At 40.7% G+C, this 106,026-nt stretch overlaps 12 protein-coding genes across 24 annotated transcripts; 4 read left to right on the top strand and 8 right to left on the bottom strand.

The window, feature by feature from the left end:
• The first annotated feature begins 1,597 nt into the window (after window positions 1–1,597).
• PsGEF (Protostome-specific GEF) lies at window positions 1,598–23,939 on the top strand. 7 transcript variants are annotated; one of them, XM_068298325.1, is made up of 16 exons: window positions 1,598–2,471; window positions 2,574–2,814; window positions 5,701–6,673; window positions 6,752–7,003; window positions 7,541–8,423; window positions 8,482–8,659; window positions 8,738–8,912; window positions 14,258–14,797; window positions 14,909–16,780; window positions 16,855–16,970; window positions 17,785–17,866; window positions 19,383–20,018; window positions 20,082–20,638; window positions 20,695–21,432; window positions 21,507–21,642; window positions 21,725–23,939. In XM_068298325.1, exons 1-16 carry the CDS (start codon window positions 1,598–1,600, stop codon window positions 21,809–21,811), a joined length of 8,340 nt encoding a protein of 2,779 aa, XP_068154426.1. In that variant the 3' UTR covers window positions 21,812–23,939. The 7 variants fall into 7 exon arrangements, with proteins under 7 accessions (XP_068154426.1, XP_068154417.1, XP_068154460.1 ...); XM_068298316.1 differs by having other exon boundaries at window positions 5,701–7,003; window positions 14,255–14,797; XM_068298343.1 differs by lacking the exons at window positions 1,598–2,471; window positions 2,574–2,814 and adding an exon at window positions 3,608–3,999 and having other exon boundaries at window positions 5,701–7,003; window positions 14,255–14,797.
• A 1,344-nt stretch (window positions 23,940–25,283) lies between these two features.
• On the top strand, window positions 25,284–50,495 carry LOC137581984 (uncharacterized). 6 transcript variants are annotated; one of them, XM_068296408.1, is made up of 5 exons: window positions 25,284–25,382; window positions 25,720–25,988; window positions 45,971–46,287; window positions 46,374–46,688; window positions 46,766–50,495. In XM_068296408.1, the coding sequence occupies exons 3-5, from the start codon at window positions 46,230–46,232 to the stop codon at window positions 50,257–50,259; spliced, it is 3,867 nt and encodes a 1,288-aa protein (XP_068152509.1). In that variant the 5' UTR covers window positions 25,284–25,382; window positions 25,720–25,988; window positions 45,971–46,229; the 3' UTR covers window positions 50,260–50,495. The 6 variants fall into 6 exon arrangements, with proteins under 6 accessions (XP_068152509.1, XP_068152517.1, XP_068152524.1 ...); XM_068296416.1 differs by having other exon boundaries at window positions 25,286–25,386; XM_068296423.1 differs by having other exon boundaries at window positions 25,303–25,382; window positions 25,802–25,988.
• A 397-nt stretch (window positions 50,496–50,892) lies between these two features.
• nonC (serine/threonine-protein kinase Smg1) lies at window positions 50,893–65,859 on the top strand. The gene is made up of 8 exons (XM_068296395.1): window positions 50,893–51,835; window positions 51,920–52,280; window positions 52,357–54,673; window positions 54,739–58,287; window positions 62,057–62,349; window positions 62,427–63,786; window positions 63,839–65,171; window positions 65,242–65,859. The coding sequence occupies exons 1-8, from the start codon at window positions 51,451–51,453 to the stop codon at window positions 65,439–65,441; spliced, it is 9,798 nt and encodes a 3,265-aa protein (XP_068152496.1). The 5' UTR covers window positions 50,893–51,450; the 3' UTR covers window positions 65,442–65,859.
• On the bottom strand, window positions 58,651–60,508 carry mAChR-C (muscarinic Acetylcholine Receptor, C-type). Its single transcript, XM_068297100.1, has 2 exons — window positions 59,755–60,508; window positions 58,651–59,302 (listed from the first exon to the last, which is right to left on the bottom strand). The coding sequence occupies exons 1-2, from the start codon at window positions 60,207–60,209 to the stop codon at window positions 58,651–58,653; spliced, it is 1,107 nt and encodes a 368-aa protein (XP_068153201.1). The 5' UTR covers window positions 60,210–60,508.
• A 364-nt stretch (window positions 65,860–66,223) lies between the features above and the next one.
• LOC137582022 (E3 ubiquitin-protein ligase znrf2) lies at window positions 66,224–71,368 on the bottom strand. Of its 2 annotated transcripts, none has more exons than XM_068296464.1 (6): window positions 70,283–71,368; window positions 70,061–70,178; window positions 69,887–69,982; window positions 69,705–69,810; window positions 69,556–69,628; window positions 66,224–69,014 (listed from the first exon to the last, which is right to left on the bottom strand). In XM_068296464.1, exons 1-5 carry the CDS (start codon window positions 70,769–70,771, stop codon window positions 69,571–69,573), a joined length of 867 nt encoding a protein of 288 aa, XP_068152565.1. In that variant the 5' UTR covers window positions 70,772–71,368; the 3' UTR covers window positions 66,224–69,014; window positions 69,556–69,570. The 2 variants fall into 2 exon arrangements, with proteins under 2 accessions (XP_068152565.1, XP_068152557.1); XM_068296456.1 differs by having other exon boundaries at window positions 66,224–69,017; window positions 70,283–71,367.
• A 252-nt stretch (window positions 71,369–71,620) lies between these two features.
• Window positions 71,621–72,209, bottom strand: Atx-1 (Ataxin 1). The gene is made up of 2 exons (XM_068299805.1): window positions 71,970–72,209; window positions 71,621–71,905 (listed from the first exon to the last, which is right to left on the bottom strand). Exons 1-2 carry the CDS (start codon window positions 72,207–72,209, stop codon window positions 71,621–71,623), a joined length of 525 nt encoding a protein of 174 aa, XP_068155906.1.
• Window positions 72,210–73,026: 817 nt separating this feature from the next.
• Window positions 73,027–75,063, bottom strand: Flad1 (Flavin adenine dinucleotide synthetase 1). Its single transcript, XM_068303156.1, has 4 exons — window positions 75,025–75,063; window positions 74,844–74,943; window positions 73,654–74,467; window positions 73,027–73,593 (listed from the first exon to the last, which is right to left on the bottom strand). The coding sequence occupies exons 3-4, from the start codon at window positions 74,248–74,250 to the stop codon at window positions 73,183–73,185; spliced, it is 1,008 nt and encodes a 335-aa protein (XP_068159257.1). The 5' UTR covers window positions 74,251–74,467; window positions 74,844–74,943; window positions 75,025–75,063; the 3' UTR covers window positions 73,027–73,182.
• A 14-nt stretch (window positions 75,064–75,077) lies between these two features.
• On the bottom strand, window positions 75,078–77,117 carry LOC137586946 (uncharacterized). The gene is made up of 2 exons (XM_068303155.1): window positions 76,760–77,117; window positions 75,078–76,196 (listed from the first exon to the last, which is right to left on the bottom strand). Exons 1-2 carry the CDS (start codon window positions 76,911–76,913, stop codon window positions 75,223–75,225), a joined length of 1,128 nt encoding a protein of 375 aa, XP_068159256.1. The 5' UTR covers window positions 76,914–77,117; the 3' UTR covers window positions 75,078–75,222.
• A 1,534-nt stretch (window positions 77,118–78,651) lies between these two features.
• On the bottom strand, window positions 78,652–81,251 carry LOC137584412 (importin subunit beta-like). Its single transcript, XM_068299795.1, has 2 exons — window positions 81,045–81,251; window positions 78,652–80,988 (listed from the first exon to the last, which is right to left on the bottom strand). Exons 1-2 carry the CDS (start codon window positions 81,249–81,251, stop codon window positions 78,652–78,654), a joined length of 2,544 nt encoding a protein of 847 aa, XP_068155896.1.
• Window positions 81,252–81,309: 58 nt separating this feature from the next.
• On the bottom strand, window positions 81,310–82,161 carry LOC137583143 (transmembrane protein 203). Its single transcript, XM_068298041.1, has one exon. It carries the CDS (start codon window positions 82,159–82,161, stop codon window positions 81,727–81,729), a length of 435 nt encoding a protein of 144 aa, XP_068154142.1. The 3' UTR covers window positions 81,310–81,726.
• A 3-nt stretch (window positions 82,162–82,164) lies between these two features.
• Rpp20 (ribonuclease P protein subunit p20) lies at window positions 82,165–82,904 on the bottom strand. The gene is made up of 2 exons (XM_068298032.1): window positions 82,635–82,904; window positions 82,165–82,575 (listed from the first exon to the last, which is right to left on the bottom strand). The coding sequence occupies exons 1-2, from the start codon at window positions 82,797–82,799 to the stop codon at window positions 82,165–82,167; spliced, it is 576 nt and encodes a 191-aa protein (XP_068154133.1). The 5' UTR covers window positions 82,800–82,904.
• A 165-nt stretch (window positions 82,905–83,069) lies between these two features.
• On the top strand, window positions 83,070–88,289 carry LOC137583120 (zinc finger CCCH domain-containing protein 18). Its single transcript, XM_068298023.1, is given in 8 exon segments — window positions 83,070–83,388; window positions 84,486–85,144; window positions 85,146–85,250; window positions 85,312–86,253; window positions 86,599–87,118; window positions 87,181–87,336; window positions 87,412–87,552; window positions 87,633–88,289. Coding segments are annotated over 7 exon segments (2,724 nt in total). The 5' UTR covers window positions 83,070–83,388; window positions 84,486–84,541; the 3' UTR covers window positions 87,890–88,289.
• Window positions 88,290–106,026: the final 17,737 nt, after the last annotated feature.

The raw sequence follows: 106,026 nt of genomic DNA, 5'->3' as shown, positions 1-106,026 counted from the left end.
ACTAAACTCAAAAATTGTGTGAAATTCTTGAAGGCTTTTGAAGCTTTTAAATCAAAAATTTCTTTGGTTTTGGTATTTTTATTTATATTTTTTTTCGCTTAGTGTGTGTGTTTTGAAAATTACTGTGTTGAATTGTTGATAAAGTGCCAGAAAAAAAGGAGCAAACTATAAATCTAAGAGAACAGCGACATAGTCGCAGTTTATCCTGAACGAGATCAAGTTACATATAGCAGGTAAGTGAGAGATAAACCAAATAGAGATAAATATATCATTCAATCTGTGTAAATGGAGTATGATCGATCGATCGATGGGGTTCTGATAAGTTCTGTCCGCCGGTTTGCTAAGACCCAACACCTGGTCACACACACACACACACAAACACACACACGCACACATAATGTTCTAGAAAAGGAATTCTTAAAAATTCCCTGCTGACTGTGTCTACCTAGGCAAAAGGAGCTCAACTCACGTGTGTGTAATTGCGCTCGCACCCAATGCCCAATGTCTTCTACCTCGTCTCCTTGTCCTCTCATATTTGTCTTTTGCTCTAGCTCTAATTTTAATTTACGAAAACGAAAGAGGGAACTGGGAAAGGTAAGGGAAAGGTTACCCTAACTCCGATCAAGAAACGACCCACAGCAAAGGGGTGGTGTATGGGTCTAATACATTTAATTTGTTGCTGAGTTTTTCGTTTTTTTTTTTTTTGCTTCTACCCTAATTCAATACGCACACAGAGGATGAGGGAAAGAGGGAGAGATAGAACGACAAGGATCAGAAGGATCTGTGTGATCTCTAAGTAAAAGAAAAAAACACTTTTTTTCTTCTAGTGCAATTTCCACATGGCTGGGGGATTTACTTTACTTTATTTGTCTCATTCACTTCACTTCATTTCATTTTCTGGGGGTGACGTTTATGGATTACATGAAAAACCAATTTTCCAGAGAGACAGGGAGACAGAGAACGAGAGAGAGAAAGTAACAAATCTCGTGGCCTTTTTGTTTCTTCTTTGGTTGCCGTCATTATAATGGGGCGTAATTGTTGCACACACACACACCCGAAAGCATCTACAAGTTTGATCCTGTTGCAATCTTTTAAAGGACTCGGTAGCTCGTTTGCTCAATTTTATGGTTTGCAACCGCAGAGAAGGAAAAAGAACGTCTCCTCCTCACGGTGGAAGATGAATGCGATTTTTCTGTATTTTTAGCAGGAAATTAGCATAAGTTTGATTTCAATTTTAAAAGCAAACCAGAAATTATGCCTAGACAGAAGGCAGAAGGACCAGCAGAAGGACTTGATGGATGAGAGCGTGAAAAACTCGTTTATGGCAAACAAATTGCGCAATTCTTGTCTTTGTTCGGTTTTGCATTTAGCTCTCTGCCGATTCGCAAAAGAATAGTCGGCAGAAGAAGAATCCAAAAAAAAAAAACCCGTCTCCTTGATCCTACCTTCATCTGTCCTCTTGTTGCCAGACAGCTGGCCTTTATTTTTTGGACGGGCAGCTAACTCTACTAACCACAGGCAGGAAACAAGGACATTGTAGATCTTCTTAGTGATGATATCTAATGCTTACTACTTTTTGTAGGCCCACCTCAAGGACATGCCCACCATGACACGCATGCATCGCCACTCCAGCTCGAATGCCGCTGTTGAAGTGGAGACTCGTGGTCGTCGTGCTCGTGATGCCAGCGTTGGAGTCGTTGGAGTTGGCGATGCCAACAAGGAGAACTTTGGCGTGCATTTCGTGAGCAGCCCCTTTGGCAATAGTAGCCTGATTGCTCTGCAGGATCTTAGCAATGTCCATGGAAAGAGTCCTCAACGTCGTAGCTTTAGCGAGGGCAGCAGCGGACCACGACATGCCACCCCACAATTGGCGGCCCTTAGATGCCTGCCACGTGCAGTCGGAGCGGTTGCCACCAATGCAGGGGGACTGGAGGACTCTCAGTTGTCATCGTCCCGCATGGGCGACACAACATTGGATCGCATGTTGGATGCCATTATTGAATCGGCGCGTAAAGAAACCTACTGCAAGCATCGCAACGTCCAAAATAACAACAACTTGACGGAGGCTGTCGAGGAATGGAGCGAAACGAGTGTCCATGAGATGGAAGTACGCACTCCCACCCATCTGAAGAGGCAGCGAGTGGTGCGGCGAAAGAATCCCCATAAGATTAATAATAATAGCACTAGGCAGACGGCTTTGCCCACTTTAATGCCTTCGGAACACTTTATACCCAGCACCAAGCGTTGCCTTAACTTTTCGTCCAGCGATTTGGAAGACGACAAGCATCACGAAGAACCATTTGCCAAGCGTGGATCAATGGCCTCAACATCCTCATCCACATCCACCTCGACCTCAACACTTTCGGCCAACTCTAGCTCCAACACAACAGAGATTGAGGCCCAAACACAACGCGGCAACATTGACTTGAATATCAACTATAATCCACAACAACAGCAATTAAATGTACACGGTGAGTTCCACAGGATCAAGTAAGATGACATACCTTCTCTTTGTCTCTCTCTCTCTCTCGTAACATGTTATCAACTTTGTTATCTTTTCCTATTATTTGCAGTTATTCGCTGTCGTGACTTACAGCGTTCACATGGCTCTGGCAGCATCAATGCCTATGTTAAGGTGGCCCTGGCTCCAGCCAGCGCCAGCACGAATTCAAATATGGGAGGATTCCAGCGGACAGCTGTCCATCGCCATTCGAGTCGTCCGTATTTCGATCAACATTTCTCCTTCTCAATTCCAAAGATTAGCGAACATCAGCAACTGCAGTTGGCTGTCTGGCATCGGGATCGTCATTTAAAGTGAGTACGAGTAAGGTCAATGCAAAGATAAATCAACCATCTATCCCCACTTTCCCTCTCCCCCCACTCCAAAATACAAAGTGAACCCTAGTATAGCCTAACTCAGTAGCTCTTAGTAGTCGTCTTTGTGTCATTCACCTCCAATTGATGATGATGATGATGATGATGCTGCTGGTTATGCAGATGGATAAATGGATAGATGGGATGGGGCGTGGGTATGGGTGTGGGTGTGGGTGGTGCCTGCCAGGCAAAAGGCGTTTAACGTCTGCTTAATTGTACCGTTTTCCTGTAGCACACTTGGGCGCCTTTTGCATTTCCTGCAAATAAACAGACAGTGGTAGAAATTCCTAAAAATTCAAGTAAATTTAACTTAATTGTTATTCTATGAAATGAAGAAAGTTATAAATGTCCAAAGGATATAGAGTTTTGGAGTTTCTATGGAGTCCTGGATGAGAAGAAGTTTACAGTATCCGAAATGTTTGGCGGATCTAGGTTTCTGACTAGAAGGGTAACTTTTCGCCTTGAAGTATGCAATAGGCTGGACAAGTATTCATTCAGAACTCAAAGAACGAGTTCTTAGACTATTTATTTCATACTTCATATGTATGGGTATTTGGCCCACTGTAGCACTCTAAGCTGGGCGGGAATGATGGTGGGGTGAATTGTGTTTTTAAGGCCTTCCACTTCCAACATCCAACGCCGGCGCTCTGAGGTCGGTCTATTGTCAGCATTTCTGGCATTCCAGTTTCGAAAAATTTCTGGGCACAACACGGAACAAGCATTGGCAGTTTGCTTAGTTCAAGTGCTAAGCTCGTGCACAGCAAAACACACACTGTACAGACAGACAGACTCACAGACACACACAACACACACACACACACACACGTATTCAAACACAACAAGAGAGAGACTGAGAGGGCTAAACGAGAAAGTCCTAGAGCAAAGAAACGGCAAAACGAAACGAAAAGACCTGGCAACGCTGTTAACGCTGCCTGCTTCTAGCTGCTGCTGCTGTCGCTGTCGCCGCTACTTCTGCCGCTGCTGCAGCAGAGTCGACCGACCGTGTGTCGTGTGTTTTAGCTAAGCTCTGGCCAAAGTCAAATCAGCAGAGGAAGGCTCTTCTTCTCACCAATAAAAAACAAAAAAAAAAAAAGGAAAAGGAAAAGCAAACAAATAATGAAAAGTGTATGTTCATGTCTGTGCATTTGTGTGCATCTGCGTGTGAGAGATGCGAAGGTGTTTATGTGTGTGCGTGCGTGTAAATAATATCATGCAATTGAACAAAGTTTCAATTTCGTTAGAATACGTTTAATATTTTTATTTTGCAAGCGAGTGAGAGCCAAACGAAACGAAACGAAACGCTTTGCACGAAAAGTAGGGAATATCTTGCTGTCATTATATAATAGACGAAAGTGTAGCATAATTTCAGGCATGCGAGGCAATGCAAAACATTAAAAACAGGAAGTTCCAATGCTAGGCCTCGCGCGCGTGTGTGTGTGTGTGTGTGTGTGTGTGTGAGAGTCAAATTAATTAAAATTCAAGGACATACCTAGTTGGTCAACTAAATTGTTGTGTCTCTCTCTCTTTCTCTGGATCCTTTGGCCATTTTATTACATTTTGTTTATGCCAAATCGATGAAAGAAAACAACAAATACAAAAAACATTAACATTATGCAATAAAATGTGCTAAAAACAAACGCTTCCATTGGCTAATTAGACTAAAGGCAACTAAAACTATAAACTAAATGCCCACTTGGGAATCCTCACACATGGGCCACATTTAACCATTCATCCATCTAAATACATATATATAAATGTATCTGTGTGTGTGTGTGTGTTTGTGTGTGTGTTTGTGTATATATTATGCGTACTTTTTGACAAAATAGTGTGGCCAAAGGCCTCGTTGGGAGCCCTTTAAGTCAATTTGAAAACTGAATAATTCATTTGTTTGCCTCGATAGTTCTTGAATTTTTAATGCCACTAACCCCGTTTCATAGCCCCGTCTCTCTCTCTGTCTCCCTCACTCTCTGTTTGCTTAAGGTGCAGATCCGGGTGCGGGTACGGGTACGGGTACGGGTGCGAATCCGGTGGCGAATGTGACTACATTGGTGGTGGTGCTGATGGCTATTGTCAGTGGGTGGCTTGCGGTAGTTAAGACAGGACAATGGCTACTGCAATTGCGTTGAGGGCACACACAAAATAAAACCCCAAAAGCAACTTAAAAAGAAAGAAGAGAAACAGAGACAAAAAATCAATAAAACTGACCCAAATACGCGCGCCAACATTGCCTTTTTCATATCAGAAATTGGCCTGGCCAAAGCGCATTTCCGGGCCACGGGAATGGACGACATGAACGAGTGTTCCGTGTCTATAAAAGTCTGTGTCTGTGTGTCTGTGTGAAGGTGGAAAGAGAGAAGATTGGTTGGTGGAATGCCAAGACAGCTTAGACGCGCTAATTGATTTATGTCACGTACAAGGAATAGTTGTTAGCTGTTTGGTTCGTTCTTTCATTGGGGCTAGTCTGTCTGCCCAACCCCCACCACCACCCCCTCTTCCCCTCCCAATTACCACGACTAGTATATAAATGGTAAACAAAATGCCAGTGCAACGTGACGCAAAAATCCAAAAATGTTCAAAAGATAAAGCAATAGAGATAGCACAAGCGACTAAACCACAAGCAGACCATCTAACGTCAGAGCTTAAGAATTTTAAATTACAAAATTACCCACTTTAAGTCTCCATCCCCCTCCCCTCGCTAAGTAGTTAGGCGCAAGTTTTAGTTTGAGTTTAATCGGTTTAAAAGCCGATTACAGTTTAGTTCTATGGCTCCTGCTTTTAATATGACATTATATGCCTAACTAATTAAGTGCTAATTTCTATTTTTAGGCGCAGTGAGTTTCTCGGCTGCAGCATCTTTCCCCTGAGCACCCTTGTACACCACCAGCAGCAGCAGCAGCAGAATTTTAACGGCTACGGATCCTACAAGTTACAGTCACAGGCATGTTTACATAGCCTGCCAAATACAGGAACAATATCCAGTAGCACAAGCAACCAGCCGCAGCAGGATAAGGAGAAGGCCAAGGAGGAGAAACAGTCACCAGAATCATCCCAACCGATGGCAACCGAAATGGCAGCGACAGCGGCAACAGCTTCACAGAAAATCCCAAATGAAGTCAATACGAATGTCAACGATGAAATTATCGGCATAAGCATTGATAGCAGCATGGCTGCTGGAAAGGATGATGCTCTGATGATGCCCACAAAACCGGATCAACCGATGGTATTGAGTAAGAAGGCATTGCATCAACGTGATGCCGATGAGAATTTGTTTTTACGTTTCCTCGAATTGGATCCACCGGCCGATGGTAATGCGAATAATACCACCAGCTCCAGTGGCAATCCCACAACGGGCGGATCGGGTGCCACACCCGCATCCGCAACAAATGCGAATGTCAGTAATGCCAATCATATGAACGGTGGCAGCGGCAGTGGACGTCGTTACTCAACCATGACTGGAGGCGGAGGCGGAGGTGGAGGAGGCGGCGGTGTTATTGTATCGAAAGGACGTACACCCTTTACGATGACCAAACGTTTAACCAGGACAGAGGAGCGGGGCTTTGGCTTTTCCATTGTGTGGACACATCCACCGCGTGTGGAAAAAGTCGAGGATGGCTTATCGGCCGATCGTTGTGGCATTCTACCCGGCGACTATGTCATCTTTGTCGATAAACACAATGTGGTCACGATGCCCGAGGCTGATGTTCTGAATTTGATACGATCGCAGGGCTCGTCCTTGACGTTGGAGATATTCAGAAGGTCAGGATCGGGTGCCAATATGGCCACACACCATTTGGCTGCCGTCAATGCCAATGTACATCATCAATCGCCGAGCCAAACCCGCCAGAAGCAGCAGCAGCAACAACAACAACAACAACAGGAACCCACATCCCAGACTCAATTAAGCAGCGAGGAGCAGACAACGACAACAATGACGACGACGACGACGGCAACCACATTTCAACGATCGAGTGCCCAATCTTCACTGCAGCAGCAACAGCAACATCCTTCCACACGTCCTCAATTGATAAACAACCTATCGAGACCGGCCACAGCCTGTTCGGGAACCACATCTTCCATTGAGGCGGCCAAGCGACGACTGCATCTGCCCCAGGTCACATTTAGCAAGGAGGTAGGCCAGGGTGTATTTGTCTGAGATGAGGCATTTCATTCCCCCTCCTCGACACCTGTCATCCACCCATCCCTCCACTCGATGTTGTGTCCTTGTCTATTTACTCTCAACAATTCCCATTTTTTTTTTTATTACTTTTACTTTGACTTTGTGTATATAATTTTAATGCATTAATTGTTAAGTTTTAAGTTTTATATATATATATAACTATTTTTTTCTACCCATGCATACCCAAAACACCCCTCCCACAATCTCCCCCACCCCACCCATCCATCATATACGCTTGACAATAAATTTTTTTTCGGTTTTATCTGTTTGGATTTTATAATTTATTTGCATTTGTTTATGTTTTTACGCACTGGGGCGGGATGAAAGTGAAATTGTTGGAATTAAGCCCCTTAAAGTATGCAAGGGATTGCTTTTTCAAACATACTTTCCTATAGCATACTTTAGGGGGCAAAGTTAGCATTTAATTAGGAAGAAACCTCAAGATAATTATTAATTTTTTAATTTTCTTTCCTGATTATGTGGATAAAGTCGATCGTTCCTATTACGGACAATCGACGTCGCTTCCTGCTGCAATTGATCAGTCGTGAACAGAATTTCACAGCGGCCTTACATTTCGGAGTGGAACGTTTCGTTCAGCCTCTTGTCGATCGCAAGGATTTGATCTCGCCGAACGATCATCGCACTCTATTCCAGAACATTGACGAACTGTTGCGCATTGCCGAAGACATTCTGGAGCAATTGTGCAGCAATACAAGTGATCAGGATCAGGAGCCGCATATGAATTTCGCCTCGCGTGTCTATCTATCGAAAACGACTGCCATATGCGCGGCATATAAGAAGTACTGCAATGGCATTAAACGGGCCGATTGCGTTTTGGTCAACAAATCGAGGCAAACGGGATCCGAGTTCATTAATTTCATCACAGAGCCTTCAGTGCCGCGCAAGCGACCCGATCTCACCATGTTCATTCACAGGCCGTTGCAGCATTTTCGTGAAATATTGAAATTGATGCAATTGCTGGCCAGCAACTGTCATGTGGATACCGAGGAGCACAAGAATTTTACCACCGTGATAAGTGAATTGCAGTCGGCCTATCGCGAGATAACCGTTAGCAGTGGCCTAATGGAACCTCTGGGCGAGGGCAGACCTCTGTTGACACTACAGGATTTGGAATCGCGCATGGTGTTCACCAAATGCAAACCCTTCACGCTGGCCGTGCAGGGTCGTCAATGGATATTTGGCGGGGATCTGTCCCGTGTCGAGGGTCGTTCGATAAAACCGTATTGGACCTTACTCTTCAGTGATATTATTGTGTTTGCCAAAGTCAGTCGTGATCGTGTATTATTTATCACCGAGGAGCCTATACCCATAGCCAATGTGGTCGATTCCTGTTTTCATATGCGCAAGAAAAGTGAGTTCTCCCCCACTCTCTCCTGATTGTATTGTCATTATCATTTCATTCATTTTAGCCACCGAATTTCGTTTGACTGTCGATCCCAATGGACGTTTGGCGGAAAGCCCAACGGGCTATTGTGCACCGGATTTGACACGCACACCCAAACGTGGGGCACGCCGTAAGAGCCTGGTGTTACGTGCCCCATCCATGGAGCTGAAGGCCGTCTGGCAGAATCTCTTGCAGCGACAAATGTAAGACCAACGAATGTAGAATTTTAATGAAAGAAAGAAAACCGAAATGTGACCTATTCAATTTGTTTTTGTGTGCAGTTTTCTTGTGAATGCCGCCTTGGGTTCAACGCCATTGTCCAGTCCATTGGATTCACCTGATGTACTCAATACGTTGGTCCCTCTGAGTGATATTGGCATGACATCGGCATCGATGGGCTCAATCAAACTGCCATCGTTGGATAGCATTAATCTGAAGCAACAACAGAAACAGCAGGTGCGTCTCTTTCGCAGCAAGCGTCTGGATAGCTCCGATTCCTATGAGAATCTGCAGCGTTTGGCCAGTGCCCTAGTGCCAGCGGTGCGTTCAGTGAGTGCACAGACAACAGCATCATCTCAATACCATTACCAAGTCCCATCTCAGTCCCAATCTCAGTCTCAGTCGCAAACGCAGGCCGCCTCGTTGCCATCGCGAACGACATCCCCGGCTCGTTTGATCTCCTCCCGTTTCGGGTCATCCGGTAATGGCAGTTGTGGTGGATCGATGCCCAATGGCGTTGGGGGTTATATTGGCATTAGCCTGCATAGTAGTAGTCAGCAAACACAAACATCGGCCCAATCTTTGCCCAATGCCAGTTGCAAGTGTCTATTGACAGCCATCCCAGAGGCGACTAGTGAACCACCGCCACCACCACCGCCATTAACAGTGACAACAACTACCACAACAACAATACATGCTCAGAAATTACTTGAATTCAGCCTGAGTTCGGTGGGTCGTTCGTTCATCGATGAGGGACCCAATAATGTGGCAATGGGTCAACAGGTTTCGCTAACCACCCCAGAGACGCCGACACCGAATATTTCGCCCAGTTCGCAGGCATTCTCCAATGACTTTGTTCCACGTCCGCTAGCCACATGCGTTGCCTCCAATGCCTCTAATAATTCGCATAGCAATATACCATTGGCGGAATTCGGGGGCTCGTGGGATCTTCTGGAACTGGATTTGCAGTTGAATGAGGTTAATCTAGATCCCTGCTATGACACAGACGTTGAGGAGTGCATATTCATGGGGGACGACGATGGCAGACAGACGGCGGACGATAACGGGGACGAGGATAGTGATGATGATAGCGTTGTGGTCGATGATCCGTTCGGTATGCTGCCCACTAAGCCAACACCGCCGGATTCATTGGATCTGTGATTTGATTTTTGGCTACAAAAGACCTCAATCGATTCACATACAAAGACAGACAAATCCTAAAAAAAAAAAAAACACAAAAATGAGCTTAGATCCTTTTTCTCCTCTCTCTGTCATCCAAACTGTTCATCTGAAGTTTTCGCTCTCTCTCTCTCCCTCTCTCTCTCACTTTCTAACTCTTTCTGTCTCCCCTGGCCCATTCACTCTTCTCTATCCATTTCATTTATGGCCGAAAACATTGATGGATCAACTTGAATGTTGATGTCTCTACTTAGTCCTTTTGCCAACCTTGAAACCCAATTTCTCCCTTCAAAATATCAATGTATGTATGTACACTGTTCAAAATTGCAAGGCGAAACTTAATTGCCCTCTCATTAATGACATTTCAGTGTCAATCGAAGCTCAAGCAACTTTAACAGAGATTATGAGGGTGTCCTTTGAGGTCAAGTCAGGGTAATCACTTACCTTTTATTCTTTCCCTAGTTGACAGATATCCTTCGACTAATATCATTAAGGCGAAAACTCATTCACAAATATGAAATCTTCTTGGAGGACCTCTCAGTTGTATTCCATTATCAGATCTAATTGAATATAACCCATTTATAAAGATTGAAGGGCTTGGTAAGAGCTTTCAATGTATTAAAACTCAACTTGATTAATGTGAGTGTGAGTAAAGTGATGCTATTTTTATGTACACAACTGTACGCGCATACATTGACATTTTGTTGGGCTCTCAGGTGTCTCTGCAGCTTTCTCTCTCCTCTCTCTCTCTCTCTCTTTGGAGAAGAATATTGAAATGATCTATGCCTTATAAATGGGAAAATTCCTTGGGAATTGTGGGAATTGCCCTGTTTCGTGGCGGGTGGGGGGTTGGTGAATAAACGGGGGAATAAATGAAGGTACATACAACAAGTCAATTGATTCTAAAACAAAAATATTTCGTTTAATCGTCTCTAAATTGGCTGATGAGTACTTTTTGTGATTAACAAATGAATTGAATTGAATTGAATTAATCAATTGCCGCCATTTTATAAGTATTGAATATATTCAATTTTCATAGTATACTCATTCACTAGAATGAAATTTCATTCCATTTACAAACAGTTTTACTAATGTATATACTCGTAATTATGGCACTTGGATATCCTATATATATATGGGATGTGTATAACAGATTTTCATATACCAAACACCAAATTGAGTGTAAATATAGATTGCAACAAAGAAAATGGCTGAATAATTGAGATACAACAAATGATTCTTAATTATAGTTGATTACTTATTTACATATATATACATCATATATACATCATACATATATAGTTATGTATGTACATCCATATACTAGACTAGTGAAAATTTATTAACTTATTCCATATACATACATACATACACACACATATATATATATATATATATATATATATGTATATATACATATAGATAGTAAAATTTACATATATATACCTATATATATATATATGTATATATCGTACATTTATAGTGTATTTAGCTATTTGAATTATTGCCCATCTGATCTTTCCATACAAAAACCAAAAAGAGAAAGTAAGAAGAAGAAACCCCTTCTCCATCCCCTTTCGCCCCTTTTTAGCCATATTTAGTCTAAAACTACATGCTTCCATTTTTGTAGCCAATCGAGCCAAATTGTTTACTTGTTATTGCTGTTTGTTGTATTCCAAAAAACGAAAAGAAATCTTCAAAAAAAAAAAAAAAAAAACAAAAAAATATTATATATATGTATATATATACAATCTACTTATATTCCAATTACAATTTTTTGTATATGCTAAGTTAACTATTAGACAAAGTATAAGTAACTTAACACACACACACACACACACACAGATATGCATAAATTGGTTGTAGGTTTTTATGTATAAACCAAAATTTTTGTAAATACTCGTACATTAACCACGCCTCCTAGCCCTCCACTTCCACCCACTTACCCTCCTATATATATATATATCTATTTACATTACAACTTTTTAACTCTAAACTGTAACTAAATATTTGAAAACACGCCCCTCCCCTACCTCCCTCCCCACCCAAAGAAAAACTCTCACTGCTTTTGGCTGACTAAACAAAAAATATTATGAGATATAGATAGTTCTTCATGTCAATTATATTAATGTTGTTCCATTTAGAAATCGGATCATCATTACTCGCACAGTGGTTCATACTTGAGCGTATTCAGATTTTAGATTAACTTTCATCTTCAATCTAAAGAGATTTAGTTAACAGTTTAGATGGCTGGAGATTTAGCACGTCCAAAATTAGTTAATAAGCTAATTCAAATCGATTGAAGCAATATAAATGTTGTTTTTTTTCTTTTAATTGAAACAAATATGTATTTGGGTGCTTATATATAGATATAACAAGTGATTTTGATTCATTACGTATATATATTTATAGTATTTTTCCTTAATTTTCAACTAAAGTCAAGCAAGATAAACATTGCATATTTTTTGTAGCATACTTTTTGGAGATCATTAGGAAAAAAAGAGACAAAAACCACCGTGCGTCTTTCTCTTGTTGTTTTTGTTGGTTTTCTTATGTTTTTCTTAGTTTTTGTTACCAAAGAATATATATATATATAGAATCTAGTGAAAGATCTGGCTTCCCATTTGATTTAATCTACAAGAATAAGTATAAAAGCCAATAATGAAATCTTAGCCTAGAAATTGTGTTGTGTATGGTATCATCTGCTCTGACAGATCGATGTGATCATGTCTATAATCTTATCTTAACGAAAAACCAAAAAAAAAAAAAACAAAAACTGTTGTAGTTGTAGATAATATTCGTTGTTTAATGCTTTAAGCTCTTCTTAACTACTATAAAAAAGGACAAAAAAAAAAAAAAACATAATTGATTTATCTATATATAGAAACTCACATATACATACATACATATATATTTACTATACATATACTAACAAAAGTAAAACGTCCTGAATGTTGTGTGTCTAGGATTTGTCAAAATCAAATCAAATATGAAATGAAAATTTTACTTATTTACTTAATGTATGTACATATATGTATATGTATATGTGTATGTATGTGTTGCCCTTTAACGTCATAACACACACACACACACACAATCAAGTACGAGAGAGTTAATAAGAAGGAGGAGAAAAATAATAATAAAGATGATGATGAACGAGAAACGATCAATAAGAATAATAAAAACCAAAAATGATTCTTTGACTAAAAACGCTTGTGATGTTTTCTTTTTTATTTAATTTCCCCCTAAGCCCCGCCTCCCCTCTCCCCTCACCACACTCTCCGCTAATCCCACCAGAAAACAGAGAGAGAAAAAAAAAAAAAAAAAAAAAACTCCAAACCGAAACCAAATAACCAAAATCAAAAACCCAACGAGCACTCACTCAAAAAAAAAAAAAAAAAAAAAAAAATATATTAATAATAATATAAACAAAAAAAAAAAAAAAAAATACTTCTAAATAAATGTTGACCGCTTTGTTCTGGCTCGAAAATTCTTGCGTTGAATTGGTATGAAAAAGAAAAGAAAACAACAAAATATAAAATTAAAAATTGTGATGGACTCAATTTTAGTTTAAGTTCTATTTACTTACTGCCGCTTTTTCTAACTACTTCTTCCACTTAAAACATAATTCGTTTCAATTTTCTGTTTTTTGGACAACCTCTGAACCTTTTTGTCAATTCTTTTTATAATTATTTTTTGTATTTGATGTCTTGTAAATGTCATTGTTGTTGCTATTGTTTTTATTAACTATTGTCCCAACCTATACATGTATATATATACATATATATCCTCTTATTCAAAAATTCAACTCAAAATCCAAATATATCCAACAAAAACTTAAAAAAAAAGTAGATCAAGCGTTTTTAATCAAAGATGGTCCGGAATATCAACGCGTTTTTATTATTGTTTCAATTTCGTTTCTCTATCACAACCGAAAAATGGAAAATATATAAATATAAATATACATATATATAGAAAAAAAGTAAAGAAAACAACATTCATTACAAAATACAACAACATAATAGAAAATATCTTAATGAAATAATAAAACAGCAAAACAGCCAAAAGCATAAGCAAAAGTAAAGTAAAAAGATAAACCCTCGCCCCCGCCCCAGAGAAAAAAAAAAAAAAAAAAAAAAAAAAAAGTCAAAAAAAAAAGTTTTTTTTTATAAATTTTTTTTATTATTTTTATTTACTGTTTTTTTTTTTTTGACGAGCCCATCACAAATTTTAGTTCAAAAACAAATATTGTTGGATGGTTCGGTTGATTTTGGGTGGTTTACGTGGTTTGGGTGGTTCGTTGGTTGGGTTTCTGATTCGAAAGGGGAAAAGGAGCTAGAGGTAATCTCTGTAAACAAACTAAAATCTTATATTAATCGAATGCCGAATACCTTTTGCAGCAGCGGAATGCCGTCCAGCATCATCATCAACAACAACAACAACAGCAACAACATCCGTGCCATCAACATGGTCACGGACATGGTCGTGCTGTGGAACAGATTGAACTATTGATCGATGAGAAATGCCGCATTCTTAATAAGACCGGAACACCCAAATCGAGTGCCCTGCACTTGGCCAACTGGATGAAGGGGCAACTGGATAAGCAGCAGCAACAAGCCCGCCTGGCGGCCATTGCCCGCTCCCAGGAGGAGATCAGTGCCGAGGATGAACAATTGATATTCAATAGCGACAGCGAACAGGATGAACGCATAACATACTGGACACGGCAGCAGCTAGAGAAGCGCACCAAAGAACTGAATTTGGCCAAAGAGAATGGCGGTCTGTCGGCGAAACCGAATTTCGGTGGCAAACGTTTAAGCGGGGTGGAAGAGTTGAGCATGAGCGCTGCATCGGACATGTATTCGGAGGCAGATGTTGCAACCGGAAGTGCTGGTGTGGCCAGCCAGATAAGTCAGTCGCATAGCACCACTTCGGATAGTCAGGTAAGGTCCATAGAAGAACCTCAATCCCTGTCCTCAAAATAGCGGCTAGTTCTCGCTACATCTTTGTTCTTTTCGCATATTCCCTTCCCAAACACACACACACACACACAGATCACAGTACGCTCTAGTCCCATTGTGCTGGACAAGCTGGCCGTTTGCCGTCATTGCCACAAGAATTGCCAGCAAAGTGGTGGAGGCGGTGGAGGTGCTGCAGGAGCTCGCACGGAGACTGGCGATTCCACGCCCCTGCTTCTTTGCAATTCTCTAAAGGTCCAGCATAGTCAATCGTCGCCGAATCGTTGCTGTAAGCTGAATGGTATTGCCACTGGGCTTAATGAAACGGCGACAGCTGGACCAGGAGAAACGGAAAGGGGCAGGGGACTTAGGCAAGGCAAGGGGGCACACGATGAGGGAAGCAGCGTGACCAGCATGTCCAGCAGCACCATCACCGGCGAACTCTCATCCAAGATAGTGGCTAGCAGTAGTCGTCGCGAAACCGGCGACACCGAAAGCGATGTGGCCCAATTGATCACCGATGAATTGTCCTTATCGCAATCAGAGGCCACCGATGATAGTGTCGGCGCCATGCCCAACAGCAGCAGCAGCGACAACAAACTACATAATCTAGAAACAGTGGCTCCATCTCCTCCCATGTCACAACCTTCTTCACAGCATCCACACTCAGCTCCACTTGCCAATGGCCATCACTGTCCACCACCGCCACCAGTGAGAAGAGCACGACCCTGTCCGGGTGTCGCACAATTGAGTCAAGAGCCGGTTCGTTCGCGTCAACAGGTCAAGGCCATTGTAACCATTGCAGAGACGGCTAGGGTAATGCGCAGCTCCCCGGCCAATTCGCCCTCAAAATATGCAGCAGCGGCCTGCAATTGTCGCTGTAATCCGGAGGATTTCACTCACAAGCAATTGTCGCCCGATAAAATGGAACATCAAACTTGCAAGATGTTGGAGTCACCAAAGCAAAAGACCACAACGACCACGGCGGGCAGAGCTGCTGGAAATCCACCTCAGGATGATGATGATGATGAACAATTGTCCCTTATGTTAATTGGTCTGGCGCAATTTGCACCAACAGCCCAGCTGTGCAGAAGTCAGGGTCAGGGGCAACGGGCGAAACCGAGACTAGAAGATCAACTGCAAAAGCCGGAAAATCTTGATCAAGATGATAAACCACCTACAATTGCTGTGGTGCCAGCGACCCCAGATGCCATACTCACAAAGACCAGTACCCATGTGTGGGATAATAGTGGAGGGGGTGGCGGAGGTGGAGCTGGAGCTGGAACTGAAACCAGAAACGGTAATGGGGTCACATGTACCTCAACTAATCAACCCAGGCAGGCGATCATTGAGAATATACCCGAGGATTCGTGCGATGAATCACCACTGGAGGAAGAGCCACCCTATCGACCCATGACCAGTGCCCTAAGACGCTTTGGCACCATGTCAAGTCTCGAGAAATTACCCTCCGACGATCGTATGGATGAGACCGAAGAGCTTGACGATGACCTAGACGCTTCTTATGCGGTCAACGGGTCAATAGAGCAAACCGCCGAGCCTGCAGACACACTTGAGGGACTCGAGAAGGAGAGAGAAGGAGAGTTGGCCAATGGAGGTAATAAGGAAAACCATGCGCCAGATGGAGCCACAGACTTTGACCCAATTCAGGCCGGTTGTTCGAATTCAAATGGCGATGTTCTGGCCAGTGGTGCTTGGACAAATCGTGCCGGTGCCTTTGTCAGCGACAAAATGTCCTTCTTCGAGGAGTCGCGTGCCTTTATAGACAAGTACCTGGGTCGTTGGAATGCAAGCGAACAGCAAGCAGCAAACACCTCCGAAACGGATGAGCAAATGGACGAATGCACATCGGGAGCCACAAGCGGTGAAGAGGTCTGGGGTACACCCACCAGTGGCGGTGACAATGATAACGATGATATGCAGTTAATCAATTCCGAGAATACACATTCGGTAGGTGCCAAAAAACAAAAGCACTCTAACGAATGCTAAATACCCTTCCACCTCTTATTTTTATCATAATAAAGTCACCCACCAAATCGAGCACTTCACTGAATGATGACGATGACACCGAACTGATGATGGATGAATTGCTAATGGCACCACCAATGACAGCCAGCACCATTCGAGGATTGCTGCCACGGTATGTGTTTACCCCTTAGCCAATAGCTTTCCTCTTAGAGGCTCTGCCAAATCTCTTTAGATTTCGAGTAATAATACGAAAAGAAAAACATGAAGCAAAACGTTAATAGGGCAGAGAATTTCTCTTCTTTTTGTTTGTCATTCCAAAACGTACATCAATAGAGATTTATACCCATATCAATATATATATATATATATAGATACTTATAGTTGGTTATATTCATTATTTAATATAATATAGAGTAAAAAGTGCTAAATATCCACTAAAGTAAACGACTTTCTCTTCCATTTTGTTTTTTTGTTTTTTTCCCCCTCCTGTTTGGGACTTTTCCTTCTTTTCTCTTGATTTTGTTTGTAGTTTTTACAGGTGTTCTATTTTTCTTTATTGATTTTATCTATTTACCAACCAAGAAAAACAAACACCAATCAAATCCTAGTGGAATCCATCCCATACTCAATTCGATCTTTATAAATACTCAACATGGACAAAAATCATTCATTTTTCATATATATATATATATATATATCTATATCTATTTGTATAGGGCTTAGTCAAAGTCGATTCGACAATTTGAATCCTTTAAATTTAGTCACTAAAATTTGTATCAAGTAGTATCAAGTATATGTAGGTATATTTCATATATACTTATATGTATCTGTATAATCAAAATTGATATTATTTATCATTGATGCCATTAATACACACACACAAACACACACACTCACAAACACATACACAACACACATTATTGCTAATCAAATTCAAATTACGCCACATACCCGTATTATGTATATCGAATACTTGTAATGCTTAGACGTCGTCTTGAGCCCCTATTCGAGGAGGAGACCGAAAGTGATGAAGAGAAAACCCAACAGGATAGCGATGACGTCAAAAAGGTGGGTCACCATATTTACAGCCGTCAACATCTAACATCAAAACCAAAAATAAAATAAGAAAACAAGAGCTTATTAACAAATTTTTAGGTTAGGTTAATCATTTGTGAGGTTATGTCAGTGTACTTTGCAGGAAAAAGTATAGAATTTAAATTGATAATTGGTCCGACTATAGAATTTAAATTGATAATTGTTCCGATTGCATAGGAAGCCATCCAAGATGTGCATGAGTATACTTGAGTATACTTTGATTTTTCAAAAGACATTCAAACAAATTTTTAAGATCTTAAATTAAAAATTTAGAAAGTTTTTCTAGAGTAATGGGTTAAAAATTTTAAAAGCGCATCAAGAAATATAAAGGGAAAGAATTCGCCCCCTAAACTATGCAACAGAAAGTCGAAAAAGCCACATATTCGAAACTTATGTATAGATAATCTTTGGCTTAACACCAAAAATAATTATAAAACAAATTTTGTCAACAGAAACCATAACAAATTTCTCTATGTACCAAACATTTCGATTGTCAGGTTTATAGCATAACCTAGGGGGCAAGTTTTTTCTCTTTCGACTTACCTTGGGCTGTCTTTGGCAATTGTAAAGTAATTGAAGTATTTCCGCTCTTATGGCATCTCATTCATTGATTTCCAAAAAGGTATTTTGATATGATGTAATTCTTGTAGATCTGTGTAACATAAATGTTTCAAAAAAAAAAAACATGAAACTTCGGTTCGATCGAAGCCAAAAACAAAAACAAAATACTAAAAGTTTCAAAGCTCTTGGGACTGGGTTATTTGCTTAAAGAAAGATACATATTTCCCGCATGTATGTATGTACGTACTTTTAGTATGTATCTATGATGTAATGTAGTTATGTAAACAGACTCAACAATCTATCGATCATTCAATTATATTTGTTGTTGTTGTTTTTTTCTTCACATACGCCAATTGTTGATCTGCAACATCATCACGACATCGACATCATCATTCATCATCATCAACATCCATCTTGATTCATCATTCATCTTGATTCATCATAATCAACTCATGTTTTGTGTAAACTGTATTTGCTTTTGCCATTCATTTATGTATAACATGTATTTCGTAATGTATTTTAATGTTGTTGTTGTTTTCCTTATATATATATATATGTATATGTGTGCGTGTGTGTGTGTGTGTGTGTGTGTGTGTGTACGAATGTATAGAAAGTCGTAGTGAAATTAGTGAAGCTTTAGCCAATACTGCAATATTGTGAGATCATAAACATCACACGCCAGGACAAGGACGAGAACGATTGACAATAACGAATAATGTGAAAAACTCAAGCCAAAATCCGACAACCGAAACAGCCGAACAACCAAACAACCAAACGATCAAGAACTACTCATAAACAACCAAGAACAACCAAGCACAACAACAACAAGAACAAGAATAAGCCAAAATTTATAGCAAGAAACTTGCTAAATGGAAGCAATATCCCAACCAGAATTGATTAGTTGAATTCTATTCCCAACAATTGGTAGGGGGAAGCAACGACAAATGGCCACTACCTAGAGGATTTGGCTGGAAGTTTAAGCGACGTACACCAGGAGAGGGAGCCAGTAGATCAGAGGAGCAGACCGAGAGTCCAGAGGGATTTGGAGCCCCTGGGACTGGGTACAAGGCCATTGGTGAAATCTATGCTAACTACCAGACTGCTGCCCACCACAGCCATAACAGTGCAGAGTCCGTTGCCTCCGGTGGCAGTGGCCGCATCCTGCGAGTATCTGCTCGAACAACGGCCATCTACAGCGATGACGACGACGAAGACGGAGACGCCGATGCCAACAACAATGATAACAACGATGAAGACGACAACAACCACAACAGCGACGACGACGATGACGACGACGACGACGGCGACAACGATGATGATGAAGACAACGACGATGACTACAGCGATGCCTCCGTCTTTGCCACCGACAACGATGCCGAATTCGATCCAGCCGGCGGCGACACCGGTTCCCTCATCGACTACTACAACAATCAGCAGAGGGAGCGACACTACGAGCAACGTCGCCAAAGCCAGCGGCAGGCCAGCCAAATTTATACCACCGCCGCCGCCTCCACGTCGGCTGCTGCTAACGCAGACAAATCTCCATCCTGCAACAGGCAAACAGGTGAGTTCAGAGTTCCTTACTCCAACAATCATAAAGAACGATTGGTTTTTTGGTTTTTTTTAGGAACCTCTAAGAAAATCTGGAGATATTGCTGACAATTGCTCTTCGCTGGCTGTCGACGACGCGGACGCCAGCGTTTCCGTCCCAATCGCTACCGTGTCAAGGACAATAACAGCTGCGGCGGCGGCGGCGGCAGTGAGTACCAAAATCTCTGCAATGCAGCCGCAGCCGGAACATGTGCAATCCTTGCCGACGACCATGACAACGACATCGGTGGAAGCCAACGCCAACAACGTCACAAAACGCCCATCGTCAACGATAATCGAGACCTGCCTGTTGGGATCGGTGCCAAAGCCCGGCTCAGTCACTTCATTAGCAACAGTCTCGAGGATAGCAAAGCCGATACGAACGATCCCCAGCCAGGCTGCAGTCGGCAACAGAGCAGCAGCAGTACCGCCAACACAAACACAAGTAACAGCAACCACTGCCCCAGTGCAGCCACACGCTGGCTGCGGTCTAAGTCCAAGACTGGAAATGCGTCTGGCACTCAATCACGACATTCTCGGGGACGAGGATTTGATCTGTTACGAGCCTGGTCCAGATCTAACCACTATTCTGGGGTGAGTATTGCATTTTGTTGTTAGTTTCTTATAAAGGATAATGGTTTGGTTTGAAGGCACGACCTCTCCACATTTCATCGTCTGACGGGTCGCGATTTATTGAGTCGGTCAGCCACGAATACGAATCGGGTGCAGCCAAAAGAGGCTGTCATATCGTACTCTCAACAACGCAACTCAAAGATGGACACCCCGACGGTGAATCGGCGGCCACGTCCGCTCTCGGCATCGCTAGGTCAGGTGGGGCAGAGTCACAGTCACAGTCACGGTCACAGTCAGAGCAGCAGCAGTCACGGCAGCAGTCCTCGAGGCGCTGGTTGTTCGGCACGTGTCGCCGGCGCTCCACAACACCCGCTTCCAAATCCAAATACATGGAGCAATTCTGCATTTGCGGATCGCGACGGCGAAGGGAGCGGAAACGTCGACGACAACAGCATCGTCAGCAATTACAGCTACGGCGGGAGCAAATTAGGCGATCTGGAAATCTTAGCGAGACGCGAGAAGATATACTCCATGTCTCAATCGAGGAGTGGTTGTCCAGTCAGGGGGAAATCCATCTCAATGACCACAACATCGATGACGACGACGACGACGATGGCAATGGCAGGCACAGGAACGGGCATGATGATGCCCAGCGACTCTTCCTTGCCGAGCCGAGCAGTAGCAGCAGTCTCTCTGACGAGGACGATGAGTACTACTTCGATGGACGCAACAACAACAGCAACAGCAACAACATCAACAACAACAACAATGACTGAAGCCCATCTCGAAATGGAAGTTGGCAAGTCAAAACGCTTGTAAGTCAAAACGAATATATGTACATAGGATCTACAGGATCTTAACATTTCCATATTCGTTTTCCCTCCTCCAGAATTAACTTTATCAAGCGACGCAATTCTGAAATAACGGCAAGTAGCAGCAGCAGCATCCAAAACTACTCCGATGGCAATGCATCGGGTGAGCAGCAATCGATGGCCGCCACTCAAATGTCACCGCGCAAGGACAATGTAAGTTAAACTCAACTCTGAGCCACTCCACTCCTGGGCCTTAATTTTCAAATTTCCATAATCAGTCGAATCTTGTGTTTAGGATAAGCCTTCGCTGAATCGACGCCTGTGGAAGCAAATAACCAAGCGACGACGAACCAATTCGGTGTCCCAGATAGTTGCCGGCTAAGGATCAAAGCGATATCTCCTACTACTATCTATCTCCATTGAAATTATTAGATTATAGATTGATTTCGGTTTTTTCTTTGTTTTGAGTTTTTCTTTTTGTTACCACTTTCGTTTCCTATGAACGACTCACTTGGTGGCCAAATCGTTCATCATTGATCATGTTTTGGGCCAAAACTATGCAAAACTATGTAAAACGTATATTAAGTTTTTTGATACAACTTTGTAGCTAGTGAAGAATCCCATAATCGAATGGTACAACTAATTCGTGTACTCGTTAGATCATGGGGTACTCTGTTGCGTCCAACGATACTCCTGCCAAAAGAAAAAAGAAGAAGAAAACAAAACACAAAAGAAAATCACAAAAAAAACTAAAAAACCGAAAATCCCCTCCCCAAAAGAAGACACAAAAGGAGGAGTTATGACAACGAAAAACAGAACAAATGGTAGGAGAAGAGGTGAAAGTTTAGGGTCGGTAATATACACACACACACACACACAACCAGACAGACAGACAGTATCGGTGCAACAATGTTGACTATTTCAAAAGTAGAAACCATTTTCCAAATTAAAAACCTTAAACCTTAAGAAGGTTCTAATTCAGTTCCCGGCCATCGAAAACTATTTGAGAGAATCGAAAGAAACAAGTGGAAATGAAACGGAAATCCCCACAATTCTGAAACAATTGGCAATGAAACAGAGATCGCACTAAATCGATAATTCAATGAAACGAGTGGAACGAAATGAAACAAACTTTTAAATTGCTTTTTCATTTTCAAAAATGTTTGAAATAAGTTTAAATGTTTTTAAAATTCCTGAAGTGAAGTTTTTGGTTATCATGGAGAAGAAAACTAATGAAAAATGGAAACAGCTCATAATCATTTAAACTAATTCTAAGCAAAAAGAAAAGATTTAGAATCTTTTACAAGTAATTCTTCTCATTTCTTTAAATTTTAAACGATTTAATGGAAAATTTTGAATATCAACATTGTTGGACGACGATACAGGATAAGTATTTTTTTTTGGAAGGACCTCAATCCTAGATGCAAGAAGACTTAGTTTTATGTGAATTTGCATAAACAAATTCGGCCAAATTGTAGAAAATTCATTGAAAAAGGTTTTTTGTTTTTTTTTTTTGTGTGTGTGTTTTTTAGTGTTCAAGAAAAGACAACAAAAAGAAAAAATACTCTTTAGTTAAATGAAATTGCCTTAAATTAAATTGTATGAGAATTTCACGCATTAATAGAAAATCACACAACAAAAAAAAAAAAAAGAAAAAGAAAGAAAATCGTAGATGGAAAAACAAAGTCAAGTTTACACTCTCACACATACAAACAACACATATTTTAAAAAGCATTTTGCTAAAATTGTCCAGAAAATAGAAAAAAGAAAAGAAAGAAAATATTTCAAGTAATCGGTTAATCGGTACTTATTTACTTCGTAGTACTTATTTAGTCTATATAAAAATAAAATAATTAACTAAATATGTAGTAGTTGGTAGGCAGCCGCAAGTAAAGCAAAGAAACAAACAGAAAAAGACAACTATTAAAAAAATTGAATTTTCTCTACTATTTACGGCATACATATACATATACACATACATACATATACATATATATATACATATATGTATAGGGAAAACTTATACTACTATGTGCATTTTTGTAGTTTATTTCACATTGAAATTGAAATTGTTGATGCTAACAAATAAATTATACGAATTAATAATATTGTGAAACAACAACAACAAGAACAACAACAAAAACGATTCTATCAGCTTTAATAGAAATTCTAATTAAACAAATATATACATACATATATTAATTATAATATATATATTATGAGTATGAGATCGAATTATTAGGCATTTATCACACTCAGAAAGCGAAACCAAAGTCCAATCACACACACACATACACACACATCTAGGAAGAATATTTCAATATTTAACAAAATATATGAATCTAAATTCCTTTTTTTTTTTCTCGTCATAGTTAAAAGAAAATGCAAAATACTAACTAAAACGAAATTCAACAATTAAAATCAAAGTGAATTTTTCTCTTGAAATTCAAATTGTTTAAAAACTAAAAACTAATATTAAATTCAATATACAATAAATCAAAATTCAAAAAAAAAAAACTAAAAACTAATTCTTTTACAAATTTTTAAATATAAGTACATAGAGTAGTTAATATTTAGTATTGATTGATCCTTTACAGAAACTACATAACTTTGACTAAAATCGAGGCTTAACTACAATTTCAGTCATTATATAAGGGCTCAGTACTTCGACTAACGTTTAATTTGGCCCACTTACAATTGGTAAGCCGATGCCCCAATGTATTTTGTTTAATTTAACTACTTTTTGTTTTTGTTATTGTGATTCGGAATGTTTACATTCTCCGAATTCGGTGTCCTATGTAAACAATGATAATCATAATTATGGTCGCAGACACAGAACCAAAGCAAAGTTAATTAATTACAATTCCATTGAGGCCTGAGGCCCAAGCTCCAAGCCCCCAAAAGCCCAACCCGAACCCAGGCAAGGGCAAGGGGATAGCAGCGACCGGGGCGGGGCCGGGTTGGCATGCGTGCAATGGACTGGCAACATGCGAGCGAGCATGTTGCACATACAAATGTTGGTGCATTAGTCTGGTTTCTTTTCGAACTGCCCGATCTATAGATCTTAAGAACCTTAAAAAAAAGGCAAACCAGGATGAATCTATAAAACTATTTCAAATAAGAAAGAATAGAATGGAGGGATAAGTCTTGAAAGATTACCCGATTCTTGATAAAGATTTGAAGCCGTATTCCGTACTTGTTAGAGAAAGGAAAGATTCTTTAGTCATAACAGAGCATTACATCCAGATCATCTCAGATTTTTTCTTTGGAAGAAAAGAAATTTGCGGAATTAGATGTCTTAAAAGAATAAAAACACAAAATGAGCTTAAAGTTCTCAACTGGTTGACGCAGCAAAGCCATTCTGATCGCCATCAGTCGAGAATTATAAGCACAAATCAACATCAGGCTCGAACGCTTTAACCAGTTGAGAATTATAAGCAAATGTTGTGTAAATTAAGAGTCATTTCAAAGCAGTGTGACGAAGACAGATAGAGGAATTAAAACAGTTTACTGCTTTATTTACAGTTACTTTTGTACCGACAAGTATAATAATCATACATATGTAATAGCAGGCTTAGACTAACAATAGGATCCTTCATTAAATGATTTTCAGGATCGATAAATTTATCAAGTGTTAAACAAAAAGGGTATTTTATAATCCTTTAATAGCAAGAAACCAGTCTAATTCGTCTAAGCACACACGCACATACACACACACACACACACACAGAGTAACACCCGACCACAATTGCCACCGCTCGAGCTTTAACACCGCTGCTCAGCAGCAGCAGCCGCTGTCGTGTTGTTTTGTCGCCGTTGCCGACGTTGCTGCTGCCCGCTCAGTTTTAAAACGAGTTCCATGCCGAACGGTCGATCCGCGCTGAAGAATTTCGCCAAAAACGAAACGAGAAAAAACTGTTTTTTTCTTTTGTTTTGATTGTTGTTGTGGTATCGTACGTACGTTTCGTTGCTTGGCCGTCATCGTCGTTGTCGTTGTCGTTGATTGCCTACGTTGCCGTTTAGTGCATTTATTTTTGTTTTTGTTAATTTACATGTATCTAACCCACCATTGCCACCCTCCTCCACTCCCTCCCAATTGGCATTTTAATTGGGCTGCCACCGGCAGAGTGTCGTGTGCTATGTAAAAAGAATTTCAAAAAAAAAAAAAAATAACAACAAAAATTGTTGCAATATTTTTTTCACCCCATCATCTTTTTATCGCTTTAGTTTACTTACCATCATTTGTTTTTGTTTTTTTTTTTTGTTATTGTGATCGGGAATGAAAAAAAGTGCACTACATTTGTATATACATATACTGTATACATATATGGATTGCAATTGTTCTATAGTGTATATGTATGTATGCATGTAGATGCATGTGAACTAACAGGAACTAACAGTGAAAGCAATTAAACAACGGCAACATCAGCAGTAGCAGCAGCGAGCGAGTGAGAGGGAGAGAGAGAGAGAGCGGGAGATATAAAGAGAAGAAGCAGCGGCAACAAAAGCAGTTAGAAACATGGAAGAGTCCAAGAGTCGCTAATTGAGGTCGTTGCTAGGTAAGTTGTCAGAAGTCGCTAGAATTATTGTTGTGCCTTTATTGTTGTAGTTGTTGGTGTTGCTTCCGTTTGTTGGCAACATTGAAATTCACTTACAACACACACCACACACACACACACACACACACACAAACACACACGCACACTCATGTGTGCAAGACAAAGCAAGGAGAGCTCATCAGATACAGATATGTGCTTGCAAAACTAAAACGGTAAATAATGCCGGTCTTGGGCTCTTAACAGAAATCATCCGACTGCCTCCTTCTATCCCTCACTCACTATTCCTCTCCCTCTTCCTCTCTGTCTATACAGTCGTTTTTTTTTTTTTCGCACGCTGCTTTAATAGAAAGAAAGTTCATTCTTCAAATAAAAGGGAACTACACACAATCTACAAAGAATCTTGAGAATTGCAACAAAACCAGATGACTTATTTGATTAGATTCAACACTCTAGGGAAAACAGAAAAACTATAACAACAACAACAACAATTTTCTGAGACATGCAAAATATGCAACATTATTAATTATTATTATTTTTAACCAAACAATTTACATATGTGCATTTTTTTGCTTAGAGATTGTTTTTCCTTTTTTTTTTTTGTAGTTTAGAATCTGTTATTAGCATAACTAAGGATAGTTATTTATATTATATATTGATTGCAACTAAGGAAATGTGTTAAATTTATCTTTAAACTGTTCAAATTTGATTGGTTTTTCCCTGCAAAGTGTCGAACTTCCTTTACCAAAGTTATGAACCAATCATCGAATAAATTCTTAACTTAAATTTCTAATGACTTTCTTCCAAAAATCATCAACTAATTACATATTGAATTTTATTATGAATTATAAGTAACTTAATGAAATAATTTTTTACTTTAATTTGTTGGTTATTGTATTCAGATGACAAACCGGAAGTATGGACAATTTAGCTTTCAAAATCTTTGATATTATAGATAGAACTATGAACTCTTTAAAAAAGTTATACATAGATCTAGCAAAACTAATTAAAGTTAGTAGGGTAGATGCTACTAAACTCTTCAACAGTTTATCTAAACTGCATACCACAAGCCTTTACATTCGGTTTTATACTTAAGTACTTGTAACCTTTAACTAGAAAAGAAAGTAAAGTGAATTCCTCATGGAATAAATGATTTCTAATCGTATTCTAAGCTAATTCTAATCTTGTTATCTTAGATTTCTTTGTTCCTTAAACTTTTCATAGAAGATAAAAAATACTTTTAACTATTTAAGTTATAGATCCAATTGTTACTTCATCTATGATTATAAATCTTAGAAAAAACATTGCACATATTTACATTTATATTTCAATTTTTAGAAATATTTTGGTTTATTTGATTGGCTTAATATAAGAATAGCTTTTGAATCTGTTGTTAATTCTTATAATTACAAAAGTTGATTTAATTAACTTTTATATAAATTCTATTTATTAACAAAATTATCATATTAAAAGATTATTATTTCATTAAATGGCGACTTAAGAGCCTGTCTAAGTTTAAACGCTAGCTAACTAATTGTTGGCATCTTAATAACTTGTCATTAGAATTTGAATATTCAATTATACTATTATATGTATATTGAGTCATTATTGAAATTTTACTGTCTGTTCCGTTGAAGTTTCCTTGGTTTCTTTTAAATACTAGTTAGTCATTGTTTAAACTTTAAAGTGTTCAAATGTTTGGACCAAATCCGGTGTCCGGCCACTATTACAAGTATTTCGTATAAAAATGTAGTCGTAATGTGAATCTCTTTTTGTCAGTGAAAGCTGCACTAAATTGTTTATTGCTCGATCTATTCGAAATTGAAAAAATTTCATCTATCCCTCAATTGGGAAGTGTGTGCGTGGGGGGAAAGGGGAGGAAAAGCACCCCATTGTATCAATTTTTCTTTTCTTTCATTTGCCTCAATTTCGATTTCCATCTGAGTTTTGGTTTTTGCCTAGCTAAAAAGCTTGAGAACCAGAATCAGCTGCTGCTGCTGCTGCTGTTGTTGTTGCTGTTGCTGTTGCTGTTGATGCTAGATAATAATTATCTAACTACCAACTTTGTTTGGTGGCAAACTAACAATCAGCGATTTGTGATGAGGTGCCTAGAAAAACCGCAGCGGAAATGCTAGTTTTTTTGTTATTTCGTTTTGTCGGTATACATATCTATCCAACTATCTATCTATCAATCCAACTATCTAACCATCTATCTACATGCATATGTATGTATGTATGTGTGAGAGTGTATCTGTATCTGTATCTAAGTATCCGTCTAAGGTCGAAATACGGCAGCTAAATGCATATTAAGTAATTTCAAGCAGGTGAGAAAAATAGTAGAAAAAAAAGACATCAACCAAAGAAAAATGTATTTTTCTCTCTTTATCTCTCTCTCTCTCTCTCTGTTTCTTTCTTAATGTGTTTCCATTTTTGGGGGAAAACATACGCTGCATGTTTATTTGATTTTTAGAGGGGGAGGAGGGAGGGGATTTGGAGGAAGTAGTAAATGGCAAGTGCAAAAATTTGTTGCGAAAATTGATTAACATCAAACTGGTTGAAGCTAGCAAAAAAACCAAAGATATATACATGGGTATATATATTTATGAAATTACTAGCCACATACATAGACATTTCTGTACATTGAGAGTGTATATGTATATACGTACATACATATATATTTTTTTTGTTTAATTGAAATTCACACAAAATCGTTGGAGAAAAATATCATCAAACGCAAAAATCACATCGCAAACAAAAGTTATAAGAAGAAAACAAAAAGAGACAAAAGCAATGTAAAGACGACAATGGAGAGAATTAGAGACAACGACAACATTTCATACCCTAACAATTCACTGAGTCAAGGGGTATATTGAAAATAGATATACAAATAGATTCATTTATCCATTCAAGTCCTAAATTGTGCCATTTCTATAAGTCGTAATCATTTTCTATAAGTATTCAAGTATCCTCTTCCAAGGTTTAGACTTTGGAGGATCACATTTGGGCTTCAATCTCTTGCTTTAGTCCATTTTTTTTAGATGGATACTGGGGGGTACTTATCAAGTCGGCATCGTTTTATAAGGAATATGGAATTTCATTTCTTTTTTTGGCAAAAACAAGAGAGGAACAAAAAAAGAGAGACACATTTAATTTCACTGAGAAACCGAGCAGCAACTGAACTGTCGAGCAACTGATAAACTGGTTTGTTGGTTTTATTATTGAATTTTAATACATTTGCATTGGTTAAGCTTGATTTTTGTTCCCTTTTTGGCCCCTGCTCCTCCTCCTTCTCATTCTCCTCCTATTTATACATATATTGTTCAACAACAATAAACAATTTCAATAAGCACACACACACACAATAAAAATAACAACAACAACATTAAAAAAGATGTCTCAAGATATTTGACCCAATCATTCTGAAATATTTTGCACAAACGACGCAAAAAGCTTACACACCAAGAGAAGGCGAGAGAAAGAGACAGTTGGATAAATAGGGGAGTTTTGCAAGAAGCCACCCCTTAAAAATTTTGTTTTTTTATTTAGTTCCCAAGAAATGCAGCTGCAAAGAATTTCAAGATCACACTTATTCAATGGAAACCCTTTTCCCAAAAGAGTTGCCAAATGCGCAAAAAACAAAATGAAGTTCAAGAAGAACGAAGACGAAGGTAAAGGCTTCTTTTTTTTGGGCTTTTGAATTCTTCTTATCAAAATTATTGCCCATTCATGGCTGGCTGTGAAGTGAAGTGAAGTGAAGGCAAAGAGCTTAGAGAAAGGGAAATGAAAAGCCCTTCACTTTCATTGATTTATTAAAAGAGTACAAACTAAAAATAAATCAAAAAATAAACAATTTCTAGGCCCTTTCTAAATGCAGCAATCAATTTATAAATTAACCATATATGTACATATAATTAAGATATTAAGTGAAACAGTGAGAAATTGAAGGGTTATCGATTTATGGCTTAAACATTGATCGAAATGTTGCCATCACTCTCCCACGTTGGGGGTACATGAACTTCTGAAATGAATATGTTTTATGTGTTATGGCATAAAGTGGCCAAGCATTGTCGTTCCATCGTTTTGTTCATACGCCTTGACGAACAATGGAAGTCCACAGTGGTGTTGGATCTGCTCCACCTTCATTCTGTTCCCCTTCCCCTCCTCCTACTCCTCTTTTGGCGTACTTTGGCGTTTGCCACTGTATGTACATTGTCTAGAGGCCTTCTCCGTCATCATCTTTCACTCCACCTCCTTCACCAACTCCATCTCTAGCATGGGCCCATACATAGTAATTAGAATCATGCACGAGTGTACATACGTCTCTCCCCCCTCTGTCTCTCTCCCTCTCGCTCTCACTCTATCTGTGTGAGTAGAGTTCGCTGACTGACTGACTGACTGACTGTGACTGCGTCTAGGTATAGATACAAAGATTCTTTTGTAGAACCGTTTGCTACCGAGTTAGAGCTAAAAACTGGCAGCCGCTCATCATAATCACATGCCATAGAGAAGAGCCGCATGACTTTGGCTTACGGGGACGGAACGGGTAGAGCTTGGAGACTCTCTGTCATTAAACATGGCTGCGTTTTGTACACTCTTCTTCTTTGTATTCTCTATGTTCTATGCTCTATGTCTTTGACTTTAAGCAATTACGTAAAGCAAACCAACAACAACAAAAAAAAACGTTAAAGAAATAAATAATAACTTTCAAGAGATTTCGATTTGGAAGAATTCTTCAATTCTTCAGCTCCTAATGCCATTCTCTTGGCTATTAATCACTGGAAATTGGTCAGTTGAAATTGAATTTTTATGTTTGTGGTTGTTTTTGTTGTTTTTAGCTTTGTCGACAAATTAACGTTTTTTTTTTTTTTTTTGTTGTTGTTATTTCTTTTGTTTTGTTTAATGTCTCGAAGAAAGTCATTGAACTTAAAAGTTTTAAGTTAAACTCGAAATTCGAATGGCAGTTTCGAATAGCTTTTTACGAAATTACAAAATTGTGCGAGATTTGAGTTGATTTTTTTGTATATATTGTTTATAAATCAATGTGTATGTGTGTGTGAGTGTGAGGTGTAAATGTTGCATATGAATATGACATTATTTAATGGTGGCATTTTCAATCTCTTGTGACCTTGACAAGGGCAAAGAGGTACAACAAATACAAAAAATGAAAAACATGTTTAGATAAACCGGTATAAATATGGGCATGGTTTCGGTGTGTGTGTGTGTGTGTGTGTGTTTGTGAGGAGAAGTAGGAGGAGAAGTGATGTGTATCGAGGGAATGGAGGAACCTCTCCTCCTAGTGATGATATTTTAGACTTTGGTGACGCTTCAAAGATTTTGAAACCAACCCAAAAGCCACCCCACTTCAACCATAAACAGTCACGTGTCTCAGTATGTAGATCCTGGGGAGGAGGGTTCATTCCAAATGGCGACTGTAAATCTGTTAATGATTGGGTGTGTGGGTGGAGTGGGGGGGGCTTGGTTAGGGTTAAGGGCATTGTGTACTTGCATTCGTATGCCATGCATTTTCTTTTCGCTGTTTTATACACAATGAGTATGAAAGCGTGAAATAAACACACACAATGAATTGCAACTGACCGGGACAGTGACCAGATACATATACACAATTTGATTATCTAAAAACCTTTTCATTTAAAACGGCAATTTATATTATAGAAATCATATGTATTTACTGGTAATTCAAAGGGTTCATAGCCAGGGCTGGATTTAGCTAAAGTGCCAATATGGGGGCTCTGCACTTATGGGAAGATAAATCGATATATGAATGAGAATCTCTTAAAACGTAATGATTTCTTTGGAATTTCACTTGTAATTCGCAACAAGTTTTAGCAGTCGCTCGTGATTGACATTAGACTTATTAAATCTATCATCTAATTCTTTACAAACGATAAAGTAGTTAATATGTCTATAACAAAAATATGTGAATAATTATGTATTTCAAGGACTCGCAGTGCCCTCGATCTAGACTCTAGAGACCTAACACCAACTGCCTCCAAGCAATGTTATGTATTTGAACAACACTCGACCTTTTAATAGCTTCAAAGTTGTTGTTGGTTCACTTATTTATAAGTGAACATTTACACACGCATTTAGCCATCTTTTTGCCACTTAGTCAAGAGCTTAAGAGTGTTATTATTAAATAAAAGTTTTAGTTTATAAATTGCAACTATTTATTTATTTATGTGTATACGCAAATACATATATGAACTTTTGCCGATCAAGCCAACCATATCCAACCATCAGGTTAAGTGGGGCGGAGTGTGGAGAAGGACGGTGATGGGGGAGGGGATTTGGTGAGGGAGTTTTGGAGGTGCTGCCAACCATAACCATGGTAAAGCAAAGGCGCGATGTTTAGTGATGATTTTTTGCTTTCATAGGGCCGATCTCTTGCATAACTTTTTTTGTTGATTTTTGTTGCTTTTGTTTAAACTCGATTCGTTTGTTTGTTGTTGGTTTTTGTTGGCATTTGATTTGTGTTATTACTTAATTGCTTTGAACCTGAAATACTAATACATATGCAAATTGTCTGAATATTTACATATAAAAAGTGTGTGTAAATTCTGATGATCGTCAAGTTCGTAGAAAAAATAAAGCTAAACACGCGCTTCATTGTCACCCAAAAAAGAGGTGGGGGGGGTGAAACAGCTTTGACATTGAAAATGACCAAAAAAGAAATGAAAGAAAGAGGCTACTAAAGAATGATCGAGGGGAGGGTGAGTAATGGGGACGGGCCGGGGCAAAATAAAAGAGAAATGAATGCTGAAATGTGAGTGGCAGTGGCCACTCGTATTGGGGGCAATAACACAACCAAATGGGTCAGCATGAGGTCCAAAAATGTTAGGCAAGGGCTAACAAGAGACAGAGAGAGACGTGAATGAAATACGCCCCAAAAAAAAAAAAAAAAAAAAACCTGATATACTTATAGCCATATCTGTATATACAACAATGATGTTGTATAATCTACAGTCACACCAAACGTGACATGCCTAAAATATATGGGAATATACCATTTCGTTGGCATATTTTCCCAAATTAACATCTTAAATAGTCAGATAGACATACAACACGATCTTAATTCAAACGATAAAACCGTGACATATCTCTATATTTTCCAAAAATAACAAAAAACAAGAAGAATTTTGTGCATTTTGTCTAAACAGAGGGAAAAAAGATGCATACATATATCATTTTAGGATCTTATGTTTTTATCTTCTTATACATGAATTTACTTAAATCTGGCAATATATTGAGCAAGGTCCATTTTTTTGTGAAGAGACGTGCCTAAAATGATATAGAAGCTCAGTTTACCTATTATTAGCCATTTATTCGGGGCGCAGTCCCCAGACAAAGCCAATATCGATGTTGATCTACGTGACATGATTGAAACTATGAGCTAGTCAAATTTCATTTAGTTTTTTTTGCTCTTTTTATATAAGTTGCAATTGGTTATCGGCTTGAATTCCTTTTGGCCAAACTGGCAATTGGCCATAAATAGAGTTTTTTTTTTTTGCGTGTTGTTGCAACTGCTTCCTGCTTCAATGGCATGCAACACGCATTCAACTTTAAGAGACAAAGAGAGAGAGAGAGAGAGAGAGAGGGGACAGACAGCTTAAAGTGGAGGTGCAACATGTTTGGCCAGTATGCAATGTTGTTCGGTTTGGGTTGCTTTTTTTTTTTTTGTTTCTGTTTTTGGGTAGGCAGAAAGTAAAAACTTTGCCACTTTTTTTCCCGCAGCTCGCAGCTGTTTTTTTGGCTGGGATCTGGTCTGAGTGGACTTCTTTTTCTTGCTGCAGGTGACACACTTTTCCCCATTTGGCTTGTCCTAAAAATAATTTTACTTTTTCTTCGCCTGGCCAAGACTGGTTGGTCATCAGAAAGCAGAAAAAAAAACTTTCTCTGCCCTGTGAGTGGTCTTCAGGTTTTTCTAGTTAGCATTTAGCACTTTCTGGCTTTCCATTTTCAAGGTCAGATTCGTTGGCAAAATTTGTTTATCAATATTTGCATATAATTTTCCCACCAAGACACAGCACTTTATCATGATGGGGATTCGAGTGACTTGCATTGCAATGAATCTTGATTTGAGACAAATGTATGTATGTATGTATGTACATATATACGACTGGCCATTAACAACTCGAACCTCAGTCCGTCTCTGACTCCATCTTCAATTCAGTCAATGACATTCAGAGTTCGTTCGACTTTGCATACACATATGTACATATATATTCACACTCGCCACTCACACACACACACACACACACTCATATTCACATTCACCTTTTTTTTTTTTTGGACGGTATCGGGCCATTTACCCCAGAAGCTCATCTTAATCCATGTTTCGTCAGCCGCATCCAAATGCGTAATCTGAGATCTCAGTGTTTTCTCCCTCCCTAATCCATCCCATCCCATTTCATTTCAGGGCATTTCTATCGTATATCATGCCATCTCTATGACTTAGAATGTCAAATTGTAATCGATATGCAAATGTCCATAAAGAAAGGTTAGCTAAGCATGGAAATGAAAACGTCAGAAACAAAAATGACAGAAAACTTATGGAGATTCTTTTTGATTGCCTTAGGTCAGTCATGAAAAGCCGAAAGGTCCGACACATTGATCTACATTATTTAACTTAGAATGGGTAAGGAGTGTAAGTTTAGTTATAGTTTTTGCTAAGGTTAAGGGTTAGCTGCTTGGAATATTCTTAATTAGGCAAAATCCTGAATTAGGTACATATTAATTGTCAGGTCAGGTTTTTGGCCCACCTAGTTGCCCATTGAGCTGTCCGTATTCATTGATAAATTTTGTTTTGTTTTAAATATGAGCCCCACCCACCCACACACACACACACACACACACACATTTATATATATGCAACTGCATCGATAACCATAACTGGGTGGCTTAGCTTAAGCCAAGGTGAGCCACATTTTGCTTTGCCACTCGGCACACCAGCAGCAGCAACAGCACCACCACAGCTTGCCACTTGGTGGGATATTTGTGGTTCAGTGCACTTCACCCAAGTCAATTGGCAGCTGTCCAGGAATGGAGCCAAAGACACAAAACCAAAACACTGACCAAATGAAGTTAGCCGCATTTTTTTGTAAATGGACAAGGAGGTGGGGCTCTGGAGATGCAGAGATGCTGAGATGCAGATACAGATACAGATTCCGACATCGACTTCAATATATAGACATGGCATGGGCGGCAATTGTTTAACTGGCAACCGGTTAGTCCGATGCGATACAATGCGATGCGATGCAATTGCGATTGCTATTCGTAATTAAAAAGCGCAATCGAAATCTAAGGCTAGGCTAGATGGAGCGAGGCGAGTCGAATGGTATCGTGGCTACGAGAGGTGAGGCAAGGCTGGAGACTGGAGGCCGTGATGGTGGCGGGTGCTCATCATCATCTGTAATCGTGTGGGATTCGACGGCACTTGTCGACGATTTCCTGTCATTAGTTTTGCTGCCAGAGAGCGAGCGAGATGTCAAGGTTGTTTGGCAAGCCCAGCAGCCATCTATGAGATACAATTGTATCTTTCTCTCACACATCATCTCTCCTACTTCCTCCCCTCTATCTTTCTATCGATGTGGCTAACAACGATGCAATTAAGGCTATGCGTTAAACGCGTCTTTCAAATGCAATGCAAAAGCCAGTTATTATCCAAGTCAAGCCGTGGCAAGAGAAGAAAAAGTTGCAGCTGCAATTGCATTTCATTTCGCTTCACTTTCTTCGGAGCAGCCCCAACAGCAATTCGGAAGGAGAAATAGGAGGTGCAGTAGAAGGGGGTGGACCACAGTTAGGCATGGGGTAGAGGGCAGACAGGTGGTGGGCAGAGCGAAAACCGGCACCAAAAAAGAAAAAAACCAAACCAAACAAAACATTGCAATGTGGAAAATGTGCACACGCTCTAACAAATTTATGAGCAGCAGCACTTGGATGTGGAGTTGTTGGCTGGTTGGTTGGTTGGCTGGCTGGCTGGCTTGTTGCAACACCCGGACAACCCCACAACCCAAAACCCGATCTTGCCAGCCTGTGACAGGTTGTGAGCTGTGCCGTTTGGGCCTCGCAACTGCTGGTCAGCCGCAGACCGAGACAGAGAGATGAAAATATTGGAGAGGTGGAGCAGATGGAGATGGGGATACACATATACACATGTGTGTGTGTGTGTGTGTGTGTGTAGAGACGGGAGCAGCGTGAGAGACACTTGACTTAGTTGCGTGACTGAATTGATAGCAAACGATAAAACAGACAGAGAGAGCAAGATAGACATAAATATATGTAGTTGGAAAAACCTCACAGAGCAACATACACAGATGAAAGACGGACTCCATTCAAAGACAGAGAGCTAATTGAACATTTTATTAAAAGCTGCCCCAAGGCACTACACCAAAAGCTAAACAACAACACTTCAAATCAAACAAATTATGAATGATCATATGTGGGCGAAAAAAAGGCCTAAAAGGAAACCCCGTGGTTTCCATCTATAATTGGATTCAATATATAATATATATATGCTCACACATTCGTAGTTTATTGGAATGAAAATTTATTCACTATATGAAATTTGTCAACAATATTTCACTTTCTAATTAAAGTTGATCAAAAGGAGTTAATCATAAGATTTTGAAATGCTATTTTCATACGAAACTAAGGCCCAAGGTCCTAATATTGAAGCAAAAGTTTCTTTTCTTATATACCTAAATATTTGCTCGCAAAAGTATGCAATAAGCTGTGCAAGAATTCGTTTTTTGAATCATATAAAGAAGTTTTGAAATATTTTGTAAATCATACGAAAAGCTATGACTTTGGTACAAATAAGGAATACTTGTGTAGCCCGCTGAATCAGGACTAAGTCAATCGGAAAACCAAATTGAAAGACATCAACTTCTAACTTTCCCAAAAGATCGTCCCTTCTTTTGGCACTTCTTGGCTGGGTTCCACGTGCCGTTCGACTAATAAAGACACAAAGAAAACGAACCGTTTTTCAAGCCAAATATGCCAGGATTGACATGAATGTGTTGTTGTTTTTTTTTGTTTATTTCTTTTCCACTTTATTGTGGATTGTGTCTTTTGTATGTAGTACAAGTTGGCAGGGTCCACTCCATCATTCACTCACTTACCGAGCAATTGATTTGATTGAGCTGCAAATTGAGATTGAGATTCGAGTCCATTGAAAGACCATTGAGCAACTGAGCCATAATTGAATCAGTGTGGACTTTTGTCGAGCAGCTCATGCAACTGTCAATTCAACTTAAGACCTCTAATGTAATGTGAACTGCATTACATGCAGGGCGAGGTTCATTTGTTGCAGTTGCAATTGCAGCTGCAATTGACCCAATTCTCTGCTCTTTGTTTTTTTCCTTCTTCTTTTTGCGTCGTTTTTTCTTCATTTTGTTGTTGTTGTTGTGACTTAGTCTCTTCTCCTAGTTTTGCCCCCGTTGGCATTGATTGAAGTCTAATTAAAGTAAAAGACATGCAAAAAAAAAAAAAAAAAAAAAAAAAAAAAGGGCCAAGCTAACGGTTCTAGTAGTAAGTACATTGAAGTTATGTGGAGCAGCAGCCTCTAGGCCTTGTGCTGCATTTTCCAATGTTGCTGAGATTGGGGATCGGGGCTAAAGGCGTGCCAAGAGATTTGTCGAGGCGATGGAGAAGGAGGAGTTTAAAGACACGAAAAAAAAAAAAAAAAAAAAACCCAACCAGAACAACAAAAGAAAGAAAGATGAAAAGAAAAAGTAAAGCGAGTGGTATGTACATAGGTAGATAGACTGGAGGCTGGAGCTGAAGCTGGAGCTGGAGCATCGTGAAATAATAGAAATCTTTTTTGTTTCTTTCTAACTTCTTTCATCTTTCTCTTCCTTTCGTTTCGCTTCTTTTATACTGTGAGAGCTTGACGCAGAAGGAGAGTGTGGAGAGCCAATGATCATAACTATCATTACGCTGATCATATGGTTTTATTGTCGAATTTTTGCCATCACGAAAACTTGTTTCTTGTTGTTATTATTATTTACTCTCTCTCTCTCTCTCTCTGTCTCCCTCTTTCTTCCTCACTATCTCTCTGTGCTTTTTCGTTAATTTCGGAATGAGTTTGTGCCACTTTTTTTGAAAATGGCAAAAACAGAATACCCACAAAACGGGGTCACAAAAAAAAAAAAAAAAACAGAAATCAAGTCTTAACCGACACGTGAAATGTTATTTCAATTTGCAATAAGCACTTCACTCAAATCGCTAAACGCCCCCGCATTCGGCTCCAACCCAACCCAACCTAAACCAACCCATCAACTAACCACCCACCCAACCCGCGCCCCTTCACAAATTTCTATGTTAAGGTTGAGGTTATCAAACTTCACTCAAACGTGCCATAAGTAGACAAAACGACACAAATATCAGACCAGACCAAAAAAAATTGACAACAGAACATGGCCAAGTGCCCAAGTGAATGGGTGGCAATTGGTGGTTCGGTTATGCCCTCGAACTTGGCTATCATCCCCGTCAACCAACTAACCAACCAGCCATAACACCCACAAATGGCACGGTCATATCAGTACAAGTCAAAATAGAATTTATGGTATTTTATGTACATTATCGAGTGATTCTTTATTTGGTTTTGTTTTTCTTTTGTGTTGTCTGTTGTTGTCGTTTTTGATAAGCGGAAACGCTACTAAGTGGCCAAAATGGTTGGTGCTTGTGATAGTTTAGAACAGGCCTTAAGTGATTTAGATATTGGATCAGTGATGGGTATCACATGTGAAGTGAGGGAATCATACATACATACATATGTATACATACATAGATTGAAACGACAACAAAAACAGTTTGACTGGCTTAATTAGTAATAAATTGGGGAATTTTGTTAGTAGTGATTAATAAATAACACAGGTGGCAGTAAGTTTCCACTATCATAATATAGAATAGAAGGGAACTTTGAAGAGGGGGCGGGGGGTAAAGTGAAATAGAAGAGCTTCTTGTAATTAAAAGAAACCACTCCCTAGAAAAAGCAAATAAAAGAATGTCTTACGTTAATAGAGGGGTTGGTGGCGGTGAGAGGGAGGACGGGGCACACCCATTGAGTTGTCTCTAGAATGGGAAATGAGTGTGGTATGGTTGCGGGGGCCCAATGACCATTTTCGATGCGTGGCAAAGAGATGGGTAGACAACGACGATGATGATGATGATGATGTCATGATGTCATGGGAGCAGTGGCAAGGTTAGTTTGAGGTGTTGGTGTCTCTTATGCCTAATGGCTAGGTGAGGCTTCCTTGTTACCGCCATTAACCAAATCAATAGAAGACCAAAAATGGTCACGCATGAGCCCAAGACGACACTCCTGGAACTGGAAGTGAACATTTTGCGTTGGTTTCGTATTCAATTTGATTGCAAGGAGCGTTCGTTTGGCATGCGTGTGGAAGTCACAAATGCACGAAGGTCGCTCAGAATCAGAAAACAATTTTTGCGCAATTTTTAGTTAAGCGAAGCGTTGCAGCTAGCAGCTAGCAGCAGCAGCAGCAGCCACGCAGCTAAGAGACATCAGAGTTTAGGTAGGCTTATGCAACGCACTTGGCTTTAAGTTTTAGTTCAGTTTGCCCAACTGGCGCGACAAGTGAAGATACCAAGTACAAAATCGTACCGTAAAACGTCAAAAAGATACAGATACATATGTGTATGTGTGTATGTAGTTGGAAGACGACGACCTGGTACGTACACACACACACACACACACACACACGCATCGATGCCTGCCTGCATATGCTGCAGTTTTTCCTTTCACCATCCAGCACATGGCGCCAGCTGCTCCAAAGTTAATGTTGTTTTTGTTTTTGTTTTTGCATTCCCTGATAAGATAAAAGAGCAATAATAAGAGAATAACGCTTTTAGCGAGAGCAACAATCAGAGAGTGACTATCATTAGACAAAACGACCAGAGAGAGAGAGGGAGAGAGAGAGAGAGCGAGAAAGAGTTTACCGTTTACCTTTATCAGTGTGAGTGTGCGTGTGTGTTGTGTTCTGTATTGTGCATATTTTGCGGGTTTTTTTTTTGTAGTTTATATTTTTTTTTGTTTTCAGTTTTGTTAACGTCGTCGTTGCCAGCGCCTCGTAAGCTCGCTTCAGCGGGCTCCATAACTACCTCTCCCCGAACGTCGCCATCAATTGCCCCCTCCCACCCCGATCACCTTACCGACCCTCTTAAAATTAAAATTAAAAAAAAAAAAAAAACACAAAATAGTGAACCGTGAAGGAGAGACAGAGATAGAGAGCGACAAATAAACAGCCCAGTTAGTACGCAGTTCTAAGCCCTTTCAAGTGTATGTGTGTGTGTGTGTGCTAGTGTGCTACACATTTTTTTCTTGTGTTTTGTTTTTTATTTAATAACAACAACGTGCAAGTTGTTAAACAATTAATGGCAAAACCAGTGAAATATTGCAATAAATTAACAGCAAAAACAAAAACATGCCAAAAGAAAGCAACCAAAAGATGGTGTGACCCTCAAAACTAACGTCACGTAGTCGTTAAATATCTTGACAGACAGACAGACAATTGACACCATGACAATTTTCCAATTCGTTGCGATCTACACATGTGCAAATACTCTTGATACCCTTTACTACTGATAGAGTATACGAGTGTTTTCAATGCCTTTAAAAGGGCTCACTTGCCCTTGCCCTTGCCCTTGACCATGCCCATGACCTTTTAACACTATAAACTAAATGTTTATTAAAGTCAAAATTGTCTAACAATAAAACTTTAACAAAATTTCCTCAAATTGTTCTATTCTTAGGTTGAATAATTCCATTAATGGACTCCCCCCTTAACCCTTACGTTATATAGATTGTTTATTTCTATGAATTGTGACACTAAAATATTGCTTAGGAGTCTTTAAACATAATAATCATGTTAATGAAAGGTGAAAACCAGAGAAAACAATCACTTTTCGGATTTCTTTAAAGTTCCTACCTTCTGAGGTGAGATTTCTTAAGTTTTTCTTTGACCTATATAGGTTTGTTTCAGAGACAACTTCATCCCGAATAATAGAGGTGTCCGATTAGCCCACATAACTATATTTATATGGAAATAGACTGTTAGTCGAGTAATGTTATATACTTAAAAGCAGAAAGTATTGCCAAAAGATCACCAGTATTTACGATCAGTTAAATTAACCTAAAAGAGCCCTACCGGGAAATCAATCAAGTCTACTATATTAAAGATAGTATATGTATGTTTTCTGTTGTATTTGAAGTGTGAAGATTATTTCAATGAAATGGAAATAAGGGAAATACATGTGAGTAGTTGGTCTATTAGACTCTTGGTCAAGTGACTCAAAGTCACTACATATGTAGATTGAGTTAGTATGCTTATATTTGTATATACTAGTATAAGTATTTGTGGCATAGATAAGGATACATTGACTAAAGAGTATTTTAGATTAGTCATCACTCTTCACATACGCATTGTATGTGTGTTTGTTGGAGACTGTCGCCAATACAAGTTCCAGTTGATAAGTAAGCGTTACGAGTGCGCTTAGCCATAACTATCTATACCTATTAACTAGCAAATATACTGTAGGTAATTATCATCCTTGCCCCCACCCCTGACACTTTATAAAGATTTCCACAAGTGTTTTGGTATTGTATCTGTCGTGTCGTTTATCAATCCATGCATATGTATGTATCTATATTGGTTATAACATTCTGAAGACAAAATTTGCATAGTTGGCTAACTAGTTAGGGAGATGTCTCTACGCTGGCAATAAAAAAAAAAAAAAAAACAAGAAAAAAACAAAGACAATAACAACAAACAATGAACAGAGCGTCAATAAAAATTCCCTCACGTCGCATCCAAGTGATATCATCGCCGTCTCAATCGGTGGAAATACATATGTATGTATATACATATATCTAACCTCAGACGAAGGCAATTGCCAATGCCAATGTCAGAGCGTCACCTGCCATTTGATTGCAATATCATCACCCTCTGATTACATATATACAATGTGTATATAATATATACATATGTACATATTCAATTTATATAAATATATCCATGATTAAATTCATTGAATATGACAAATAACCAACAAGAAATCCCTAAATACCCAATAAATAACGATTAATCATCACTTTGCCTCACTGTGATTTCTTTTTTCCTCTTCTCTCCCCCCTTTTGTTTCTTGATTTTCTGCGGTCTTTGGGTTGTTTGTACTTCTGATTTGCATTACTCAAAGGCGCCTCCGAAATTGGGTTTGTTGTCATAACATAATAATTATATAGACATACAATTCAAACAAATATACACACATATATAACGGTCTAGAAAGTTGCCAAAATTGTGTGTTAACGGTTAAGTTACCGAACATTGGAACAATAACCTCTAACTGTATATATGTATGCATATTTTGGATATACATATGTAATTAATAAGATTTTCAGTCGCTAATTATTGTTCCAAGATATTCTTTAAAAGGTCAACGCATGTGTCCAATTGGTCATAGGGCCAAATATACATATATACCTATAAGTATATACTATAAGTTTGGAGTTCCTTGACTTTTGATGATCTTTGTATGTATAATAACAAATGTGACTTTCCAAAAATCAAGTCTTATAGGCAAGTTTATATAGCTTTTTTCATGGCAAGATAATAAGACATGGGAGAATTTTATAAAACAAGTTAATATTTAGACATTTTCTGGGTTCCAAGTTGATATTTTGATTTAAGATTTAAATTTAACTTTAACTGATGCTATTCCTTACATTTGATTTGCCACTTCTACTTACTATTTAGTAGGCCGATTAGATATTTTTATGCACAGGCTTTTAACAAACTAATTAAGTGAACAAGTTGTTACCATTTTGGCCAGTAATTGTTAACGCAGCTGTGTATTGTATTACCAAGATTTGAAAATATGTATCCATAATTGTCATGGTCTTTCTTGACAGCTGTATCCGATATTGTGTAAAGCAATATTTATATGCAATTAAATGCCCAACAATCGGTAACAATTTCCCAGTAAATTGTAATTAAAAAACCGAATCAATTTCATTCCAAAGCCCCCATATAGTAACTATTGATCATTGGATCAACATTTCAATTACTCGACAATTTCATTTTCTATATCACATTCTAAGCTATTTACAATGCCACTTTCAAATTCCAATTTCAAATTTAGCTGATAATACAGCTAAGGTTAATGAATGAGCAATTTTTTGTGTATTTTGCTTGTTGTGTTTCTCTTTTTGTGAGGTTATAAAGTGTATACTACAAATGGTTGTATACTTATTTACTATGTATGTATGTATACTTAGTACTATGAACATCGTTTTTCCATTTTTGATAACCAAACAAAACCAAAATACAAAACAATAAAACATTTCAAGTTCATAAGCAGAAAAGGCGTAAGGGGAAAAGGAGGCGGAGAGGGGTTAAAAAGGTTTGCCTGTGTGGACAGGGGCCAACTCTCACATTTAATGTTGGCCAGCAATTATAATGGCAGTAAAAATATATAATAATAGGAATAATAACATGTTTATGGAACGTGATGATTCTCATCGTCGCTGTCGACCTACGATAGCTAAGGAATGTTTCTTGCCCAAGTTTTTTTTTTTTCGTTTTATTTCTAGTTTCGAGTTGGCGCTAAATCAGCCAAGTTAAATAAAATAAAAAACACACACACAGAAAATAGACAAAAAAAAGCCAATTTGATAAGCAGAAACAAGTTATTGTTAAAATGGCATGCTAACGAAGAAGTTAATACCCTATCGGCCATCATTTGATATCAAGGAATCTCTAAGTAATCTCATATTTTAATGAGGGTTTAGAACTTTGAACTAGTTAACGTAAATTCGTTGTGAAATGTTGAAAAACTTAAGTAATATTGATAAAAATAAAACCAAATGCCAAATTTTTATGTAATTTGACACATTCTAAGGATATTTTCGATTCCGAGTTAAAAAATTGTTCGGAATCCAGTGGTTTTTAGGAGTAAAGTTTCTATATATTGACATTGAGGGATCTAAATGTAAATTTTGGAAAAGGAAATCTTTGTTTTTAAGATAACGAATCGATCTTAAATGAAAAATTTTAAGAGTTTTAGAGGAAGAATATAAATCTCCTTTATTTCCTTCCACAAAAATGTAGACAGATCTGTGATCTTTAAGCAATTCTCTTAACAATTCGTGAACTTTATAAAAATAAATTTTGTAGTTTAGTGAAAAGGTGCGAGTCAGTGACTAAAATTTAATTATACCAACTTAATTGTCAAGCTAATTAGTGCAAACCCAAGCTTTGAAAAATGCCAATCGATTAGGTTCAAGTAGCTAATCTGTGTCACTCCCTGTCCCTGATGTATTTGCAACCCCCCTTCAGGTGAGCACGTGTCTAATTGTTGTTGTTTGTTAGTTAGTTAATTAGTTATTGCAATTGTGCCTAATTTGCATGGCCAATGAGAAGACAAATCACACATCAAGGCATACATCCAAACTTCAGTGCCGGATTACCCTTGTAGCAGGAGTAGCCAATGCCACGTGTCCCTCACTTTAAGACAGAAGTTGAACTTTACAAGAATATGAAAAATTCCGAACAATACAATTCGCTGAATTCAAAAACTTTGAACGATTTTGAAAAGTTATCTCCTTACTTTCTTATTTGATCTTTCGATTTGCCTTTGAAAATCATAATGTTTTTCAAAAATCGAATCGGAATTTGTTTTTTTTCTTAAATTTTTCTAAGTTTTGGCATCGAAGTATATAACTGTTTTTGAAATCAATTGGAAATTGGCTAAAGTTGAAAGTAAATTATTAAATTATTAGTAAAGGAAGAATTGGCCGAAATAGGCCCCGTTTTGGCTTAATCCGGCACTGATCACCTTGCTTCTCCCCCTTTACCCCAGACCCCCATTCTGTCGATCAAATAGAAGTTTGCCCTCGTCTTGCTGTAATATATTTTTTTTATTGTTGTATTTGTGTGCATTGTGTGCAAATTAGAAGCACGCGACAAAAAACGCGCGCCCCAAAAATCGCTTCAGTCGTCGTGCTCACGTCATTTCTTAGCGATTCCAATTTCGATTTACGTTGGCTTTAGCCAGCTTTATCACCTCGAGAAGCTTATCGCCGCCGTCAGCAGCAGCTGCGGGTGTCTGTTTCAATGTGTGTGTGTGTGTGTGTGTGTGTGTGTGCCTTTTGCATCTGTGTGAGCCGACAATTGGCAGTAAGCCCAAAAGCAAATAGCTACAAAATTTAACAGCCTAATTGATAAGGCGAAAACCAACAAAAGAAATGAATAGAAAACTGATTAAGATATTATTCACCCATAACGAACCAGAAATGCTCTCAATGAAATGAACTACCTATAAGTAAATGGTTTATTGTCCGTTCAGGATTTTCATTTTCGAATAGTATTCAAATAGGTTAAACTCATTTCTGTCTTAGCTTCCTATTATAATCATTTCTAATTTCTAACTTAATACGGATTTCGATCACTTTTGGACCAAAATGAAATTAGAATTTACTTTTATTACTTTTTTTTAAATTATTACAATAACAACAATGGAATTCTACCTAAGATTTGGAAGTCAAAGTTTATAGATATTAAATCAATTTGTAATTTATTCCACAATATATCACATTGTCAATTTATTTATTTCGGTGACCTTATGTAAAATCGATTATACCCAGTAGTAAAATTTGAATTGTGCTACATTTAGCCATGAGCCGATGATAAGACTTGCCGCCACATAAGGAATGCGTCTATGTATATGAACATATAAATATATGCTCCATAACCATCATCATCATCGTCGTCGTTAGCCTTCTTGCCAAACGTAACTACCATACATATACATATATATCAAATACATAGAAACATACATATATCAGTCAGTTATCTCTTATCATATTTCTTGATAAGATGGCTTTCGGGCAAATTCTGAAGCGTCTTGGTTTTGTAATCAGCATTCGGAATGTTTTTCATTTGCAGATTTCGCACCGAGCAGCACGCCATTTTTTATTTTTTTTTTGGAATATGCTCCGTAAAGTGGGAAATATTACGAAATCCAGCGCCAAGTGATTGAACGAAGAAACCAATTCAAAACTGTTTTCGAGGCCAAGAATAACAGAATCAATTTGAAGATATTAAACGGGCAGTAAGGCAGCGAAGGAGGAAGGAGAATCGAGTGAACAACGAGAAAGAGAGGAGAAAGAAAGAGTTTTTCCAATAGCCACGCCCCAAAAGCAGCATGAGCAGCATGAAGGGCGGCTTTTCCACAATCAATCGTTGGTTTGGCCGCAAGAAGGGTAAGTCATTCCCCCCCCACACACACACTTCTCCTATCTTCCTCCTTTCCTATTTTTAATTGGAATTTTTCGCAAATTTTCTATAGATAAATCTTCGGCGGCCCAGACTGCATCTATGGGAAAACTATCCAAGTCAACCACACAATTGCATCATCTGTCCACGTCGACGGACATTAACTCTATAAACGAGGCTAGTCAATTGGAATATAATCGAATTACACCAATACCCGCTGCCACCAGCAATGCACCATTCGAGCAAACCTTTAGGATCACAGTTCTTTTGCCCAATAACCAGTTGTTTGTCACACGATTGGGAGCACGTGTCCAGTTGAGCAAACTGTTGTCCCTGGTCTGTGATCACAAGCAATTGGATTCGGAGAAATATGAGTTCCGTAGTCCCGGTGAGAAGAGAAACTCTCAACATGGAGATCTCCATGTACTAATCCCTTTCATTTTTGCTTTCGTTTCTTCCGCACAGTGGATGCTAGTCAGGTGTACAGCTGCGAGTCGACTATTGGAGCAGTGGGTCTATCCGAGATACGTCTGTGTCTCAAGTCCGAGTCATATGATAGCTTCAACGCCGACTCTTTACCCAAATTTCATCGCACGGGAGCGGCACGGGATCGCGATTCATTAAGCAGCAGTTCAGACTTTAGCAGCAGCCGCAACTCGAAAATCACAGCAAAAACTCCAAGTCCATATAGCTCGAGCAACTCACTGAACTCGATGGACTCGACGGGCATGAATTATACCCGGACACCCGTGGTAGTGCCGAATAAGGTGATGGCACCACCGCCGCGCAAGAAGCGGGCGGCACCACGTCCACCTAGTCAGGTGGTTATCCCAGAGCAATCTGTACCGGATCTGACCAGGGAAAAGAACCCAGAGCCGGCCTATGCGGTAATTGTGAAACGTCCGCAACTGTGCATGTCCACACCGAATCTATCCGCGGAGCTAGACTGCAATGGCAATAGCCCGGATGCATCGGATGGGCATTATGCCACGCTGGAACTGAAACCAGAGGTGGTGGGTGTTGGTATTGGTGGGCCAGAGCCGTCGCCTCGGAAGCGATTGCTACAAATTAAAAAGAAAACCACAGCACCGGCTCCACCACCAGATGCTGGGGCCATGTCAGCGGATAGCATTTCATTGGCCTCCACCACGGCATCGATAACGGAGACGGCACCAATGCCGCAACCGGCGCCTAGGATCAGCACACCGCAGACACCACAGACGCCACAAACTCCGCTGACTCCGCCTCCACTGCCTGCGAGCACTGCCCCCGCCATACCAGCCAGCAATGTGTCCAAGGTGATACTGAACCGCACACCTACCCCCGAGCCACGATCGTTGGGTAGTGCAGCTGATGATGATGACAATGATGCGGCATCCAAGCAAGCCGATTCCGGCATTGGTGAACCGGCTCCCTCGCCTGAACCCGAAACGGAAACCAAATCCCAACTGGAATCTAGTTCAGAGGACGAAGAGGCCATTAAGGTGTATAATTTCAAGCTTTGTCAAACTTCAGTCAAGGGTGATCCAATGCCCACCACTTTGGCCGAGCTGGCGGTGCTCACAGCAGCCGCAGCTGAAGAGGAGGAGGAGGAGGAAGAAGTGGAGAATGGACAACTGGATGAACAAGAAAATGCTGTAACCACCAATGGCATTAGCGAACAAACTTCCCTGTCGTCATGGAACTACTCTGTGCCCATTTCACCACCACCCGATTTCTCTGATCAGCGTCCCAAGGGACTTTCTTCTGCCGCCTCCAGTCCCTCGACGCCCCACAATGTCATTCTCGATGAGTTGTCCACAATTATTCAACAGCAGCGTCTGGACACGCTAATCCGCAAGCAACCCGAAGTACAGGAGGAGATTGAGTCAGCCAAACCCAATCGTTTGGCCAATTTTACAATTGCCTCCATATCATCCAGCTCCAGTTCCAGCTCCAACACTACGACCACTACCCACATTTCAACAACAGCAACAACAACTACGAAAATTACTCGTGCCGACTCTTTTCAAGCCACAGGAACAGGCAATGATTCAGTGGGTTCGCTCAGTCTGCGTAGCTCTTCTCATTTGTCGCTCAATAAGGTCGACGTCATGCCGAATGGTGGCTTGAACCAAAGACGCTCCTCTAGCGAACTGAGCATTGGCGAGGCGCCGTCGCTGCAAAGTCTTGAGGTCATCAAGACCATCTTGAATTCCCGTAAGAATAGTCTGGCCGACAGTAGCAGCATCAAGAGTGGAAGCAGTGCATCAAGTTCCCCCCAACTGGAAAAGCCAAAGAATTGCATACCCAATGGTGAACAAGTCGAGCAGGTCGATGCTTTCATTCCGCCCATCAAGGAGCAGTCTAGTCCACCCAAGCAGGATTCGCCGCCAATTACACCCGTGAAGGAACAGTCAACAAAGTCCGCAACGGCAGTCAATATCGTTTCACCAGGCAAACCTCCAATCAAACCACTAAAGGATCAAATGTCTCCCACAAATGAACAATCATCGCCAACTTCGGTTGCGGTTGAAACCGTAAAGGAGCCAGTTAATGAGGTCATTCAAGTCAAGGAACAAATCAAGCCGGATAGTCCAGTCATCAGGCAAACGAATGTCGTGGCTCCACCCAAGGAACAGTCAAGCCCAGCTCCTGCAGCATCGCCTAAACCTGTCAAGGTGGAAACCAATCACATTGTCACGACCAGGGAAAAGTCGCCAGTTTCAACTGAAGCAAGATCGAGACAGGCGCAAGTGTCCACCCTTAAGTTAACTACTTCAATTGAGTCAAATGACTCCGCTCCTGCTCCAGCTACAGCGCCCATTACAGTTAAAACTCAGGTGGCTGCTCAGCCATCAGAGAAATCCAAACCAGAAGCCACAACAAAGACGGAAGCGAAGCCACTGCCACCTACTTACCGATATTCCGGGCCGCCAAGCATCAACTTTGCCACTTGGAGCGAGCGCCCCAAGTCTCAGGTGGCCATTAAGAACGAGGGTGACTACATCTTCGGTGGTTCCTCCTCTTCCACATCCACTTCCAACTCCAACAAACTGACTATCGAGGTGGCCTCACCCATACTCCGAATGGGTATATCACAGCGCAAGGACTACCATGTGCCCATTACGGTCAAGCCGCTAACTGATAGCTCAGATGCTAAAGAGGGTCAAGAGAATGAGGTACCTGTACAAAGTCAATCATCAACATTGCCTCGACCATCAAAGAGCAATCGCTTCACCTTACCCAATCTTAACCAAGCGCCAACGAGTATAACAAAGATGTCGATCCCCTCGAGCAATACCAATTCCCTGCCGCGACCGAAATCAGTGTTAGTTGAATCAGCACCTGCTCAAGCAACGGCATCTACTCCTGCGCCCTTTGGCCAAAATACTCTGCGACGAACGGGCTTCAAGGAGCGCATGCTTGCCAAAGAGCAACAGGAAAAGGAACAGGCTTTGAGCGTTAGAGTCTCGGTCAATGGAGGGGCGACTAGCGAATCATCCGTTGCCCTGCACACAACCACAGCAACTGCAACTGCATCTGCTTCTGCGCCCGCATCCGCTCCTTCTCCTGTTTTCGCTCCCGCACGTACTCCTGCTACCGCTCCTACTCCTGCACCTAAACCGGTGCCCGCAGCCAAAAGCATAACCCTGCTAAAGAGCACCAAGTCAGTGGAGCTTAAAGTGAAAGAACCCGAGCCCGAACCAGTCATATTACAGGTGAAACTGCGACCCACAACACAGCCAGCAGCAGCGATTAAAGTGACTTCGAGTCCTAATCCGCCAGCAGCAGCGATTAAAGTGACCACGAGTCCAAATCCGCCATCGCCACCACTGCCCCCGGCTCCGCCTAAGCAATTGAAATTGAACGGAGGTGTACGGACAACCAAGGTTGTCACGCCCACATCACCAGATCCGCGCTCCCAGCTACTGGAGGCCATACGCAATTTTAAACGTGATGAACTGAATCGGGCCTAATGCTTGAGGTGGCTCATCCAAAGCAGCGGGAGAAGGACTTGAAGAGGAATCTAACTGGCAACAAGGAGACAATATGCACAAAGCAAAAGGCCCGAAAACACACAAAAAACAACAATTCGTTATTATTTAAATTTTAATTTGTTTTTTTAATTAATTTTCTTTTTGCTTCTTTACCCGAAAAAATATTGTAAATATTTAACCAAAAACAAACAAAAAATTGTAAATGAAATTTGAAATTCTGTTTATCCTCTTCTTTTTGCCCTCTTCCAACTTTGGCTAAATTGTGTAAAACTTTTTGTTATTTTGTAATTTTATGCCTTTTTTTAAATGAAACCATTTTTTTGTTTTTAGTCACTAGGTCACAAAACAAGAAACAAGAAAAAAAAGAAAAGAAAATGTGTGAGATAAGCGAAAGCTTTGCGAAAATTATTCTATATAAATTTATATACAAATATATATATATATACAGTACAGTTATTATAATGCATATTTTATCTATGTATGTATGACTTAGTGAATTATAGTAACCAATTTTCTAACCAATGGGACTGGTCTACTTAGTCGTGTCAAAACATCAACAATACAAAACAAAAACAAAACAAAAAACGAAAACACTAATAGCACAAACTAGCAAAGCAACAATTGTTAACTATGCTAATAAATTATTATACATGTAATACAATAATTGTTAAACAGAAAAAAAAAAAAAAAATTAAAAAAAAAAAAAACAACAGCAAGAAAAGTGAATTAATAAAGAAAACATTTCACAAAAGACAAACAAATTGGGGTTTTTAGTTTCATTTCTTTTTGGCACAAAATTTTAAGTATGTACATACATTTAATGGATTTTTAAGGGGGATCAACAAATTGAGAAATAACCGCTGCATAGAGAAGTAGAATTTGAATGCCAAGAATTTGTATCGATTGGCCGCCAAACTTTTTTTTGCGTCTGGCAACGCTGCAATCATTAATCGATTGTCATCGATTGATTATCGTCTTGCACGGCTGCGACACCAGCTCGATGAAGAATAGCAACAACAAAACAAAAAACCTAAAAAAAAATAGTTGATTTCGCTTTATCGCGAAGAAATCAAACTCTTTGGTCAGCGAGAGCGAGAGAGGGAAACCGAAGAACTGCAAACACCCAAGCCAATTTCATATTAATGGTTCACGCGGGACGATAAATTTTGGATGTCCGCTTTAGCGTCAGAGCTGCCGTCGATGAAAGGCGCGATTTCTGTGAATGTGGATGTACATGTGGATCCAGATGAGGAATCGAGCCCATTGGCATCGAGAGCGAGGAGGATAGTTGCTGCATCTTCATCCGCATCGACGTCGTCTCTGCATGAGCCAACGTCTTGCGAGCTGAAGTTCATTTGGTGCAATAACAACAACAATAGCAGCAACAGCAGCAACAATGGAAATCATCTGGACTTCAGTTCATCTTCCTCATCGACATCGCTGTCATCAGTGCTGCGCAATGTGCACAATGAATGGATAAACAAGGGAAGCACACAACCCCCAATTGGTCATGCTCGAAAAATTTATCAGGCCAAAGGTGCAACTGGCGGTGGCGGTGAGTTGGATTTAGTTTTCTTTCTTTGTCACTTTGACCTTGGCTGATCTTGATCTTCTTCAACTTGCACTCCATTTACATTAGGTGAAGCGAATCGTGCTGCCAACGATGATGATCTGCGCCTCACCAAGATCATTCGTAGACTGCATCAGGAGACAAATTCCATTGCAGCTCTCGAATTGTGCCATAAATTGGATTTGGCTGTGCGCAGTCCGTTGAATATGGGCTACTTGACACGATCCTTTGATGGCGTCCTGGATAGCTTATTGCCATTGTATAAGCAATGCCCGCCCCCTGTGCTAGAAGAGTGCAGCAAGGCATTGGGCCTGATGGGCTATATAAATCGCCAGTCCTATCCGATTTACCATGAATTCATACTGAAACATTACAGAGCCACGAAAAGGATGCAGAGATATTTAATTATCGCCCTTTACACAACTCTCAGGTAAGTGTGTGTCTAAGTTGAGACCGTTCCAAACCCATTTGTATCAATTTATTTCCCTCCCCCTCTTCCCCCTCAGTTGTGATACGAAATGCGAATTACACATATATTCGGAAAAGATCATGCTGACGCTCAAAGATTTTCTGGAGAATGCCGAGAGTGCCGATAGTTTTATGGCAATCAGTAGCACCTTAGTGCAGTTTGCCCATTGCTATCGCCAATCCTTTGAGATGCACTTCACCGATGTGGTTGACATCATCATTGGCTGGCAATTGGAAACGGGCCAGCCGAAACAATTGAAAACCCATTGTGCCCAGGTGCTGGAGCAGCTGACACCGTATTTCAGCAAGCAAATGGACTTTAGCTATGGGCTGCTCGCCCAATTCGTGGAGGACATAACAGCGGGCATTGAGGAGAAAAACGATATTTATGAGAATGGATGTGTGGGCTCATCTTCCGGTTGCTCGGAACGCATTGGCCTCTTCGTGGGCGCATTTAATTCCCTGCTTAAGTGTCTGGCACGCATGCAAGTATTTGTTGGTATACCCACGTGCGAGTCGATTGTGGCCACAGCTGTGGATCACTTGACGAAATCATTGGCACAATCTCTAGTCGGAAATGGACCAGGGTCGCCGTCTCTGGCTGCTTTGGTTAACATAAATGAGCTGTTGTGCATTTGCCTAATGAACGGCTATCGGGGATTGGAGCCAAGCATTCTGGAAGAGGTTATAGTTGTGCAATTCGAGCAAGTGCATCGCTTGGAGGACCAGCAGAGGCAAAGTCTGCTCTATTTGCTTCTCTGTACAGTGCGTAAGCTACGTGCTCGCCTGCCACCCAATCTCGTGCAATTAATCTTTCAATTCCGTTCGGAACAATGCGGCCAAACTTACTTGGCTCAAATTAGACTACAAACCGAATCCATACCATATAAATTATTGCTGCGCACCTGCCAGGAGACACTAATGGTTAAGAATGTACCCCTCCTGCAGCAGGCCTACAAACATTTGGTGGACGACATAGATTTCTGCCTCCAGGAGCTGTCCAACCCAGAGCACTCTCTGGCTGATACCGAGGATGCGGCTCTGCTGCTCATCTTTCATCTGGCCGCTTTGGGTGCTCTGGCCAAACAAACATCTTCCATTATTGGCATGTACGCCTGCAAACCCTCAATCCTGGAGCTGCTCATACGGAATTGCCGGGCCGACGACTTAGCCTTGTGGTCTCGCTACCCCGGGACATATGAGGCCATCTTGAATCTGCTGGCCACCCATTGTCAGGCCAACCATAATTTTCGTACCACTTCCAGTCTACTACGCGATGCCAATATACAAAATCCCGAGCACACTTCGCCAACGGCCCAGAGCTTTGAGACTATAATCGGGTTTCTGGCCAGGAATCTGGAGCATTCGTTGCAATTGACACAGCAGAATTTAAAGTTACTGCTACGCTGGACCCACTCCCTGCTCGACGAGTGCCGAGAACGTGCCTCAACTTTATTGGAGCAGCCGGATTTTATGTCCATATGCCGGAGTGTGGCCCAAATAGCCTCGAAATGGGGTCACCTGGAAGCAGCCGCGTGTATTCAATCTGTTTTGAGCTATGGCCTCACGTCCCAGCAGGATCCCTTACTGCTGCTCTATCGGGATGCCGCACTCCAACAAATCAAATGGATTCTGGCGAGCAATCAATTGCCTGTCTATGCCCAAATCTATGCTCAATTGCCGCTCCATGTAACGCTCTTTGCTGGCGGTGTGCCCAGTCCGCGGATCTGCCTGTGGCAGCAGAAGATAAGTCAATGCAGTTCTGTCCGTGATACCGTGTTCCGGGAATTCTTCGAGCATCTGCAGCAATCGGACCATCAGCAATTGAATCAATCATTGCGAGAGCTATTCGTGCGGAGTTGTCAAATCTCGGCCATGGATGAGCGTCAGGAGATGCTGTCGCATTGCATTAGACGGTGCCAGAGATTGGCTGCCGCCTGGATGCAGTTCGAGGCGGCCCGTTATTGTGTGGACCAAAAGCTAAGGACGACATTGGGCAAACCGCAGGACACATTCCTCGGGTTCGAGGCCATCATTATGAGACATGCCCGTCTGCTGAGCGGCTGTGCCAAGGAGGCCGAGCGCATCAATCTCCATGGACTCAGTTTGATGCAGTTGTCCAACATGCAAATGAATCTAAACATGCTTCTGGGTTTCCTTGACGCCCTCGAAAAATTGATCTATAATGCAGCCGAGGGTACAGCCTTTGCCCTCCGGGCGCCCGAAAAGCCAGTTTCGGCATTCTTCAGACTCAATAATCCCACATGCCAGTCCTGGTTCAATCGCATACGCATCGGAGTGGTCATCATAGCCATGCATAGTCAGCAGCCCGAGCTGGTCATACGTTATGCACAGGTGAGCTCAACCTTTCGATCCTTTCACAATCAATTTATTGATTAATCTCTTTTTTATACTTACAGCAAATTCTGGTTACACAGAATCCTCAAGATTGCTCCTTTAGCCAGGCGATTGTCTATTTGGCTTGGGCTTGGATATGCTGCCAAGAGGCGGACTCATTGCGTGGCCTTTATTTTTGGGCTCGCTGCAAAGTCAGTGGCAAGACGTTTCAATGGCTGCACTGTGCCGCGGATCAGGCAGCTGGTCGCAAGGAAACAGCCTTGGCGGGTTACAGTCAGATTCTGGCAGAGGATGACGCCGAATTGGAGCCACATACGCGGCAATTCGTTATAGCCCAAAAGATGCAGTGCCTCCAAGATTTGGGCCGTTGGTCTCGGCTGGTTGAACTGAAGCAGAAACACCTTAATCGTCCGGAGGATAGCGAGCTAAATCCTTTCCTGCAACGTAGCAATGTGGAGGTGAGTGCTCTAGAGAAACTACTGGCCAAAAGTGAGGAACTGTCCTCCAATTCGGAGGAATTGAATGGAGCTATGCAGCAGCTGAGTCTGTGGCCCAAGAACTGGGATCGTGGTGCAGGATCGAAGCGTCATGCCAGTTGCTCCTCTCGTCATGTGCGCCAGGAATTGGAGAATTTGGTGTTAAAAAAAATGTTGCGATTCGAACAGAAAGAATACGAAATGCAGCCCCTTTTGGATATGCACTGGCGGGAAAGCTTGCTCAATCCCAGCTGTGATCCACAGCCCAGTCAGGAGATGATTCTACTCAAGCATATTGCTCAGCAAATGGAGAGCCAGCAACAGCAGCAGCAAATGGATTTGGGTATGCTCCCATCGCCGGATTGCAAACGCTCCTCGAGCATTAGCAGCAGCATATTGATACGTTGCATGGCCTGGACGCAGTTGCTCCGTCGGCATTGCAACTCTAGTGGCGGCTCTTGGGCCGCCCTGTGCTTGGCAGCGGCAACGGCAGCCCGCAAGGAGGGCAACCCTCAGACCTGTCAGCATCTATTGGAACAATATTTTGGCCAATCCTTGGAGGATATGGCCAAGCAGTTGCCTCTTTCGCTCGAACCCCTGGACACGGAAAATGAGCAGCTAATGCTCGGCTATAGCGAACTAGCCAAATGCCTGCAAATGCAGGGAAATGATCCCAATGCTTCCATCAATGTTTGCTCCTCCCTTTGCCTGCGCATACAAATGTCAAGCTCTGCCGCAACTGAGACCGCTTCCTGCATAGCATCCGGGCTATTGTTGACTCTATCTGATTGGATATCGGCCCGCAGTTGCAGTGGCTTGGCAACAAATCTCTCGCCAACATTGCAACAACTGGTCAAACAATTGCCCGAGTGTCCATTGACCAAAAACACGTCGACCCTGCAGCCGCCGCTGAGCATACCGCAGGGCGAGCGCCTAGTGGCTCGGCTCATTCATGCCAGCCTGGTGCAAAAGCCAAACAGTGAGGAGGCCCTCATAGCCTATGGCAACTGGTGCTATCGTTGGGGCAAAAAGATCGTCGACAGCGGCTGTGTGCTAACCCAAGCAGATATGACAGCCATTGGCCAGGCTTGTGGTGGATCTCTGCCACTGGATGGTGAAAGAATGGCCGAACTGGTGCAGATACTCAGCATGGAGGCTGGAGGCGGCCTGGGCGTTGGCTGTGAGATTGAAGTGTGCCCAGAGACGGGCCGCATTCGTGATGATGAGGCGGCCAAGGTGTGCCTGAGGCAGCTAAGCGTCCTGACGGATAAGCCCAACAGCGTACTGGATGAGATCCTAATGATTTGGCGGCGAGCCATTGCCAATACCTATGATTACTATAAGAATGCGGCCAAATCGTACTTTCATTATCTAAGTGTCAAGGCGGGAACTGCCACCACAACCAGCGCCAGCTGCAACGCCACTAGCAGCGATTGTCCGGGAAGTCAAACGAAACGGTTTCAGGTGGATGATAGCAATATGGTTACCACCACGCTTCGCCTGTTGCGGCTAATTGTCAAGCATGCCAGCGGATTGCAGGACGTTCTGGAACAGGGTTTAAGGACCACACCGATTGCCCCCTGGAAGGTAATCATTCCGCAGCTTTTTAGCCGTCTCAATCATCATGAGGTTTATGTGAGAAAGAGTGTATGCGATTTGCTATGTCGTTTGGCCGAGAGTCATCCCCAGTTGGTCATCTTTCCTGCCGTGGTGGGTGCCAATCGTGAAGTGCCAAAGGAGAAAAGTGCCAACAGCAGAGAGGCGACTGCGGTTACTACCTCCACTGCATTGCCAAATCTGAAAGAGGATTGTTGTTATGGTTATCTGATTGGAGCCCTCCATCAGCAGTTTCCCGAGGAGGTTCAACATGTCCAGCTGCTGGTCAAAGAGCTGAGACGCGTTTGTCTGCTTTGGGATGAGTATTGGATCCACTCGTTGGTCCGGATCTACAATAGTTATGTGTGTAAAGTGAATGCCTTGGCCACCGAATTCAAGCCCGACGATCATGAGGGAAAGAACAATTGCTTCAATAGCCTGCGGCCGCAAATCCTTGCCGATTTAGAGGCAGTGGTGGCCTTCACCTCGCGTCCTGCCGAGACTAGCTACGAGCGGAGTTTCAAGCGCAGTTTCGATGGTCCCATCAAGGCCACATTGGAGGCAGTTCGAGGGCAACGCTATCCGGACGCCTGGGAGAAGTTGAAGCATTTGTATCACATCATACAGGCCAATATGATACGGGGCACAAGTAACACCCTAAAAATGCAGAGTCTAAGTCCTGTTCTCTGTGAGTTGGGGGGCAGACGCATCTGCATGCCGGGCCTGGATGGTGGCGAGGCGGTCCATATCGAGAGTGTCGAGGGCACGGTGTGTGTACTGCCCACGAAAACGAAACCCAAGAAAGTTGCCTTCTATGGCAGCAATGGACAACGCTATACATACCTGTTTAAGGGCCTGGAGGATTTACATTTGGACGAGCGGATCATGCAATTTCTGTCCATTTCGAATGCCATTATGGCATGTCGAAGTGATGCGCCCACAAATTCCATTGGAGGCTCCTATCGTGCTCACCATTATTCGGTCATACCGCTGGGACCTCAGTCGGGTCTCATCAGTTGGGTGGATGGGGTGACCCCGCTCTTTGCCCTCTACAAGAAGTGGCAGCAACGGCGCATACAATCCCTTAAAAATAGTCCCAATGCCACATCGCGTCGCTTCACCGATCTTTTCTACAGCAAACTGGCTCCACTTATGGCCAAGCACAATATTGTGATAACGGATCCCAGGCGACAATGGCCCATCGCGGCGTTACGACAAGTTCTGGCCGAACTGTCCAAAGAAACACCAAATGATCTCCTATCCAGGGAACTGTGGTGTCAGTCTGGCAATGCGGCCGAATGGCGTCAATCGGTACGCAAATATACCATGTGCATGTCCGTGATGTCCATGATTGGCTACGTTATTGGACTGGGCGATCGGCATTTGGATAATGTGCTTATCAATATAAGTAGCGGCGACATTGTCCACATTGATTACAATGTCTGCTTCGAGAAGGGTCGCACCCTGCGCATACCCGAGAAAGTGCCCTTCCGTTTGACACAGAATCTGGTTAACGCATTGGGAGTGACTGGCATAGAGGTAAGTCCAATGAATTACTCATATATATAGTTTATTTTCTTAATTACATCAAAAGTATTTAAACAATAATAGACTGATCGTCCGATCGATCTATCGGTCGGCTGATTGTACCCATGGGGTCAAGTATATAGAAAGTAAATAGTATTGAAAGTATTCGATTCAACATTATCACGCGAATCATTTGATCTCACCACCCACACATCTCTGGGAGCTCGAGCTCAGATCGATAGAAATCAACCTTTGGCCCTCTGGGAGGTCTCTCTCTCCCTCTCGAGTTGGTACAATATCAGAACGAAATACTCGTATTTTTGTATCATTATTTTCACCTAGAACCAAACCAGTTGGGAATTATAAAATTCGCGTTCATTGTGTTGAACTTGTCTTGCTGCTACTAGCTTCCTCAACTCTCTGTTTACAATCAGCTGGCAATTGATCATCCACATCATCATGATCAACATCCTGATCATGGGCACGACACCAACGCGTGGATTTGCAGCACAATGTGCGAGCGAATGCCCGACGGAATCCGGCATTCTTCCACGAGTAAATGATCGGATTCAATGCCGAATTGGTAATGGCTAATGAAAACGCCGCCTTGTATATCATCGAACCGCTGTGGCACATGCGAAACAATTGGGCAATGGCCACAATGAAATACGGTAGCCAACATAACGTAAACGAACCCATAATGAAGACAACAATTTGCACACTCTTCCAATCCGGATGCAAGAGACTTCCACTCGCATTTGTATTGTAGACAACCGAATGACGCAGTCGATGTGCCTGCTTGGAGGCCTCGCGCATAATCCGCCAATAGAAGACAAACATGCATATCCAGATGATGGCAAAACCGGGAGTTATCACACCAGCCACATACCACGAGGAGAGCACCTCGTCGAACTCACAGCTCTGAGCCTCTGTCCAGTTGTTCCAAAAGACAGGCAGAAGGGCTATAAAAGCTCCGAAACACCAGTTTCCTGTAATTATGGCATATGCCATGCGACGTGTCATATAACTGTTGAGAGAGAGAGAGAGAGAGAGAGAGAGACAGATCAAGAAACATATATATATACATGGATATATCTATTAGCGGGGTTTTGGATGTATAATGAAGATATGGTCGAACTAATCTTATCGTTCTTGTTTTGTTTTCCATTTGATAATTTTGATCACAATCATAATATGTATATATATTTGCTTATCGTTCGAGAAAAATGAATTTAAACTTGTTAAATTAAGATTAGTAAAGTTAATTTTTAAGCTTAATTCGAAGCTGTTCCTCTAGAATCGATGGATAAGTTGATTTTTTATACATTTCTCATTCGTTCAGTAATCAGAATCTAGTCTTTGTTCAAATACCTGAATGTTTTGGTTTATTGGCATAATTAGAAGTTGAAATGAAGTTGAACTAACAAAAAGAGAATGGTAGGACTGAGCCGATCCTATCCCAATGTTATGACTACTCACCGTCTGTAGTGAAGGGCATAGACAACGGCTATATAGCGGTCGACGGCAATCGATATCAATGTCAGCATGGAGACACAGCAGGCACAAATGAATAGAAAGAAGCGCATCAAACAAAATCCGCGTATCCGGCCCAAATCCGAACCCAAATAGAAGGCTAGATGATAGGGCAGGGCTAGGCCAACCATAAAATCCGATACGGCCAGTGACAAGATGAAGAGATTCGAGATAACCGATCGAAGATTACGGCAAGTGCGGACTGCAACAATTGTTAGGATATTGCCACCAAGTACAATGACAAAGAGAATGGCATTTATGATTAGCCAAAGCAAGAGGCCAGGTGATAGGCTGCTCTGTACGGTAATGGTGTCCTCCTCTGTGGCATCGGTTTCATTCCAACTAGCCAATGCTTCAAGTCGAACCATTGTTCCTGTTGTTGCGGTCGCAGTCGCTGGCATTTTGGTTATAGACAAAGCGCACACTGAACCGTAATATGCACTCGATGCCAATGGTTAACAATCTGGCAGTGGACTCGGAGCTCGAGCTTAACTATGGAGAAGGATTTACGGACTTTCGGCATTCGCCCCGACCCGATTCGACTCGACTCGACCATTGTCGTATGGTCGTGGGCGTAGTTTGTTTACGTTTCGGTTTGCCATCCACCACATCATCATCATGAAGTACATCATGGCTGATAAGGAAAGCCAACGATCCACCGTGAGAACCGCAATCCGTTGATAAGCCAGGCCAAACGCATTTTAGCCATGTGGCCAGACCCGGCCAGGCCCGACCCGGGACCGAACAGAGTGCACACACAGAGTTGAAATGTTTGGATCTCTTGGGGGTGATTTACCCAACATCATCACACAAACACCCTATTAACGCATCTACACCATCTACATACATATGTATGTATGTGGCTCGAAAATATCTATAAATAAATTGATAAAAACAGACATCAAAATCGACAAATAGTATATATAGTATAGACATATGTACATACATATGTATCTATATAACACAGATTGGAATGGAAAATAATATCATAGAAAGTTGTTTACCCTTCAAGTTTAAGCCTTTTGAAATCATTGCGGTTTTCAGATCTTTGATCTCTCTCTCTCTCTCTCATTCCATATTGCGCCCCTTAGATCTTTTATCTCTTTCTTAAGCATACACACATATGGGTTTAACCAAGTTGTTTTGTCATTGGCTTTTGATTACCTTTCTTTCGGCTTTTCAATAACTAAACTGAACAAGTTTGGCGGATTGCTATATATTATAGATGATCCCATCAACTTCTTCCCGCTCAACATCGAAGAAACTTTGACCAGAGGGAATTTCATGATACCCTTTGCTAGAGTATAAGGCAAAGACAAACAGAATATAGCCAAGCTTTTTGCAACATTTGTTTCTCCCCTCTGCCCCCTACCGAAAACGGGCCATTTACTACCAATGTGTTAGTCTATAGTCTATATAACTAGTCAGTTTTTATGGCTACTAAATCTAACGATATATGTATATAGTATACTTATGAAGTTGTCGCAATTCCTTTTGTCGAAAAAAACATATGAAATTTGCTTTTTGTTGCACCGATTCGCGTGGGTGAGGAATAGAAAAGAATCCCCCTATCAACTTCTTATTAGTGGAAGAAAGAGACAGAAAGAAAGCTTCGCTTTAATCAATCGTTTGCATTGGAATCATTGTTTATTGTCATCTGAATTTCCCATTGTAAATGAACAAGGTCGACGGCAGATATGGGTAGATATATCCTGTTTGGAGTGTGTTTCAAAAGTTTTCAAGTGTTTTCTGCACAAAGTGAGATACATCCTGTATGTATCCTGGTTCGTTTTACTAAAGGAGAGGAACTTTAAGAGATTTAAACTGCTTCAGTTCAGACCTGGAAGAAGGGGAAGGAGAGGAAGATTCATGAGGATCTTAACTTTTAGAGCTTACCTCGGTTACACTCATCAGTTTTGTGAAGAGTGCGCAAAAATCAGACAGACAGATAGACAAAAAGACCCACAGACAGTTAGACAGACAATCGGTCGGACGAATAGATCGAATGTAGAACATGATTATGGCGTTATTTGTCATATCATAAAATCAGCAATGCTAAATAGGCAACTTGTAATATTGTAGTCAGTCGAGTCAATGACAGTTTCTATTGTATAGATAATGGAATTGTTAGATGTTGGATGGGAGAATGGGTGACTGGGTGATGGGTGGATGAAGGGGAGGTGCAATTTTATTGGTTTGTAGTTTGCCATTGTTTTTATTGCACTAATTTTACGATTATTTGTTGTAGGGCGCCTTTCGTTTGGGCTGTGAATACGTGCTGAAGGTGATGCGAAAAGAGCGGGAAACATTGCTAACCCTTTTGGAGGCGTTTGTATACGATCCGCTGGTGGACTGGACTGTCAGTGATCGCGGCGGTGTAATGCTCAATGCCAAGCAGGGTCAACAGCACGACATGATCATGATCAAGGGCCACAAGAAGGACAAGACATCGAAAGCAACGAAACCGCATGACTGGGAGGCAAAGAGGCAGCATTTTGTGGGTAAATTGAATCAACTGCAAAAGTTCTGGTCCCAATACAAGTGAGTGTCTATTGAAGCAACAAGAAGAACTTGGCCTTGAACTTAATTAAAATTTTCTGTTTTTCTTTTGTCCACAGAGTTGACATGTTGGCCCAGGTGACGGAAATGACGAATGAGATTGCCAATTTACAGGTGGCTCAGAGTAAACATCTAGCCTCGGAGCATGAGCTGCAAGAGCTGAATCAACGCAGCGCCCTGATAAACGAAATTCAATCCCTTGGCTCGGCCATCGAGAGTCATAGCTTTAATTCGGCCTCAATGCGTTACAAGGTGACACGACGAAACACCGAAATGCTGGCAAAGCATTCGAATCAACGGCAGTCTGACTATGCTATGGTGAAGTGTCTATTAGATAGCTACAATCGATGTGTGAAGCAGCAGCATCTGTCCGATTTGAGTGTCCAGTTGATACAGTTCAAGCTCGAGGGCAGCAATTGGCATAGTGAATATGTGGCCCTGGCGGAGGTTCTGCAAATGCATTTGCCTGCCCAGATTTTGGCCAGCTACGAGGCGACAAGAAACGAAATCGATGGACTGATGCACTGCATCAATGATCTGTCTCTGCAGAGTGTGGAGCATTTAACCCAATATGCAGCAGTCATGGAATACTTCCCAGAGCAGCAGTTCAAGGAGAATAACATATTTGTTAGATTCCATGATTGCTTTACGGAGTATATAAGAGGCGAAGGGGGAAGTTCATCCTCCTCCGTGGCCTCCACGACTACTGCCACACACTATAGGGATCCGTCGAATGCTTTGGCCACAGCCGAAATACTTGAGAATGTCTGGAACTATCTGCGCTATCAATTGGAAAAAGCGACACAACGTTACATCGATAAACAAGGTGATTCTGTCTTAATGTCCTCCAAATCGTCAATGATCCTGAGATTAATTGATCAGAGTGGCCTGAGTCAGGAGTTGCTAAAGGCCACGGTGTGTCGCACCTTGGACTGTACCAGCATGGGCTTCAATTCGTACGCCTCTTCGGCTATGATCAGCCAAACTGAAGACTTGTTACTGCATCAGCTGCGATATATCCATGTTGTTCGCTCCATGTGCCAAGGTGTCCTTATAGAAAGTGAACAATCCCAAATCGCTTTGGCCCAGCTAGTTGAGCTGGAGAATCTACTTGCTGTCCTTACCCAGCTGAAACAGAGCTTTGAGCGGGATTTGCCTGCCTGTATATACAAGTACCTCTTGATAAATACAAATTGGCAGCTACTCACACGCCTGACCCACCTGGGGTCCAACGATGTGGCTTTTCTATATAACAATGCTGTCAAAATGCCCAGTTCTGGTGCTCTGACCATCGAACAGAAATTCCTACGGACCCTACAGCCGGCGTATGAGCAATTTCAAATGCTGGCCAAATCGCTGGGGAAGATTGTGCGAAGCATTAAGCTAATGTTGGACGACATGCAAGTGGAACAGCATTTGGTAAGTGCCTTGACTAAGTCGCGAAGTTTTTCATCACCTTTTGCATTTGCAGGAGTTGGACATATTCAAGAATCAGAGTTCTGGGACACTCAGCGATAGTTGCTTCTTTGACTGTGTATTGCAGACGCTGGAGATTAGTCGCAGTTTTGATTTACGGCAAATGGCTTTGCCCATAGGCAGTCTCGTACAACGCCTGCAGGATGAGTATCTGGCCAGCACTTTGCCACTTTTGGCGTATAGTTATTACAGCAGCTGTGGGCCGCGCTGCCAAACAATGCTGGCCGAGGAGGAGGCCTCACCGGATGCTCTGTCCAAAGCGGAGCAGTTGTGCGATGGCCTCTTCTTGGCCCTGCAAATGGAGACCTCAATGCAGCAGCTGCAGGCCGATATTAATCAATATAATCAGCAGATTGAATTGCAGACTCTGATCGCATCGGCCCATCACTGGGCCTATGACCTGCAAATCGGGCAAATACGTTTTGCTCATGTCATTAGCCGGGAGAAGCTTTGCAGCGCAATCTTTAAGAATTGGCAGGAACTGGAGCGTCACTTGGCCAACGTGCAGCGTCTGCAGATGAATTTGGAATCGCAGCTGATGCAGCTGCAGAATCAGCGATCCAATTGGAATCGCAATCACATCGACAGCCTGTTGCGCAATGAGCAAATGCAACGACAGTCGGCCGCTGCCCATTTGGGTGTGGTCAGTCAGGTGATGCTTGACTCTAGTACAGTGTGCCGGCTAGAGCATGTGGCCGAGAAAGACGACGATCAGCTGTTATTGGGTCATCTGGAGCAATGGCTGCAGTGCTTCAACCAATGGCAGTCAAGCAGCAGTCGCCTTAGTCCTGTCGAACAGGCTCTGGTACAGCTTCTCGATCCGGAGGGGTCAATCGATCAGTGTTGGCTTCAGAATGTTCAAGGGTTGCTCGAGGAGCACACCTGCAAGCTGCAACGAGAGATTGCCGCCCTGGAATGTGAGCAGCAAACCAAACATCAGTTCATCTGCACTCTGCTGAAGGAGACGCAGCGCCTGCAGGACCCCATGCCTAGGATACATGTACGCAGCCTCTGCTCCGAGGCGCAGACCCAGGGCCAGGGCAAGCTAATACCTCAGGATGTGCAGCTTCTGTGTGGCCATGTGCGAGACTGTCAACGCAAATTGCAGAATTTCTTCCAGCGCCTGATGGATCTGCGCAAGGATCTGTGCGGGGAAAGACGCATGCCGCTGCAGCCAGCGGTTCTGGAGGGTTGGCAACAGCAGCTACTGCAAATCAAAAACGCTGCCAATCAGGAAATTGACGAATATTTCAAAAGTGTTGAAGAGTTCCTGCAAAATGCCAGCGAGGTTCATTCTCTGCCCTATGAGAACTTTGCTCACAACAAAGGTTAATTGCAATTGAAATCCGTTTAGTTAATTGGCCTTACTAAATAACTCAATCTTAATTTATTCAACAGGTGCGGCCAATCTGCACGAGCAGAAACGAAATGCTTATGGCGTATCCGTTTGGAAGAAGATACGCATGAAACTGGAGGGTCGCGATCCGGATGGCAATCAACGCAGCACGGTGGCCGAACAGGTGGACTATGCCATACGTGAGGCCACCAATCCAGATAATCTGGCTGTACTCTATGAGGGCTGGACACCATGGGTCTAGGACATAAATCAGACTGGGGTCACATTCGGGCCCTCGTTAAACGTTTTCACACAAGGAACTGCTACATTTTTCGGGACTTAACTTCAATTAAAAAGGGGTCCATGCATCCAAGCAACATAAATGCCAAATGTCGGCCAGCTGCCCCAAGATGCGTCGCCTGCTGCTCGCCGCCTGCCTGTCCTATAGTATCGGGCCAGCGGCCAGCGCGTCCAAAATCCCCTTTTAAAAAAAGTAAACGGAAAAAGTAGTTAGCAATGCGCTCCATCCCCGGACGCGGACTCTTTGGAGCCAGGCCATTGTGCAGATTCATTCAATGTGGTTTACGTATTGGGAGGCAAACCAGATGATCACTGAACTAGAGTCGGCTGTCCATAGCTGACCATAGCAAGAAAAAAAGAAATAAGCAAAACGGGAAAAAGCGGAAACATGAAGAAACCGGCCTTTTCCTCCCTCCCCTCACACACACACATTTATTTTGATTTCTTTCCCTTTTTTTTTGTCCCTCATCAATTTGATTCCCCTACCTTTCGAACTTTAATTTTTTTTTTCTTTTTAGACCTAAATCATCCCCTTCCCCCCAAAATGTGAATGCAATTATGTTATATATATTTTAATCATTTAGCTAAGCTTATGTTAAACCAAATTATCGGTATCCATAAACGAACGAAAAAAGAAAAAAAAAAAAAAACAATAAATATATATATATGTATGTATATATATATATATGTGGATGGGTATATATGTATGTATAAATATGTGCTCATAATCAAAACAAATGTGTATAATCTTTTAAAATTTTGCTTCTTATATTAGTTTAACCTTTTTTTACGATTATCATTTTCTTTATCAAATGGAATAAAACGCAATAAATTTAAGAATAAAACGATTTCATCGAAGTTGAAGTGTTGTTCCCGTTCCCTTGATGAAATGGACTGGGGCTGATGTCTGAATAATGTTTTAGTTTAAGTGAAACACATAATCGGGGTATATATATATATATATGTTATATATAATCACTCATTTATTTTCTATAATTCATTCCTCTCTCGTTTCTTTTTTTCGCCTCCCGTTTCTCTTATACTTAATTGTTATTATCTCTCGTCTATGGCCTGACTTAAAGTTGCAATTACAATTATATTCTTATTTCATTTCATTTCTTTTGTTTATTTGGTTTTTTGTTTTTTTTTTTTTCTTAAACGGTGCCTAACGGTGGCGCCCCATGCAACGTTGCAGTAAACCAGCTAGGTTTAGATTTTGTTTTCTCAAATTTTGGTTAGGGTGTAAAAAGTTTTGAAATATTTTCTCTTATTATGGTTCATCGTTCAGTATCATCGACTTTTTATCATACAAACAATTATCAAATATATGAAATGAAAATTTGTTTAGTTTTCACATTTTTCGTCATCGTTTCGAAAGCAATATTGTGTTGTTTTGAGTTTTCTTTTTGGGGTTTTCTTAAAGTTTTTTTTCTCATTGTGTTTTCTTGATGTTGAAAATGAAGTCCATGCCCAGAACTCTTTCTATATATTATCAATCAATATATGTATATATATATATATATGTACAATACATTACAAAATAATTCTTACGAGTGTGTATGTGTGTGTGTGTGTGTGTTTAGGTGTGTTACAATGTTCTAGTTGTTTTTGTTTTTTTGTTTGTAACAAAAAAAGAGAAAAGGAAAAGAATAAAATTATAAAGTTAAACTTAAAATATATCAGATATATATATATATGTATATAGTATATCAGAGGGCCGGAGCAACTTCGGCTTGGCCGTAGTTTCTATGCCCTTGCAAATTGGCATTTTGAGCGTTCAAGTCGTATTAGAACTATAACTAGTATACATATTAAAACTATATACATATATAAGTATATGCAAATATATAGCATTTTCTTCAAGTTTCCGATACATTTGGGCTTATCGAACCGTTTGGGATACATTTGTGGTTAAAAATAATCGAGCAATTATTATAAATTAGATTAAACTTGTGTGTGTGTTTTTTTTTTTTTATATATGTATATTATAAACAACAATTTTATTGCACTTAAAGTCAACCGATTAAAAACGAAAATTTGATAAAAACTATTATAAATTATTAATCAACCAATCATATCTTTGGAACAAAAATCAGTGAATTTCTCTAAAATTTACAAATTGAAGAAGAAAACACAAAATGTTTATACATACATATGTATAGAGTCGTCTAACAAACTGAGAAACAGACACACGGAGGATGCCACTAGAGGGTATATACATACATATATATATATGTATATATACTAGATGCATTTTATAATCGGATTCGCTTTCGTTTTTGGGCCTTGTTGTTATTGCTAGGGCATACAAAAATAGTTACAATTAACATATCTATGTTTATATAAATATATGAAAAGAAAGAAGTAAAAAAAAAACATAAACGCACGGCGCCTGACTATGATATCTCTATCTACTATATCTTCTTCACTTCCTTCTCTGTCTCTCATACGCTCTTCCTTTGTTCAAGACAGATAGAAGAATTACATAGTTTTCTTTTTTGTTTCGTTTCTTTTTTTTTTTTTTTTTTGTTGACCAGAATTACAAAATTTTCACAATTACGACAAGAAAGGAAAACAACATTAAAGCTACAATATAAAAAGGATAATAATAATAATAAAAAAAAAAATTGCATTATAAATAATATTAAACATAAATTTACAATTTGAAAGATTATTCTTTCATTTTTTTTTTTTTTGTGTTAAACAAAAACTAAACTAATTAACGTCCTCTCTATTAACTTCTTATTCGTTTTGTTGTTGTTTTTTTGTAGTTTTTTTTTTTTTTGGTTGCTTTGCTTTTGTTGGTTGCTTACTTCTTTAATTTAGACATAATTATTAATTGTTATATTAATTATTGTTGTTGTTGTGTGTGTTGGTGTGTGTGTGTGTGTAGATGTGTGTAGGTGTGTTCTTTCTTGTTATTTGTTTTAGCCTATTTTTCATAATCTTTTTTTTCTTCTTTTTTTTTCTTTGTAGGTATTTTTTTTCTTCTTTTTAGTTGCTTTTTTTGTTGTTTTTCTTTAAAATAATAAATACATACATACATACAATTATACATTACAATTACAATTACATCATTATCATAGTACAAAATATAAAATTTAACATCACATTGGTTGACATTCTTTTTGTTGGTTGTTGTTGTTGTTGGTTGGTTTGTTTCGCTTAAACACTTTCATTTCTTTTGTTGTTGTTGTTTGTTGCACTTTTGTTTGTAGTTGCTATTTGTGGGTTGGTTGGTTACGTTTTTTTTGTTTTTTTTTTTGTTCTTTGATTAAATTAATTTTTGTTGCAACTTTGTTGTGGTTTTTGTTGTTGGTGTTGTATGTGTTTGTCCATCAACTGTCAATTCGTTTCATATCGTTACCGTTCGATCCGGTTCGGTAGGTCAAATATTTTTATATAATGAACGATTTGAGATCGCTCGCTCGGTTCCTTCTTCCTGTTTTTAGCCTCTCCCCAATTTGCCTTATATGCATACACTTTATCCACGTATATCTGTGTGTGTGTGTGTGTCTGTTGTGTGTATGTGCAACTACTGGAAATAGAATAAAATAAATAATATTCATCAGTTAGCACTTAAATCGTTAAAATATCTTTATAAATTTTCTAACCAAGTTTTCTTAAACATAACTTCTTCCACATGACTTTGATACCATATAGTATAGATATTCAAGCATACTGTGAAGCCATATTATAGTCCACCATTATAAAACCTAATAGACATTAGACGCTTTAAAAATCAGTCTAAAATTAGTTTCTGGTAAAGAACAAAAAACTCCTCAAGCGTGGACGGTAGCTTGTATGTTTAATTGATGGACAATATTTTCAAAGACAATCTCGAAAAGTATATCTTTAAACAGTCTGTCAACAACCTACACATATGGTGATATATATAGTCAATATTAGACGCATTGAAGCAGCCAACAACATGAAGGACTTTTTCGTTTGTTCATATACAATGAATGAATGCTTATCACATCGTTTATACGGGCAACGCACAATTTTTAGTGTATAGAAAACGACAGTATTGACCTTCACTTGGGGTTCGTACGAATTTTGCTTACGGACATTACCTAAAATGAGGATTACTAATCTCCAGGATGCTCAGGACATGAGCGATTCACCTCAAACCAACGATCGATGCATCTGTGCAAGATGGAAACAAAGAATTGTATGTTAAATGTCATTAGATATGATGGGGTGGTGGTGGTGGTTAACTCACCCTTTGTGATAGATGCAGAGACAAGGCAGCCGTGCAATTGTATCGCCAGGACTCAAGTCTTCAAGGCAAATAACGCACTCGCCCTTGGCATCTGACAAGATGTCCTCTGTTGAACAAAGAAAAAGGGCAAAATGATAGAAAAGATTTGGAGTATTTGGTTGGATAGCCAAGATTCTACATACCGTTATATGAGAGACGCGGTTTCGTTAGGCACATAACTAAATGGCATTCAATGTCGTCCGGCAAAACGAACTTATTGCACACGGGACATTTGATACCTAAAACCATAAAAAAGGTTCAATCATTATAAATATGAAACACTTGAATGCTAGAGTTGTGCATGCTTCTATATATACCATTAAAGGACCAAATGTGCGAAGGAAGCGATGTGGCTGTATAGACACGGCCTATACCATTGGCAGAGGTGGCCAGGGCAATGCTTTCCACAATGTTGCTGCCAGTCATAGACATGTCCTAAAAAAATTGACACAAAGACAACAGCAAAAGGAAGAATTTTAGGTCTCGCTTTTATAGAAATCTTAAAGTGGTGAAAGGAAAAGGGGAGAGGGTGTGCTCACGCGTATAGAATCGCCCAAAGTGCGACGCTGTTGGTGCATGTAGGTGGCCGGCGTTATGGAGGATGAGCCATTGTTGTTGGTAACTCCAGCGGCTGCCGATGATGGGTAACTGCTATTGATATTGGTTCCTGCATTTGGATCCGAGGATTGAATTTGGGATTGTTGATGCTGCTGTTGTTGTTGTTGCTGTTGTATATCGGGCACAGAGCTAAGACTCCGGGCCCGCTGCCGGTCTATGGTTGTAGAATTCTGTTGATGGTGATAAACCTGCAGTCCCGGCAATGTGCGCAACAAATTGAAACCCTGGCCAGCGGCATCGCCACCACCGCCGACGGCGCCGACGATGCCTGTCGCTGACGCTCCTCCTCCACTGCGACCGCCACCGGCCGGCGATGTGTCCACAGCGGCTCCAGTTGAGCTGCTGCTAAATGTACGAGAGCGTGGGCTCTGTTGGCCACTGGTCGCTGGAGTGCTTGCCTTTTGACCCATAGAGCGAGCTAACTCTCTGACTCTACTGCCCCTGTCCCAGTCCCGATCCGGTCACTACTGTCACTCCTTTGTTTACTCCCTAGGAGCTTTATTCTCTGTTTTTCCTCTGTTTGGCTTCTGTTTTTTTTTTTCTCTTTTTTTCAATTTTCCTTTTTGTTTTGAAGAGCAGCAGACAACAAAAGCAAACAATGTCAGGTCAGAGGCAGCGGCGTGTGATGATAAATGCGGTGTATGTAGAGGAGAATGATAACTCCCTCTCTCTTTCTCTAGCTCCCTTTCTCTGACTATCTTCTCTGTGTATGTCCCTAAATTTACGTTTATATATACATATATATATATATATGTATATATATATGGAGAGAGGTGTGTGTGTGTGTATGGTTTTTGTGTGTGTTTCTCCCTCCTCTCTCTCTCTCGCTATCAATCTCCCTTGCTCTCCTCTCTCTCACTCTCTGCTGATCTGATCTGTTTGCTGAATTGCCCAAATTGGTTGTCACTGCGCTTTGAATTTACACTAGTAATTTAGATAATAATTTAATTGTGTACTCTTTGAGGTCAGTGTGACCAGAGGCGGCAAACGGTTAAATACTGACTCAGCATAGAGGTGGTATAATCTAAAGACCAAGTTCAAAATAATAATTTAACTAACATTCCCAACTGACATTCCGACAATTCTCATCATATAAGTATTGTTAAATATTCTGCATTGTGTCTTTTTGGATCAGTTTTTGTTTAATAACTAAACACAAATTTCAAATATATTTCGATAAGTTTTTACATTATATTACATTTTTGTTGTCGATAAATGGTCACATTGTAACGGCCATTAAAATTTTGAAAATGAAAATTTTAATTCCTTAGTTTTTCAATCATATGCTGAGTATAGGCGGCGACAATATTGGCCATCTCAGCATATACCTGATAAGAATGCATTAAAGGAGGTTGACTGGGATTGGGCGGAGGTGGTGCTGCAACTGGAACTTGTTCCCGCGGCACCAAGGACAAACAAATGTCACCCACCTGCAATTGTTGGCACTTTAATTCATACAGTTTAAAGGACAATTGAGGATGACAAGAGGCCCATCCTTGACCATAAACGAAGAGTGGATGACCCGGCTGCACTTCCAAATGAACCTTGATGTGGAAATAAAAGTATGCATGTACAGATAAAATCTTCAATCTTTAGCTTGTCTCTCACCTTTGAGTGCTGAGTATCATAGCTGAAGGTAATGATCATAGTATAAGAGGCTTGGGAACTGGATCTATCGATCTTTACAACTGTAGCCTCACGAAGATCAAAGAGTTGACTCCTCAAGGCAGACTGAATAAAGTCTTCGGTACGTATATCCTCGACGCGTCGCAATGCCCCGGAGGAGAGCTCAATGTGTGAGCCACGCCTAAAGCACGCACTTGAACCCAAAGTAGAATCGACATCCATGTTTCTCTCCCTAGAAGAACGTTGCCCAATGATAACACACTGTGGTCACTGCGAATGTAAGGAATTGATACTTACTTAGCCGCAGACATTGCTGATGGTCTTTGGAATCCTGTATAGCCGACCGGATTCTGCACATAATTCATTGGAACTTGCATTTGCATGTTAGATAGTTGGACACGACCTCTTCGATGGAATGGTGATTCTTAACTAAAAGTTCTAAGAGGCGCTGCTCTCATACATATACTACTTACATATCTGATTCATTCAAGCCAATGTGTCTTTCCCTGGTATTTTCTTGGAAACTCCAGAATGTGTTACCTGTTTTATGACTCTACTTGAAGGCCACCAGCAACAATGAGTGCGCATGTATTCAGGTACGCAGTACCTGTGCCCACGACAGGATCTATTCGAGAGGTTTCCGCTTAATAGCCATTGTATTATCCTTAGCTGCGGCAAGCGGCGCCGACATGGCTAGTGCGCCAGGCGCCTTACAAAAGAAGAGCAACCAATTTCTTCGTTCTGAGATAGCTTAAACTATTCTGTATATGTAGATAGATGTACATACTTACATAGAGAAAACTGCAGCCGTATCGAATTTTGTATACTTTTGTTAAATGAATTAGTTTTACTCTATAGATTAATACATACAACTATTCCGTAGACCGATTTAAATTATCTTTTAGTTTTAAAAAAGTTATATTGAGTCTTTGTCTTTGACGACAAAGTATCTTAAGATAAGTTTTCGCTTTCTATGTGATTTCAAGGATTTGATTTATTTGCCTGTATGAATTAACTAAGTATGTAGTAAGTATGTATGTATGATCTATATGTACATTTGCAGATTTAATTATAATTAATAATTATTAAGTACCCGAGAATCCAAAAACAAAACTCGAAATTTTCCATTCAATTTCGAGGACAAGATACAATTATGTACAAAAATTTGAAACTAATTCAAAAACATGCAAATGGTCTATACAAAAACTATTATTGCACTAGAAGCCGCAACATGAGGCACTGCATCATCACAAATCTGGCTGTCGTCTGCCGCTCTGGAGTTTTTTACTTTTTTGGGCAGACGCCCGGCTCGCTCTTGCGTTGGATCGATTAGTTCCCAGGCGGGTCGATAGCCACCAGCAACTACTGTTCCGTTTGTTGCAGTTCCATTTGTCGCCGATGATTTGGCATCAGTTGATTCCTCGCCGCTGCGTTTCAAATGCGGATTAGGCACTGTGTTTGATTTGTAGCCAATGGATGTATAGCCCTGATCATATAGGCAACAATAAGGCACATTGTTTATGTGTATATAATGCCAGATGTCATGATATGACCATTCCAGCAACGGATTCAAACGCATGATAGCCGGCCAGCCATTATCTGTCGGCTGAAATGAAATAAGCAGAAGTTTCTAGAAATTCGCAAAAAAATCGAAAATAATACACACCTGCATGGGGGCCAAATGCTCACAATATGGATCCGTATTCCGACTGCCGATGAAAACGGCTTTTATGCGTGGCATATCCTGTGTCATGTGTGTGAGAGCCTCTTTCAGGGATTCCTTATATTCAATTAGCTGGACATCGTAGCATTGTACACATTGAGCAACAAACTCATCAATTTCCTCGAAGGCGTCGTCCGATTTAATGTACAGCATGGGTATATCACGACTGGAAATGTTTTGGAGGCGACACCAACGCATCAGTAGATCCAACAGGACCGTACAATCCTTACCGCCATTGAAGCAAAATATCAACTCATCCACACGATACAATTCGAGAGTGCGGGAAAAGAAATGATAGGCGTCCAACTGGCGTTTCTTGATGTTAGAGCGAGTATCATTTGGAATGGTATGTGCTGGGATGGACTTTTTTTGGTCACAGCAAGACGCATTGTTGCAATCGTTGTTGGTGGCCGTCGACATGTTGATGCTGCTGCTACTGCTGGATAGAGCCAAGACGCACTTGTGGGTTCCCGGTGGCAATTGCAGTGGTGCCGTTGATGTGATCGTTGACGGTGGCGTATGACTGTAACATTTATGCATGTCGTCTGTGGTTGGGGGTACAAGGTGCTCCACTTTGATAGCTCAGTTGCCAGATAATAATAATTTTGATAATACTACCACCGCAGGATACTTGCTATATTGCCGCGTGGATTTGATCAGATTCTGTGGCGCCCACTTCAGATCGTCTGATAGTATTGGTATTCAACGTGTAATTATCTCTATCAGCTTCAGCTCCGACGTGACAAGACAGCGAAAACTGTTGATGGAAATTAATTACAATTTTTTATAGAAAAAAAAAAGAACTTAACACAATCAATTTGGTTGGTATTTGTTGTCGAGTAGTGTGAACGTCAGTGTGAGTGTTTATATAATATAAAAAGAAAGCCACAAAAAGTGATTTGAATTTTGTTATCTTGAAGCCAAATTACATCACACACATACGAACACACATACATGGCACGTATATACTTCATATGTGTATATATGTATATGTAAAGACAACGCTTGCATGTGATTAACTAGTGTCAAATAAGTTTCTTATTACCTTCATATAGAAGGTTTTAAAATTTTTTTCACCTGAGAATTCTACGCACAGCTGGTTCTTTTATAAACACATTTTTTAAATAGTTTACCTTTTGGCCAACAGCTGCTTCCAACAACAGCTAAGTTATCGATAACTATTGTATGACCTGACGTGTTATCGCAATCTCTCTGGTATGGTATTAGTATGACCTTAAAGATTTAAATCAGGTGATGAAATAACCGTTATAAATAAAACGTGAAAGTGAAATTCCAACTGTTGCTCTTACTCACGTATATTTCCAAAATCGTATTGAAAGCATTTGCTTAATTTAATTCAACAAAAATTTAGAAGCTTCGTGTTTTATTTTGCTGCTTTAGCTTAGCAGAACAGATAACAAATTTTTGAAAAGTGAGTTACAAATCAAATACACTTGATACAAAACATTTAACAAATAGGCACTGTTGGTTTGATTGAGTGTGTTTGTTTTTTTATACATCCATATTATCCAGTATATTATCGATAAGGCCGACAACCTTTTGACGAAATCGACGATTCTGTTTGCCATTCATTTCCTTGAGATACGGATGGAGGCTTATTAGAAATGAATAGTCTGCATCTGGAGCTGATGCTGCTGATACTACTGTTGGCGGTGATGAATCTACAGATGCGGTTACTGGAAGTGCTGGATTGACTGATAATGAAGGAGAAGACGTCGATATCTTCTGTATATGCTTAGCGTTCGTGTGGTGCGGATTGTGCGAGCCGCCTGTTCCACACTTAAGCCAATCGGCTATCTCTACCCAATCCATTTGATTCCCCAATGCGGCTGCTGCTGCCGCCATGGTAACCGGCAGAGTCACTAGCGATTGATGAGCCACAATTTTCTCCGTCTGTGGTTGCTGTTGTTGCGGCTGCTGTTGCTCGACTTTAATAGTTTGCAGGCGCAGGGGCATGGGAAGGCATGCTGTGACTGTTGACATTGATTGTACTGATTTATTTACCTCCGTTACCTCGTCAGGATCTTCACGTCGCTGTTCTGATTCCCCTTCCTCTTCAGATACATGCACATCTAGTGGTAAGGCTAAATCCGATTCATCTGCGCCATCACCACCAGCTCCACCTGTATCATTCTCCTTAGTTCCATTCTGCTGTTGTTGCTGCTGCTGTTGATGATGCTCCAACAAACGCATATGCCCAATCCTTGTCATCGGCTGCGTTGCCCCCAAAGTTCCCATAATTGAGGCCGACGATGTGCTCGGCTTGCGTAGTCTCATGCCACCTGCTGTTGCCGTACCCATGGCAGGCTTATGGCACGATCGTGATTTTGTGTAAGGTATAAGAAACTGCAGGTACTTGGATAAATAATATTTCCTTTTGCCCCGACCCGTTTGGGTGCGAGCCAATTTAAGGGACCGTAAAAAGCTGCTGCGTATAGTGCGCCATCGTTCACGGCAATTTCGTACTGCAAAGGAATAGTGTAAATAATTAAGTTAATTTTCTAGGTCTAGGTTAAAACTGAGACTGAGGCATTAGCCGTGAAAACAAGTCGGAAACAAAAAGGCAGATGAGCCTGCTGATTCAGTTTAATTCTTAACTTTCTACATTGGCTTACCCTTCTCTATAAGATTACAAACCGATCACTAACCTTGGGCAAACGAACTCGCAAATTAGCCATGAGGCAATATCAATATTATGACAACGCGTTGTTAAAGGGTGTTTGCTTAGTGCAGCAAATGCTGAAAACTGTAATTGTGGCTAGCAATAACAACATTGCATGCAAGCAGTCTGCGACATAGTGACACACCTACACACAAGCTCACTCACACACACACACACACACTGGCACACATTGTGCACACATAGATACAGTAAGCAATTGCATTGAAATACAAAAAGCTTGCATCATAGAAGCCAACAACAGCGAAGGCTTTTTTTTTTTGCATCTACTAAATGGCCAAATGGAAATGGAAATGGAAATTTTCTATATGCTAGAAAATAAGAAATGGAAAAATCTTGTTTATATACCCGTGTCTTTTATCTCATTGGCCACCTGTTGCCAGGCTTTTTGTACTTCCTCCTTTTTGCTATAGCCAGAGTGTGTATAATTCCATAGGCAGGGCTGGCTCTCTACAAGTTGCACAAATTTCACATTGAAAACGGGATCGTCCTTCCGTGCCATTATTTGTATGGTATTTGAAATTGTAATTCGGTCGGTTTGCAACACTAAAGTAACGTGACATCAGAGTACATTAAATGCACGCATCAAATAACGGATCTTGCTGCAGTTACTGCTTCTTCTTCGTCTTCGCACTACTTTGGGGCCCGCCAAATCTAAATGGTGCACAGCAGCAACAACAACAACTTATCGTACTTGTCGCACCGAAAGCACAGAGAAAAACTGAGAGCTGAATGAGGCAAAAGCAACAAAAATCCAAATGCAGTCAGAGGGCTGGGCCAAATGTAGTCATTACCGACTCTATAACTCCCTTACAATCCCAAATAACAGATGACGGGTTCGTGCGGTCCCATAATCCGTGTTCTTCACTGATACTTTGGGCAAAAAGTCCGAGAGCAGAAGTAGACCGTAAGGAAAATAAACGGTCAACAGTTATTGGCGACCAATTCCAATGTATGTATGTATGTAAGCCTTCTCGCAATATGCTCGCCATTTGTAAGGGTATTAAAAAGCTGCAGCGCAAACACTTTATGCTGTGTGTTTGCGAAAAAGCAATAGCCACAAATGACAGCCGCTCAGCGAAACAAGTAATCAAAATTGTATAATAGATGGCTGAGTGAAGTGGCCAAATGCGAGAGGGGTGAATAATGCAACCCAATGAGAAATTACCTAATGAAATTTTAACTGATAAAGAAGAATCCAATAAGACGAATTACTACCGAAATGGACTTTATCTTAGATTAATATTTATTAATTTATATTTGTTGGATCTGTTCATGATTTGATTTCACTCCACATTCCACACTTTTGGCGCCCATTGCCAATTGGGTATGCTCTGTGCCAAGAGCAGAGAGCTTTCGACCCAGTGACGTATTTACAAAAAAGTTTTCATTGTTTATTTACAGCAATCACTCCAAATTTATATGCCTCCAATGATCTTTCTTTTTGGACAATAAGAAGAGATAAGAAACGGCCATTCGTGAAAATTTACAAAGTCTACTTTAATGGGCTAAGTATTTATTTATTATCTTCCTTGATAACAGCAATGAAACAACCGTTATAGAACAGACAAGCCCTATTAAGTATGCTTACATATGTATGTATATTTATCCGAGTTGATCCTTTAATATATGTACATCGATAACTATAAACGCCATAGCCATAGATTTTTTCGGTTTATTTATTATTTTATTTATTTCTCTTAATACACTAACAATGTATTATAAATATTCAATTATAATGCAAAGATGTAAGAGTATAGACTAATTTTAAGTCTTGTTTACTTTGATGTTAATACATAGGAATTAAATGTGGTAATTATTACGATGACTATTGATTTGAGGAAGGAAAACCACTTTTTTTTTTATTTTATATCCTTAGTAAAATTGTGAAAATTCAAGAGATTTTCTATCACACTATGTAGCAAAACGCTTGTGTGGATGTGCCGAGATTAGCCACGATCCTTCTTTGTGCCTGAAAGATGACATTTTTGCAATTGACACATCCAAATTGGCATGCTCATTTCAAATATATTTGACTAGTAAGTCCATTTTGTTTATACATACATATGTACATATGTATTATGTATGATTATGCACATGTGTGTGTGCATATATGTACATACATATGTAGTATAAACAAAATAGAATTTAGTCTGACAAATAACAAAATATGTTTGCATATACATATGTATGTATGAGTATGTGTGCGTGTGTGTGTAAGTACATAGATGTTTTGTGTTTTATGTTGAAGAGGAGTCCTCAGTCAGTGAGGCTAGCGAATGCGCTGAATCCTCGGAATTCTGCTTTGCTGCCAGTTTTGCAATAACCGGATCGTTGAGAAATGGCTTAATTGATTCTTCAAGAGCATCGCAAAGATCACTAAGCAAGAGAGCGGCGTTTGCCATTTTTGTAACCGTGACATCCTCTCCTAGGACCAATCGCTTTATGAAGCCAATTATATGAACAAGCTCTGGTTCCAGTCGCGAGACATGTTGCCCATCATCGATACGCTCAAGACCATGAATGATGCCGATGTAGGCATCAATAACGGTTTCGTGCAAATCATTGATACACTTTTGTAAGCCATACTCATTGATGTCGGTGGCATCAATTTGAACCTCACAAATAATTCTTAGCTTTTCGAGAACCGTATCCAAATATTGCAAAAGCTTGTTACCAATTGTCGAGGCCATATCACCGATGGCCGATAGAATATTGGGCTTTATATTGCTCGGAAAATCAGGGTTGGACAAGTTGCTTAGCCATGCGGACATTATGTCATCGGAATAGGGAACTATCAGATCCTCCAAGGAACAACAGATGATGCCGCTCAGTTTGACAGCAGCACGACAGACCCGGGGTTGGGCACAGTTTTGCAAACCCGTAATAAGAAGATCCTTAAAGTCTGGCATATATTTGACAAATTCCTTGCCCAGAAGGTGAACCAATGTGGATATAGTCTCCAAAGCATTCTGTTGATGAGTTGCTAATGCTACAGCATTCAATTGAAACATTAAGAGGATCCTCATTACGTCATCCGATATAAGTTTCGCATCCTGGGGATTATAGGTGCCCAATACCGCTTTCAATAGTTCACAGAGCAAAGATTGCAATTCATTACACCGACGATTCATTGGATCATTCATACGCAAGCCGATTGCCAAGATTTGGTCGAGACGGCCCAGGACTACAATCACTACACTCTGCACAGACAGAAAGCAGTCTAAAGGGCAACTGCTTATCGTCGCGACCATAGCTTGGTAAGCGGTGCGACTCAAATTGGCCTGCCCGCTATCAGAACGATCAGTCATCTCCAGCAAGTGGTTCACGATGGTCCGAAAATAAGGTGTCAGACAATACGTATTGGGAGGTTCGCCCTCGAGGGCGATGGCTTCTTCGTAGGCCACCTTGGAGATCTTAATGATGATTTCACAAGTTTGGACAGCCACACGAGGCTTCGAGTTCACACTGGCGGTGGTGCTTAGGCAATTCAGAAGACTTTGCAAATAACTCTCATGAATGAGCACTTCGGGCATGAGATGGCAAATGCGAACCATTGTCCATATTGTTGTCTCACTGACCAAGGGACGAGGATCGCCTACCAAGCCAATCAAAGTGGGCATGAGCTGTTGGACGACTGGTTGAAGGGAATTTGATTTGATGCCATCAAAAATCGAACCCATGGCCAAAACAGCTGCTGCACGAAAGTGCCAATTGGGCGAATCAAGGTTCTCCCGAATAAATGGCATAACATGCGCCACAGTCATATCCTCACAACAAGAGGCCAAGAGCATAAGGCATACGGATGATGCTTTAGCTGGATTCCAAATGTCCTCATCATAGTTCTCATTCTGCTGGGTCAATTTCTCAAATAGCAATGGAGCCAGAAATGGGCATGCCCCAGAAGCATAATGTTTCAACTCACATGCTTGCTGCTGAGACTCGCGGTGCAATTCGACCTCTTTATCACTCATATTCGACCAGAACTCTATGCCTTGCAATGATATTTCAACATTCTGCGATTTAATTGATTGCAACGAGATCGGGAGCAGCGCCTGCGCCATATACGGTTCCATATGCTGATAGTACAACGTTGTAGTCTTGACCAAACACTGGAGAGCAGCCACACAGATCTTTGGGTCTGAGCACTGTGCTAACTCGCAAACAATCTTCATTATGCTTTGAGACTTCTCCTTGAAGTAGGCCTTGGCGACCTCCAGGGAGTTTAGCAGAGCCTGCGTCGCTATCAATCTCACACGATTGCTGAACTCAAAATTGCTCATGCCATATATAATGACATTTAGCAGCAGTTTTCTCTGATCATCCGGAACATCATGCGGTATATCCTGGCATATGTAACCAATGGCCTGCAGAGCTGATCCTCGTTGCATTTCAGTGGAACTCTGGTCGGTCGCCTGATGGACCATATCTGGGATAAGATTGCTCCAATACTGCGTCGGCAGTTCACGCACGGCTATATTCGCAGCACATAGGGCGGCACATGAAGGGCGTGTCTTCTCAGTCCGCAAGGCAGAAAGGACGTTCCTTTTAACTATATTCTGTTCGTCATCGGACAACTGGTGCCAACAGATTCGTTACAGTTTGCAAATTATCACATCTTTTCCATACATACCCGATTCTTTAGCTGAAGACCAGCTGCCGCACGAGCAACATCACTTTGTGAAGGATTCGCCAGAATCTCGGACAGTTCCCATAGAAAATTCAAGAAGTTCGCAGCTGCTGCCTTATCGAGGTAATTTTGCGCACGGACAAGCTCATTCGTGTCCAACGAAACCGTCTTTTCTAGAATATCAACCAATTCCTCGTTACTGGAAGCCATTTTTTTTTTTTTTTTTGATTACACAAAGCACAAAAATGTTGAATAAACTTTTCTTGGATTTCGGACAAATCAGACAAAAATAATTTTATTCAACCGATTTCGACGAGTTCCGTTGCTAGAATGAGAATTGTGCTGTGCTCCTTAACATCGTATACTCTTGACGTCTAAAGCTAAAATCAACGACTACTTGGTAAAAAAAATGAAAATCCTCAATACATATGTATGTACATATGTACATATGTATGCATTCGACAATTTGACATTTGAAAAGTCAGCGTTACTGACAATTATGTATGTAAGTATGTATGTGTATATTTTGTATGTCAGAATGTATGTACATAAGTATGCGGTGTATGTCTTATTCCTGACATCTGTATTTGTTAGAACACATACATACATAAATGTAAATTTTAATAGACAGTTGTCGTATTTATTTTTTTTTTTGTCACAAAATAACGGAGAATTTTCTTGATTTCTAAATGGAATTGGGCAGCTGGCAGGCTCTTACGGCTACCAGTTGGAGGAGAACAAATATCGGTGAGAATACCTCGCTATATTCAAGACCCGTGCGACCCGATAACTTAAGGCAAAGCAAATACTTAAAGATGGCAATCAGTACAAGGAAATATGTACTCCACATGAAGCGATGCAGGGCCTTGCGTTTATTATCCGAATCCAGATACATTCGTATACCGACAATGACACAGAAGTATGCATTGCATATATCAATAAAGAATAAGGGACTGAATATGGTGAACCAGTCGGACATTAGTTCGGGCAAAATATTATTAAATGTGCCGGCGATTTTGAAAGACAACGTTATGGTAAACACTAATAAGCCGCAAAGATTGATTAAGATCTCAAACTCGGTAAGGCCTAGCCAGCGAACCAATTCAGATAGCTTGAACATGATTTATTTCTGTGGCTGCTGTTGTTGATGATGATGATAGTGTGGTTTTTGCTTCTTTGTCTTCTTTCTCGGTTGCGATGGTGGCACTTCCTTGTCGTCGATCCCGGCTGGCAGGGAAGGTTGTGCCGGCAGTTTGGGAACCACAATATCGAACAGGCTGCTATTGTAAATTTTTATGTGCAAGGCGGAATTGTTACGTTGGCGAAAACTTATATCCTCATCATCACACAATGGATGCAATTCATCCACGAGACGTATGGTGGATGTATGTATCACGTAGCTAAGTGCCCCCTCGGATTTTTCAACGATTTGCAGAGCTAAATTAAGACCGCGGATTATGGAATATCCCATGCAATGTATGTAGATTTCCTTAGCTCCAGAATTGAGAATATCCTCACATCGCTTTTGCTGGGCCTACAAATACAACGAGGAACAGTGGTTAAGCGAAAATGTGAAAAAAATTTGTTACCCACCTTAATGTCTGTTTTGCTAGTAATGTAAATGTTATTGCGGCTTTCGTTGTCGTTGGCCGCACGCGGAGGCACCTTGCGTACCACACGATATCGTTGATTGGAATTTGAGTTCTGTTGGCCACGACCACGGTTGTGTCTGTTGTTTGGTTTGTTTTTGTTGTCCATAATCGGAAGAAGAGGGAGCAAATTAGATGCACTTCTTCATACTATTATTTACTTAGCGAAATAACATATGCAAATCAAGGTGCTAAAGAATTATCGAAAGGTAATCGGTAACAATAGTGTTGAAAACAAAACAAGTTATCGAAATTTGTCTTTTCAGAAAAAAGTGTTGGAAAATGCAACGTTTGATAGTTGTTCAGGGTTGCCGCCATCGATAGTTGGTCAGGGTTGCTGCCATCGATAGTTGGTTAGGGTTGCTGTCATCGATGGTCGTTTAATGTGATCCCATCACTAATCTGACAGAAAGAGGAAGAAAGGAAGAAAATTACATGGAAAGCAGCAGCAAGGAAAAAACTATATTCTCTTCGCTCATCAAATTGAATTAATTCAATATTCAATTGTTTAACATTTGTTAACTAATTCAGGTAACAAAGCCAACTTAGGCCAAAACAGAGTGCCAATAATACAACTTGTGGGCAGTGAAAGATTAAGAGAGCAGCGGCAAGAAGACAGAAAAAAAATTGACGAAGGCAAATTCATTTCGACTGCGGCGCTGAAAGAGGCGCCCTCGGCTCCGCTCTAATCGTCATAGGTAAGCAACAGCAATACAACAGCACGCAGCTTATGCATATTTAACTAAAAGCCAACGAAAACAACAATTGATCTATTTTTCTCAAGTATTCTATTTTTCCCTTCCAAAATAAAAAATACAACTGCGTAAGTGAAAATTAAAAATGTTAAAGTGAACAGAAAGTCCAAAAAGACAGTCGAAATTTCGCAAATTTCAGTCGCGAAAAGTGCTAAAGTAACGTGTGTGTGTGTGTGTGTGCCGATGTGTGTGTGTGTTTAATTTGAATAGAGAGTTCGAGAGAGTTGAGAGCAAATTACAGTTGTCAGACACTATATGTCGTTGTTGTTGTTGTAATTGTTGTTAGTGTTTAGTTAATTGCTCTCTCCCTCTTGTACGCGCTTAAAAGTCGTTAAAGCAAAAGAAGCGAATAAAAACATTAAAAGGAAAACGAGAAACACACACACGCAACGTAAAAATAAATAAAAATTTCAAAGTTTCAATAAATAAAGTAAAACGCAATGAAGGTAAGAATTAAACAAAGTGAACAGAAAACTTAACGATCAAGAAATTGTCCCCTTTCCCCCCTCCAAAAGAAAAGAGAGAACACAATATTGAAACATCACGAAACTTAAGAGAGAAGAATGAATTTTCAAGAGCGAAGCTGGATAGAACGGATAGAGACCTTTGTAAATTATTTTCGATTAATTTGCGTTCACATTTTTTATCTTTTTAGCATATCGATAAATCGGTCTATCGATGAATTGACTTAGCTGTATACGTTTAAATTTGATTTGCCATAATTGTTTTGTAATTTTGTTTTTATTGACTATTAAGTATTTTATCAGCTTTTTACTTTAATCGACTTTTAAAATACATACTTAAACTTATATACGGCGATATGACCCAAATTATCGCTACAAACGATATAATCGAATATTTACCTGATTTTTGATTATCTAGTATCATACGCCACCGATATATGTGTATATGTATGCCCAATCTATCTCTTTCACTTCGGTGTGTGTGGTTAGCGGAAGTTCATCGAAACAGGATGACATTGATATCGATAAATTCACTAATGCATTTGCATTTTATCCTCGAATCTGAATCTCCAACAGGCAATTAACATCACCAGCTACACAATTTACAGTAGACCACGGCTTGCATCAGTCAGATGGTCTATCACACGATGGACGAGTCGGATGATTCTCGGCCCAGCTCTGCCTCCAATTCGTCTGAATCCTGTTCAAATTCTCCCGTTAAGGAAACATCAAATGCAAATGCCAGTCATGGCATATCTGTCAATTCTCAGAACATTGACAGATCTGCGCGTGCCGCATCCACTAGCAGCTCGTCATCCAATTCTAGTTCCAGCTCCAGTCGCAGTGGCATATCCAAGGGTGTGACAAAGAAAAGCTCCAGCAGTAGTAGTGGTAGTGGAAGTGGCAGCAGTAGTGGAAGTAGCTCATCCAGTGACGATGAAGGTGATTCAACTAGGCCTCCACCGCCGGCTGAGACAGCAGCTACAATTGCTGCTGTAAGTGCATTGACAACTGCAAGAGGTCAAGCGGAAGCTGTACTCAAGTCACAATCACTCTCACCGGGACACAGTCGCAGCCGTAGCCCCAGCCGCAGTCGTAGCCGAAGTCGCAGCAATAGTCCACAGTTGTACAATCAAGCAGCCGTGGATCTCAACATAAGCCACGAAGACTTAAGTGATGTGAGTGACATTGAGGCAGATGAGAAGCGGGCGCCGTCCAAAAAATTCACCCGTCCTTGATGAGGAGGATGAGGACGGAGCCATCTCGGATGACTCATTGCCGGCACAGGTTAATGGCAAGGCCAAGACTAGTAGCGAAGACGACACTCAAACGTCTCATAAGGTGAGAGACTCGTCATTTCCAAAATTATTATAAATTCTCTAATGCCCTAATCGTTTTACAGGTGGAAGGGCCTCCTTCCAATGGCCGTGCGATTGTTGACGCAAAGGTTCTTGAGGATCTGGTAAAGACCCATGATGATGACGATGCCCTTGACTTTGAGGCCGAGGAGGGCGAATGTCCCGAACTTAGCAGCAAAGTTGTCGGTGTCGATGGAGATGGTGAAGCTGAAGAAAAACCTGATGAAACGAACAAAGCCAAGCTGAATGACAACGAAGATGGCGAGGCTGAGAAAGATGAAGAATCAAAGGAGGTTGAGGCGGCGGCCAACAAGAAAAAGCAGCTTGAGGAAGAGGAACTAGAAGAGGGCGAAGTATCTGATGAGGATGAGAAACGTCCAGAGGAGACAGAGCCAAAGCCAGTGTGTCGTTTTTACACGCGTGGCCAGTGTACTTGGGGCATGAGCTGTCGCTTTCTGCACCCAGGCGTGACCGACAAAGGCAATTATACCATGTTTGAGAGTCTGGTTCGTTCGGTGCCCATGCAGGGTGGTGGGGCTGTCGGTGGAAGCAGCGTTGGAGCTGGCGTCAGTGGAGGCGGTGTTGGTGGTGGTTTGACCAGCGGATCACGTGTGCCTAGTGGTGTATACAGTTCACACGGAGCAGCTGCCGATTATCACGATTATCGCAATGAGCGCCCGCCCCTTCATCATAGGCCATCGTCTATTGTGCATCATGGTCCAAGTATCTATGGTGGGGGCCACCATGAGTCGTCTCGCACGGTACTTTTGCCCTCGGAGGTGCCTGTTGTGGTCGAGAATGCCTGGGAGCGAGGCCTACGCACTGCAAAGGAAATGATGCGTAAGGCCAATAAACGCAAAGAGCAGGATATGGATTTCGAGGATAAGAAAATGAATCTGACACTGTCGCCCGACGAGCTGGAAAAGGATCCCTACTACCTTAAGGAGCGTGGCGGTGGTGTCGCTTCTCCACCCCCGCCGAATGCGGTGCGTGAGCATCTACATTCTCATACTTCTCTTCCTTCTCAAGCACATCCATATCCCATACGTCCACTAGCTAAAGTACCGCATCAACAACCCCTCTTACAGCTCCATCCATATCCTCATGCTGCAAATTATCCGCACCCTCACCTTACTACTAACCCTAGTACTAGTGCAAGTCCCAATACTAACTTTACTACTACTCATCCTCATTCCCATGCTCGTCTTGGGCCCCCCCATTCCTATAAGCATAATCGACTAACATCAATGTCGTCCTTGCATGCCAATCCATCAACCTCAAAGTCTCATCCATCTAAGAGAGTTTCTCATCGTTCACTTATGACCTTGCAGTACACGGTTTTTGGTCCGCCACTGCCCGACCGCTATGGGTCGCGTGGCCAGTACATGCCACCGCCGTACGAGGATGTCGATGCCTATGGCAGGATGGCCCGTTACCGGGAGCTGCCACCGCATCGTATGCCACATTATGAGGACGATCGTCGTTTGCGTCCTGCACGTGAGGTGATTGTACAACGTGTTGAGGCTGTTGGCCGTGGTGATGAATGGAGCGATCCTTGGATGCGTTCGAAATCGATGGGACGTGGCTCCTATGAGCGCGAAGAGCGTCGTCGACGCGATCGTCGCAGCTATAGCACCAACTCGTCGTATTCCACTTCGAACAGTTCGCAAAGTGAATCAAGTTCAGATTCATCACGTTCCAGCAGCCCATCCGATCATAAGCGACGGTATGGGGGATCGGCTTCACATCACAAAATGATGTCAGCGTCATCGTCAACACGTAGGCACCATCCAGGACGAACGAGTGCACGTTCGCCAAGCCAGATACCAAGACGCCCCAGGAACTCATCGAGTAAGTTTCTTCTCAACAACTTATTTGAATGACTATGTTAACTATTAAACTACATATTACAGAGACCAGCCTATCGCCATCGTATAAGCGTCCGACTCTAGAAAAGCGTGGTGCTGGTGGTCACAGTCCAGCTTCGAAACGGAAAAAACTATCATCGCCGGTGCCTAAGAAATTTGATAAGTTAAGACGTCGCCATAGTTCCAGCACTTCAGATTCTGGTATACCTATCTATATTTCTGTCATATCAGAAATAATTAACGGATAAATAATATATTATATTATATATTTATTAGATTCCTCGGATACCTCATATTCCGATTCGGACTCGGGGTCCTCATCATCGGATAGCTCGTCAAGATCGCGTGAGACGCCTCAAAAACAGCGTGTACGTGCCACAGACAAGGCTCTCAATGAGCGTAAATTAATCAAAAAGCGTAAGTAGACAAAAAAAAAAAAAAAAAAAAAATTTAAGACTTTACCTTAATTAAATTTTGTTTTGATCTTTATCTGACAGCTGCTGATCAACCAACAAAGAAACGTTCACCTATTTCCATTGAGATTAAGAAGACATCGAACATGGTCGGTGTCTCGGCGCTGGCCTCACCCACCAACTCAGCCGATTCCGATAAGGAGAAAGATCACAGCAATAGCAACAAAGATAAGGACAAGGAAAAGGAGAAGGATGGCAAAAAATCACGTCGCGAAGAACTGCTCAAGCAATTGCGTGCCGTTGAGGATGCCATTGCTAAGAAGCGTTCCAAGCTAACCTGATAACCTGTAAATCAAGGACAATTATCATTTACATTTACAATTAAATTTATACATAATTAATAAGCATTATCACTCAACATGATCATGATAATTTTCTTCATCTGCGGCAGATGCAAGAGAAGCGGTAGCTGCGCTCGCACCGTTATCTTTTCTATTTTCTTTTGTTTTTAAGAATGGTCGAATTGCTATACTCTCTGTCTATTCATAATTGAACTTGTTTAGTTTTGGTTATATAAGAAAGAGACGATTCAATCATTGCAATACAAATTGAATGCATTTAGTTTTTAAACATCAGACACATATGTACAACACATACATATACACACACACACCCACACATAAACATACATACAGGATGTAGACGCAACAAGAAATAAACACACACGCACTCACACACAAACATTTAAAATTTTATACATACATACATACATCAATGCATTGTTGTGCGCACTTATACGCGTGGTTTTTTTTTTTTTTTTTTTACCTACCCAAATGACCAAATCAGTTGTACCTACATGAATTTTGTTTAAAAATAAATTAAAGAAAAAGGTAAACAACAACAACAAAATAAACGCTCTCGCTAAAATGGTCCACTTGGCAATACCTTGTTGCAATTGTTGTCCTTAATCCAACCCCTCCCCCCGTCATGGATGACAAAGAAAAAGAGTTGGAAGAAATTTTATTTTGTAATGAATAAGTTTAGATTTTTGTTAAGTAAAAGATGCTAATAAAGAACAATTACGACTGTTGATCAGATGATTGAAACAGTCAAAATATTTTATGTAGCCAAAAAAACTATTTATTTTAAGTCAAGTTTAATTGATGTTAAGTAGTTTGTTTTTATCCCCTTAAAAATTCCAAAAGGAAAAAAAACGACAACTTTTTTGAAAAAAATTTATTTGACGTCGCTTTGGTCAGCTGTAATCTTCTGATTGGCTTTAAAATTTCTCTATAAATTTGCAATTCATTCTTTTGGGTTGCCATAAATTGGTTTTTGACGTCATTTTATGACGTCTGAATCATTCTAAAGTGTGCTTTTTCTTGAACAGCGTATGCAAGTAATTCTAATTACCCGTCGATTTCGATAATTTTAATCGAAATCGGCCATAAATTTGATGAACGTCGCCTAACGTCGCCTTCGAAAAGTAACAATCAAAGATCTGGTAATAATAAGTGTAATTACTGTTTTAATACAGCTCCAAAAAAGGTTTAAACTATACTTCCAACTAATAGAGGAGACAAAGCAGGAAGGAGAAGCCCTTATTTCTTCAGATTCTTATTTGGTATGTATTTTCTTTGGTCTTCCTGTTTGGCGTCATTTTACGCCCCTAATTCATACTAAAGTATAACTACACTTGAACACTTTATCAATAGTGTATTAAATTCCCCGTTGAATGAGATATTGATCATCAAAATCGGACAAGAAATATGTATGTACATATATACTTTTCGTTGCATTTGAAACATTTCATTTGTTTTTATATTAGCCCCTTAGCACTTTTACTCTCCCCTTAGGACTATTACTCCCATAAGCTCGATCAATTGGAATCGCATTCTAATTGGTATTAAATTCAAGCTTCTTTCTCAGCTCAGAACTATTCCAAATTGGAAAGTGCTGGAACTGGATAAAAGGAAATACGTAAAAAAATTGTTTCGGTTCTGAAAAGATATGAATTTTTCACTATTTTCCAGTTTTTTTCAATGTTTATTACGAATTTTGAGTTCTTAAATTATTAATTTAACAAACTTATATATATTTACTTACTCATTTAATCTGAGGACCATGGGGATTGTATTCTTTTAGGTAGATGGAACTTCTTGTTGATCTACATCGACTGAACTCCGAAAATTTTATCCTTTTTTACAAAATGTAATGTTCTAAATATTCCTTTTTTGAAAATTGAATAATTCTCGAAAATCCTTTTGACTTTTTAAATGGTAATTTTAATCATGATTTTGGCCATTTGTGTTGTCCTGGCGAGTTTCCGTTTAGTTAGCAACCGAGTAAATGCCTCAACTACTTAAGGAAAGGGGTGTGGGTGTGGGTGTGAGTGTGTGTAATGTTTGGTAATTTTAAACCAAGCCCCGTCTCTATGTGTGTGTGTGTGTGTGAGGGCTTCCTAAAAAAAAGCTATTTAGATGACGAATCACAGAAATTTGGCCTCATCAATGTTTGTTCTCGAATCACAACTCTCAACTGCCGCCACAAATTCTCTTTCCTAGCGCCTGCCCCACAGTTTTAGCCCCCTTCCCCCCCACAGGACTCGCAAACGCTCACACTTTTGTCTCGTTTCTGAGTATATTACATTTCAGAGTCTCGAGCCCCCCCAACCCCACCCCACCCCTTTCTTTCCTTTTGGCATTGCGTGTGTGTGTGTGTGTGGCAAAATTTTTGCAATTTCTTGTTCTTTTCTCGTCATCGTCATGTCGCATTTTTTGCAATCACAGCCCGCAAAAGCTGTCAAGCCACATTGTCATCATCAAGAGCAGCGGCCAAGTCGGAAAAGAACCAACCACCACTCCAAAAATATAAAAAAAAGGCAGGCAAAAAAAAAAAAAATGGAAACATATCCCACCCACCTGGTCACAGGCACGTCTTAAACGTGAGTGTGTGTGTGTGTGTGATGTGCGTACATGTGTCCGTAATCGACCTCATCCTGAGTCTGAGGCTGAGCCTGGTCTCGTAGGCCGGCTGCTTAGGAAATAGTGTAATAAAGGACAACTGAACTGATGCCTCAAGCAAGGACGTCAACGACAACGCCTTGGTTTGCCTACAGGATTAGCAAATTCCGTTGGCATATTTTCCAAACGGTGGACATCTTTGGCAAAGGGGCGAAGCAAAAAAAAAAAAAAAAAAAATTATAATAAAAAGAAAAGCAAAAAAACAATCACGAACAGATTTATCGCATTCATATTCCATCTTGATGCGATGTGTGACCAGAACGGAGACTTGGGAACTGAGAGAGCTGTGGCAGTGGTGGGGGGAGGGGTAGATGCTATGTTGTGGGTGGTTGTAAGTGTATTACTCCCAACACCCTTGAAATTTAAAGAAACGCATACATCGGATGGATGTGTGTCAAGACCACAAAATGGGATTACATTACTCAAAGAAATTTATTTTGACAGAACTAATATTTCTTCAGAGATCAGCTAGAGACACTCACACACACACACACATAGAGTGAGAGAGAGAAAGTCAGTCTCTCTAGTGGAGTCCAGAGACCTTCGCGTGTGTGGGCCTATGATTGGAGTTTGTGATTGCGGTTTCTGGAAGACGAAGCATCAATTTCTAACCATGCTGGAATGGGGTGCCATACCCAAAGGTTTGGCCATGTCTTTTGATAACAATGGAAACTATTAACCAGTCATGTTACCTGAAATGTAAAGAAGATTTTCCATTCATTGAAAAGTATTTGAAATTTACGTTTTATGCGTTTTGTTGATGAGTTAATGAAAGGACTAAATGGTATATGGATTTTGAGGTTCATTGCTATTTGTTGTTGTTATTCGATTTGAGGAAATAAGAGAAGATGTAACCAAATGGACTACACACGGACGTGGGCAGATCGAAATGGTAACCAATTTCCGCGCCTTGACTTGATAAACACCCGTATATACATATGTATATGTATGTGTGATTGGAAGAAGAGTGGGGGTGGCAGGGGAATGTCGTTGGGATGTCCCTTACGTGGGGGATTTGCATGGATACCATATACATATCTCTCTATATAAGAGCTCAGTGTTGTGTCCATAGACTAAGGAAACGATTTTGTCAGCCCACTTTTTATTTGCATTGCGACTGCGTATGTCCTTGTGTGTGTGTGTGTGTGTAGGGGGGGAGGGAGACTTTCGTGTTTTATTTTTCCCAACAGAACTTTTCTTTGATGCAATATGTACAAACGACCCGGACCAGACCAGACCAGAACGAGAACGAGGGACCCAACAACAGCAACGGCCACAGACCAAAGGAAAGGAAAGGATATGTCGTGCTCGTCGACTCGACCCTCACGTACGAACTTTAGCCATAACAACAACTGTGGCCATTACGAACATTCACACACACACACACACACACACACACACGCGAGCACAGGGTCCTGTTGGTCCTTTTGGACACTCGGTTAGCAACCGCCTGCTACCTTGCGAAAACGAAACGAAAGCAACCCACCACCACCACCAACACCATCGCCATCGCCACCACCACCACTACCACTGCCGCCATCAAAAGGCTTTCAATGGCAGACACATACAGGATTCACAGGACACAGGACTTTGTCCTTCGTCCGTCGGTGTCCGTCTCGCGCGTTGCCATGTCGGACAGCAATGGCGATATTTGCTTTCCTTTCTGCCCAGTCGACGGTGTGTGTGTGTGTGTGAGTGTGTGTGTGTGTGGGCGGTGAGTGGGTAAAGGGATGGCATGGCATGGCATGAGTTGGGTTGGCTTGGCTTGCCTTGGGTTGGGCTACGGCTTGTCCTGCGAGTCCTAACCGGGGGAGGGGGGTGAATGGGTTGGATTTTTCGCCATTATTGTAACAATTTTGATCAATGGCCCTATTTGGTCCGCTGTCCGCCGTCAACCCATCATCCAGGACTGAGCATCGGGCATCCACAACCGAAAAGACCCAATCCCAGAGGCGTCTCTGGTTCCCAAACATATATAAATATAAATATCTGAGCTGATTTGTTGTGATAAGAAAGTTTCGAGTGGAAATTTCGTTCCGAAGAGTTGATTATATGCCTTTAGAGGTTTCTGTTTAATGATTGTTCAGTTCACAATGTCTATAACATATAATATATCCTTTATTTGATCATAATTTCTCTCATATCAGTTGCTTCTTCTCAAGATCTACTTAAGATTAGTTGGAAGGGTATTCAAAATTTCTATACATCTTTTGCTGTGTCTGCTTTTTTGCCCAGTTAAAGTTAGGAGTAAAGCAAGACAAGAAGAGGGAAGAAGGAAGGGAAAGAGAGAGAGAGAAAGACGCGTGACTGTTATTATTTGTGCTTTGGCCTCATGACCACCCCCACAACTCCCCCTGAACTCCCCCTTCTACACACATATGTGCGACCACAGGCCATAAAAACATTTCGGGCTAATCGAAGATAACCCTTGGCTGGCTAACTCCCAACCTCCCCCCAACTAACCCCTTGCTTTGGCCATTGACTGGCAATTTTTTATGCATGGCTCCCGGTTGGCATTCAATTCGTTTCGATTCCTTTTCGATTTTGCTACTGCTGCCCATTAAATTTACGACACAAAACGCAGTCGGGCAAACAAGCAAACAAACAAACAAACAAACAGACAGACAGACTGACAAACAAACAAATCGACACATAGACAAACAAACAAACCGAAGGGCAAACATTTTTATAAAGTCGCCAACCAAAACCAATGAGCATAAGGCAACCCACCCCATCTCCAACCCCCAACCCCATCTTTAAGTAAAACGAGGAAAACGGAAAACCATCGGAGACTGGGATTGAGACTGGGACACATGTTTGTGGACATTTATGCAAAGTTTTTGCCTTTTCAAAATGATTGCAAAGAATGGAAAATTGTTAGCGGTTAGAGAATGGGGCAATCCAGCTGGGGTTACTCTCTCTCTCTCTTTCTCCCTTTCCCTTTTGCCCTTTATCTCTACTCTCTTACTAGCCAATATATTGAATCTGCTGGATTATACATTTATTCCATGGTCAGTTAGTTAATTTTTTTTCAACTTTTAACCCAAAAGATCTAAAACTCATAGTTCAATAATTGAATATGTTAATAACTGAATAAAAGTGCCTAAAGGTATGCTTTAAAAACGTTTCTTTTGACCCATTTGAGGCTTTTCTTCTTATAGAAAGTAAGTGAGCTTAATCCGTAAATCTAATTAGCTTAAGTCCGAAAAAACCTTTATTATTTTCATCTTTTCAGTGCCGGATTAACGAAACGAATATCTAAATATATATTTTCGGGATCGTAATGCAAATTGGAAGATAATTTCCCATGTGAACTTAAGGACATGAATGGTCAAGAACTAGAACTACTTCATGAACAGATAAGTAAAGATTTTTATTCAATTTATCATTTCATAATTTTTTATTTGAAACATAAATTTTAAGTCGACTGGCTTCAAAAATAATTTTCTCTTACCATATTTGGCGAACTTGACTGAAAGCTGAAAGACATTATTTCAACTTGAAAGTAAAGATGTCAATATTGTGTTTAAAAAACTTAAGTAATTTACTTAATTACAGCTCTATGAAATTAAGATTTTGTTAAATATTTTAACGTTTTCTAACTTATTATTATAATTAAATTCAAAAGCATTAAAATGAGGTTCAACTTTCGAAAAACATTTTAAGAATTTTTCAGAATTTTTTATATTATATTTTTGTTAAACCTAAACATTTTAGCAATCGAAAATCATTTTAAAGGCTTTTAATATTAAAAGGACTAAAAAACGGTGAGGACCTTAATCCTTGGAGACTAATCCATCACTGTTCCAAGTAATAGTTCCAAACTAATCACCATTCGAGTCCTTCAACTCCTTTATCCAAATTGTAGAAAACATTTCCCTCGATTCGGTTGAAGTATAAGGAATAGTCCTTAACCGATCTTTTAACTAAATCAAAATCCTTTCAAATTATAGAAGTTCATGAACATATCAAGGACGACAACTATTATCAAGCTTGGATTTGAATACTCCTTGAAGTCCTTTAAAAGCAAGCAAAGTTTTTTACATTTTCGTTAATTAAATTTCAATGGAATTCTTTGGAAATCCTTTTATCTTTAAGTATGGAAACTTGGCCCTCTCTCTCTCTCTCCCGCCTCCACTCCCGTACCCCATTCCATGTGTGGCAAAAGAGAAAACGGATTACTAGTAACTTTATCTTTGACCACTTGAACTGAATCTCTGATCGAATATGGAAATCATGTGGAAATTTATATGGTATGAATGGCGCCAGGTGTTGTCAAAGGGAGAGAGAAAAAAAAAATTAGCACCCACCTCCCAACCCCGTAACCCTAAACTGGATACGCATTTGCATGGCCTCGTTTTCTCTTTTCTTCCTTTTTTTTTTTTTTTTTTTTTTAAATTTCCAATTGCGAGCGAATTTTCCACGGCATAGTTTTTCCACACACACACACACAATGAAAGGATTATTTATTTATTACAAAAATTTTCGTCATTCGATGCGCGATGGAAAGGTGGAAACGGGCAGCGGGACTCGGGACAGTTGCCGCAAATGTCGAATTATTCAAATGATGATTCCAACCCCTCGATGAAAATGCCCACACCCCTTTCGGGCCCCGCAGCTCGCAGCTCGCCGCTTATCCACTCCGCCTCTCTTCATCACTCACTGTCTCCCTCCTCTATCTATCTCTCTGTTGTCGTGCTTCCTTTTTTTATTTTTGCTAGCATATGATATGCAAAAAAAGGACTCGGTCAGGACACCGGAGATACAGCCATGCGGCGTTGATTTCATGTGCACTTTTTTTCTTTTTTTGTGTTACCTTGCGGCAAGCTGGCGGCACACACACACACACACACAGACAATTGGAGGTACGCACGTGGTGTATGAAGGTATGGAAATGGCCCTCATGTTCCTGCTTCTGCTGTTGTTGTTGTTATTATTGTTAGTCCTTTGTAGTTTGCATGTCCCGTTTCGTCATACGAGATCGCGAGCATTTACAAATTTATTTTTTGTTATTAAATTCCAATTCAATTTCAAGTCGACCAAGCAAATACACTTACTGCACCTCTTACGAGTATTTAATGAATAATATTTCTAGTCAAAGTCACTTAGACTTATACAATTTCTTTCTATCAAAAGTAAGCTGCATTCAAAAGGATATTCCAATAAAACGAAATGAATAATGCTTGAAAACTTCAAATACATTGAGTCGAATATATTCATTCGTTTAAAGAACAAAGTGAATAGATAGTCGAGTTTCAGAAGCGAAAACAAAAGCAATATCGATTAAGTGACTCTACTGAGTCACCCAAATGAATGAGTATTTAATCGAATGTGACTATAACCCAATGAAAGTGAATCATTTTGCTGTGAGACTCGATTTGCCACCTTAAGAACACAAGAAAAAAGGTTTTGTTGAGTTCGATTCAAAGTGGCTTCCATTCCCTAACGAATAGTCAGTGTCTATATTTAGAGTATTCTCTATACTCACACAATTGAAAGTTTCTTGAAAAATAGTCAAATGATATTCGGTTGACTTTGTGTTCAAAAATAACCAAACTCTCATTGAATATTACTCTTAATAAGCGAATATACTGAAATTTAGCCCTTGACCATAAACAACCATAACTTTTCCAGTATCTTTTGTTTGCGTTCGAGTGAGCACTGATTCGAATATACTCATTGCCTGCTCATTAACGACCACTCTGTATAAGCGAATAAGTGTGGGCCTTAACCACTTTTCCTTTTTCGTTAAAGTTCAAACAAAGGGTATTCGATTATTATTATCTTTGCATTGACGAGTACTGTGAACAGTCGAATTCATTCAAATGTATTCGTGTAGCCTTCTACTGACCATATAAGGCCATCCTTTGAGAATTTACAGAAACACTTTCAGAGTTCACAATATTCAAAAACACATTCAAATGACTATGAATAGAAAGTGAATGTACCCATTCACAAAATGAATAGATATATTCGGGCCAGAATAAGCAGGATTCCTTTGGTTTGTTGCATGTGTGTATGTGTCTGTGTGTTTTAAGGACATCTGCGTGTGTTTTTTCTGTTTTTTATTTATTTGCTCTGGTTCTCCCTCCCTGGATGTCAACTCCTACCGCACCCCACCACTAACACAACCAACCGCCGAGCTCGCCCCTTCCCCTTCAGCACTCCTAAGCCACGCATCATCAATGCATGGCCAACATATATTTCCATTGGCATTTAAATTCATTTCATTTGCACCTTGTGCACCTCGGTAATTTTAGAAGAACATGCTGGCCGCAGACACAAAGAGAGACAGAGACAGACAGAGAGAGAGAGAGAGAGAGAGAGAGAGAGAGAGAAAGAGAGATAGTGACAACAGCTGCTCTTAGCACTAAATTTGTATATTTATGCTGGTTCAAAAAAAAAACATTTTCTCTCTGTGTAGAATTTCCATTTTAAAAATTGGCCTCGTTAAATTTTTTGAAAATGTTTGGTAAATAATTTTTCCTTTTTTTGTTTGAAAGAGAGACAGAGTTTGGTGTATGTGTGTGTGTGTGTGTGTGTTGCTTGCAACCCTCCGTTTTTGCCAATTTCTAGTACATTAGAAATTTGCCTGTTGTGCCATTTTTTATCCTGACAACCCTCTAAGCCCTTTAACCCTTTTTTCTAACTCATCTACGTCTTTCATTCTATTCTCTTCTGGTTTTTATTTTGCAATTGCAATTTGCCAATATGCCGGAAAAAATGCAGCACGCCAGGCCAAACCCATCGAAGAGCAGCCGAAACCCATCGAAATCGCAAATCGCAAATCCAAATTCCCAATATCCCAAATGAGCCGCGTACAGTCAGTCAGTCAGTCAGCCATTCCATACCCACTCTATGGGCTGTGTCCTTATCCGATTTCGCTCAACTCATTAACCACTTGACTAATTGCTGAAAAGCAAGGACACCACCAAAGGAAAACGAATGAACCAAAAAAAAAAAAAAAAACTGGCACCTTTTGACCCAAAAAACAAAAAAAATTTTAAGGATAATTGCGAATGCCGGGGATTGGCGCCTTATCGCATTACACGGCTTCGCTTGCTTTCGATTGTCCTAGTCTACGGCTTTTGTATGTTGCCCCTGTTGCTGCTGCTGCTGCTTGTTGTTGTTGTTGTGGCATTCACACCTTTGGCAACACCGCAAATGTCCTGCATCAGCAGCATCATCATCCACAACAACAACAACAACAACATCATCATCATCATCATCAGAGTGAGGAAGAAAAGAGAAGAACAACAACAAACATCCTCATTTTCACACGCACTTTGAACCTTTCTATTGAAACCGGTCCAGTTTGGGTTGGGTTCCCGGGTCCAGAGTCTCATCCCAACAGCATCCCCTAAGCACGATCTAATGCACACGGTTTTTGTGTAAAAAACTCCGTTTTTGACATTAAACTGCAAACATGATGTTATATAATACATATAATTGCCCTTGCAGCATCAATTCATTCATTGGCTGACATTGGCGGGCCATAAAGTCAAGGACCCTTGAAATGATCTCAATAGAAATTCCCCATCCCCTCTTTCCTTTCCCTTTCCCTTTCCCTTTCCCTTTCGCTTTCGTTTTCGTTTTGTTATTGTTTTGTTCTCTTTCTCGCTTGCTCATTCGCTTATTATTATTTTTTCTACCAATTTTTCACGTTATTTTTTGTCCTTTTTTTGTGTTGTTTTTTTTTTTTGGTATTTTGTTGCTCATAAATTGCCGCTAAATGGCTGAGGGATGGGATGAGTTTGCCTGGATGGTTCGCTGGTTGGTTCGTTGGTGGGGTGGGGGGGCCCTGTCATTGGTTTGTTTAGGGTTTGATGTGTCAATATTTGACAGATCAAATTGATATTTATACGTTTATGGCATAATGTGTAGAGTGTGTGTGTGTGTGTTTATGTGTGTCTAGACTTTAGAGGGTCTCTATAGAATTTACTAATCATCTATTTAATGCAATTAGTTTCAATTGTTAGCCCACGGGAGTCATCGAGCATCTACCTTAATTGCTATGCCTAGTGAGGATCAGCAGGATCTATGCCATTCAACACTAATTAAGACCATAACTAGGTACTGCAATAGTGAATAGCCAACCCAGAACTTATTAGATCTATAGCCGATCTAAACAAAGTTTAGCTTTAAGTTAAGATCTGAAATTTTGTCAGGTGCTCCACCTTTTAGACCTTCAACTTATTGGAAAGCGACCCCTTAACTTATTTTCATACCCTTAACTTACAAGTGTACGTATATTTCAATTAGGTGCTCTAACGCAACTCTATAATTACGCATACGCCATGTGTTATCATATGAATGGTAAGAGTAGTCAACATTCCTTCAAGTTTCATCTGCATGATATAGAAATTAGGTCATTTGGGATTCGAAAAGTAAAGGTTTATCTTAAGAGTTTGGAGTATAGTCAAAATACTTGGTGAATGATGCACAGTGGAGCCTCTCAGTTAACGATCACAATTTGTTTCAGCATCTTGTTAGTTAAACGAATATCTTTACCCTAAGTGTCTTCTTTATGCAAAACGTTCGTTGTTCGGGTATCCACTGTATTTGGAATGATTTTGGTATAATTTGAATTGTTGCTCAAACTAACTAAAACACTTGGAAATAAAAATTCAATCCATTTGGTTTTTGTCCTTGTCTTATTCTTAAGTTTTTACAATTTTTGTGTAATAAATTGAAGTTGTTTATTATTATGTCAAGTCGCCTATCCTTTTGGGGTCCCCTTCCGGCTTGGTCTGGGTCCTAGGTGCGATCACTCAAGAGCAGCATCTCTTCCCATCATCTGATTAGGGAAAAGTGTTTTTTGCGCAATTGCAATGTCTGTCTGTGAAAGGAATCCTGGCGGCCTTACAGCTGGCATGTGAGACAGGGCGAACCCTTGGCACTTCACCCCTTTTGGCTTTTGTCATTCGGGACACATGCTGAGGGATGAGGCGGCTATCGCGGTCTCAGACTCCGTTAAGATCTTTGCCTGTGTTCTTTTCGCTGCACAAGACGACGAAAGGGGACGGGAGGAGGAGGAGGAGGCAACTGTTACCTTTTTTTCGTTTTCCCAATATTCGTGCATTGTTGGGATGGATCGGAGGCCGAAGGTACCTAATCATTATAAATTATAAATGTGGCAAATGGGCCAACGGTGTGTCCTCGTTTCGATCTGCCGAAGGGGTTAAACTTTCTCACGATCTGTAAAAAAAAAAAGAAAATTGGAAATAGAAAAATAAAAATAGCGAAATTGAAAAATGAAAATCCATTAAATTCAATACAGAGAGGAAGACGCAGAGAGGGAGAGAGGTAGAGAGCGAGAGAAAGGGAAAATGTCTTGCTGCTTTTCTCCTTTGTGTCTTCTTTTCCTTTAGTTCTTACTTCCTTCCGTTCGATGACTTTCTTGTAACGGCAAAAAACTAAACCAAAAGAAAGGGATCGAGAGTTCGACAGATCCCTAGAAAAGTGTTTTCTTAACGATTTATGATCAAGTTTAATTGTTTGTCATGACAGAGGACGGACACGGGGCTCGTTGAGTAATGGGGGAAAGTGCTTTTCAAGGATAAGCAAAGAGAAACAGAAGGATGGGTAGCACAGACATACATACATATATTCAGAGGATGCCAATCAAAATGAAAGTTCAATATTCAACTGAAATTATATCAACCATCGCAACCGAAGCAAAAGGAATGTTTTTGGTTTGATTTTTGTATTCTTAGTTCCTGCTTCTGCTTTTTGGCCATCTACATTTATTGCTGATGCTGCCGCTGCTGCTGCTACTGCTGCTGTTGTCCTTGTCTGCGTCCTGGTGCTGGTGGTCTTTCTTATTCTCGTTCTTGTCCTTGTCGTCGTTTGTTCTGCAACTTTTCCTATTTTCAGTTTGTTTGTTTATCGTATTTATTTACGTTATTATTATTATTGGCATGTGTGTTGTCTTCTCTGGCTCTCTCTCTCTCTCTCTTTCTTTCTATCTCTTTCTCGCTCTGTATCTGTTTGCCTCAAAAAAGTGTATAATTTCATTTATGCTCGGTCCACGTCCTTGTAAGTAACAAAAAAGCAAGAAGAAGGCAACAGAAAAAAAAAAAAAAAAAAAAAACAAAACAAACGAAGAAGCGAACCCAAGCAGCAAGTAGTGGAGCATATACCATGTAAAGTGGATAACATGGCTAGAAGAAGCAGGCAGCGGGTCCTGGCGATGAAGTTGCTACGGAAATTCGTTATTGTGTTACCACAGGCGATGTGTCTGTGGTCCAATGTTGTTGCTGTTGCCACAGTCAGAGCCATCTCCCATAGCAAGAACCAAAGCCAGAGTCAGCCAGCTTCTTCTTACTCACACATTCCATTTGTATTCCACAGTCCGCATCAGTCGTAACAACAAGAGGTAACAGTGGCCATCAACCCCATAGGAAAATGAAATTATAGCCATATTAAAGCAATCTCTTCCTAGAATAGGTTGCCTGATATTCCATTCCAGGCCCTAGGATCTTGCTTAGTAACGAGTACAACTAGGAACTAGCCAAAGATATAGACAGGTTGCCATTCAGACTTACATATGCCATTCGCCGATTTCGATCAAATTTTGGATATTTTTCCTCATAATTCATATTTCCCCATGGAAAGTGCCGCCCTGGGCACCCCACAAACTAGGGGGCAGATCCGTTCCTGAAAAAATCTGAAACAGTTTCTTAAGGTACAGAAGAACTGAGGAAGTTTAAGGAAGTCTAACTCTTCGCTAGTTGCAATCTAATCATCTATAATCGATTAGAAAGTAGATTTCGATAATATGAAATCGATTCGGGGTAATAATATATATAAAATGTGGCCTATCAATGCTGAAAACGTTATATATTCAGGCGTGGGTAAGGTACACGTCAATGTTGGGAGATTTTCGCACTTGTAAAGTGTCCCCTAAAGTATGCAAAAGGCGGTAAAGAAAGTTGATATTTAAAGTATTTACAAATATTTTGGAAATGTCTAGAAGCAAAGGGCAATGAAAAGTTATACATTTTCATTGTTTTTGAACTCAATTGCATACTTTAAGGGGCTTAACCTTGTATATTTTCAATTCAAGTTCTGTGTGCATGTTTTTTAACTCACAAAAATGCATTTTGGGCCCATGGTGCTCATTTGGCTTGGGACGAAAGCAGCGGGCACCTTTTCCTTTTTTTTCTCTCTCTCTCTTTCTCTCTTCCTTTGCCTCAAATAAGAAGCAGCGACCTTTCCTGCATACACGAGACGATATTTTAATATGCAAAATTTCAAATGGTACTTACCCACACACACATACACACACACACACACATGTATTGATGCTTTGGTCATGTGGACGACAACGCAACGGGGCATAAACAGAGAGAGAGAGGGAGAGGGGGGGAAGACAGAAAGAGAAGGTGAAAGAAGACGATGGACGCCCGCTAGGCAGTTGTTGGCATTGCCCATCTTGGCAAAGGGGTCGAGAGAGGGATGATTGAGGGTCAGAGGGAGTGGAGGCGTGGGCGCGTTTTTTGGTTGCCAACACACACACACGGATACACAAACACATAGTATCCAATTCGAAAAATTTTGCAAAGCAACCAAGCGGAATTGGCAAGGACGAGACGAGAGAGGAGACGAAACGAAAGGAAAGGAAAGATGTGTGGCGAGTCAAGGCGAGGCTTGCTGCTTGCCTTTTTTCATTTCCTTTTCCGTTGGGCGGCGTCCACCGAAGCGCATCAATAAGGCAAGCGACCAACAGTGGTACACACACACACAAAAACATACACATATGCAGACACACACATCCATCCATATGAGGCAACTGACGCAAAAGCGACCCCGGGGGCCACCAAGACGACGGCAACCACTGCAGGTGGTGAGAATGTTGAAGAAGGTAAAGTAGGAAGGAAGGATGGACAGATGGAGCGGATGGATGGACAGACGGACGGACGGACAGACGGAGAATGGGATGCTTGGCGGTTAACATATTGAAATTACGTACAGTTCTGTTTTCAGTTTTCTATACGGATTAAGTCGACTTAGACCTAACCCCATCCCGGGCAACCAACTTGACCAACCAACCATCCATCTAGCCAGCCATCCATCCATCCATCTATTCATATGTATTCCTATCCATGTATATGTCAGGCAGTCAATCAGAAGTTTCCTGATTTACGCAGGTAACGTTCGACTCCATTTGTGGGCGTGTTTGTATTGTTGTGGGCAGGACAGACAGACAGAAAGACGGACAAACAGAAGGGAAAAGGACAGCACAGCACAGCACAGGACAATCAGGGGACAGTCAGAATGTAGATGATGTGGATGCTGGGCATAAGTTTGTTGATGAAAAATAACTCCCTCATCTGTTTTCTACTTTTATTTTTGGGTCACAATTCTAATGTGTTTGAGTTGAGCAAATATTTTTGCGCAGTTTTTATGTTTTTTTTTTTTCTGGGACTTTAAATTTTGTTAACTTGGCTTTTTCTGGCAAGGAGAAAAACTGGTAAGAATATTACCTTAGTCCCAAGTCTTTTGAGAGAGAGTGGGGAAAATAATTGAAGTCCGCCTAGAAATTCCTCGAAAAACCAAAGGATTCATTTTCACTAGGTGATCCACTGAGGTATTCCTTTATGATTTGGATAGACATAGCCATAGATGAGCTATGATATTATGATCTAATATCAGTCCTGTGGAAATGGGCAAATTTGCTCCCTAAACTATGCAATAGGCAGCCTAAGAATTCCATTTTTGAAGTGGATGTAAAAATAGTCTTCGAAACAAAGTTATATGTTTGCAAATTCGTATTCGAAAAGTCGTAAGTTTGATGACGATTCTAAACATTGCATACTTCGAGGGGCACAGTTCCCCATTGCGCTGTATATCAAGGACGTGGCCATCTCCCTAGAGCGATAATTTGTATACATTTCTTTCTTATGAATTCATTCATTCAATTTCTCCATGAGAAAATCAAAGAGACAGATGAAGAGAAGAGAATCGAAGCATATTTCAGGACAATGGCCGATTAGGATACCAACTACTAACTAACCTAGTCTTGTGTAAATCAATATAGGAGAGAGATATAAATACATTTTTTGTGTAACTCTTTCAAGTCCTGGTAAATTGGTTTCTATCTTTTCTTTTATTATTCACTTGACATGATTTAATTGGTGATGAAATCGAACTTTGTGCACCTTTTTTTTTGGTTTACTTTGTTTCAATTTGTTGTTTGGTTTGTTGTTTTGTGGTCCAATTGCTAAGAAGAAAACTACAAAGGAAATCGCTAACTTGCATTTGCCGCCTCATAATATACACACACACGGACACTCACACACACATACTTGTATCTCATGTCTGCCAAGACTCTTGTCTTCGGAAAATGGATATGATGCGTGGCAGGTTAAGGTTGTTGTTGTTGTTTTGACAACAGGACAGAGAATGGGACAATGGGCAAAGACGAGTGACAAAGAGATAGAGAGAGAGAGATAGAGAGAGAGATAGAGAGGAAGAGGGCAAGAGAAAGGATGAGGTATATATTTAACAGGAAGAAACCAATAAAACCTAATGATATGAAAAAATGCAATTTTCTGAAGCTCAAACGCACACACACACACACACACAGGGAGAGAAAAGGACACAAGATGATATGGGGACAGTTTAAGCCCCATTTACACTTGGCTAACTGAATATAACATGAAATCATTTTCGATATGATATCGAAATTTGCCAAGTCCCAAGTGAAATTCAAATTCTTTTCGTTTTCTTTTGTAGTGTAAACGGGTCTTAAACGTTGATTTTCCGCTTCAAAAATCACAAACATCTGAGGAGACGACCACGGTGCGTCTACCTAAACACTCCATTGCCCCCCTCACCCCCCACACATACATACCCGCCCCACCTTCAATTGTCGTTGTCATATGTGAAGTTTGGCGCGTTTGTGGATTTTATATTACGCGAACTTGGCTTCAAAAGGAAACAACAAAGCCAAAAGAAAAAAGGAAAATGTAAGGCACGAATAAGAATATGCGAAATGAAAGACAACAGCAACAACAACATAAACATGGCACCCAACACTTGTTCTTGTCGTCCAAAGGGTTTTTGTTTTTTTTTTTGTTGTTTCAAATGGAAGGAGTACTGAAGATTGGTGGACGAACAGACGAATGGATGGACGGTTGGATGGATGAATGGAATGGAATGGAATGGATGGGTAAATGTTGGTTATAACACTGTGAAGATGACACGCCAAGGCAACGGCAACGACAACCGAGCCAGACCTCACGCATATGACAATGTATACGCGTATTACTGTTAAATGGGGGCGGGTGGGCAATGGCCACCAAGTCGCATGTAAGCAATTTTCCAAAGTACTTAGTCAGCATATTTTACCCCATTCTGGCCATCCCATCCATCCAGCTAGCTAGCCAGCCATCAACCCTTCCTTCCTTCCTTCCTTCTTCCTTTCGTCATTCATGCCTCACTCTGCCATTTCCATCTGAAACTCCATCTCCATCTTTCGGGGTGACCGTTCGCTCAGTTCGCCCACGCATGTTTCAGTTTAGATACCAAAAAGGGTAATGTTATGTCCTGTCACTGGCTACAGTCACCGATAAGCCAGGCCCAGACCCAGAGAGCACTTTTCGTTCTGTTTTTTTTTTCCCAGCGATACTCTTGCTTGAGTGGGTCATATAGTTCTTCCATATAAGAGGAACCTATTTGGTTTGTTAACATGTCCGAGAGTCTAGAGAGAGATCTAGAGTCTCTAGAGAACTTCCTTAGAAGATTAAGACTAACATTTTCTATATGGACATTCTTCTTTCAGTCTTTGGACCATAGAAACTTATTTTTCTTTCCTTTTTTCTCAAGCATAGTGTATACTTATTTCGGTTCGGCTTTGTCTTGAACTATTTTTGCAAAATATCGTTTCACATTCAGAATTTTCTTTCCTTTTTTTATTTAACACATATTAAGCCGCAAAAATATTGCGTCTTCTATTTTGTTCCTTGTTTTTGTGCTCAGTGGCTAAGATTACAGTAGCTCAATAGGGGTATATTAACTTGGTCAAAATGTACATACTTACATGGGTTTCGAACAGGGCAATCCATGTCCGTGTCCAAGCGATCCTTGTATCGAAATCTATTAAGCATTAGGACGAGTTTTGAGTTGATTGAAGTAAACGGTATCTTTTATTCGTTTATCCTTTTTGCATAAGTTCGGCTTTGGTTTTTTTTTTGTCTCGTGCGTTTTGGTGGTGGCCAGGGAAAACTGCGTCCCTGGTCTTGGTCTAATTCACTCGATAGCCATTCATTGGAAACTCTTGATTGATGCTCTCTCGTTGTCTGCAGTTTGTTGATAAGCGGGGGCATGACCCCCACCACACACTGAATTTTTACATCATACAGTTTTGTGGGTGACTGTGTGTGTGTGTGTGTGTGTGTGGGTGTGTGGGTGCGCGTGTTTTTCAATTTTTCATTTTACATATTTCACGG

The sequence above is a fragment of the Drosophila tropicalis genome, unplaced genomic scaffold (assembly GCF_018151085.1).
Source record: "Drosophila tropicalis isolate 14030-0801.00 unplaced genomic scaffold, ASM1815108v1 contig_158, whole genome shotgun sequence".
Taxonomy (NCBI): Eukaryota; Metazoa; Arthropoda; class Insecta; order Diptera; family Drosophilidae; genus Drosophila; species Drosophila tropicalis.
The sequence above is the reverse complement of the archived record's forward strand: the minus strand, read 5'-3'. Positions and strand labels throughout refer to the sequence as shown.

What these genes read in the sequence shown, in the direction of transcription:
- PsGEF (XM_068298316.1), top strand. Translation starts at nt 1,598, where the DNA reads ATGCCCACCATGACACGCATGCATCGCCACTCCAGCTCGAATGCCGCT. An exon ending in ACAGCAATTAAATGTACACG is followed by an intron (nt 2,472 to 2,573) that starts GTGAGTTCCACA and finishes TATTATTTGCAG; the next exon opens with TTATTCGCTGTCGTGACTTA. An exon ending in AGGTCACATTTAGCAAGGAG is followed by an intron (nt 7,004 to 7,540) that starts GTAGGCCAGGGT and finishes ATGTGGATAAAG; the next exon opens with TCGATCGTTCCTATTACGGA.
- LOC137581984 (XM_068296408.1), top strand. Translation starts at nt 46,230, where the DNA reads ATGAGCAGCATGAAGGGCGGCTTTTCCACAATCAATCGTTGGTTTGGC. An exon ending in TTGGTTTGGCCGCAAGAAGG is followed by an intron (nt 46,288 to 46,373) that starts GTAAGTCATTCC and finishes AATTTTCTATAG; the next exon opens with ATAAATCTTCGGCGGCCCAG. An exon ending in ATATGAGTTCCGTAGTCCCG is followed by an intron (nt 46,689 to 46,765) that starts GTGAGAAGAGAA and finishes TCTTCCGCACAG; the next exon opens with TGGATGCTAGTCAGGTGTAC.
- nonC (XM_068296395.1), top strand. Translation starts at nt 51,451, where the DNA reads ATGTCCGCTTTAGCGTCAGAGCTGCCGTCGATGAAAGGCGCGATTTCT. An exon ending in TGGTCATACGTTATGCACAG is followed by an intron (nt 54,674 to 54,738) that starts GTGAGCTCAACC and finishes TTATACTTACAG; the next exon opens with CAAATTCTGGTTACACAGAA. An exon ending in AAGTTCTGGTCCCAATACAA is followed by an intron (nt 62,350 to 62,426) that starts GTGAGTGTCTAT and finishes TTTTGTCCACAG; the next exon opens with AGTTGACATGTTGGCCCAGG.
- mAChR-C (XM_068297100.1), bottom strand. Translation starts at nt 60,209, where the DNA reads ATGCCAGCGACTGCGACCGCAACAACAGGAACAATGGTTCGACTTGAA. An exon ending in TATGCCCTTCACTACAGACG is followed by an intron (nt 59,303 to 59,754) that starts GTGAGTAGTCAT and finishes CTCTCTCAACAG; the next exon opens with TTATATGACACGTCGCATGG.
- LOC137582022 (XM_068296464.1), bottom strand. Translation starts at nt 70,771, where the DNA reads ATGGGTCAAAAGGCAAGCACTCCAGCGACCAGTGGCCAACAGAGCCCA. An exon ending in GCACATTTGGTCCTTTAATG is followed by an intron (nt 69,983 to 70,060) that starts GTATATATAGAA and finishes TTATGGTTTTAG; the next exon opens with GTATCAAATGTCCCGTGTGC. An exon ending in CTCTGCATCTATCACAAAGG is followed by an intron (nt 69,629 to 69,704) that starts GTGAGTTAACCA and finishes CATCTTGCACAG; the next exon opens with ATGCATCGATCGTTGGTTTG.
- Atx-1 (XM_068299805.1), bottom strand. Translation starts at nt 72,209, where the DNA reads ATGGATGTCGATTCTACTTTGGGTTCAAGTGCGTGCTTTAGGCGTGGC. An exon ending in ATGATACTCAGCACTCAAAG is followed by an intron (nt 71,906 to 71,969) that starts GTGAGAGACAAG and finishes TTCCACATCAAG; the next exon opens with GTTCATTTGGAAGTGCAGCC.
- Flad1 (XM_068303156.1), bottom strand. Translation starts at nt 74,250, where the DNA reads ATGCATAAATGTTACAGTCATACGCCACCGTCAACGATCACATCAACG. An exon ending in AGCATTTGGCCCCCATGCAG is followed by an intron (nt 73,594 to 73,653) that starts GTGTGTATTATT and finishes ATTTCATTTCAG; the next exon opens with CCGACAGATAATGGCTGGCC.
- LOC137586946 (XM_068303155.1), bottom strand. Translation starts at nt 76,913, where the DNA reads ATGGCACGGAAGGACGATCCCGTTTTCAATGTGAAATTTGTGCAACTT. An exon ending in CAATGAGATAAAAGACACGG is followed by an intron (nt 76,197 to 76,759) that starts GTATATAAACAA and finishes ATTCCTTTGCAG; the next exon opens with TACGAAATTGCCGTGAACGA.
- LOC137584412 (XM_068299795.1), bottom strand. Translation starts at nt 81,251, where the DNA reads ATGGCTTCCAGTAACGAGGAATTGGTTGATATTCTAGAAAAGACGGTT. An exon ending in GTCTTCAGCTAAAGAATCGG is followed by an intron (nt 80,989 to 81,044) that starts GTATGTATGGAA and finishes TGTTGGCACCAG; the next exon opens with TTGTCCGATGACGAACAGAA.
- LOC137583143 (XM_068298041.1), bottom strand. Translation starts at nt 82,161, where the DNA reads ATGTTCAAGCTATCTGAATTGGTTCGCTGGCTAGGCCTTACCGAGTTT.
- Rpp20 (XM_068298032.1), bottom strand. Translation starts at nt 82,799, where the DNA reads ATGGACAACAAAAACAAACCAAACAACAGACACAACCGTGGTCGTGGC. An exon ending in CTAGCAAAACAGACATTAAG is followed by an intron (nt 82,576 to 82,634) that starts GTGGGTAACAAA and finishes TTGTATTTGTAG; the next exon opens with GCCCAGCAAAAGCGATGTGA.